The following is a 143365-nucleotide window of genomic DNA, read 5'->3' on the forward strand; positions in this document are numbered from 1 at the left end:
ACTTCCCTCTGGCTGTATTATAGGGTTGGTGAAATTAAGGGATCTTCATAGAGGGGAGAAAATAATAAAAGGTGTGTCTCTCTGTCACTGCTCTGAAGACCTTTGCTTGAGTCAAAAAATGAAAAGTTTCTTGAGTTGATTTTTTTTTCCTTCGTGGCTGATAATGAAATTTGCAGTGCATAGGAAGTTATCTCTACTTCGCTCTCCCAGACTTACTTACTTGAGAGCTCTGAGTCATCACTGGAGCTGCCTGAAAACTTTGGGTTACCCCAACTTTCTGAATCTATTTGTGAAATTTTAAAACAAAGAATTTCCCAGGGCAGGGAGGGGGAGGGAACAGGAGCAGGTTTCTTACTAGCATTATTATATAGCCACAGGGGCCCCAGTGCTTCTGAAATTTAGCCTGTAGTGCCTGAAGAGCGTTAGACACTTTAGATAGCACGGAAGAGTCATGGTCCCTTCCCTTTTTACATCTATTGCCTAGTTCTGGAAACTATCTTCCACTTCAATAGAATGAATCATTGTTAAAGTCATTACATGCTCATAAATGTTTACATGAGTGGACCTTAAATGGAAAAATACTGCAGGAAAAAAGAGAAATGAAGCTAGAAGTCAGAGCTAAGCAAAAGCCCCTTGACTGGAGAGTTTCGTATTTGCTGCTCCTTGATTTGGAATCAGATTTTGATCTTGATTTGAAGATCCGCAGAAGTGAGTCCCTCTGCTAACAAATAACACCAGTAGCAGCTCTGCCAGTCTAAAGGGGTAAAAAGGTAGGTATTTAAAGGGAATCAATGCTTACAGTACCGAGAGTCACAGGACTATTCACATGCTGGGAATGGCTCAACGAAGGGACAAAATCTGTAATGAGAATCTGTTCATCCAAAAGAGGATATGACTGAGAAGAGCCAAAGAGCAACAGAGATAGAGCAGCCCAGCAGTGACTTTCCTCTGAAGAGCATCTGGAGCACATGTACCGACACGTATTTTGCTCCAGTGAATGATTTTGCCCTCTGCCACCTACCTTTAAGAAAAATTTTCTTGTTTCCTCAGTTACGGCTATGTCTTTCTTGGTTTATCTCTCATACAAGGTATCATATTATATTTTTGCATGCATGTAACCAATTCTAACCTTGGACTAAAGTTTAGGAAACTTTTGGAAACCATTTCTTGCAACCACGCATGTGTTATTTTTAAATAAGATATGCACTCAGGATATGCTACTGACCGGACAGGCAGGGTGTATTTAAGGGTATGGTAAAAAAAGCTCCACAGGGTTAGTGGTAAGATTCTCCCCAACAGGAGCAGCTTTCAGATTGAGGCCTCTACGAGATAAACTTTAGGCCCCTACCAGACTTCTCTGGCATCAGATCTGGAAGGTTTGCTGTTGGCTTTGAGACTTTGAATCAGGGCCAAATGATTGCAGCTCCTGGTCTAGGGAAAAGGGAAACAGAAAGGAACTACAGGCTTAAAGGATTAGAAGGAAGAGCTAAAAATAAAGTACCAGCAATGCCAGACCCCAAACTTTTATTACTTTCCTTGCAAATGGAATGTTTTTTCCTGTTATTTTTCTGAGGGGAATCAGACTTCAGTACAATTTGGAAGAACAGGACACTGCGGTGGAAAACTTTCTCTGATATTACTCTCCAAGAGCAGAACTGTTCCTGTTCTGTTCTTCCCTTTTCATAAGACTCTTCTTCCAGCTAAGCACGGAGTAGAAAAGCCTCTTTCTGTGACCATCTCTCATACACTTCAGCTTATTTCAGTAAAAAAATAAATATGGCTGATCAATGCCAGAAAAAAAAAGAAAAGAAAAGAAAAAAAGAAAAAAAAAAGGTTGTGCATTTCTATTTGTGCAGCCTATGATGGGGACTTTCAGGAACATAGAAATACCCCTGCTCTGACTTCCTACTGGGTTGCTGTGAATATCCTCCCTTTTCCTTCAGGCCTACGCTGTCCTTTCAATATCGTTTAGCAGAGATGACACCCAGGAAATGCAGGTGGAAAGAGGGATCAGGAGCAATAAATGGGAGAGACCAGGCTGTCTCGAAAGAAAATGGGATGGTAGGAGGAGGCAAAGAGAGATGCATGGATGATGTAGTCCTTGAGAGAGGGAAAGGCAATCTCAAGATCACCATGGAGGGATATTGTCACCTACAAATTAAGAACCAGACATGATTTCAGCTGCAGAGGTGTGAGTGGGCTCCAACACAGCTGTAAGTCCAGCTCTTGGGTGAGCACCTGCATAGTCATGGGACACGAGCAGGCGCCTACAGAGCTTTTACAGTCTGCTTGCTGCTGAAGTTGAACTCCAGTACTGCATGTGGGATAGCCCACTGCTGGTATTACCAAAACCCTGCCCAAATCCCTGAACCGAAATTCCAGTTTTAAAACTAGTTGATCCTGTCTCGGGGTCTGGGTGACCTTTTGCAATCCTTCAGATTGTATCTCCAACCATTCCACTGAGTCTTTCTCCGGGACAGCTCTGGTGCAGACAAGTGAGAGGAGGAGCAGGTGCCAGTGGGCCAATATTGAGCCAATTCAGGCTCAATGAGGAACTTTTCTGGGAATGAAAGTACAGAGAGTCATGTTCAACCTCTCTTTTCCTGAGCAGACCTAAACACACTGTTCATTCTTGAGAAGGAGTTCAATACTTGGACCTAAAAACTATATACACAGAGATATGTTACATATTTATTCGAGGCAGAAATTGGCCAGGAAATGGCTATAAAGCACACATTTTGAATAAAAGGAGGGAGATTTATGGCTCTTTTGCAAATCTGAGTCATATCTTTCTGCATCCCCCAGGCTGGAGAACCCTAATCACTAACATACCCCAAACATGTATGCACAGTGGACTGAGAATTGCTTCCTTCTGGCCACAACTCCAGCTAAAGACGTGATAGGGATTGAGCTACTTTATCTGACAGTTGGTAAATGAATTGCCAATTCATTCTGAGCTCAGAGGGGGATTTTTTCCCCCTTAAAAAAAAAGGGGTCCTTTTATATGTGTCTTTGATCAGTCAAGACCTTGACAAATTATTTTCCAAGGAATTTCTTTAGCCTTAATGCCACAAGGAAGGGGGAAAAATGAATTTGCTCTCAAATAGAAGCTTTTATGTTTCAGAAATTACAGTAGTGTAAGCAACTTTCCTCCATTTCCCCTCATCTCCTTTGCTTCAAGAAATGGAGGCAAGTAGGCTTAAAATACCCAAAACCAGAAGGTAGGAGGAGGATGGGAAGGAAACACCACCAGATCTCCCAGCCTTATTCCTCCCTGGTGCAGGGGAGTATCATGAACTCCAGCAAAGACCAAAGGAAAGGTCACTGGCGTCAGTGACACTAATAAAGAGGCACTGGCATAAGCAATCAGAGCAGCAGACAGCTCAGGGCTGTGTCAACAAGATGCACCTAGAGAGAGAACGCACAAGCCACTGTGGCCAGCTCTTTGGAATGATCTGGATACTAGGAAATATCTCCCTGCCTGCTGTTGGGTTCACTCTCTGAAGCTCAAGAACACAATGGTGTTTGCCTTTCTTTTTTTAGTAAAATTTGGAGGTAAGGAGGTGGGGAGGCTGTCATTCTCCCTCTGGTTTTGCCATATTATCGAGAGTTTTTTATCCTATTGTTTTAATTCTGCATGTTCCTTTTTTCCAGAAATGTATTAAATCCTTGACTGAATCCCAAGTTGTGTGGGCAACAAGTTGCACAAGCCAGTTCTGGCGATGGCTGCACTTTGTTACTATTAATAAGTGTACGAATAAGTAATCTACCAGTTACACCACTAATTTGTCCTCTGGGAGGGTAGATTCCCAACAGCACAGGATCCCAGGAATACATTTCTGCTATACTAAACCTTATCAGACTGATTAAAACAAACAAGCACACCCGCACACAAGACTTTTTCAGGTGTAAACCTGCAAGGGCACAAATATAACCTACCTACACGATTATTTCCATTGAATCTCAATAGCAAGGCTGCTTAATAAAGCCTTTTAGTTAGAGGCTATCTGGGCCTTAGAAGCCAGTGTAGTTTAATTTCTTAAAGAGATGATCCTTATCAAATCACAGCACCCATCTTTTGGAAGCCTTTAAACTTAGTCAGTCAACAAAAGAACAGACCTGAAATATTCCAGTTGACTATTATTGAGGGACCTTAACAAGAAGGCGTTAAGCTTGGAGAGCTTTTCAAGCTGCTTCCCTCCTTGTTAGAAAGTACTTGTTAGATTTTTTTTTTTCCAGCTTCCAAAAGCGTCTTGATTTGGCTTCAGTTTAAGCCCCAATTTAGGTTAGATATATCTAGCTTCATATCTCATTGAGATTTGACCTGTTAGACAGAGTGCCACCTCTCCTAGCTTTGGAAGTCTGGAGAAGACTCCAGGAAAGAGCAGCAGGTCTATCAGCTAGTGTGAATAAGTGATCAGGCTGTAAACTAATGAACCAGAGGTTTCTTGCTCTATCCATCAACAACTGATCAAGTTGTTGCACTTGTTCTTCAACCTGCCCTAATCAGATGAGAAAGGAGATTATATACATAGCTTCCTTAATTCTCGTTAATAGCTGCATAAATACAAACAGAATATGAGCAAATCAACATAAAAAATAATCCCATATAGAGATTAGCAACACCTTGTGATGGTAATGACCCTGCTCAGCCCAAGAGCTCACCTCTCTGTGAAGCAGGAGTCTTCAAGTGTCAGCACAGACTAAGGCATACTGTCTGCAAGATAGGAAAACATTTAAGATATTTTTTAAAAAAGATTTTATTTTAAATGCTATGGAGAAACTGGGAGAAAGGTGGTCCTTTTGGTTCCTAATCCTGACTTTGCTGTGTTTCATTTTCTCTTGAAAAACGACTAGTGCTGAGCAACATTTCAGAAAGGTGAGGCAGTATGGGTCAAGAATTACGTTTTTGCATGAAGAAAAATGCTGACTGGATCAAGTTGAGCAGCCTGTGACTTCTCATAGTGCTTGCTGGATCCTTTTGCTAAGCCAGAACTACCCTCACCACACATCCCAGCAGCAACATTTTATGACAAAACTTAAGAAGCTTCATTGTTTCCGACTTGACTGGGTGCTTTAGAAACAGACTCTATTGTTTCAGGTGATCTGTTTAAAAACGAGGAGCAAAATGGAAGCACAAAGCTAGGTAAATGATCTCATTCAAGCCCAAGCAGAGTTTTGATGCTGGTTAAATATACCATACATATACATACATATATATATATATATATATACACACATATAACGTAAAAAAGGTATCCACATTGGTCCAACAGTGGTATTTAATTTCCTTTATGAAGTGCTTTTAGAGGCTCTGAAGGTCACTCAGCGCTACAAAGTTCCATAAACTGTGGCCTGTGATCCTGGCTGTCATGCTGCCCCCATCTCTTGCTACACAATCTCATTGGAAGACACTTGGAAATTAATCAAAATAGGATTTTATTTGTTCCCCACGTAGGCAAGTGCTGCAGTCACTGCCAAGCTGAGTTTGTCATCACCACCTTGACTGGCATAGACCCAATAGTAATAGTAATATTGCTGCCTGTCACTCAGTGAGGCTATTAAAATGTCTGTGTACATGCACACACTTCCATAATTCACTGACCAGCTGCAGACCACTTCTTATGGTATCATGGACCATCCATGGTCCATTGACCCACTGCCTTAAATTAAAAACTCTCCAAGTCTGGATTTCACCCTGCTTCCATGCCTGGGCATGCCGAGTGCTAGTCTCAGGCAAGGTAGCCAACACTACTTAAACAGCAGCAGATACATCATGCTAACTCAGCTTTTCAGCCAGGCCTCAGCCAGACTTGCTTTCCCCAGGTATATGACCCATAAAAACAGTCCTGTACTTAGCAGGCTGTACTGATTCTAATTAGAAGTTCTGATGAAAAGGGTACACGCAGACCCTCTAAGGTTTACAGTGATCTTTAATGACAAGCATTGGAGAACCCCAGCCCAAGTTTGTGATGAACATCAGGACTTGAGAGTGGTAATAGGGAAATAGAGTTATAGCATAGAAGAATCTACTCTTTAGGCAAAGGAACTGCAGACAAGAGCAGACAGAAACCTTGACTTCAATAAAGCCTTTGATAGTCTTACATAGTGTTTTTAAAGCCTATTTGTTGAGGTACGGGTTAGATGAGTAGCAAACGAATCTACCGGACCATAGGGTGCAAAGGGTAGCGATCAGAGGGATCTCAGCCAGCTGGAGAAGGGGAATGAGAGGCACTTCATGAAGTTAAGATGCAAGGTCCTGCCTCCAGGATGTATAACTCCATGGAGAAGGGCAGACTGCGGAAAATCAGCTACAAAGTAGCTTTGCAGAAAATAGCCTGGAGGTACTGATGAGCAGGTTGAACAGAAGCCAGCAGTGTGTCCTCGTAGCAAAGGAGATGAACAGCACCCTAAGCTGCAGGAGCAGAACTGTGGCCAGCAGGTCCGGAGAAATGACCCTTCCCCTCTGGCACTTGTAAGATCACATCTGAAGTACTTTCTCCAGTCTCACTGATCACAACAGACATGTTAGAAGTCCAGATGCTGTGCATAGGAAAAGAAGACATAATATTCCATCATGACCACCTTATTACCACTTCATGAGAATGTTCCACCAAAAACCCCAAGGACAACAAACAGATTTCTCATTCATAACAGCCAAGGTCTGATAAAAGGCTGAAGTGAAATACTGATTACTTGTGGTACCCTGGAGCTAGCAATGAGGGGATCACAACAGCGCAAAGCCCAGCAGTGCTATGACCTGATTTAGACCTGCATTAGCAGTTGCATTCTCTGCCTGCCAGATTATACAGTGTGGAGAAGAGCAGCAATGAGTTATCATCATAATAAAAGTAGTAGTGTATTTGGTTGGCCTTTATGGATATAAGTACTACTGGAACCCTCAATCTCATGTTACTGAAAAGCTTGCTATGTGTTGTTGCATGCTCCTGTCGCCTCCTCCCTCCACTTTCCATCTATAATTCAGGCAATTCAGTTTTTGCCTTGAGCCAGGTTAAAAGTCATTCATTTGGTCTTAAGTGGAGGTCAAACCTCTCTGTGACTTTTAGCACATTAGACACCCTGAGCAAGGGTAACATTGGACAGGTTACCTAGAAACCCCATTTATGCCAACCAACTTCCATCTTAGCGTCACACCTTCTCATCTGACTCACTTCCAGCTTGTGTTTAACTATGTTCCCCAACAAGCAGCAATGTCCGTGAGAGTGGTTAAGCCCCAAACACAGGGCAGCTGACTGCTGAGCTATGGGATCGCAAGGTGCTGTTGATGCAAAACCTCCACAACAGAGCCCAGCTAGTAGGCTGCCTCTGCCTTTAATCACTCTGGTGGGAGGGCTCATGCAAGTGGGAACGGTACTGGTGGAAAGCTTTGGAGATTGCCTCCAGCTGCTGGCTAGTTCAGGATGGCTGGAGACCCTACAGCCCTCTCCTCATGCTAACCAGCATTGCTCAGGTATTTCTAGAATGCTTTAATAACAAGTAGCATTGCCCCACTACCAGCCCTTCTAATCTCACTTGAATATATTTATTTATCTCATAGGGGAACAGCAGCAGACATACTTGGTGAACTTTTAGCTCTCTGCATTGTTGTAGCTGAGTCCTCCCAGGTGCAGGGTGAAGACTGTAAAGCCCAAAGCAAGCATATTCATGGCTGCTGATGCTCTACAATATGTTTAAACCTAAAAGAAGGAAATGAAAGACATCGGACCAGGCAGATTTGAGGACTTTCAAGGGAAATACATCAGTATTTCTTTTTGGAATCACTTCAGGTTGAAAATTTGCCTTTGAAATTTCAGAAGACAAAAATATTCTAAATTTAAACAAAATGTTTCTTCTTTTTTGGGAGGGGAATTTATTCAAGTCACTTTTTGGACATTTTGTATTCATTTTGATTTTTGATTATTTCAAAAAATGCAGCATAGGCATTGGGTTTTCTAGCGAGAATACAAAACACTTTTTTTTTTTTTTTTTTTTTTTGTCTCATGATGAGGTCTAATCCTAGATTCAGGCAAGTCACTTCTCTTCTCTGCCTTGCTCATTAAAATTCCTTGCTTTATTATATATCCCAGGGACAAGGAAAACCCAACAATGAAAAATACAGAAAAAAATATCGCTCAGAATCCCTTTAGATTCTCACATAATCACAAGACTCCAGGAACTGGAAACTTAAAAAAGAAAAAAGCAAAAAAAAAACCACACATACACACGCTTTGCAAATCGCATGAGACCCATCATAAAATTGTCAGAATTGGCAGCACTGTAAAATCTATGAGATTGCGGGCTGGATTTATGACCAAGAATTCCAAGGCTTTGGGTTTTTTTTTTTTTTTTTTTTTTTTTTTAATTCAGTCCTTGAGGCACAAAGGCAGTTTTCTGCTTTCGTCTGCCACCGACTTGGGAAGCGTAGAGGAAAGACGGCTCTGGCCCTGGGATTGCTTCTGCTGCGTGTACCAGCATGTCCACCTCCCGCAGCAGCACTCACTGGGAGAGAGGCGCCCGCAGTCTTGGGGTACCTGTCTCTATCTCCCCAAAGTGACCTTGTCACCAGGGCAAGGCTGATCATTGCAGGGTTTGGAGCTGCTCGTTCCTGCAGGTACCAGCGGGAAAAGCCACCTCCCCAAAACATCCAGCGCCCCAGCTGATGAGACTTGCAATGTGCAAGCAAGCTGATAGGAGCACACAAAGAGCGCTCTGTTTGCCCACTCAGGGCATCTGTAAGCTCCTCCGGTACAAACTATGGTAACTGTAGGGAGTATTTTAGCCCAGGAAGGCAGCTGAAAAAACAGCACTTAAAACCACAGCCTGGGAATTCATGTTCACTCTTTAAAAGATGTTTTTAGCAGAGGTTAGGTTCTTTTTCCTCCCTCCTCTCTCTCTCTCTGGTTGAAGGAATTGCACAGCCTGAACTTATTTATTACGGTTCATGTATAAAGCCCTGTTTTTCTACTGCCCGGTGATATTTCATGGCTACTTTCCATGTTGCTAGTGTATCACCTTGCTGCAAAACCACCACCAAAAGGACCAGGGGAGAGGTTTGCAGAGAGGGAGGTTACCTGCCTGGGAGGAGGAGGATGGGCCACCACCGACCTCCTCAACCCACTACACCAATCCTTCTCCCTCTGTTTGCTTTGTAATGCTTCTTCCTCGATGCCTAGCTCCTTCCCTGCACAGCAGCAAGGTGAACCCTTCAGATCGCTTCTCTGGACTCTAAGCATGGCCAGTATTTGGCAGCAAGGGACAGCAGATGCCTTGAGTAGTTAAATGTTGCAACCTCAAGGTCCATCTTGTCTGGAAAGCCTTATAGGCTGTTGCTGCCGAATGAAGGTCAGGACTTACGGCATGGGTTTAACCCTGGAGGAGTGGTTATGTGCTCAGTAACAGCAGTGTTACTCACCCCCCCTCACCACTGTGATGGTTGTGGGACCAGCAAGCCCAGCTCCCCAGGTCTCCTCCACTGGCTCTCTCCCCAGGCTTTCTTCTGTGGGGATCTAGAAGCTGCCTAGATCCAGCCACCACCACTTTGATGTTGCCTGCAGTGCTAGGAAGCCATCACCAGCTCTGTCTTGTAAGATTGTTTTATAATGCCTAGGGCTTGCAGACAGAGAAGAAAAGACCAATGGTGGCTGCATTAAGTCCCTTGAGCCGAATTAGACTGGTCTTCCTCATATTTCAAACCCTCTAACAGCTGAATCACCAGTTTAGCTCTGCGTAAGGTGAGTTTTGCAAAATCTTTTGTCTTCTTTCAATGAAAGTAAAACTCCTCTATCGTTTTCCCCTCATTTTTGTTTGTTTATTATTATTATTATCATCCCCATCATTCTGTGTTGCAGAATCAGTCTTTAAGAAGAGAAATGAAGGCAATCTCTTCAGGCTTTGTAATATACCATTGCAACCAAAGGGAGAAAATACCCTTCTTGACAGCTTCCAGTACTATTTTGGGCCAAGTGGTGAGCAGGCAAGAAATACAAGCTATTTCTCAAGGAGCAGGCACACATAATGCATGTTCATTTCCCAGTCAGGACTGAACACTTGTCTTTGAAAAAATCCTCTTACCTTTTTCTTCCACATCCTATCTCATCCATTACTGTCCTACTCAGTCAAGATGAAGAGCAGGCTATGCTCATCCACTACCACGGCTGGACTCAATTAAGACTAAAACCCAGAAATGTCATATTGAGGCTGTGGCTGCTAACAGACTCTTTGAGAAGAGTAGGAGAAGGCTATACTGTATCCTCCCACCTATCTTTGTCTCCATCCCAAATTGTGCCAATCAGTGTGGTAGGCACTTCCTGAGCCAGAGGTGTCTGACCACTCATGTCAAATTGCCACTGTCATGTCTGCCTTCCTCCCATTTATGTTTCTAGCCTCCTTAGTCGTCATGCTAGTGTGGCTCCACAAGACTGTAGCCATAGGGAGCTCCCCAAATTCCCCAAGTATAAAGCCCAGAGACTAAAGCCCATCACAGTGTTGCAAGAATCCACCAAAGAGTTTCATCATTTCCCTGAAGAGCCAAATAAATAACATAAGGCGCACAAAGAAAATTAGTCAAGTTGAAAGCTTGGGGCTTTTCCTTCTGAAGCTTGAGAAATAATTTACTACGTGGGTTTAGTTTCCTTAATACTCTTTAAGATGCATGGCTCACATTTCTGGTAAGACCTCTTTACTTACAGAGTAATCACTGGCCATTTAGTTACATGTAAATTACCATATGGTGATAAGATGATTACATGATTAGCAGTGGGGTAACAAAGCCTGCAAAGTACAATGTAATTAACAACTAAATGCAGTGTGATTTTTTTTATTCCTTAACTCAAAATGCAGTTTACTCAGTCATTGATCTTGGATAACTGCATATTCTGGAGGAACAGTATGTGATTTACTGAGCAATGCAATATTTGAGTAATTCCCTGGGGGTAACCCCATGAAGAGAAATGGCTTTGCTTATAACTTGAAATCCCAACCATGTCTGCAAAAGGGTTATATGATACCCATACCTCCTTCCGCCTGCAAAGGTTGCTGATAACCAGAGACAGCTCCCAGTAAAGTCACAACAGCAGAGCATCCTGCTGGATAGTGCAAGTCCCTTGCTATGGCATCCAGTGCTTGCACATGGACCACAAGCAGAGACAGACGGAGGAACACAATGGCATTGCAGCTAGCTCTGGATAACCCCAGTGGACACCATCCCTCCAAGTCCTGCCTGCCATAGAGTGGCTGGGTGGAAGCATCCTTTGCTAAGTGGCTCTACCAATCCCACTTGCTTCTGGTCCCCTTCAAGCAGGCCAACATTCCCAGAGCACAGGAGGCCAGCTAAGGATGCTGGTCACAAGTTTGCAGTGCAGCTCTACAGTCAGCTGAGTTGCTGCCTGTGGAGTAAGCTGGGCTGGACATGCTTCCTTGGCCAGTCCCACCGCCTGGCTGACCTGCTCCTGTGGATGGTCATACAGCCATCTGGAGAGATCTGCCAGCCGCCACCGGTCATGCCTCTCTGATGCAGCCCACTTGCAGTCAGTCTGTTTATTTTTCCAGTGCCAGGTTTCCACCTCATTTTAGATCTGCAAAACGTGGGTTTTCCTGTTCTTGTTCACTGAGGCTGGGACATGCCAAGCATTACTCACATGCTAAGGGTGCACCCACCCATGGATCAGTCCTGCGGACCTTGGCACGAGGAACTAGGCCAGCTCCTCCTCCATGAGGGCTTCCTGGTGCCGTCCCAGCACCTACCTCAATTCCCAAGTTATTTCCTAAGCCTACCTCAACAGGAAAGGCAGCAAAATGATACTATCTGTAATGAGCCTGAGAGTGAATATCCCTCCGTGTCCTGCTTTGGATGGGAAGGGCTTGGTGGACCTGGTCTTACAGCTCCTCCACGCTGCCTTGGGCTGCTGTGCCGGTGGCTTCTTTGGGCAGGGGCAGTTCTGTAGCTGAGAAACACGCAGCCCCGAGACATGGCAGACTCCACCTCAGCCCATCACTTCCTAATAGCTTTCCCTGTTGTAATGATGGACATCCACTGGGAATAAATAAAAATCAACCTTGCAGGTATTGAGTAGAAAGAATTATTTAAAAAAAAGCAAACCAAAAAAAAAAAAGGGTGGGCAGGTCCCTTGCACTTCAGAGCATGTGGTATTTATTAGACATAAATTGGCACACAAGAATAGGAAAGAGTAGCTAGGTAGGTTTTTTTTTTTTTTTTTTTTTTTTTTTTTTTTTTTTTCCCCCTTAGCTACATGGTTTTGGATATCTATCTAGAATCCCTCCCACACACATACCAGCATTCCCACACATTCACGCCCACATTCTCATTTGCTGACACACAGGTATACCTCTTTCGTTAATTAGAATTACTTTTAATTAAAAATATATGTAAATTATATAGAGAAAGTGTGCACAAATTAGAGAGGAAAAAAAAGAAGAAAAGAAAGCAAACTTCAGTACCAATAAAATTTAAACCTCTTTGAATCAGCTGTTTTGCTGGCTTTATGACATATTATTACTTATTTGAACTCCCATGTATAAATAAATATACCAGTAAATTTTACATCTGAAGATTCCTGTCGCAGACATTTTTACTTGCACACTTTTGCTTTTTCTTCTCTTCTTGCTTTCCCCACTCCCATTCTCCCACGATCATTTTCTGCTCCATTTAAATACATTTGCTTAATGTCTCACTTAACATACCCAGAAGAGTATCCTTTTTTTTTCTTTCTTTCTTGAGAAGAGGGGGAAAAAAAAAGACTGATGGAACAAAAGGTGAGGATTACAAACGAGTGGGATCATCATTTTTAAGAGCGCAGTTTTTCCCTTTGCTGTCTGCATCTCCTCTGCCCTCCCTCTCTTCCCCTTGGCAGCTGGCTCGCAGCCTTGCTGTCCTCATGCCGGTACAAATTCGGCAGGAGATGAACTGTGGATAGAGTTTGAAAGATACCCCGAGTTTGCACCCGAGACAGCTGATGGAAGAGAGAGGCAGAGAGACACGAAGGAAAGACGAGTGAGAGAATTGCAGCACACAAATTGGAAAGGAGATGAATTCACTGGGCTGGTTCCTTCCGAGATGCATTTTGGGGCATGTGTGGCATTTATAACGAAACAGAGCATACTGCAGTGAGCAATTTCACTCGTGGTACAATGCCTGGTCGAGGTAGGTACCTAAATTTTCTCATTTGTGGGTTCAGAATACCTCTTTCTGCTGAAAAGTAACAACAATAATACTAATTAAAAAAAAAACACTCCAAAATCCACCCTTTTAAGCCTTGCTGAAAAGGGTTGGTGTCTTTTTGAGAAAACTGAAAGAAATATATATATATATTATTATTTATTATATAACATTGTCAACATCAACACCACAAAAAAGTAACATCCTAGCTGTTGTCATTCAAGCACTCCGACTGTTGAGAAAGGCAACAGGAGTTTTGTGTCCCTTGGAAAACAAAAAGGGCAGGAGGGCAGGGGGGGAAATGAGGACATGGGGGGGTTCATGGCTGCAACACAAATTCTGCGGGAAATGTGTTGGGGGAGAAGTGTGTTGATCTGCTGATTTTCTTTTGAGACAAGAGAAAAGGAGGGCAAGTCACGAGGCCAATGAACTACTTCATCTGTGGTTTCAAACAGCCGACGAGATCAATGTCTCTCTCTCGAGTGCTACCAGTGAACATTCAGTTAAAGGAGTCTCGCAAAATGCTCTTGTTTTATTACCAACTGGGTATTTTTCCTTTTTCTTTTCTTTTTTTTTTCTTTTCTCTCAATTTTTCATGGCTGATCCTCTTGCACTTTCCTTACTGCCTTGTTAGCTGTTCTCGCTCCACTCTGGCACCATGCCCACGCCATGCACCGAGTGGTACTGGTGGGGCGAAAGGGTTCGAGGCACTCCGTGGGAATACAGGAACTCTGCCGGCTGCAAGCTGCTGGGAGGGGACTGGATGCCGGTCTGAGGTCCGCACTGCCGCACGATGGGCTGGTGAGAAACCGAGGTTTGGTGCTGGAACATGCTATGGGTATCTCCTATTTGGGGGGAAGTATGGTTGGCCACACTGCCGAGACGGGGCATCAGCGGCCCGGAGGTGAAGTGGGCAGAAAAATGCTGGTAGGGTAACCTGTCCATCGGCTGCATGGCAGACACTGTGCAACTGCTGTAGGAGGGCACGCTCGGCCACGTGTTACAGCTGATGTCTTCTAGGCTGGGCACGGGGTCCGTGGGGGGAGCCGAGCTAGCGTACATACATGCTTGACGCTGAGCCGATTCAGTCCTGTAAGAAGTGTTCAGTCCCTGTTGCTGGGGGTAACTGGACCTGTAGAAAGGATCCTCTTCTGCTGGAGAAGTTTCCATGTAGGGCTTCTTGTAGGGATGCTCGGTGGTGGAACATTCCTCATCTGCTGAGAGAGAAAAATCACGGGAATAATAAAAATGCCGTGCCCTCAGATGAACCTCCCACTCTGTCACCTGGTAGTATTATCCCCATTTTACCAAGGCCACAGCCTGCACAGAGCTGGTGCAGAGACACCTCTCGGTCACTTCAGTATAAATCCAGACCTGTTTCTTGGAACCGGTCTGAATCAATGCTGCTGCAACAAAGCAGAGCATTTGGCCCTATCTGCTGAACTGGGAAAGGAGAGGATTAGCTAGGAGCTCTGGGAGGAAAAGGAAGACTAAAAGTTGCTGAAGAGATGCTGAGACCTGGCTTTCTTGGTGAAACCCTGCACAAGCCACTGAACCACTGAGTTCCTTATCTCCTTCCAGCTGTCAGTGTTTTCATCGGAAGCCTTTTCACCTCCTGCCTGCAGATACACTGCACCTAACAGAGCTCTCCTCTCATAACTGAGAGCCTCAGAGCTGGTGCTGTTAATTAAAGGCCTTTATAATGATATACTTTCATGATAAATAACACAAAATGGAGATCACAATAAAAATCACCCTGGGACTGCATCAGTGATTGCAGAGTTGAGATACATTTGGAGTTTTACAGCCCCAGTCTTCAGTTGTGCTAAGGGAGCTGGGCAGATCAATTCACTCAAGGCTTTGTGCTGCATGTTGAAGCCAAGTGCAACAAAAAAGAAAAGTAAATCTCACAACTAGAAACAGCAAGGCTCAGCATGCAGAGCTCTCTGTTTCCTGTAGCATCCTTCACTGAGCTGAAGCCAACAAGAGAAGGAGATAAACAATTTAGGTAAACTCTTGAGAGTGAAACAAAATGAATAAATGAATATGCACTTGTTTATTCATTCACAGGGTCATCAAATGAAATTCAGCTCTGCTGGAATGGATGGCAGAGTTCCCAGGGACAAGTACTTCACCAAGAGATTTTAAGGACAGTGAGGCAAGGGAAGGGAAACTTGTTCTGGTCCAGATTGGCTTTACTGTTGTTTCAAGAACAGAAATTGAGGTTCAGGCAGAAAAACATCCCACTTAAAGCTCTTTTAGGACAGAAAGCCCAGCACCCTTTCAACAATGGTAAAATCTGAAAGAATGTTGCAAGAAATATTCCTTTTCAATCGTTTTAATTGGTATGTTTCAAGTCGCAACCTTTTCCATCCCCAAAATATGAAGAAAAAGAAACAGTTCCAGTAATAGAACTAAAACCATCTGCCCCACAAGAAGCACTTCCAAGAAACACAGGTGTTTTTGTCGTGCTGGTGCAACTATGCATACCAGCTTTCAGGAGGTCTCAATGGGCAGCCAGAGCACTTCTTGTGTCTCGCAAACATGCAAATACCCTTACTGCTGTAAACAGCCATTCACTTTCTCCTGAAAGGTGCATCCCAGTCTACTCGTAAAATAACCCATTGCTCTCACTCAGGTGTCTGCTGAGTCCAGCATGTACAGTTGGAGCAACTGCTATCATTAGTCTTCTTGGCCTGACAAGCCCAGGAAAACATCAAGTCTTCTGGTGCTGTGATACCCACTGTGGAGACTTCCCCCTTGGTGTCTTCTGACTTTATTTGTAACAGCAGCTGCGGGTAGACTCAGCTGGAGAACTGCAGTCCCATTAAAAACTTTCTTCCTGACGAATGCAAAACCTGGCTCCCTGGTCCCAGCAATGCACCTCTGGCTTCTCTTAAGTATAGACTGAGAGTAGGACAAGGGAACCAAACAACGCAATCACATGTAAGAAAATAGCTGAAATGGTAAGTAACTAGACATAAAATTGTATCATGCTCCTAAAGCTCAATCTGGTTCATGTTATATAAGAGCAGTGGGAAAGATGTAGTTCCTTGAAAGACAGTGAGCTGGAAGCACCGGTTTAAGTTCCTTCCTAAACCTGGATCTGTAACAGGAGGTGTATCTGAAATAATAGCCTGAGCTCTAGCTTTTACACGCAGTTTAAAGGTTTTGTATCCCTAACCTACCATTGTGTTAGAAGAACACTAGGGCAGAAAGACAATGTCTTGTAAAATGAAGCATTGTTCTGCTAATAAAGTTTCAGCATTAAACCACATTACTCTGCTGGCATTAGAAGTCATTGGCTTGGGGTTTGACTGTGTTTTTTTGTTTGGTTGGTTTTTTAGATATACAACACAAAACAGTCAGACTCTGTGTTTTTCCTTTGTGCAAAAATGTGCCTGACTTACAACCTGAGGTTGTGGATTTTTCCATTTGGTCCAGATGTTTTGCCCCCTGCAACAGCACAGCCAGGTAGAGCTGCAGTGAGCTACAGATCCTCTCCCAGAATTAATCATAGGTGAAGAAAGAAAAACAAAAACAACGAGCATTTCAATGGAAATCTGATAGGTGCCTTTTCTTCTGTAAACTCCAGAGATTGCTTTATCAGCCTCTCAAGATCCAGGCTCACTGATATCGTATATGGGAAGGGCACTGCCAGTCCAGATCATAAGAGATTTAAGGACATCACATCCACCTCCAAAGAGAACACTGGCTAATGAAGGATTACAGCTCACCTTACCTGTTCCTACCTACCTTCTGATCCCTTTCCCTCATGCCTTTTCCATCTATGTAACCTCAAGAAGTGCTCAACAGAGAAGAGAATCATCCATCTCAAAACTAGATGGGATGAAGTAGACCAGAGATCCTCAGCTGGTGAATTTACATTGGTCCAAACTCCCTAGTCCAAACTGGCTTTTCCCCTTGACTCTTTGCAGAGGAGACCAGAGCCAGAGTGGAGCAGGTAAAGTTCATTCCCATAGTGCACAGGGCAGACCTGGGAGTGGGCATGGAACATCCTCAGGCAATAGAACGGCAAAAGAGGCATGAGTCAGAGCTCTCTTGCATGGCTCTACTGGGGAAAAAAAAAAAAAAAAAAAAAAAAAAAAAAGCACCTTAAGGAGACATTTCCATTTTGTGCAGTTTAGAGTCATTCCCCCCAGCCCTGGAGCCTGGACAGTGCATTGCAAGGCCATAATCCTCTTCCTGAAAGTCCTCACCTCCTCGGCGTAAGACAGACATAGCAGAGAATTGTCTGATCTCTGGGTTTTTTTTTCTTGATATTGATTCCCTGATAGCATATTGTTGTCTTTTTTTTTTTTTTTTTTCTTGGCACTGAGCCCTAGGAGGTGCTGGACACCTCCAGGATGTGCTGACAGTCCTGGGAGATGCTCACCATTCTCCACTTTTGCTGCTATTCTTGGAAGCAAAGAGTGGTGATCAGCTCTTGTGACCAGCTCCTCAATATTGTGCAAACATCAAAAAGCAAAAGGTTCTGCCAAGCAGAAGGAAGCAGCCAGCACTTGGGAGAAGCTGCTCCGAAGTATGTCCAAGGAAAACGGAGCCTGCAGAATGGGGTGGAAACTGGCTCCCTCACAAGGAATTTGATGATCTATCTAATGAAGGAGCTTGAGCGAGAGCATAAGCTGTTCCAAGATTTTCAGTATTTACTACTTCCAGCTGCACTGTAAATACCACACAAATGGCTTTTTAAATGGAGTTTTCCCAATTCCAAGATCAAGTCCATCCACAGTGAAATACAAACATGTAAAATCTTTAGACTACACTAGTGGGCTAGGCCCACCTCTTCCCCTGGTATGAATCAGGAGAGTTCTTTCCAGTTTGTGACAATTAGCTCTCTGGGACCAGACAGTGACGAATGGGACCCAATTGTTTTGCTTTTTAAAACTTGCCCACACTTCAAAGGCGTAACAGCCCTTTCATCATGACATTGTGAAGGAGACACAATGGATGATTATTGTTAACATTGATACTTTACCCAATGTAGCTTCTAACATGAATCTAGCACAAGTCTGAACAGCCAATCGCCACATGCAAAGCTGGCAAGGGCTGTCAAAGAAAGGGGAAAAAAAAAGGCCAGTCTGATCAGATTGTGCATCCCTAAGGAGGAAACAAGACCTGCTTCATAGGATGTGAAACCTAAGAAGTGTTACGGCTATGCTAGTTAAGCTAGCAATTGCAAGGTTTGCAATATGGCTGTGCTACATTATAGAGGAATGTGACAGAAATGGTTGTGAGGCAGAGACATCCAACATCAAAAGTTGGAGTCTCCTACAGAGACAGTGAGTTGTCAGTACTGCCTGCAGGGGAGTAGGAAGCACCTCCTGATGCTGCATGAAGCTGCTGAAACTGCAGCCCCACAAGCAATGTGGCTACACAGCACAGAGCTGGGTGCACATCAGCCACCCAGGTATCCTCCCACCTAGCAGGCAGGTTCTGCTTCATTTTTGGTGCCACAGCAGCAACCTTACTCTGGGCTTCAACTTTCCTCAGCTGCATTTACCAAGCTGCAGACACACCTTGTGCTGCAGTGTAGCTCAAGCCATGGACACCTCACTGGATCTCCTAATGCTGGCAGGATGAGCAGCATGTCCTCCAAGGAGACTTTGTGTGTTGGATATCTGATGTCTTTTCAGCCCTGGTCCTACAGCTTCTTCAAGTCAAAGAAAAGCTAGGTGAGATAGGGAGAAATCAGCTCAGAAAATGAAGAGGTCTGTCCACCCTAACAGTGCCTGTTCTTGAAGAGAAACGGGAAAGGCATTGCTGTATCGCTACTGACCTCAGTAAAGCAGGAGGGATATCGAAAATATATTCTTCCCCATGGACAGGGTCATGTGCAAGTTAAGTGGCTCAAGGACATGGTCCTCACTGGTTGGAGCCAGTGGATTCTGCTAGTCCCCGCTTCTTCCTCAGAGTGCCAACATGACAACTTTTATAATATCCCGAGGGAGAGACTGTTCCAGTCGCCTCCTGTTCAGCGTCACAAGCATCCAAGAAATCTGCCAAGTGGTTGAGCTTGTGTAAGGCTGGGAGGGAGCAGAGGTTTAGAGGGATGACTTTTTAGTTCACAGGAAGCCTGAGAAAGGACAACACAAGGGAAAACAAGCCCTGATGCTGTAATTAGGAATTGGGGCTAAAATGAAAGAAAACAAGAAAGCTATCTGCTAGGAAATCCTTTTGGGCTTCCCCGAGCACAGAGGTAAGAGGCAGAGGTGGAGAACAAAAAGAAAAAGGCAGAACTAACTGAACTTTACCATACCCTAGAAATCCATATCAAGGACTAAGGTCCACTTCAAACTGTAGGATACAGTTTTGGGACTAATCTATCCCTTCAAGACCAGTCTCTATGAAATACATGGAGTTGGGATACGGTGCTGGACAATTCACACCTTGAGGACTGCCATTCCCCAGCCTCCTAGCCTATGACACGTTCAGAGGGTGCCAGGAGCAGCAATCCCCATTATACCACATTGAGCTTATTCCCAATGCTGCATCCCCGTACTCCTGCCCAGGCACCAGAAATTCCCCGATTTGGTGCTCTGGAATATGTCCTTCCTTCTTTACCCAGAAGAGGATCAGCTGCTCCCTGAACCACCGAGGAGTCTTCAGAGATAACATCCACTCACAGCTCTGCTGCTCACCCATAATGTAACACTGATATCAGTTCTCTAGAGTGAATCCATCTTGACTTGACAGCTAAGAACAACAGTCACCCACAAAGCTATATCTTTGTCTTGAGTCACCAAAAAATAGGAGAGGTTGAATAAGATGCCTTTCAGTTGCTAGAATACAGACCTCTTCTTAACAAGCTTAACCAAGACTTTCCCTCCTGATTAAAAGTGATGGAGGGAAATAGTATGACGTGTCACAGCTGGAAGAAGCAGTATCTTAGAGTCTATCACAGAAATCAGTGGAGGTATTTGTTACAGAAAGAAATGACAACAGCCGCTCTGGAACTCAGCTGAATTGACCTCTGTCTCTGTGAGCACTTGTCCATACCCAGAGCCTTGCAGAAAAGAAATAATCCACCTGAGGCATATCCTAGACTGACTGAAGAGAAGTCAATATGTTTGGGGAGCTAGTGATCCAAGGAAAACAATCAAATTTCCAAGCCAGGAAAAGGTCAGCTATGTATGAAGACTGAACACACTGTTATTTTCGCTTTTTGTTAGGTTGTGAGGCTTGTTAGAAATTATGCAGGAATAGGTTAAAGTAGGAACATGGTAGAGGTGTAAGGAAAAGCTTAATATTTCACTGAAAAGAGGAAAGACTAGAAAGAGGAGGGAAAAAAAGAGGAATGTCATGGGTAAGATTATTTTCCCTAGTCTAACAGAGATCCATGTTCAGTGCTGGAAGCAAGTGCTGTGCCCAGTCTGAGTTTGAGATGAGACCTTGGATCACGTTCTGATTTATCTGAACCAAACTGCTCATCTTTAGTTACTTTTCTTATTTATTAATTTCACTTTGCAGCTTATGCTAGCTCTCTGTTTCCCATTAACATTGCATTTCTTTTCTTTAAGCCCTGATGGCTGTTTTTGATTTACTAGATGCATGGAGAGGGGGAAAATCACAACAAGGAAAGCAGCGACTCAGGCTCCTAAGAGGTGCAGCTTTGTGGAAGAAGTTGGTGGTATCGGACAGGACAGGACGCTGCTTCTCTTTGATTAAAGCATTTGGCGGCTTTGATAAAAGGCCCTTAACTGCTTGTGCCACTCAAGCCATCGTAGAGATAATGAGGGGCCATCAGCAGTACAGACAAGGACTCTCTCTGCCAGTCTCCCGCACTTTTGCAAGGGCCATGCAGGCCAAAAGGAGCTGGGGAGATTATTACAGGGCAGATAGTCGTCTCTTCTGTGACAATAAGAGGAAGTGAGATAATTGGGGGATTGAGGGAAACCACCCATGGAGACACCACTTAGCGAGAATCCCAAAACTGGAAGGAAACCTCTGTTGATTCCTTATCACTTTACAATGTGGAGGCGAATGATGAATTGCCCTGCAGTACAGGGACACACAGCAGCCACAGATTGTCCAAAGGGTTTATTGGCATTCAGGCTAGCTTGTTTTGTTTAGTTTTTGCAAAGGGGAAGAGGATCGGTGAAAGCTCAGCTCCCAGGGCAAAGGAGCACTAAGGCCAGCTCTCGGGCAGAGGGACACCAAGGGGAACGTGACCTGCTTTCCCATCACTAACAGTGGGGCTTTGTGACAATCCAGCTGTGTCCCTGCGGTTCACACCCACATTCACACACCACTATGGAGCTAGGGGGATAACACAACCCTCCTCCAATCTTACAGGACACTCTGGGAGGCCACTGCTGCTCCTGATTCCCAACATTGAAGCTAGCTCAAGTCTAGCATTACAATGTCCAATAACAGTTTTGGTACACCCTATACGAGTGCATGCGATCCAGCCAAATGCAGGGGCTAGAAAATGATGCCTCGGCTTTCCACTGTTTGATTTTGTTTCACATCAGGAAAAAAAATCAAGATTTCTCAATTTTTTTATGACTCTTTATGTGTATATACACACACACGTGATGAAACAGTGTTCATAGGATTCACCAAAGATGTGAGACTTGCACTTCTGTCAGTCCTCCTGCCTCATCTGCATGGGACTGCCAACACTCCCCACCATCTGCTGCCTTGTCTTGTGTATCTACACAGCACATCACAGCACCCCAGGCATTACATTACTAAAAATAACGCAATATAGCTGAGTGAGAGAGCTGTCTGGGGACACAGGAAAGGATCTGATGTAAGGAGAAACTACTGTGGCTTGAGTAGCTCTTGGTGCATCCCAATGCCATGGTGCAGGCCAATTCCTGTTAATCCTTTCCCATACAACGCATAGGCTAAATCCTGAGAAAAGGGAATAGTGATGGGCTGTGTAAGTTCTCCTTTCTGCTCCACATGATTGTGCTGTGCCCTGCAAATTCCCTATTTTCTTCTGGGTGTCTGGGGTGGGGCTTTGATCTGAGGCTTTTTCTGTTCCAGTCCAATAAATGTTCGTGCATCTGGGCATTCCCACTGCATTGAGAGAAAAAGGGAGAGTCTGCAAGCTGTTCACTCCTTCCTGAGAGCAATTATCCCATCGCTACTGTGGGACTCATCATGCCAGGAACCACTGATCAGTTAGAGTAAAGCACTCACAGTCTGAGCCTTCAAGCTCTGTCAAAGCAGGACACTCGCACCAGAGGGGAGTGAACACAGATAGCACAATTTTCAATCCTGGGCCCCATTCATTAGACCAAGTGTTTAAATGGAATTGCTTTCTGCATTTGGACAAATACCTCCCATCTGTAAGACTCAGTCAAAAACCATGCAAGAGCCAAGCTGTCAAGGTATCTATGCTTGCAGATTAACCCTGCCCGAGGGACTATGGAGACAGATAAGTCATCTTTATCTCTGGCACCAGTTATCTTTCTGAATGTGGATTCAACCTGGGTAAAAGGTACTGCCACCTCTCCAAACAACTCACTCCCAACCCAGCAGAAGAAAAGTAGCTTTAAGCTAACACCAACGAAACCAGTTTCCATGCAGCTCAGGGGAGCTGCCTACTTCCAGTGCACAGCCCTCATTTTAAACGGTGTCACCAATAAAGCGGGCTGGTGCTGTCAAGCCCGCAGGCAAGGGAAAACAATGCAAAACAACACGGACAATCCTGTTCAGAACGGGAAAGCTGTATAGCAGGAGCAGAGCAGGGAGCCACCAAGGCCTGACCTTTTCTCTTGGTGCAGTGGTAGATCTGACTGTGCTCCTGGGAGATCGGGTACGGGTTGGCAGGCGGCAGCAGATCCTGGGAGGTGCTTGACACCCCGTTCTCGCATTGATATTGGGACCCCAAGTTGGAGGAGGCAGAAAGGACCCTGGTCTCACCACTGAACGGGCTGTGATTCGAGGACACTTTTTGTCTCACTGTGCTCCTGGGAACGACTGGGTACTCTTTACTGAAAAAAACAAGGCAGAAAAGCAATTAATTAATAAATAGTTCAGTGAATTAATAAATGAAAGCAGCACATTAGTGTCATGGTGTTTGTTTAGACTTTCAGGGAAACAGAGCCATCCGCCCAGGAGACTGCAGCCCTGTCACGCTTCATTGGCACAATGCTCTGTCCTATTTTGTTTTCCTTTAAGTATCTTCCTCTTTAGACTTCTGTTTCTTCCACCATGGCAGCTATTTCATACACATACATAGAATAGACATATGTAGTTAAAGAGAGGTGTAAAACATTTATATTTACATTTAATGACAGTTTTTATAAATTACATGCTATTTATATAGTATTTGTGTGTGCACACATGTGTGTAAAATTAATTAACACTAAAATTAAAAAAGTAAAATTAACACTAATTTCTGCCAAGTTGCTTACAGGGAACCAAGCTGACTTGAACATGGAGTAAATATTTAGGTTTACTTTTTCCCCTCATGACAGTTGTTCTTACTGCTTTTCCCCAGCCTCTGCCCACCTGGCTGTCCTCAGATGGGGGTCTCCAGACCAGAGAACAAGCACTATTCCAGAGTGCTCAGAGAAGAGAAATAAATCAGCAAGACTTCATGCACGCCAGAGCCACGTGCCTCAACAGAGACAGACCAGAAGGGTGAGCACTGGTGGAAATTCCAGTTTGCTCCCTTGCTCTGAAATCAGGTTTGAAGCAAGAGTGCTAGAAATCTCCTCTCCTGGAAGACCTGCTGTACTTTTCAGATACGCTTCTCGAACACATCAGCAATGTGACTGGACAAGATTATTCCTATTCTGTAGGAAGCAAAACCAAGGCTGAGTTCTGGGTCTTCCACATGGTAACATGCAGGCCCCAGAGAGACACAAGCCTCCTGCTGTGGTGTCTGAGCCTACAGGGCACTCGCTGAGCCCAAAGACTTTCTAAAATCCATTAAAAGCAGGTGGCAGCACAGCACCTTAGGGAAGTGCCATGAGGTACAGGCTCAGAGCAGCCAAGAATCAGAGGCCAGATTACAATATAAGCTTCCTTCTTCAAGGTTCAAACCATTGCACCAAGCTCCCTTTCAGATGCCTTACTCATCTGACCAAGGCTTGTACTCTGGAGCAAGAATGGATCCTTAAACCTTGCCTTGAACCGACTTGCCAGCCCTATACGCATGTTGGAGGAAGCCCTGAATCCTATCTGATTAGGGTCCTTGAGAGGACCTATCACTGCTTCAACTCAAAATTTTTTTACAAAATGTAACAATACCAATTATATAAACCTACTCACAGCAGGGAGCTTTCATCCAAACTGCTGCTGTGATGGCTGCCAGAACCATTAGCAACCAAGCTGTTTCAGAGGGGAAACTCACCTAGGAGCTCAAGAACAAATAAATGTCTCGCTTGTTGTGCCACAAAAGCTTTCCAAACCCCGGGCGCCAGTGGCTTGCCAAGCACAGCATATTCCAAAGGTGAAGCTTCTTCCCCTGGAAGCCCAACTGCTCCTCCTCATGCAGACAGCAAGAGCATGGCTTTCCACCCACTTGGAATGGCTGACCACACAACTTTTTCCCAGAACTGAACTCCAGTTCATGAACTGCATGAACAGAAGAGAATAGGTTGGGGTTGAAGCAGAGACTTGATGCTCCTGATACACAATGCACCTACAGACACTAGGGTATGTAGTAGGCGCCAGAGGGGACCTCACCATCTGTGGACATCCAACAACAGAGTTTCTGTCCCTGGAGCACCTGTTGCAGGGCAGTTTCTACGGCTCTTTGGAAAGGTAAGCATCTCCTTGGCGCTAGGGGATCTCCCAACCTTGCTGCACCGTGTTTACGACTGTCTTCTCTTGTACTCTACCTTCATACATTGATTATCATGGAAACAGCACTAACATGACACACTGAAACTATGTTCCCACCATATTCCCCTTCCAGGAGATGGACTGCAGAGAGGTGGAAGAGGGACCTTGCCCTTTGCTCTCCTTCCTAATCATAGGATACCATATGTATTGGCTGATTCCTTCTTCCTCAGCTCCAACTCACCCCTTCCTAAAAAGGCAGAACCTCATTTTTATCAAGGGGGTGCCTATGAGCTGCAGTGGAAGAGGAGGAACATACCATAGCATGGTGCCATACTATCCACCATTATTGATGGCTCTTTTGGAGACTCTAGAGATGCTGTCATGATTTTTCCCCACTCCTAGGAGTTGGAGGACTGGATGTCTCTACAGGAGTGCATCATCCTTGCCCCATTCACAGATGAAATTAGATCCGCATGGGCGTTCCTTGCAGTAATTTATCACAGTAGCTCATCAGGACCCCAATCAGCCTCAGAGTCTCAGTGTGCAAAGTGCTACGATGAGAAGCAACCCCCATCCTGGATAATTCTCACCTAAATCCACACTTTCTCTGTTACAAGAGTTGAGAGGGGTGCATTTAACAGCATGATTATTTTTTCCTTGACCAAAAAAGTAAAAAAGTATCTGCTTTCTGTAAATGAGGCATAAGCCTGAAACTGCAACATTTTTACCTTGAAACACCAGCATGGGTGGTGTCAGGGTCCCACACTCATTGTGTGCCATGGACCAAGACCCCACAAACTGCATTTCCCAGTGGAAATGACACCCTTCATGGTCATAGGGGAAGACTGTGGTGCTCCACAGGAGATGCAGCCACAACAAGGAGTCACATTAGAGATGGGATAGGAATATCAGGTTCCAAACTGTGGTTCCCGGGAGGCATCACAGTGACTTCTCATCAAAATTAAATATTTATGTTTCAGTCAAAGTATTTTGGATATTACTCTCCCACCCCCCAAAAAAATCAGTATTTTGGGAGGGGAACAAACTATTTTCTAACTAAATACCTAAAAAATCTCTTTTTTCCAGTTTACCATTTTTCTACACACACACACACAAAAAAAAAAAAAACAGTTTTCTCTGTATTTCTACCTTTTTCTTCCTCGTGGAGGCTGAGTTCTAGCAAAGACATTTCTTTGTTGCTTTCTAAAGCAGCATTCATCTTGAAATATTTATATATTTTCCTGAGAACACTTAATATGCAGTGTGTACAGCTACCATTTTAGATTGTCCTTTGGTCTTTAAAATGTATGTTTTTTTTTTTTTTTTTCAATCCCTAAAAGTCACCATTCCCAAAATAGCTGATTGTAATCCTTTAATGGATTTAATGAAATGAAACGTTTGGTTCATCACTGATGCAAAATTATTGTTGCATCCAGAACGTTTGTTTTGGGGAAAAAAAATGCAGTGAAGTGGGGAGAGGGGAAAAAAAGCATTAAAACCTGACTTACACTGGCAATACAGGCAGTTGTTTGCACAGCAAGGAAGAGACTGTTGTTGCTGGACCAAAAAGCGAGTTATAGTTTTATTTGGGGGTGTTAGTGGGCTTTTTTGCATTAAAAATGCAAAATTAGAAAAAAAGTTGGTTGGAGAAAGAATTTACAAGGCAGGAAGTTGTCACTGGTCTATTTAAAGTCTGCTGGAGGTCTAATGATGAATATTCAGTTTCTGTAGTCTGTGTACTACAATTGCGGAGAGGGACGCCAAGGAAGAGGGGAGCTGTGATGTGCAAGGTGCTGTACAGTCTCTACACCACCATGGTCCCAGCAGAAGCACATGAAGTAGCTGAAGGACAGCCAAAAAAAGAATGTTACTTTGCTTCCCATCAGAAAGGTGAACAGCTCAGGCCCAAGCCGGCAAAGTGACTTGTCCTGTGCCGCATGGGAAGCTTGTGGCAGATTTCCTACTAAGCCGTGGATCTGGGGAGGTTCTCTTATCAGTTGGACAACCTGCCTCTCTAAATTTGACAGGAGCAAAAGAGGAGGGAAAGGCTGTAGGAGAAAGACAGAGAGGGAGGCAGAAAGCCGGACAGTTCTTCTCTGTGACCCATCTGCCTGCATGACTGAAACATGAGAGACCAGGCGGATGGAAATCACCTGTCACAGCTCCATGAATGATTCCTTGGAGAGATGAGCCTGATGCCACTGTGTCCTCCTGTGTGGAGACCAACAGAGTCTGCCAGCAGGAGACTGAGAATACGAGACAGTGCTGCAAGTTACCTTACATTGGTCAGATGCTACATTCCCACCTAGTACCCAGAGTCCTTGCACCAGAGAAAAGCCACAAGCTGTCTTGTTTAGAAGCAGGGGGGGAGAAATGTTTGGGGAAAGAAATCTGAGAGAAGTAGATGAGGTGGGATGAAGTTCAGCTCCACAGTGAAGAGTCAAAACTTCAAGACTGAGTGCCAAGTCTGAATTCCTATTTGGTTAGATTTTTCCCAGACCCATAGGACTGGACACTGGCATGTTCATGGCTGTTCCCTAGTAGTACACATACTTCTCTTTAGAGTTCATCATATAGCCCTAATCCTGCAAAGAAGGCCTTACAAGTGACTCCTTCCTGCATTTCCTGTGCACTTCCGCTGGGATCAGACATCCAGCAGGTGGAATGAGCAAACTCGGTCCATTGCTATAGCTCACAACATGTTCTCCGTTCCCAGACAAATGATGCAGTCACATGACGGACTATGGAGCTCTATAAGATCATTTTTCATGGCTCTGTAAGACCACTTATGCCACAAATTCATATCTACCGAGGGATTCAAAGGAGAGAGTTCAAGAAGGTTTTGTAATCTCAGAGCTGGAAACATTGCTGGCCTTGAAAAATAATAAAAATTTTTGGAAAAGAATAAATCTGGACAAAGCAGAATTTAGTCCACTCTCTTGCTTATCACCACGTTGTAAGAAGTAATTTTCAAACTTTTTTTTTTTTATGTGCAGACTTGAAGTTTCCTAATGTACAAGCCAATGCATAATACATGCAACCTGCAGACAATAAATATCTTTAAGGTCCATAGATTATAACCAGTCATTGGGTTGAAAGATCCACTCCCTCCTGGTCCTAAGCAAATGATTTTTAGAAGGTGCTTTTGATACTCTTGCAACGAAGCGGTACGCATCAAGGTTCTACAAAGTTACTATAAGCTCATGGCAACAAGACTTCAGAAGAGCTATTAAATGCCAGGCCTCGAGGATCAAACTGATGTCTTTCTGAGGGCAAGATGAGGCATGTTGTGGAAGAAGAATTCCCCGTAGTTAGTTGCTGCCATGATATCGTAGCATCCTTTGAAGCACCTAAGCCTGGCAGTGTCTAGAGCTTGCTCACAAGGTAATTCCCAATCTTTTAAAATCTGAACTAAAGTATATCAGTCAGGAATGGGGAAAATGGCTAGACACAGTGATTTCCCTCCACTCTTTCCAAAATATCATGAGATTTTTAACTCCTCACTGGTCAGTCACTACATATAAACAGATAGAATATATGTTTGCTGTCCTTTAAGTCCTGTTCCCTCCATCTGCTCTGCACCCACGGGTACTCTACTGCAGAATCAGACCCTAATTCCAGGTGTGCAAACATGACTCAAAGGCAACTGATATTGCATTTCCCAGGCCACCAATTGTTGTCCTTCCTGCTGAGACTAGGGAGTGGGATAGAAATGGAAGTCAGCCACAAAAGGTACAGAAAGAGGAAGAGGAAAAAAAAGAGATTGGATAAATATACTGTCTCCCAGGACAAAAAAAAGGAAAAAAAAGAAGGAAAAAAAAAGAAAACAAATATCAATTGTCAATGTGCATTCATTTCAGCTTATTTCCAGCAGATTGTAATAAAAAAGAACCACTCTCAGGAGACTGGCTGGAGAGACTGAACCGGACAATCTACAATGTGAGAGGACTTAGTGGGAGAAAAGCTACTGAGCACTTCCTTTGGTTTTGCCTCAAATCACATATAAGCTCTTCCTGCATGTGACTGCAAGCCAACACCACAGAAAATAATACCCTAGACAATGTATAGGAAAACAAGTCAAAATGTCCACTGAGAAATGCAGGAGTTGGTTCACAGCAGCCTTTTACTCCAGTCTATCAAATGTTCTGACCTTCTTGCCAGCATGGGAAGGGGTCCAGCAGTGTTGGGCTCCCATAACTTCTGTGAACAGTGCATTACAGTGACCATTACAATGAATCTAAGAACCAGAAGTGAAACTGCTAAAGATCTAGACTTATCATCATCAGGTGAGTAAAAGGTTATGTTCCTACAATCATGTACTGTTGCCTATGTTTGGAGTAAGAGAAATATGAGAGGAGACAAAAAATGTATGTGGTCCGACAGAGGCAGCATCAGTCTGCACTTATGCTGGGCTAACTTCTGCAAATCCATTCCTGCTGGACAGGTCCTCCAGAAGCAGCAGCACAGCAGGGAATCACAGCTAATCTGTGTTCTTTGAACTGACTCTCTTGCTTCTAAAGAGCTGTGGATTCCCTCCAGTGAAATCTGTAGAGCCTTGTTTTGGATTTCATCTGAATTCCATTAAAATCTAGGGAACACAGTTCAAGCCTACAGTTTCCACTGGGACTTTGACCAGGAAACTTTCCTCAGGGACTAGTTTGCTAGAGGAAAGCATCATCACTCCAGCAGATGTTGCAGCTTGAAGTCTCACACTGAAAATGTTTCAGACAGCTTGTGGCTCTTGGGAAATTTCAGTGACAGAACATGGGAAATGAAAGTGTATGAAAAAATGCAATGAGAAGATTCAATGAGAGCAAGATCATTTGCAGTGGACTGCAACCTGCTTGAGTTAAGCAGAACAGGTCTGTCTGCCCAACAGTATGTCAGCATGCCAGAGTAGATGACCTTGGGGAGTGTGATCCATTTATTTTACTGGCACCCAAACATACACCATCTTCTCGATTATGCCAGTTCTAAACCATGGTAATAACTTTATACCCTTTAGGTCTGGCCCAGATTCTGTTCTCAGTTACACTGGCAAAAATTTGGAATAATTCCTTTGGAGCCAGGAATATTACTTTGGATTAATGCCAAAGACAGCAAACTGCAGCTCATGATCTTTAACAGAGAAAACACATACATCTACACCGCTGCTCTTCTGTTTTGTGCATCATTCTGGATCTTTGTGACACTTTAAAAGGTCCAAAATACCTATTAAAGGAGCTAAGAGCTACCCTTTGTTGTAATTATCTTCCACTCAAGAGCTTTTCCAATAAGGAGCTTCAAGGACTAATTGAATTAACTTGCATGAACAGTGACTGGGGCCTGATTTTTCAGAAGCTCTTCAGCACCCACAACAACAGCTGAAGACAATGGGTGTTGCAGACGATCAGCAAAAATTAGTAAAGGCATTTAACAGAATTGCTAGAATAGTCTCTAGACCCAGACCCACAAACACTTCTCCCCTGCTGTCTTTTAGCAATCACAAATAAAAATAAATAAATAAATGCCATGACTTGCATGCAACTCTCCCAAATCACTCAATAGCTATGGTTTATTAATACAACCCCACTGACTATCATGCTTGGGGAATTCTAAGGGCAAAGTCCTACACTAATATCTGCAATACAGACTTCATCATCTCTCCACATAAACTTCACCCTCTGGATTTCTCCCAAGTATTATGCTCTTGCTCTGCAAACTAAATCCTCCCTGGCACAGACCAAAGTCCTAAGCAGAGACAAAAGGAATTCTTACAAGACAGTGGGGCGAGAAATCTGAGAAGAACATGTTGCCTAAAATTTCCAGCATCACTGCTACATAATTTTTACCTGATTTATGTTTTTCAATTTCAGTTAGACCACAGGATATAGATCCAGTATAACTCATATCCCTATACACATTTTCCTCTAACATGTTTTCTTTTTTTTTTCTTAAATCACCGAAATAACAAAGTTGATTTCATGCTTGAAAACTGAAAACTTAAAAAAGTGTGTTCTACAAGAGCAGATATCCTGTCAAAAAATTGCTTAAGGAGTCCCATGTACCTTGGGAAGGAATAGAGGAGGAACATGTATCTGAAGTCTATGGTCACTGGTGTTTAGATCTTTCTGAAGTTTGGTCTATTCTTTTTGAGTGAAATCACCTGCTGCTGAAAGTCTTAATAACACTCCTGAATTAAATTTTGTATTTGGACAGATCTATTAACTTTTCTTCTGAGAAACTGGAGGAGAAAAAACAAATAAACCAATGGAGCCTTGCAAAGGAGACAGGGACATACTGGCAAACATAACCACATCCACCCTGCAAAGCTCATGCCCTCAGAGGACATTTGGGCTAATACGCTGCTCTGGCTTGGCTGGAGCACAGAGAGGCAGGCAAAGGCAGAGGGAAACATTCTCAACAAGGCACTCAAGACCTAACTCTTAGCTCACTGTTGGCTCTGAAAGTTGTCTTTCTTTCCCTCAGTCCCTACCATTTGCCAATGGGTAGGTATTCAACAAATTAATCATCAGGTCAAGACTCCACAGATATCTAAGCCTACTTCTGCTGCACCCCACAACAGGACCTGGCCTGAGTTCAGTGAAATATTTTTGGGTCCAGCAGACTGGTTTTCTGCAGTGTTGGGATCCTCTAGCAGGCTAAAGTTACAAAGAAACCATCAGTGCAGGCCAGGTGATATTTTCTTTGCTTCGGATGGGATTTATCTCCTCTAATTTTAGCTATTTAAAAGCTAGTCATCTATTTAAGCAAATCGTTTAGATCTCCTCTGCAAGTGAGACACACAGGCAGGGGGTTATTTTTCCCACTCTGACTCAGGTGTGATGAACTACTTTCTCAAAGAAAAGCAGTTTTACGTGCCAAAAGTGTCCATCCCTCTTCACTTTCTACAGAGGAGCCTGGATACCCAGCTCAGCCTGCAGACATTACTTTGAGATGGCATCTTCAGGCACCATATGTCTACTCCCACCCAATCCAGGATCTGGTGAACATATCAGGACCTAAAGGACTAGTGCTGAAAGTGTGTCTTCACCTGTGGTCAGGCCCTGAGGCTGCTCCAAGCTGGTGTGGGTGGTGGTGTGTGCTGAGAGTGGTTCATGTTTTTTGACCATGGGTGGGGGCAGCTTTCCTAAAAACAAGGAACCCACCAAACAGCTCTTGTGCCCAGCTGGGTCAGTGCCACCTCTCAGCCTTGTCTGCTGGGGTTTGCTTCTCCCAGCTCTGCTGTCAAGTGTGAAACGTGCCTCTCCAATAATTCTATACAGAGAATTAAGAAACATTCGAGCACTGAATAAAGAAAACCAAGATGCCTAGGTTTCCCTCGGTAAATTCATTCCTTCTATGGCTGCGTTCCCTAATGAGATGATCAGTGACCTGATGATTGTTAGGTCACCAGTTTCCGGTACAAAATGCTCTGCACTCATTTATAAAAGCTTATTTTTTCCAGCTACCTTTTTTTACACAATGAAGCAACTGCACTAAAAATATATCCAGCCAGGTCCTCCGAGGGCATAAATAGATATCATTCCACTGAAGTCAGGCTAGAAATACCAATACATGTCAGCTAGGGAATGGCTCCATCATTAGGAGAACAACTTCACTATATAGGTGTGCACACACATACACATTTATACAGAGAAATTGTAATTACATTTTAATATATATTTGTATATGAAACATATATAAAAACCACAAAGGTAGTCATACTTCTCCAATATACTCAATCCTGAATGGTTCTTTATTTTATATATATAATTTATTTTATATATATATATATAATTTATTTTATATATGTTTTCATATATTTTAATATATGTACAGTATATATTCATTTATATTTAAAACCCAAAGGTGTGCACATATTTCACTAATACTTTCAGCTCTGAATGGGTCTTTATTTTAATATAATAACCATATCCTGCTCTCCCTTAAAAATGACATCTTTGTAAAGGTGCACAGTTATTTCTCTACTGTCTTTACAGAGGATAAGTTATTTAGGAAGTGAGCATCAGAAATTATCCTGCAAAGTCAACTCTCCGTATTTTAACCCTTTCAACCACGTCAGTTCTGAGTGTGTGTATTTATATATTCCAAGTGTTTCTGCTCACTGTATCATCAACTATGACCACAGGCCTGCATAAAAATGCCAAGCAATTTTTAGCACATGGCTAGGTGCCATGCTCTTTCTATGGCATGAAACACTTCTAATAGTCTTCACTGTTTTACCTCCTCCCTCCCCTTCCAAAAACCCTGTGATGAATGTAAACCTTCAAGTCTTTCCGTTGACCATAATGAAAGGGTAGTTTAGCAGTAAAAATGTGTGGGACATCGTTACTCAAGTTCCAGCAGAGGTTGGGGGGCTGGCATAGGAAAAAAAGGCTATTTCAAGCATTAGTGCGCCCCTCAAAAAATAAATAATAAATATTGACTTATTATGCCAGGATCTGTGTAGTCCTTGGAAAGGGCAAGCAGGTAGGGAACACAGGGCACATTCAGAAGACCACAGAGATGATTTAGAATGAGAAGAGTAAGTGTTACACATGTCTCTATTTATTGGCCTTTCTGGGCATGAGCCTGAAAACTTTTGTATGTAGGAGTACGCTTGCCCATTTGAGTAAGGTTATGGATATAAGCATTTGCAGGATTGCAGCCATTATTTGTTGCCTGCCAGTGCAATTTGCATGGCTATGGAGAGCTATATTCAGGTCACTAAAGAAGGCAACTAGAAGAGACTTCTGCATCTGTACTGACATCAGAATTCAAGACTGCAATGAGCACCTGATAGCTTGGAGCTATCAGATTCTGGCTCCTTAGATAGACGCCTTAAAACAGAAAGTCAAAGTGCAGGTCCCTACAGTTCTCCTTTGAGAGCAAGCTCCACTGGTCTCGGAGAATATGGAATCTGAGTTACTCCTGCCCTCCTGAATGGAAAATGCTATACTGAGCATCTACAGCTGTCTTAGGTATAATCATGGATATGGCACTTTTCCTGCAAAATATTTGCACCAGGAAGTAACCTGACACATGGATGCAGTTCCAAGTTTAGTAAAAGGCATGAAATTAATTACTGGCAAGATTTAACATCTAGAAAAAAAAGACTTTAAACAGGATTTAGACTCAAGTTTCTGCTTAAATCCAAAACTAAGGTCCAAAAAGTCCTCTTCAGCCACCTGGCCCTGGAGTTCTCAACATTTTCTAATACCTTCCTTTGTTGACCTGAAACCACTCTGCGCACATCGAGAACTGACCAGGCAGGCACTCCTCTCCTGCCAAAGACCCTCAGAGAGCCAGAAGCCAACACAACATAGCACCAAGGTTTCCAGAGGGATCTTGAGCAACCTTATCAAGCTTGCTCTCAGAACAAGACCTTTTTACCAAGGATGAGCTTAACTGCTTCATCTTTAAAGCACTGCCACCTGGGAGAAAAATACCCAACAGCTCCTCTATAATAGTCTAATGACCAGCAGTTGCCAGAGCTACTCTAAGTCTCTTGGGACTTTAAAGAGTTTTAAGCCCATATGAGGCAGCAGAGAGCTCTGATTAGCAAGAAGGTAGAGGTTGTTCTGGATGGGAACACATGAGAAAGAAATGAAAGGTTCCTGAGGCCAAAGATCCTGCCTCTATCCCAGCAGCTAAGGCATTCATCTTGAAGTAGAAAGCCCTGGATTTTGGCTCCCCACCTCGATGGTATTTCAACAGCTTAACATGAAATGCACAAGCAGATGCCAGAGATGGGACCACCGCTAAGTTCTTGCTTAGCTCGAGCCACAAGTGACATACAAAGCAAAACTCAGGTGGTTCTACTGGCCCCAGATGGGTTCCCACAACAGGGTCACATGTTACCTCTGCATCCTGGACATCCTGTGGAGCTCCATGTCGTCACTGCCACGGAAACCTTTCGCAAAGGGGTTGTTCTCAATCTTTAGCTGGGTGATCTGAAAGGGAGGAAATGGAACAGGTTCACTGTCAAGTCCAAGGCAAGGCCTCAGCGAGTGCAGACACTGCTTATTAAAACCCAGGTCAACAGTTGTGGATTGGGGGGAACAACTTTCAGAAACTCAAGTCATCCTTCAGCTCAGCCATCAACCATCCCAGTTGGGCCTTCCTCTGACTCTCCCCACTAGAAAAACATCTCCTATCAACAACCTTTCACTCCTCTCAGGTTTGTTCCATAACTAACAGAAGTGACTTATTAAAAAAAAAAAAAAAAAAGAAGGAAAAAAGGAAAATAACTGCTCACCAAAGGAAAGCTGCTTTGTTAGAGTTAATTCATCTCTTTTTTGTTCTAACAGAAAGAGTGACACTAACCACAGGATCAGTGATGAAGGTGGTATTATCTGAACAAATCCCACTGACACCAACAGGTATTTTCTCATCAGTGTGCAACTGTGACCCAAGCCTTGCAGCTCAGACTTTGGATTGTTTCACTCAGACTGGTTTGGCTTACCCTTTCTATATTTCAGACCACCTACATTTACTTCAGGTGTTCCACAAGTGACATGCTTTCCCAGCCTGCTCCATACATGTAAGCACTGTATCCACTGTATCTCTAATAACTACACATGGTGCACGGAGGGAAATTCCAGGTCTAATAATCATGCCCTGGAGGAATTTTTCTCTCCCCATTAACTCCAGAAGAAATTAAGGGGTACTAGCTTTCTTACCTGGTTAGCTACCCTTGGTGTCTGAAGTTTGCTGGGATGAATGCTCCACTCAGACACCCAATATTGGTGCTCCTACATCATCTAAATTGAAAAGCTGAATATCTGGGGTAGAGAACCTACCCAAAGCAATGCTTAAAGATGTGCAGTCTTTTCCTTTGCATACCTCTCCTGAGGACTTGGTCGAGTAAATTTTCTCAAGTCAGGATTTGATGTTTAAGCAAATGTGATTTGGAGATCCTACCTGTGGACCAGGACCATCCCCAAACACACTTCTCCAGGTGCTGATCTTGTAAAAACTCACTCTACCACTTCCAAATTTGTTGCAAAGCTTTGGATGGCTTTATACAGCAGGACTTAAACTAGATCAGGTGCAATCTATCTGCACTGCCCTGAGTGTCAGTCTCACACCAGCTGCTCCCCCAGGGCTGACATGGCAGTGCAAAGCCAGCACAAGCTCTCTGTTGTGTGCCTTGACTCACTCAACAGAAACACAGCCCTGAGCACACTCTGGTATGAAACAACTCTGTCTGTGGCGCACAGGCTGCCAAACAGGGAACCACAGCCTTGGAGCAAGAGGAGAGAATTAGTCTCCATAGAAGGTCCTTTACCACCCTTCAGCTTTCTTTGAAGACTCAAGCAGAACAGGTAGCAGTTCCCTTTCATCCCTTCTTTCATAACTGCCTAGCAATCAGACTACTCAGCCAGGAGTCAGCAGAGCCACTTCCACTTGCCCAGAAAGGGATACAGCCCTGTATATGCCATTAGAGGACTTTACACGCTCACAGCATTTTATGGGGAAACACTATCCTTCCTTCCTACCGAAACTGGGCCAACGGGAAGGAAAGAGCTCAAGATTAATGGCAGGAGGACAGGGAGAGGTTCATGTTCACCAAGTTAAGCACACACAACTGGACCCACCTCTTTGCCAAAATACAAAGAGAAAATTCTGGCTCTGCTAGTGTCAACAGCAAAACCCTCCAGGTATCTGCACTACTAGATATTAAAAAAAAAAAAAAAAAAAAAAAAAAAAGACACTGGTTTATTTGCTCTTTTTACCTAACTTAGCCCCAAATCTCACACAGAGATCGCATCACCCAGACCCTTGCTCCCATGGGCATTCTCATTAAACCAGAACCTAATTTAGTACATAAACACAGCACTGTTTTTTTTTTTTTTTTTTTTTTTTGATTTTTTTTTTTGGTCACACATTTCACATTTCAAAGAGAAGGGTGGAAAGAACTGTTTGGTCCAATTTGCCATTTGAGCTGTTCTCTAGCAGCAAAACAGGGATGCATTTTATAATTAAAAAACTGGAATAATTAGACAACCAGCTGTGTATTTTGCAAAGAGAAAAACTTTCAGTTTCCACCAGAGAGGTAGCGGCACTTATACAATGAGTCAAAGGCACTATTCAATATTCTGAATGTTTATTCTATTTAACTTGCATTCTAAAACACACTAAATGCATGCGTTATCCTCACTTGCCGAACTCAATGGCAATATTTGCTTGCACAAGTGAAGTCCTCCACTGAGCGAGTGCTGGCACCAAAATACAAGCGTACAAGGCCCAGATTCACTCCAGCCTAATTGTAGACATTTTAACCAAGGCGCCTGCATTTGGAACCTAATCTCCCAGTGTTCCTCCTAGAATCAGTGGAGGGAGACAGGAACTGCCAAAGGGCACCTTGGCTCTGAGATAGGTAGGCTTGCCTTCAGAGGTCCCCACCTCCCTTCATTCACTGTAGAGAGAGCCTTCAGCAACCAGGTCCCTAATCTAAGTACTTCAGTTAAACGCCTTGTTTGAGGCAGGCTGAATTAAGCCTTTAATCGCCCCCAAAATGTCAGATAAAATATCTGTTAAGACCTTGAGCTTGTAAATACTTTGCTTTATGAACAGAAAAGTGTCTTAACTTTCATTGGGAACACCCTTATAAACATTATTAACCTAGGGCTTTTTTCTACCAACACATAAGTGAAGCACAATTGACTACAGCTGCCTTAAAATTAGGGCTATGCTAGACTGTAGGTATCTGGAAACCAATGACTACAGTAGGTCTTAAAGCAGGTCTCAGCTCCTTGGTGTGTTTCAGATGGATTTCACCAGGAGCTTTCAGACCAAAGTTTCCTTAGATGAGGCTCTAGTGCCAGTCATAGTATCAGCCCTCGCACAGGGCCGAGAGAGTCCAAGTTGGACTTAACAAAAAATACACAGTAAAAAAGTAAAGAAAGAAAACTGGTGAATCTCTGCTTTAGAAGACAGCCAGGGGAAAATATTTTGTTTGGCTGATTTTCTTCTGACTTGAAAGCTATTTCAGAGGTGGAAAAGCAAACGAACGGGTGGAAATTACCTTCTTCTGGATCAACTTTGCCATAGCAAAACTCAGTTTAATTGACTGTAACTCATTACAGGAGGAGGGAGGGAGAAGAAAAATCTGTCAGAAAGTCAAATGATAAATACATCATTAAAAATAAAAATAAAAAAATACCTCCTCCTACAAGATCATTAAGACAGAATGCCCAGGGCTAAATTATATACCATAGATACAATAAAACTCTAGGGCCTCATTTTTTTCTTTGTAACTGAAAGAAACTGATGGCAAAGTTAGCTTCTGAATATTGATTTTTAAAGCTGATGCAGACTCTTCTAAGATGGGAGTTTTCCAGAATGAAGCCTTACAGACTCACATTTTTCACTTCTTGTCTGACCTATGGGTTCATCTTCACTTTAATGGGAAGCGACAGTTCCCAATGAAATCTCAGCACAGCTCCTCTGCACTCTTTTCTCTGGGCTAACTGACCACAAAGCAGTTCTGCTGAGACATTTCCAAAGGCATCTTTAAATCCAGCATGATAAAATTTAGTTTTTCATCTAGTTCATTCAAGGAAATACACTTTCTTTACTTTTTTACATAGCCATGAAGTTATACGCATATGTGTGTCTATGAGTTTATGCATATTGTTATGGCCAGTGTCAAAATAACCATTTAGTATTATATTTGTCAAACACTTGTTATAATAAGATTTTTTTATAATTTCTTATAACTCTACTAAATTTTGTTAGGGATGAAATGTTCCACATCGGGTATCTGCCCCAAGCTCGCTCACTTATTTTGCTGTCAGCCAGACTGGTCCCATGTTTTTAGAGCACTACAGCTAAGGGAAAATACACCATTCTGATCCCCTCAAAAAGGCTAAGACACCCTTTCCCAACTGTTCTAAAGGCCAGGCATTTCGGAAATGACTCTCCAGTTTTTGCAAGGAAGGGGCCTTTGTTTCTCAGACCTTGTCTGGTGACAATCTGTCCCACTTTGAAAAGTTAAAAGCCTGAAGAAGGAAAAAAAAAAGAAAAAAAAATCATGATTATGGTCACCCTATTTAGCAATGTAGAGGCTGTGGTCATTCCAACCTGAGCGAACCCAGCTAAAACTCACAGAGCTGTGGGGATTTGTGTTGTCCACACCCTGCAGATGACCATGGCCTTGCTCTGCATGACAGAGATAGGCCAGGAGTTTCCCTATCATTGCTGCAGCCAGCTTTTCTGGGAGTAACTAGTAGGCTGGACGTGAAAGCACAGAGCCTTTTTCTTCTAGTTCTTGCATACACCAGATGCAAACTGAGTCAGCCTGGAGGAGGAAGCCAAACCAGAGCAGTGGGAAGGAAAGAAATAGATGAGGACAAGGTGCCTGCTGAGGCTACCTCCATCAGGCTGGGCCAAATAGACCAGCCGGATGAGAAGCTGGGACTAAGCCAAAGAAAGAGGGGGCTGCTGGCAGAAAGGGAGAAGACGCTGAACCTAGAAGCCAATGAAGGAAATGGGAAGGACTGAGAGCCAGTGGCTGGTCAGATTTAGCGGTATGAGACAGAAGGGCTCATTGAAGAGGCTGTTGGCTGGACTGGGAGGCAAGGACCGAGATCAAGAAGAGACAGATCTTACACAGTACTGAGGGAGGGAGCGGGGGAGAAATGGGAGAAGGTGGGTCAGGAGACGGGAAGGAGCAAGACTAGAGCAAGCCACTGAGGAGATATGGAATTTAGGCAGAGCCTGAGAAGGGGACCTAGGGCCAAAATGGGCCAAGGCACTCCGCAAACAGGCTGAGCACCCCATCGGGGAGACAGGGACAAGACAGGAGAACAGGGGAGAAGAGAAACAGGACTGGCTCAGAAACGACAGGACTGGCTCAGAAACAGCATTGTAAAGCACACTAGGCCACTTGAAGGAAGCACTTGCCCACCAAAGCCTGGAAAGGGACTAAATATTTGACAGCAAAGACCTATGAAACCCCTGGCGAGGGCTGGTAAGAAGAGAAGAGCTCACTGTACTGCCAGATACTGTGGTCCCAGAGCAGCCAAGGACTGTGCGAGAGCCAGAAATCCTAGCGATGAAGAGGAGCTACACAGTCACACGTCACTTAAACCCAAGGAGTCCTGCCTCATTCGGTGTTTGGGGCACGCTGCCTCAGAGAGGAACCAGCCTCGAGTGACAAAGGAGGCTGTTCCTTCTTGCTGCAGAGGTGGGAAGCCACGGTGCGAATGATGCACAGGCGGGGCAGGGAGAGTCTGGGGGACAAAGCAGTTCAGTGCAGCTTTGGAGGACTGGGTTGGGTCCAGTCTCTGCCACCAAGGCATTCCTGTGGGACGCCAGCTAGGCCACCACGTTTGTGGCTTCAACCATGCTGAAGCAATGGATGCTTCTACCTGCAACTGAAATCAAGAATGGAGCTCTCAAAGCAACACCCCCTGAGACCAAGGATCTGCTCACCCCTGGCAGCAGCTAAGCTTAAATAACCTTGAGCAATACCTTTAAGCAAAAGGCCTTTTCACCTGCTGAGCACCCCTCAGCACATGTCCGGAGTGAGGAATCACATGTTCCTTAGGTAATAAAAGGCCACGCTGCATGGATGGGAAAGCAGCACAAATATTTTTCCAAATATTGGCAGATCACATCAGGGATCTTAACTTGGCCGTCTTAACAGTGCCCTTTTAATACAGGAGTCTTTTTAGGAGTGGAATGCAGGGGCAATATATACATATGCAGAAAGCCCACCAAGAATGTTTCTCTATGTACACTGGCTATCTAGGAATAGGTCAGCTAGGCCCTTCTCTCATAACTATGGTGCACGTAACACTTCTGGGTGCATATAGCATTCTGGCTAGGACTAATGTTTCCTTAAAAAAAAATTGGGCTACCAAGAACGTTAAATAACTTAGAAAAAAATCAGTATAAAACCGGATATCCTAAGGGGGGGGAGAACAAATATAAAGCCCAAGTCCAGCTAACAGGGAAAGAAGGTTGTAAAAATTAATGAGAATAATTGTTGTGAATTCTTGCTTTTGAAAGAACCCTCATGAGGGCAGAACCTTAATTATTTCTGTCTATTAGGGTTCATTTCCTGGTCCTAAGCAGAGAGCTAGTACCTAATAAATACAAGCTAGTAACACAATGATTTATGCTATAGCAAAATGGTACTTAACTGCAGGGGAAGGTAATATTTGGGAATCAACCTGATTGCAAGCACCCATTGTGTAAATGGCAAGGAAATGAAATGTGCATGTGACCTATTTTAACACCTCAGTATTCCTGGGGTGTTTTTTCAGGGCTGCAAGGGGGAAGATATGTGGTCGACCAAGCTGCTGACAACTGCACTGAAAACTTTACAAAAACTTTCTTCGTGGCTTAACCCTCCTTTAGGGGAATAGGAGATCCCAGAGTGCTAAATATCTTTTCAGGCTGTCTAAAATACCAGGGGAAATAAGCACAAACCCTGTATTGGGATTGCAGCTGTGCTATTGAAATAAATTGACTGATCTGAAATCAGTCGGGTCTTTCTGTAAGCTGTGTAAGCATAGACTCAAATACAGTTATGGCAAGTCATACAATTAATACTGTAATTCACTTACAACATAATTCTTGAAACCTGAAGCACATTCACACGTATACTCATTTGTACCTGTATAGGTATGTGTGTATAAAATATGTAGGTGTATAAAAACTGTGTCTGATTGTGTGGATAGGAGGGTTTACAGGAAGGGTGTTCTACAGGAGATAGGTGGAAGTGAGAGAAAAAAGGCCATAAATGGGAATGCATAGGTAGCACATGGACAAAGAGATGTGGGGATGGACGGGCAGACCAACCTCAGAGAGCTAGATACAGACAGACATAGACTGCTGCGACGGCGTTGATTTATGGCAACTGGAAATATATTCTGAAAATGCTTTGCACAAACAACATCTCAGCTGCGAAAGCTGAGCTTGGTTTCTGCCTGTGGAAAAGACCACACTTGCGACTTTACTCAGCTGAGCGATGTTACCCCTTCTCCCCACCCAGTGCCTGGAACGGCATCAGCTGCGCACAGCCTCAGCCTGGTTATTATTCTTCTACTGCACTGGGGCAAGCTACAAATTTTATTCCCTTCCCTGGAGGGAGATGCCATTTAGGGTAGATCATTCCCTGGTTTATTTTTATAGCTCTATCTTTCTCAATTGGGTCTTTATCTTGGGGCTACAGCCACTCTTTATTTGTTCCCCAAACGATTCAGCACAGCAAGGAGCACAGTGCGTGTGTCAGAGGGGAGGGACATGAGCGTGTGTAAAACGTGTAGGGGTGTGTGTAAAATATGTAGTGGTGCCTGCGTGCGTGTGCATGTGTCTGTTGGGATGCGAGCCTGTGCGTGTCTGTAGGGATTCGTGCATTTGTCAGTGTGTATGCTTTGACAGAGATGGATACGCAGCTGTCATTCCTTATCAACCAGATGTTGTTGATTTACAATCAAATATTCCTGCTCCTCCTAATATGGCAGTTTTCCCAAACTACTGTACTTACATGGTTTTGCTTTCCTTTGTTTTATTTGCATGATTTCTTTTCTTTACAAAACAGCCCCATTTTTCTTCAAAGGAAAGCAGTTAAATGCAGGTCTGTTCTCTCATAGGGAAATACACTTAAAGCAAGCAAGCAAGCAATGTGTCCTGTTTTATTAGCTCTCAGTTCTATTAATATTATATTATTTCTCCGAATCCATCAAGCAAAAGTCAAAGTTGATTTTACAGCATCCACAGTGGAGTTATAATTTAAGGCATAATTTGGCGAGGACTCAATTTGGATTCAGTTTGCTTGTCCTGGTCGTGCCAACAGCTCCTATTTTAAAGGGCAGGGAGGTATTTTCTTTTCTCCTTAGTTACGGTGAAACACTCTTTCTCTTCCAGCCTACCTCTGCTGCATGGGTCTCTTGCCAGCTGATGGACAAGGGAAGTGGAACCATTTCATGAAGGTTTAGGAGCTTCCCAGTTACATCTCCAGGAAAGCATCCAGGATCCATCTGGAGTGTTAAATGACCTTTCTCCGTTTGAAACTAAGCGCCTGCTTTCTCTCTTTGAAGCACAATGGGGCCATCCTACCTACTCGTAAGTACAATCAAAAGCCCCGATCCCTAAACGGTTAGGGAAGGGATTTATCCGTTTCCAAAGGTCTGAAAATTCCCTTCAGGGAGACGGGGGGGGGGGGGGGGGTAAATGCCATCGCTAAGTGCAGCCCTTAAGTACCGTCCCTCTCCTCTCTTTCAGCTCCCTCTCAGCCTCCCCCGGCTCGTGGTGCAGGGACTTTCCAGGATGGGAAGCCAAAGCGGAGCCAGGGGAGGGGACACGCGTGGGGCAGCGGCCCTGCGGCACGGACGTTCCCTGTGGAAAGGGGACGAGAAGCAGCGAGCTGCTCCCCTTGCCCCAGCAGCGCCGCCGGCGCATCCCGTGGCGTGGGAGCCCACGCGTGTCTGCACACCCACCCGGCCTGCGGCACAGCCGGGGGCACTCAGGAAAAAAAAAACACTTTGGGGGGTGTTTTCTTTTTATTTTGTTTTGCTTGGGCAGGCTTTGATATGATTTCAGGCGCAGAGCCTCCCTTCCTTCCAGCCTCCAGCTGCCAACCCCGCAGCTCCCAGCCTATTTCCACGCAGATTCGCCTGCAAAACTTGTCAGAAAGGAATCGTTCCCCAAACAAAAGGACTAAGCGAAGCCAGACTGGGTTATCAGGGACCCGACTGCGGAGGGGAGCGCTGGGGCTCCCTTCTCCAACGCCAGATTACAAGCCTTTGACCGATGGGGGGAAAGAAGATAAAGCCAACTTCCTTGGTTGGTCGTCTCATCTCTGAGCAAACCATCCTGTTGAACTCATTCCCCCTTGGCTCGCGTTAAGCCCCTTCTTTAGACACTTTGTCTGAGTCGCCAGGAATAACAGAGGGGACGGGACAAAACCCGAGAGACAAGGAGGGCATGTGGTGAGGGGAAAAGAAAGGAAAAGAGGAGCCAAGCACCTCAAAAGAAGTTGTGCAAGGAGGGAAGGAGAGGAAGCATGACCTGTCAGAGCAGAGGCCGGCCCAGTCCTTACCTTGTGGTTTTGGTAGGAGGTGACGGCGATGAAGGCGGTCTCCGGGAAGACATGGGTGCAAAAGGCGGTGTTCTTGGACCCGAAGCCGTTGTTCTCGTCCGCTTTCACGATGTGGAGCCGGGGCTGGTACTTGTGCATGGAGTTCAGGATGATCTGGGGGACGGGGAGAAGGAAAGGACACCCCGTGGGAATAGAGGGGTCACAGCGCGGCGCCCTCATCCCGGCCCGGTGAAGAGGCGCTGGGAAGAGGAGGAGGAGGAAGAGGCCAGGAACCCGGCAGTGCTCCCGCAAAAAACAAACAAAAAAAAAACAAAACAAAAAAAAAAAAAAAAAAAAAAAAAGCTTCCTCCTCTTCAGCGCTCCCCCAGGAGGGCTGCTTTAGGTGCTGGGGTGGGGGGACACGTTTGCCAAGAGAAGCAAGCTCTCGCCTGCCGAGAAGCCCGCCGGCCGGGCAGTGCTTGGGGACTCAGCAGCTCTCCCTGCCTGCCTCGCTGCGAGGGGAAAGCGGCTCCTCACCTGCCGGCCCGGCGCTGCTGCCCTCCGGACACCTCCACCGCCACCCCCGGAGCTGCCCCTCCGTGTTCGTGGCCCGAGCCTGCAGCTCGTGGGCACCCTCCACTTTCACAGGCTGCTCCCCAGCTCCCCCCAGGCGCCTCAGTCCCCCAAAATGGCAAAACACGCGAAGGAGGGAGTGGGGCGAAGGACATGGAAGGACTTTGTCCCTCAGCGTGCCATCCTCCAGCCACCCGCAAAGTTGGGGGGGGGGGAGAGAAGCGCTGCTTTTCGAGATAAAAAGCCATCCCCCCCCCCCCCTTTCGTCCCAAACTCGGGTTAATCTCCGGGGAAGGTGGCGGTGATGGTGGCCGGAGCGGGGGGGCCGCTCCGCGCTGATAATGACTGCTAGACCCTGGCGACAGCGAGACGCAGCCTGTCCCGCCAGCGCTGCGCCATCCCGGGCCCGGGAAGCCAGCGGGACTCGCAAGCCTCTGCCATCCCGGGGGTTTAGGCAAATTGCTTTGACATCCGGGTAAGTCGTAGACATCAACGGTGAACGATCTAATGGGTTTTAATTTCATTACGGCGACTCTAATTGAGAGCCTACTGGTGCAGTTCCTCCTCTGAAGTCCCTATTGTCTCACAGCGCCTTAGGTTTGTTTAAAGAGCCTTTTCCCGAGAGCCGCCTGCTCCCAGCGGGGGCCCGGCTGGCCCCTTCCCCCAGGCCGGCTCCTCGCAGGCTCCCCTGCTTCACCCCCACCACCACCCCCGGGAGAAAGGGAAAAAAAAAAAAAAAAAAAAAAAAAGGCGCTTCGGGATGGGAAAGTTGCGCCAGCCGAGTTTGCAGCGGAGGCTCCGCTTTCCCCACCCATTTCCTGGTGGACTGGGGAATGTCCTGATCCCTGGAAAGCAGAGTTTGCCAAACCACTTTCCCCCCCCAAGTCCACAGGCAAAGCCCAAGCCCCAAGCTGGCGGCGGGAAGGAGGGCTCGTAAAAGGATGCTCAGCCACTGAGGTGCTCTGGGGGCTCCTCCGGCCCCCCTCCCCCCGGGGCGCTGCTGTCCCGGGCAGTCTCCCATTAGCCTCAATCCGTTATTAGCGACCACGTGGGCAAAGATTTAATAGCACGAGATTTACCATTAAAAAAAATGGAAAAAAACAAAATTGAAGTGTTGAAATGAGACTGAAGGAAAATATGCTCTTGGAAATGGGAGATCTGGATTTGCATACCCGCTTAAGTAATTATATATCTATATGTGTATATATAAATATATATATATAAATATATTACACATACACGCTCATATATATTCTCTCAGAGAAAAAACACATCTTTGGAGACCTTCGAAGGAGGGCTGTTTCTGGCTGCAGAATTCACACAAGCTTTCGCGGCCCCATGGGTCTTACAAAGATCTTTTTATGTCCAGGAAGCTCTAGTGGGACTTCATTATTTTATTGTTTAATTATTATTGCGGTTTTTTTTTCTTTTTTTGGCTCGAAGGATCCACGTGGTTTTAGGTCCTATTTCCTTGAATAATTATGCCTGATTGATTTTACCTGTTAGTCAAATTCGCTGAGGCAGCGAGCAGTTTTAAAACTGCAAGTCTCCCCATGAGGTTAAAGCCAGGTAGCTAAATAATCAATTAAACCTGGCGCGTTTCGCTCGCTTTCGGACTACGGGCTTTGGTTTCTCTAATCAATTCCGAAGCATTGCTCTGAAATAGCCAGTTTTCAAGGTTTGTTCTTCCTTTTTGGGGGGGCAGGAGTGTGTGTTGGGGCGGGGGGAGAGTCTTCACTGAGGTTCATCCCACCTTCGAAGGGAAGAAAATAACACCTCACCGACGCAACAGATTTTGGCAAGGGGGTGTCATTGTCACGACCTTGGTGGCACTGCAAGAGCTGCACTTCGGGGCAAAACATGTCCCGAGGGGGGCGGCAGGGCAGGGTGGGCTCTATCGGCCACAAGGCCACTCGTGGGTGCGAGGCGAGCCCTGAGACAGCCCGAGGCTCCCTTGCGCGTGGGAGAGGCCGCATGAGGCCGCAAACACGTGTGGGCCGGGCTCCGCGCCCCGCTCACGCGGGTCGCTCCGCACCCAACTCTCTGCAGACCCCGGCCCGCTGGATTTGTCCGATTTCCTGGGATTCTGCCCTAAAAGCAAACTCAACCTCGAAGTTTGGGAACTCCCTGCCCCTTCCCCCGTGGCGTTGAGCGCACGGCCGCTCATTGGGGCTAAGGGAGCGGCACGTCGAGCATCGCCCCTTCCCGCCCGGGTACTTACATGCCCGAAGGGGTCGAGGTGGTTGTTGGTGAGCTTGAGTTTTTGGAAGGAAACCAGCTGCCTCATCCAGTGGGCGCCCGTGGCGGGGGAGTCGGGGTGGACGTACAGCCGGCCGGGCATGGCCGGCTCTGCCTTCCCTGTCACCGACCTGCGGGAAGGACACAGGGCCGCTGAGCTGGCCGCGGCGAGCCCTCCCGGACCCCCCGCCCCTCCCCCAATACAGCGCTGCACCCCCGGCACCCCTTCTCCCGAACTATCTATTCCTTTAGCCCTTCCACGGCCTCCTCCTCTCCATCCATCCCCCTCTAGCCGATTATCCCGTCGGCCTTAATGTACCCACTCATCTCCGTTCATATGGTCCCCTATACCACGGAGTCCCCCATATCTGAGAGCCAGGGAAATGCTTTAGGAGAAGACGACATTTACGAACACACACACTGCTCGGAGAGTTAATCGAGATCTTTGGCACATTTCCCGTCGGAGATCGCTCTCTCCGTTTCCCCGTTTAACCCCATCCTTCCCCCTCCCTAATTACTGAGATCGAGCCAGGAGCAAAGAAAAGACTGTGCAGCAATCCCTAAACATTTTCTTTCCTGGCGATATAATTAAACTGTTGGGTCCACAATAGCCAATAATCTAATGGTCAAACAGGATTATAGTTATCTTTAGCTAATCACAATAGATTTTTCTCCTTCCTTTTTATGCGTTTCTCGCCCAAAGAATCTGCGTGGCAGCCGGGAACCATCTTGGGATACTCAGGTGAAGCCTCTGCAGCTGTGCTTATTCGTCTTTGCAGCCGAATAAGAGGATGAGCCGCCTATTTAAAAGTATCTTTCAACCTATTTTGCCTAGATTTGGCTAGTTGAGAAAGCCCGGTCCAAAGCTCCTCTCCCACCCCTTCCCCCATGTGTGCATACCATTTATTATCTGCAAATTTGTATCTGTGGTCATCCGCTGGTACAATATCCATCAACAGTATGTACTTAGTTTTTGGATTAAGTCCAGTGACCTTCACTTTGTAACTGGGGAACATACGCCTATAAAAAAAATAAAAATAAAGTACATAAATATAAATACAGAGAAGAGAAAGTTTCCGAAAGTGCCTGCGTGTGTGTCTGTTTGCAAGAAGGCGAAAAGGGGTTCATTAAAGAGAAATGCAACGCCGCACGCTTGGATGTTTCTCCCCAAAACGCTCGGGCATACGCAGAATGCAACTATCCCTTAGCGGTGCCGCTGGGACTGCTTGGGAGTTGTTTGACTGCCGTTGGGTATCACTCCCTTGCTCTTGGTCCTATCTGAGGCAAAACAGGTGATTTATCAAGGGAGAATCATAGTTTTGGGGCTGGCGAGTTTATTTGCTTACTTACTTGTGTGTCTCTTTATCTGTTCCTGTTTTTTTAATTATTATTTATTTCGCCAATATTTCGATTCTCCCTTGCTTTAACAACTCTGGTCTTACGAACTTCTAGGAGTAAGTTACATTCCTATGCACATAAACCACCAGAGCAGTAAGGGATATTTGCCAAAAAAAGGTAAAAAATATAGGGATATATCAACTTAAAATACATATTTTCTAAAAAAAAAAAAAAAAAAAAAAAAAAAAAAAAAAATCCTTGCCATGTGCATCAACGATTCCATGTGTACAGACAGGAAATAATATACACTCAGGTGTTACATCCAAACTATGTGCATTCATCTGTGCGCACAGAGACATCAGCAAACACACCTGACAAATACTTGGAAACGTTCAAATACACACTGAAGAGAGGAGCTTTTCGAAATATTTTCCATTACTGCAAGTCAGTGACTTAAAACACTGATGTTATTTTAGCTTGAGCTTTCCAAATATTTAAAAATAAAGCAGATGAAAATGTATCCCTTGACTTAAAACACGTATAAATAAAAACCGCTCACCTCTAAAAATACTGCACTCTTCTGAAAGGCTTGGTCTCTTATCTTTGAGATATGGCTTTCTTTCTTTTTTTTAATATATATATTTTTATTTGGATGCAAAAAGCTGGGGGAAAAGCTAGTAACGAATAAAGTCGGGGGTTAGCGCTGAAATTCTGAGGAAGAAATCAAATCCCACCTGAACAATGGTCTGTAACTATACCGAAAACACCTGATCAGCAAGAAGAGGAACACGGATTTCAACAATAAACCTGAAGAACTATATAAATAAGTAAAACTACTCCGTACTCAGCCTGGCGAGACGTGTGCACTCTTCCCCAAAGACACTGCACTGTAAACGTCTACTTTACTGCTGTGCAGATGAGGTTTCTATCCACTGCAAGGTGTTTTATGTCTCCCTTCAAGCGCTGCTTTCTGTGAACTTTGCATTTTCGCGAAGTCCCTCCACCCGCAGCTCTCCGAGCGGAGCCGGCGCGGCAACCACGTCCCGGCACCGCGCTGCGGGGCTCTCGGGGTGGGAGGCTTTCGGCAGGACCCTGAATTTCATCAGCTTCCCTCCGTGCAAACAGTTTTCCCTAATGCCTCTCCAACACTGCTGTTTATATCGCTTCCCGTTTTATGCAATACCCGCCTTTAAAAATCGATCTTTTCAGCGGCAGATGAGTTCAAAGCGAAGGCGAGCCGCAAGACGGATCTATCTGCAAAACTTTACAGTCAGCTCTATTTTTTCCCCTCCCTCTTCAAGCAAATTTTGGAAGACCACGACAAATGCCAGATGACAGAACAAAATGAAAGTTTGACTCTGCCTTGTTCATTGAGCCTTTGCAAGCTAAAACTACTATTATTTCTGTGCGTGGCGATTTCCCCGCTTCCTCTGATGAGTCCTTGGGTAGTGGCAGGTATGCTGTTTGATTTTAAAAATCCCAGCGGAAAGAACCTTTCCCGGGTTGCCCCGAGTTTACTGATGGGACTTGAGAGACTGTTTTATTGAATCTTGCTAGCTTAGACAATCTTCTGTTTAAGAGTCCTCCAACACATTAATATTAAAGATAATGTTAAATCGCCTTAAATGCACTCAGAAGCGTATGCCTCCACGTATAAATATCTATGGATCACATTTACTAAGCCAGTTATGGAATCGATTACGCTCAGCTCCAATAAAGTTGGATTTGCAAGGCTGCATGTTTTTCTACGCACCCACGGAGACAAACACACACACGCAGAAAAGCGTATCTGGTCACAGTAAGATAGCCATGCTATTTATTTGCAGATACATCTATCTGTATCTAACGAGCTAAACTATCAGTATATAAACAGTAGCTTAGAACCACGTATATTTTAATGGGGTAGTGTGGGTGTTCTGGATATATTCGCCTCAATGTGCACGTAATAAGCAAGAAACCTCCAGAAAGAGGGGAAGGAGTCACAAAAAAAAAAAAAAAAAAAAAAAAAAAAATCACAATAGGGTAAAGCTGCTCTTTTAATTAAAAGTAATAGTAACGAAATCGCCCAGTGAACTACTCTAAACAAGGTTAGATTTCGGCCAAGTGGTTGCAACTAGCGTTTGCCTGGAAAACTTCCAGCGGCCTGAAACTGGGATTAACGATCCAACTGTTCTGGTTAAGAAAGAAGCCAGAAGAAACAGTTTATTCTGACCCTATCCGCCCAGGGAGGGCTGCCACCCGGCCGCCCCACAGCCCCCTGCCGCCACCAGCCCCGCGGGGCCGCGCGGGAGCGGCGCCACCCGCGGAGGGAGCCGCGGCCCGTGGGCGAGCACTCCCAAAGGACGTGAGCGAACCTGCGTCCGCGAAGTAGGGGACAGCGCCTCTGTTTGCACCTTGGGTACGTGTGCAGCCACGCACAGGCCCCCCCCCCCCCCCCCAGCGGCTTACACACCGCTGTAGACACACACTTGCGGCACTTCCCCACGCGTGTCTCCAGGCAAGCAGTCGGTAAACGCGCGCTCAGGGACATTCGGGCACAAATGCGCAGCCAGTTGCACACATACGCGAAAGCCTCCCAACGAGCACCCGCAGGAAGGAATGAGGACAGATTCAGACACACAGACACAAAGAGAGACGCGGAGCGCGTGGGTTGCCTTCCTCGGAAGAGGAGGCTCCGCTCCCCATCGCTTAGGTCTGTCTCTTACCTTCCAGCCTTTGTTATAATCATCTCAGTCCCCACTTCGTGAAATTTCAGCCACAACTCCCGCTCGTGCAAAAACACTTTTATCCCCTCCATGCCCTGCAAAGGAGGAAGGCAAAAAAAATCGTGAGCTCCTCGCAGAGCCCTGCCGCAGCAGGGCCAGTGGCCCCGGGCCGGCGTCCAGGGCTTGGACGCTTCCCGGAGAAAACCTGCTGTCTTCACAGGGGTTTTGCAAAGCTGGGCACGGGAGGGGATTTGAGGCCAGGGCCTTCGACACCTAGCCAAGGGGACTCTGGTGTAGGATCCTGAGGGCCTCGGTGCTGCTCCCTGGGAGGGAAGCGGTCGGGGCCACCCAGCCCGTCCTGGGCCGGCTCCAGCCCCTATGGTCCCCAGCCCGACCCGCCGCTGGGAGAAATACCCTTCTGCTTCGGGCCAGATCCTCAGCTGGTTTCAGGAGCCAGCTGCAGGAGATTTACACCCTTCTGATGAATGATTTATACTTGCCGACTCTCCTACTTCTGTAGGATGGAGGAACAAATGGGTCCCATGCACAGGCGTTAATGGAAGTGATCGTTGCTGCCCCGCGTACGATAACTTTATTAAATCTCCAACAAGGACCCCAGTAAGTGGCTGATCTCCTAGCGGGACCCTGTCGGCGACGATCGTGCAGGGGAAGTCCTGTCACGACGCAGTCCTGACGATAGCGCAGCTAGCGCCTGCATTCCTCGAAACTTCCCCAAACGGCACCCGCAATAACAAAGCCAACCACCCCTACCCGCAAAGCCCCAAACATATTCCTCATCAGAGCCCCTGACCGAACACTGAGCTAAAATCCTCCTCCGAAATGCGTCGCGGCTCGGTTTCCAAATCCGCACGGCTCCCTCGGTTCGGCTGCGTGCCCACGCCACGCGCGAAAACACCGACACACACGCTGCGCCTCGCGCGCCGTGGGCATGCCCCCACCTGCAGGGACACCGCGGGGGCTCTCCCTAGCACCGACTCGATTTTCCTCCTGAGTATTTACCTGCGAGGAAATAAGCGGGGCGCTCCGGAGAGGCGGCGCCCCACGCTCCGCAGCCGCGGAAAAGCCTCTCTGCGCCCCCGCGCCGCGGCCGCTCCGCGCTGCGGAGCGCCGCGACCGGAGCCGGGCTGGGAGCGGCGGCGGCGGCCGTCCGACCCGCCGGCGCCCTGGCCTGCTTTCCTCGGCAGCGGCCGGGGCCTGCCGCGTGGGAGCCCACGCGTGTCCCCGAGGAACATGCTACACCTTGGGGCGGGATGCGGCTGTGCGGCTGGAAAGCGGGGGAGCCCCCCACACCCCTGGGGGCTGAGAGAGCGGCCGGGCCCCTCCGCGTGCGTGGCGGCCGTGCGCTTAGGTACGTGCAGAGGAGCCCACGCGTGACACGCCGTTGCCGTCAGGCCGCTCCGCGTATGCGGAGCTGTGTGGAGCTGTGTGCGCGAGCGGCGTTGCAAGTATTTGTGTGTGCATGCGTACGCCTATGTGTACAGTGTGTGTACAGCGTGGGCACATATTTAGATGTTACATAGACATGCACGGGCGTCCGTAACGGTGGAGATAAATATACATACGCGAATGCGGCTGTGTGTGTTTGTGCGCAGCGGTGCCTACGCCTGTGTTCGTACATCTGAGTGTCTCCCGCTGGGGAAATGTGCACCTATCTCCAGTATTTTGAGTGCGTGCATTTCCGCGCACCCCACCACACACGCTTACAGCATTTACCAGCACGCTGAGGAGCGAACACCACTGTGAATAATATTAAAGCAGGAATAGGACTACAGCTTGGGTAAACAGGTAAGAAAGAGTTTTCAATCCCGTGGGGCCTAAAATGATTCATCCCTGCCAGTAGCAGGAACAGGAACATAGCTGAGCACATATTGGAGGGGAAAAAAATCCAGAGAAGGGGGGAAAAAAGCGAAAAGGAAAGGAAGAGGAGCGTATTTGTGCCCTGGTCCTTACCTGCTGGGTGAAGGCTGCCTGGGGAGAGGTGGGGGACTTGCTGGTGGCCCCCAGTGGAGTGTCCTGCTTGGTTTCAGCCTGCAGCTCTTTGGACTCCGAGTCAGCCGGCGTGGTTGGAAGCCCAAAGCCTTCCTCGGTATCCGCCATGTTACGAGCTTCCTTCGCTGAATCCCCCACTGCAGGCACACATCGGGGAGAGAGCAGAGATAAGAGACACATAAGTCAAAGCTGACGTTTAATAAAATATATATACATATGCCCGAGAGAGAAGGAGCCCTGGATGCGGCTGCTGAGGCAGCCTGTCCAACAAGCCTTCTCTGCCGGCAACTCACTTCCAGCCGCCTGGGGAGGGAACAAGGCCCTTTAACTTTTGGTGAGGGAGAAATAAAGACTTTTATTTATTATCGCTGCCCGCAAGGGATGATAGGATTTGGGGTGGGGGAGGGGAGAGGGGAGGCGGTATTATTAAATGCATCTTTTGCAAAAGGTAAACAGCATATTTCGGCTGCCCTCCCGGGAAGCCGTGAGCGAGGTCTGTCTGGCAGGACGGAGGGAGGTGGGCACCGAGGTGCTGCGCTGGGGTAACCTGGTCGTGGACAGAGCAACTCATCACATAAATGACATTTTTTTTAGGTGCAGCGTCCGGGACGGATGGCAAAGCCTTCGCTGAGCTTTGACCGCTTCCAGAGCAGCGGGCCGAGACCGGGCTCACCGCAGCCGAGGTGGCTTAAAACATCCCCATTCCATCGAGGGAGGTGGGAACTTTCACCTCCCAGTTAAAACAGGCAAACGCTAGTGACACGTGATGGAGATTATATAACCTCACTTTCAAAGAAAATTAAACTTCTCGCTGGCAACTTGCACCCCCGCGAAGGGCGACATTTCTGCAAGAGAAGCGTTTTCTCTCCCCCCTCATCCCCGCCCCGCAGACAGCTGGAAGTTGCTTGTAAAGCAGCGTTGGATGGACGAGACGAAAATTTTTTTAAAAGTGCAAATAAATCAGTCAGTCGAGATATTGTGCAAGGTAACGTGCAGCACGAGTTTGTGAGCGTGGTTTGCATTGAGGTTGAAGTGAACTGAGCCATAACATTAGAGTAAAACTGCAGTAGCCAAGAAAATAATCTTAAAAATATAACGCGGGGCTTTCATCTAATGCAAGAAACAACAGTGAGTTTTGAAGACACTATTTTAATGTAGTTTTACAAGCTCTTTAGTCTATCAGGAATAGTAAAAGTTTCCAAACGGCAAAATACGATAAAAGCAATTGAATTATCTATTGTTTTTTTGTTCTTAAGCAGTTTAGAGTTTTAGTAGCTTAAAAAAATCTCTCCTGCATGTTTCAAAGAAGGGGATTCATTTTTGAAAGGCCAACCATATGGAGACAATATTGTTTTTAAGTACTTGTGATTGTTCTGAAATGAGTTCTCCCTTATCCCTGCAACAACATTTAAAAGCCATTCTTAAAAAAAATGTAAAAAAGACGATTCTCCTTTAAATGCAGAGGAAAAAACGGGAAAACGGGAGCGGAAAGGAGGGGGAAGAAAACCGTCTTCCCTGCGAGTGGTGGGCAAGATCTACGTACATGTGTATATCATCGAAAAGGACAAAAAGCGAAGGGACACCAGCTCGGCACCTTCGCAGCTTAAGATCGTTGAAAGCAAGGGCCTGGCTGCCCGCTCCGTCCCGGCGCGACCGCCCCGTCCCCGCGGCCCGGCGAAGGGGCCGCAGCGGCGCCGGGGCCGCGGGGCGACGCGGGGAGCAGCGCCCGCAGCGCGGGGCCGCAGCCTGCGCACACCCCGCGGGCGCGGGGGACACCCGCGCAGCCACCCTGATACTGAGACCATTTAAGGCTTTCTCTTCCCCTCCTCCTCTTTTCCTAGGCTGTTGTTCTTATTTATTCCCCCCCCCCCCCAACACACACACACACAGAGAGCTTCGGAAGTGCTGGCTATTCATTTTTAATCGATTTCCCTCCAGCTTGGCTCTATTATTCACCCTGAGCTGGCAAAGTTAGGGGGAGGGTGCGGAAAAAGGCATGTTTATAAAAACAAAGAGGGACCCAGATATGGCAGCGCAGGGGAGAATGTCTCCAGTGTGCTTCCGAGACGCTCTCCGCACGTCGGCGGGCCGAGACATAATTAAGCAGATTAAAAAAAGGGGGGGGAGGTCGAGACAGCAAAATAAATAAATAAATAAATAAAATAAAATAAAATAAATAACCCAACAACTAAGAGCAATTGGCGATCCGTGGCTTCTAATTTTTTCCCCTTTAAAGAGCTTCTGAGAAGAAATGGAGCTTGACAGAACCAGGCCGCGATGGCTGTATGAAAAATGCATCTTGCGCTGCTAAAGTAGCACCAAGTGGGTTTGCAAGGGAGAAAGAAAAAAACCCTTTCCTTTTGTTCCAGCCTGTTCTTGGGCTCGCCCCGCGTACCCCCCGCCTCCTCCTCCCCCAGCCCCACAGACAGCCGCGAGAGCGCAGGGAGCCCCCCGCATCCCCGCTCCTGCTTCGGCTCTCGATGCCTTGCCGCTCCTCGGCAAAGACAATATGTGTATAACAATGACCGCAGCCAGCCACTTTCGCTCTCCCTCGGTCACACACACCCGCACGCACACATATGACAGACACCGACGGACATACATGGCAATGGAAGAGCTGTTACCTTGCTTGTTGAATTCCATGCAATCAATGCATCTCCATATATATATGTATGTGTATATTATCCCCCTTTGCAATGGAAATTACATTGGGATCAGGCTTCTCGTGTGCATATTTCCTTTTATTTATTTATTTGCAGATCAGCATGTGAAAACCCAGCCTGGAAGAAAAAAAATCTATCCAATGCAAGCCTGCTTGCCTGCTGCTCTCTGTCTCTATCTCTCTCTCCTGCTCTCTCCAAACACTTCCAGGTTGTCAGACGCACTAGAAAGGATCCTGAGACCAAGATAAAGCCCCCACCCCCCACTCCTTTCTCAGCCTGATCTGGAAGATAGTTTTCCCCACCCCACTCTTCCTACTCCCCCCCCCCCCCAAAAAAAAGGAGAAAGAGGGAGAGTAGGAAAGAGATGAAAAAGAAAACAGCACCCGCTTAAAATGAAAAAGTTTCGGGCGGGCTGGCAGCAGCCGCCGCTCCAGGCAGGTTTGCAGCGGGGCGCTGTTGCCGTGGCTGCGCGGAGCCGGGCGCGCAGCGCGGCGCTGCGCGGAGCGGAGCGGAGCGCGCTGCAATGACGTGGGCTCGTCCGGCTCCGCTCGCCGAGTGCCGGGACCCACTGCCCAACCAGCTGGGATCCTGCTCCGGAGAGGCTCACTCTCACACAGCCCTGCCTTCCCACTCCCCCCCCCCCCCCCCCCCCCAACCACCACCAAACCTCATTTTGCAGCGTATTTTTTCTGGCCGTTAAAAAAAAAAAGGCACAAAGACTATCATCAAACTCACCAGTAACCCTCCCCCCCCTTCCTTACCTCCTTCCCCTCTCCCTCCCTCTTCCATCTATCTCTCCCGACCAAAGAGAAAATTCAGCGCCTGGGAATATCCCCCCCCACCCCTTCTCCCGTACGCCACCTTAAATAAATCGCAGACTTCCCCAACCTCCCCCCCGCCCCAGCCGCTCCTGCCCTCAAAGGCAGCCTGGAGGTGTATTTAAACCAAACTCTATCTATATGTGCGGGTACTCTCTGAGGCCTTGGGGAGGGGGGAGGGGAAGAAGAGATCCCCCGCCACAAATGGACTCAGCTAATCGATATAACCTGCAAAAAGATGCCCGGGGATGAAACACGGCGCAGGGGGACCGAAACACAGTGAAGGTGGATCCTGGTGTGTGTGCGTGTGTGGGTGTTTGTAGCTGTTGTCCCTGTTACTGTAAGAGCAGAGGGAGCAAAGATCCTTCACCCACTGCCCCAGCCCCACTCCATCCTCTTCCTCACCCCCTTGGACCGCTTCTCCCCCGCCACACACTCCCCTCCCCGAGCCCAGTCACCGCCTTCGCCGCCAGCCAGCGGGAATGCTCGCCCCATTCCCCGGCGAGAGCAAAGATATACAAAGCTCCGAGCCGCTGCTATATTCAAATAATCAAGCCGTCAGCGAGGAGCGGGGATGTGGGTTTATCTGCATCTTCCTTCTCTCCCTCTCGCTCTCTTTTTAATGTATTATTTTGAGGGTAAAGTTGAATAGGTCAGCGCAGGGTAAACAGCCTCCCTGTCGCATTCTGCAGCCTGAAGAGAACCAGATTGGCGAGGCGGATTTTTGATAAGACTTGGAATAAATGGCATGGTTTAGATCTACTCTGCCCACCCTCCTCCTCTTTCCCCCAATCTGTTCTTGCCCTCTCCCCCCCCCCCCCCCATCCCTTCTCCCTTTTCTTCCTCTCGGTCATTTCTTTCGCATTTCACAGAAGTTTCAGCAAATCAACTATTGCTCAGAGCTCTCGCAGGGCAGAGCCCTGGAGCGATAACACCGGCGTCCTCTGAAAGTTTGAGGTGAGGAGAAAACACTTGGGTGAAATGTCTGTGTGGGTGAATGTCTATTTGGGGGGGGGGGGACGGGTGTGCGTGTGGGTGTAGTTTGGCATCTCCTAAACCCTCTTCATGTTGCACTGGCGTGCAACAGCTACTTGAGAAGAAACAGGGGCTGTAAACGGTTGCAAATAATAATAATAAAATAGCTGCACTTGTAACCACAGAGAATAAGCCAGAGAATGCTACTTAAACAAACAGAACAAAGCTTGCCCCATATTTCATTATTTTTCGAGGGGAAGGAGACGTGGAGCCTTTCCAAACACAAGCAAACGAGCGAGCAAACCGTGCGTTTCTTCCCCGCGGATAAAGCGAGCGCCGTGGGAAGCAGCCCGAGCTTTGGCCTTGGTGCGAGCGCGCACTTTGGGCGCCGGGCGAACCCCTTTCCGATCGCACGGCTGCAGCGCCGAAAGGTGTAAACGGAAAAAAATAAAAAATAAACAAAAAATAAAATTAAATTAAAAAAGCAGTCCATCGCAGGGCTGCCGCGGCTGGGAGCTCGCCCCGGATTTTCTCAAGGAAAGTTTCCAGCCGAGGGGGGAAGAAACGCAGGCTCCTGCCCTCCGCTTCTCCGCAGCGCTAAACCCCTGCCCAAAAGTGCACGTGTGCTCCGAGGGGGGAAACTCGCCCCGCTATTACTCGGCTCGGCCGAGAGGAGATTTTTAAAGCATAGGTCAATAAATAAAGAAATAAATAAAGGAGCAAGAGCACAGAGGAAAAAGGTTGCTCCCGGCTGATAGCGAGAGAGAACATCAACTTCCCTCCGCTCACCAGAAAGAAAGGCAAAAGTGGAAATCTCTAAGTTGCCGCAGCGAACGCTAAACACGGCTACTGCGCACTGCTACAGAAAGCTTTACTGTTGCAAAGGAAACACTCACCTCTTCAATGCCAAACTAGCTCTCAAACACCTTGAAGAGAAGCTGAAAACGATGCAAATAAATCGAATTTATTTCCGTCTGCAGGTTGGGGGGGAGTGAACCAGGAGAGGAAAAAAAAAAAAAAAAAAAAAAAAAAAAGCTGGGAAAGGGACCCCAAGTCCAGGCTCTCTAGGACTCTATATGTCAAGGCGAAGGAGCCTTCCAGCTAGAAACCGATTTGTGGTCTCAGACAAATTAAATATTACTGTTTATTACCAGCCATACTCCAATAAAATAAAGAGAGTTCAAGGCGATAGCTGCTATCTCACGAGCTTTGCTCCTATAGGACACAGAGACGTCACCAACCACGCAACTGGCCTATTCTGTCATGGTTGACTGCAGCAGTAATGGAAGGTTAATTTGTATTATTCTCCTCTTGTAGAGCCCTATCAGCGAGATTACTGCTTTTTTGCTTTTCCGAAGGAAATCACAGCACAATGTAAAATACTGCTAGAATGTATTTGTGTGTGCACTTATATATATGTAGTGTGTGTGTGTGCGTGTATGCCTGTGTACATAGACACATACATATATTCACACACTAAGATACACGAAGCATGCACATATATATGTAAATATATGTACGCATGAAGGAGTGTATATTATATATGCATCTGTATCACACAAGAAGGCATAGAGTCACTGGAAATTCCAGGGAAGACCTGCTCTTTCTTGGAATGAAAAAAAAAAAAAAAAAAAAAAAAAAGGTGAAACAAGTAGAAAAGCTCCTAGTTCACAAGACCAGCCTAATTAATCCAACGATATTGGCACTATCCAGTATATTTTTTTTAATATGCTATTAGAGTGAACAGGAAACTTGTCAAATGAATGTTCAGGCGCCTCTTGGAAGCAAGCACGCCGGCTATATATAGCAAATGATAACCTGGTTATTTGCACAGATTCAAGTGTGTTTCAGGAACCAATTATTTGCTCTGATTAAAAAAAAAAAAAAAAAAAAAAAAGTAGTAAATCGAGGCGATTATTTGCCAAATCAAATTGACAAGGGGAAAAAAAATATCCAATCCCTCCAGCTCCAGCGAGTGCCTGCACACGAGCTGCTCAGTGCCTTTCCCTGCCTTTGCCTCGCATTTCCCACTTCTTTCCCACAAGCTCGCTTAACCTGGAGCGATTTTGCGATGCGCTCGTGGCGCGGCCACATAAAGATCCCGCAAAAGATGCTAAAACGTTGTTTCCTCCAACAGCAGGAGAGAGGAGGAGGAGGAGGAAGAGGAGGAGAAAGAGGGAGAGAGAAAACCGAGAGCAACACCTAAGGAAGAGCGAGAAGTTGCTGCAGGATCTGGACACTGCCGAGATGGTAAGTGTTCACAGCCGGGAACCCCCCAGCCCTGCTCCGGCCGAAGGGGGCCTCAGCGCAGCCTTGTCCTCCTCATGGGGGCTCTCCGGAGTGTATTTCCTTGGTTTTCACCCCTTTTTTCTCAGGCTGCTCCCAGCTCCCTTCCCAGCACTGCAGATAAACCCGGCTGAACTGTCTGCCCCCTCCTCCAAAAGCCAGGCCCTGCCGAAAAGCCCCAGTCCCGAGGAAAGCAGCATCGGGCAGGACGGGCAGCACCCCCCGAGGGCTGATGCCCGGCCGCGCTGCCCAGTTCACGGCACCCCAGGACCACTCCGGGGATTCAGCCCTTGCTCAAAAATAACCGGGATGCGGGGAAAATTCACGGGTAGCGTGAGGATACTCACTGCACTTTGCAGCACCTTTTCCTTCTACCTGCGGGGAGCCAGGCTGGCATTTACTGCCCAGAGGTGCTGGCGCTGGTTAAAGCAGAATAAACCCTGCAGGCTTACCCAAAATGAAAAAATAGGTCTCTTTCCGCAAGACAGATCCTGTCGTCTGTGCCCTGTCCACTCGCTCGGCCCCAGGCAGCGGGGCCGGGGGGCAATGCCTGCACCCCTGCGTAGCTCCCCGAAGCAGCCAGCCAGGGCCGAGCCTGCGCTGGGAACCACTCGCTTTCCGCCTTTACCTGGAGCCCCAAACTGCCCTGCTCAAACAGGTTGGACACTTCCGGTCGGTCAGATTTTGGGCCGGCGAACACAGCCCACTGTGAGTAAAATCCAAGCAACCCGAGCAGTACTATACATGGCCACACATATATATACACATATATGTATATATTTGCATGCACATATGAGTGCGGGTGCATATACACGCACGGTTTACAAATATACACACACTCACGATGTCTTTTCCTTGCTAAAGCATTTACACGTATTTTATATATGCAGGCTTAATATGTAACACACGCGTGAGTGTACAGGCGTATAGATAAGTGTGAATATGCATGTCTGTTTATATGTCGTGTATACGCACAGTCACACATATACACACACATTACAAATAATGTATGTATGATATCTGTAGATAATTAAATTGTTATGTACGCTCACACAACCGCATTTGTGCGAGTGCATGCCAGCTAAGTCCCATCGATTATACACAGGCGTGAATATTTATATTCTGATATATACTTTACACACACATTCTGGGTGTGTACATGTGTCAGTCTGGCTACACGCTCCGCACAGCTCCGCCAGACCGTGCTTGGCGATCGATCCCTTGAGAGTGTCCAGCTCTGCGGCTGTGCACACCCAAAACGCGTGTGCGAGGGCATCACCGTGCGTGTGCACCGCCTCTGCGGCTTACCTGGCCCTGCTCTCGCACGCACGGCAGCATCTCGGGGTCTGCAGACCTGCAGCCACAGGCACCTTGAGCACTTACAGATGTGTACGTGTGTTTGTGTGTGGGTGGATATATCTAGGAGGGGAATCCTGAGCCCTGGAAGCATCTCATGCTTCCCCCGGGCTCGCTCCCTGTTCCCAGCTCCTCGCCGCTTTCAGGAGCGCAGGATCAGGCCCCGGCAGCCCGGGCCGGCCGCCCTGCCCAGGGGCCTCTGGCAGCGGGGACCCCCCTCTGCTTTTGGGGGGCTCATGGCTGGAGACCTGCCTGCAAACTTGGGAGGGTGGCGATCGCCCTCAATATTTCTCCATTCCAGTTTTACCCTGGAGGGAGGGGAGCGATGGCAAAGGGTGCTGCTGTGGACAGGAGCCGAGATGTCAGCAGTAAGAAATAGTGCCTAACATGAACTCACTGCCCCCCAACACGCACACGCATTTTAAAATCACTTCTTGCTACGTCTTTACGAAATGGGAATGCATTTGCATTTCGCCCACAGCCTGCTGCTCCTAGTAACAGCATCGCACGGGGAAACAGGGCAGCGCGCATCTGCCCGGCTGGGAGTTTGCGAGAAAGAAACACTCCGGCATTTTCGGCTTTCTAACTACTATTTCTTGCAGAGACTGTAGCTCTTTCCAACCCCCATAGGAAGAGCAGTCTAGGATTTTTGTTTTATGGTTTGTTTTATTTTTTACTTTCCTCCCATTTTTAGACAATTTACTAATTTTCTTCCCCCTCATACTCTCTGACCAGTTGGCCTTTTATTTCTAACTCTCTCTTGTTGGCCGCATACAGCTTCGGTAAAACATGCACCTGGGAGAAAACAAGTATTTAAAATAGTCATCATCTCTGGAAGTATTTTCGTCCATTCACTTTTCTAAATTGCCGGGGCAGTGACTCACTGCATTGATTTGAGGGTTTATCAGTGATGTTTGTGTCAAAGTAACGCCAATATAGCTCGCGTAGTATCAGTTTTTCCATTGCAAAACTCTATTTTAGTAGTCTAAAATTTGTATGATTAGAAGACCCTTCGGGAGTAGATACCTGGGTCGAACTTTTAATTTAATCTTTTTTTTTTTTTTTTTTTTTTTTTTTTTTTTTTAATTACAAGTGAATAGCACTTTTCTTTTAAAGTTTGTGGTTTCGGGTCCTCTTTCCCGTCATTCTCGTTACTTTAAAAAAATGCAATTAAAAAGCATTTTTTCCCCCTTCAGCCCATTAATTTCCCAGGCGAGCTCGAGGCTTTAAAATAGTGACGAAAATGAAAAAATAAACAGACAGGCAAACGCAGTCGGGCTGAGAAGCCACGCGTTGTGCAGGCACAGTGCTATCTTTCACGGCGGCTGCGCACATGCGTAGAGCGGCGGCGGAACCCGCCGCTCTCCCACGCATGGCCCGTGGGGCCGAGGCTCCCAGCAAGGGCACAGCCGCGCAGCTCTGCCCTTCCGAGGGCCGCGGGCTTCGGGTCTAACCCGTGGGACTGCCGCAGCCGCCGGGGGCGCGGGGGGCTCCCGGGGATCCCTTTTTGTCTCCGGCAGGTCCCAGATGGGCACCAGGCAGGGGAGCAAGGAGGGACCTGACCAGAGCCGGGCGAGGACCATCCCTGGAGCTTGCCAATTTTTCTCTTCTCTCTTTGCCCCCCAAAAGGGACGAAATACAGCAGGGAGCGGCCCGGAGATCCCCCCGGGAGAACCGAGCTCGGCCTCAGCCCGAGCTTTCTCCCGGGCACTTACGCTGCCCATGGCAAGGCGAAATTAGGCTGCACTTCGTGGTTTTCCCCTTCCAGGAGTGATTTTTTTTGTGCTGCCTTCAGGGTCCCTGCAGGACTCCCCTCCCCCCCCAATCAATGCCTAATGCTCCCGCGGGAGAAAGGCACGTTATTGATGCCAGAATAGAAACGCTAATCTGCTATTGCCAAACAGGGCGTCAATCAGGGCTTTATCTGGGGCCGAAGGAGAAAATAAAAGCAGATAAGGCCTTCTCTGCAGCCCTGGGAAGAAAGCTAAAGGGGCAAGAGGGGGAAAGTCTTCAGTGCCGTGTGTCTTTGCCTGAAAGTGATCTTGCAATGACCTTGAAAGCGGGGGTCGGGGGCGGGATGGGTTGGGGGGGTGGGGAGAAGGACCCAAACCTAAACGCTTTGAATCAGGCACGGAAAAACGCTGCCCAAGCGACACCTGTAATTTTTCTTTCTCTTCCTTTCCCATAACACGAGTCAGGACCGGCCCTTAATCCTGCTTGCGGTCCGGCTATTTCGGAGAGACAAGCACTTAGCGCGGGGAGGGAACAGCGAAGGTCACTCGCACCGCTCCGTCATTCCGGCAAACCGCGCCGGTTGCTTTCTTCCTCCTTTTCTTTCCAACTAATTTTTCTTTCTCTTTCCTCCTTCCTAATCAATCTTTCCTCCTTTCTTCCTTTTTCCGTTTTCGCCCCTTCCTTGCCCCCGTTCCCTTTCTTTCCTCTGCCCTAAATAACACAGAGCCAAAGCGCAGACAAGCCTGTCCAATCTGTTATGACTATATCCGTTATATTAACAGGATACCCACAAATTTCGGGCGCCGAGACCCGGGCGGCGTGTGCTCAGCCAGTCCCACTTCCTGCCCCGGACAGCAGATAGAAAGGGATTTGTACAAAAGCATCCTAATAACAAAACAAAACAAAACAAAGCAAAACAAAACAAAAAACACCCTTGTGTCCTCACATTTAAAATACAGATATATTACGCAAACAGCTTCTAAGATTTTTTTGTAGATGTTGTCTTTAGCAAATATCAATTGCATTAAAAAAAAACAGCTAGAGGGGGGATAGAAGGAAAAATATGGGCCCCCTCCTCCCTGGAGAGAGCCTTTATGCAAGGGGTGGCTGAGATCTAGAAAACGCCGGAGGGGCCCTGGGTGCGTTGCGCGGGCGCGGAGGCAGAGCGCCCGCGGGCACGGCCGGCTCCCCTGCGACCGCGCAGGGGAAATACATTGCAAACGGGCAAGGACACTCGGGCATACGGGAAAAACCGATCACATTTGCAATCAAGGCGCCTCGGCTTTACCCTGATGGTTATGTTTAGGTGCCCCCAGCCCACGCACTTCAGGTAGCTGTGCCGGGGAGCTTTCCTGTGCTGAGACAGGTCGGCTCGGGAGCGGGACTGAGAATCTGGGTGCAAATAAATGCTCGTGTTGGCACTCGGTTTGATGAAACTAATTTTGTATATGCACATGAGTGCGTTCATCTATAGATCGCCGTAGGTTTATACCCGTTTTCCACACACGCTGAGTGTTCGTACTGCACACTTACTCGTCTATTTTGCTATAGGTCTGGAAGAGGTTGTCTGCATAGAAAAGCGTGCCTGCATGCATTTGAGAAATCGTTCGGAGCTCGTTTCGTTCACTTTTTGTTGTTGGTGGTGGTGGTTTTTGAGAGAGAGAGAGATGTACGTATTTACCTGCGCGGGCGCGTGTCTTTGTGCGTGGGTAGTGCTGTGAGCTGAGGGGTTGTAGCTTTTTGCCTTTGTGAGTACATTTTTGGTAATGTGTGCTTGGAAATCGTTCGTTTCCAAAGAATGATTATTTTAGGGGGAAAGAGCGCTCAAACCTCCGCGCAAAACCCTCCCCGAGCAGAGCCGAGCGCTACCTGGCAGAGCCGAGTTCCGCTGCCGCCTCCGCCTTCTGGGCGCAGAAGCCGCGAACTTCCCCGCTCCGCAGGCCGAAGTAGGCGCTGCTCAAGACAATGCCTATTTTCTGTCATTAATAACTCGTTTCTTAAAAAGAAATCTCGTTTGGATCCAAGATTGTTTTTTATGATTCAGTTGGACAAGACGGAACACATGTTAGTTTAAGCAGGTTCATGAAATAGCTGTAAATCAAATAAAGTTTACGAGTTTAGCAGGAAATACTGAATAGATGAAAAAAAAAACCGCAGAGGCAGAGAACAGCAGGCTAAAATAGTTGGCGGAGTTTGTCCTGCTCTGTGTTTCTCTCTGTTCTCTTGTGCATCTTGCCGATTAAAGGCCTCGAGACCCCGTGTTGGCGCCAAGTGGCATGTTATTAATCAGCTATCCGTAGGTTCAGTCCACATAAGAGAGAAATTTAATCACCAGAAACCAGACCCAACATAAAAGAGAAATCTAAAATCAATTCCCGCCCGTCCCCCACCCACCTCCGAAGCGATCAGAACGAGCAGAAGCAATCAAGATCTCTCTCTCTCTCTCTTTTAATTACACCGGGAAAACTGCAAATTTTTTAGAGCTTTACCTCGAAAAGCAATTGGGGGGGGGGGAAAGAAAATAAATTCCCACTAACAACGCAACACAGTAAGTTTGTCTTTGATCTCACAATAAAAACGTGATGGGGGAGAATCAACTCAGGTGAAGCCTTTTATAAAGAAAAAAAAAATCACGACAAAACGCACTGCTAAAAGAAATGATCTTTGAAGGCGCCCCGAGAAAGGCCCCGCTGCGGAGCGAGTCACCCGGGGCAGCCCCGGTGCCCGGCGCTGCGCGGGGCCGCCGAGGCTCCGGACGGCGGCGGCTCGGGGCACCGGGGCCGCCCCGGGGCGGCGGCGGGGGGGGTAGCCCCGCCGACAGGCGCCTCCGCGCTCCGCTTCCCCCCTGTGGATGTCGGAAGCACCGGACGTCGGTACTGCGGGGCAATATTTCCTCTGAAAATCGGCGGAATCCGGCAAGATCGCGCTTCGAGACGGGACCGCCGCAGTCGGCCCCGCAGCGGGGCACGCTGTGCTAGTGCAGAAACGCGAACATTCACACAGCGATACCCACCCGCGACAGGCTGAAATGCCAGTCTGAACGCCTGCCTCGCTTCCCTGTGCAGCCCTGTGCATGGCTGTACGCACTGCGCGCACGGGGCGCAGGGCGTATGCGGTACCTATAGGCAATGCTTGCAGCGCTGGTGCCAGCGGGCTGATTTCGCTTGCTTCTCTCCATCCAGCCCTAGCTACCAGCATGAAGGAGCAGTGTGTGTGTGTGTGGGGGGGGGGGGGCTCTCCACCAAAACTGTGGTCGGCACAGAGCGCATTTCCCTCCTCCAGGCACTTCGCGAGCCACCCAGCAGTTCACTCCAAGGCGCTTCGGGCGTAATTTTCCAGATTTTTGTTTAGGCCGGATAGTTAAAACGCGAAAGTCTTCACCCTCCCCGCTGCTATAAAGACAGAGTAGCCGGTGAAGTTCCCCCTTCCTCCGACAACGGGACAGGGGATGGGACCAAGGGAGAAAGGAACTCGAAATGTCAAACAAGGGGACGAAAAAATCCCCTTTGCATTAATAAATAAATAAAAATAAATTAAAAATAAATTAAAGAAAGAGTAAAGTTCTCTTCCCATTCCAGAAGAGGCCGGGGGGGTGTCGGGTTGCCTCGGAGGGAGCCGCAGGTGAATTTCTCGCTAACGCAGTGCCCGACTGTCCCCGCAGAGACACCCCCCCCCCCCCCCGGACTCGCTGCAGAGAACCCGCAAACTCACTACCCGCCGTGGCGAAGCGTGCAGCGCCCTGCGCGGGCGCCTGCTGCGTCCTCGCCGATCAGCTCTGGCCCTTCGGACCGGAGTGACTCCACATAACCCCTCCGGCGAGAAATCCCTCCCTTACCCCTTGTGCTTGAAACCCGCGTGGCGGGGAGGGTGAAGCGGCGCCCACTCAGCCCTGTACAGCCACCGGCAGCGGAGGGGCGGGGGGAGCAGGGACTTTCACGCGTGATTTCGGTGAAGGGGACGACGGGGGCGATTAGCTTGCTGGGCACGGCTCAGTTTTCCGGCCGGGCTGCCGACCTGTCCGCTGGGCACGGCTCGCCTCCGGACGGGGGATTTGCGGTTATCACCACTCTCCTGCCCGTGCGTCTCTCCTCGCCTGCCCTAAGAGCCTGCGATTTATAGTTGTGAAGGGCGCACGGAGGGAGGCAGGCAGACGGGCCTTCCTGGGCTATATTTGGAAAAGAATTTCGAAGTCCTTCCAGCAAATCTGTGCAAAAGGTACGGGCCCGGTGGGAGAGGCTGCCTCCACGTGCTGCCCCTTCCCGAGGGACCCGCGTGGGCACCCCACACTCCGGGCCGCCGCTGTGGCTCACCGCGATGCCAGCGACACGTCCCTCTCCCCAGCCCAGGAGGGTGACGATATTTTTTTTCCTGGTAAGCGAAACGATGCAACAGATATTCTCCTGTTCCCTCCCACCCCGCCCAGCCCGGGGCGTGCTCCGGCACGGGCGGCTTTGCTCGTCCGGCCCTGCGGCTCCTCAGTGGGACCCACAAACACTCTCTGCTTAAAATAAATAAATAAACGGCCTAGAAAACGTTGCGGTGGACTGACTTCGTTTGGTTTTGATTGCCTGATCTTTTTTTTTCTCCCTCCACGCTGTATCTGATCGTTTCCCTACAACCCAAACAGACTGGCAACCACAGGGAAAATAATCAAAGTGCAGCATGTTTTCCCACAGTAGGAATGCATGTTAGCACTCTCTCCACGTCTTGATCCTCTCTTTGCGTGTGGGTATTCCTACAGAGATGCATTCAGTGCGGAGCTTGCACAGATGTCACGTGCGGGTGCGTTCGCCCTGCCTTTGTCGCAGACATGCCTGGACCCACGCATGCACGAATCCACGTGCTCAGGGTGCAACTACAGGTGGGGACGTGTGGATGTGTCTGAATATTCACATATACACACAGAAAGATGCATGCACGAATGGGATAGGCATGGGTGCACACTCTTGTAGCTAGAGGTGGACTGATGCTAACATGCGGCACAGCACCCATCCACGCCCGAGGCTGCTCCTGCCCTGCTCAGGGCTGACATCCCTGCCTCTGCCTCCCCACAGCCCCTCCGCGCCCCTCTGCCTTGCCCTGATAACTAATCTGCTTCTCTCTCGTGTGACCGAGCTCCGCTTTGGCCAGGGCATGATGAAGGAGGAAAGAAAAGAGAAGGAAAATAGAAGATTTTGTCCTGCCTAGCGCTGGTCGGAAGGAGCGGGGAGCCCGCGGTGGGCTGCAGCGAGGGGAGCCGGGGGTGGCTCGGGGCCTGCAGATTTTCTCCGAGAGAGAGGAGGAAAAAGAAGGCTCGCTCTGCGCAAGCATAACATGAATTTCCAAAAACCCTCGCTGTCAAAAGCGTCCCCTAACTCCTCCTCTGTCTGCGGAGCGGCTCCTCTCCCCTCCTCCTGGCTCACGGAGCCGTGTGGCGTAGGTAGCTCCAGATAAGTGAAAGTGGTATTTTTATAAGCTGATAAAAGGACTTATCTCGGCTTTCCCGAATCTGACAAAGATTCCCTAATTGGTCATTTGCCCACAGCAGCCTCCCCAGCCTTGGTGCCGGCATTCGCTATTTTCAGCTGCCAAAGCGGGGTGTCCTCGCCGGGGCCCCGTCGCACTGCGACCGCGGGGCTCCCCCCTCCCGGCGGCCGCGGGGCCCCGGCGCCGTCACCCTCTGCCCCGCAGGCTCTTTCGCTTCCAGATGCTCCCAACTACTTTCTGTTGATTCCCACCTGCCCCCCTCCGAGCCTTTTTCCTCCTCACTTCATTTAGGGAACGAGCCCAGATCGGTTTTCCTCTACGTCCCGTTCCCTGCGCTTTGCTGCCTCCTGACCCCATCACCTCTCACTAGCTCTAGCCCAGCCGCAGCACAGGCCGGGCGAGATCGGCTTGGGCAGCTAGCGGGTGCACTAGGCCGTGGAGGGGACTGCCTGGGACTTCCCTGCCCAGATCGCCCTGCAGAAATCACTGCTCTCCCGATTCCCCATCGGGGAGAAGTTTTCCTTGCAGCCCGGACGCGCTAATCAGCCTCTCACCGTGCCTTGGCGGGGCGCGCCCATAAACCGGTTATTGGGTCTTTACATGACACCCAAGACGCTTTATCAGCTGGAAAAAGTTCCCCAGCACGTGCTAATACGCGTTCAGGCAGGGCCAAACCCCTCTTTTATGGACGGGTAAGGGGTGCAGATGCGCACAGGTTTTGCAGCCATCCTACCGGACGCGCCCCACCGGCTGCGGTGGTTAAATGGAAATCTAATCCACCGGATTAAACACAAGTCAGGGAACAGCAAACCGAGATCTTTTTTTTTTTTTTTTTTTTTTCTTCAATGGGACGCCGGGTCCCATTGAAATCCGGTAGGATCGTCTCGGAGCTAACTGCCCGTGGCACCGTTTTCACCGCGCTTGCCCCGTGCCACGGGCACCCGCCGCGATGCCCAGGCTTCCCCCTCCTGTGCATTCTAGTCACCAGGCTAACAAAAAAACAAAGCGCTTCGGAAATGCGTTTATTTCTTAACACGCAGCCCTTGCAGCCAGCTCGGATCACAAGCCTTGAAGAGAGCCGAGAAGTTGCCCGCTCAACTTATTTCTCGGTCTGCATTTTATTTTATTTTCCTGGGGAAGGGGGGAAGGGGAAGGGGAAGGGGGAATTAACGGCCCATCTGACCTATCAGTGGTGTACGCACATGAATCAAGCGCAATCAAAGAGTCCAGTGTCAGCGTTAGCCTGACCCCTACGACTGACTCAGGGCTTCTTGCTCAGCGAGGCCCGTTTTGGCCAGACCAGCTTGAACCTTCTCTCCAGGCTTATTAATGATCAGCGAGCTCCCAGCCTGGCCCGGCTGGTTTTGGGTTACAGCTCGGCGCAGCCGCCCCGTGTGTGCGGGGCCCTTCGTGAAGGACCGGGCTCTGCCTGCAACCCGCAGAATGGCCCCACTGGTTAGAGAAAAACGCGTATCACCGCTTAAAAATGTCCAATGAAAAGAATAAATCGTGAAGAGCAAGAAGGTGGGTTTTTTTTCTTTTCTTTTCTCCTTTCTCTGTCTTCTCTCTCTCGCTCTCTCTCTCTCTCTCTCTCTTTTTTTTTTTTTTTTTTTTTTTTTTTTTTTTTTTCCCCAGGAACGTGCACTGAGACCCGGGAGCCGTGTTCACATCTGTCACTTTGCTGCATGGTTTTCCCCAAGTTTTCCCTGTAAGGAAAAGCAGCTGGTCAGGTTCCTCTCGGTCCTTGCACGGGTGGGAGCCCAGCTGCAAGGTCAAGCGCTTTGGGAAGGGGTGAAGACCCTGGTGCGACCCCACCGTGTGGTCACTTGGGACCTGTAGCCCGTGGATGTGCTCCAGCACCTGACCTTGAGGCTCAGCAGGTGCCAAAGCACAGAGGCACGAAACCTCTTTATGGCCCATATGGATTCCCCAGACTGAGTCTGCATTCAGGGATCTTCATAAACAGGGGGCATTGGAGCACACCATTAAATACTTTCACTCTCACAAACGGGAATGGACAGAAGCCCATCAGCTCATCCCCAAATCAAATCTCCAAAAGGACATCCTGGTTTGTCTGTAGGAGCTGGTTCCAACATAAGTCTTTTGGAAAATATCCCATGATTCCTCTTCCTAGTAAACTTTCCCCAGCCCCAAGAGGGGCACAAAAATCAGCAAGTGATTCTCGAGAGGAAATGCTGTGCAGCCATTGTTGTGCCGCAGCAGTTCCCAATGGGGATGTATACAGTCCTGTTAAAGTTTCAAGTTCAACCTCCATTTAAATGTCATTTTTAATGGAAATAGTGCAAGCTCCTCTTCTCCTCAGCTAGTCAGACCTGGGCTATTTTTATTACTTCAATGCAAGCTTTCACTGACTTTTGCTTTTAACCTATTCCTTTCAGGTATTTTATATATAGATTTTCCCCTCCTGTTAAAAAAAAAAAAAATAGACATCCACCCTCTCTCAGCTACATTTGGCTCTTCATCAACTTTAATGGGTTAGCTATCATTAAATTTTGTTATTTTATTTTTTTTGCAACTGGATAAGCTCACATGGGAAAAGCCAGCACCCACAATCCTTTTTCTTGGGGAGGGGGATTTGTCACCTGGGCCAGCTGGCACTGCAGCCTTCACCTTTCATGGGAGCAGCCCAGCCTGGCCCTGACCCAGCTCAGAGCAAGGACCACACTGTTCCTGGCTTTCGTCAGGTGTGAGAATGGAGGCTGCAACAGAGCTATCTGCTCCCATCAAAACCTAGTGCCAGAAAACTCAATACGCTCAGAAATTAGCCTGAGCTTCTTGAGAGTGAATTCAGAGGGAGGCAGGCCAAGGATGACAGATGGGAACAGGTCCAGGGCCAGGAAGAACCACGAGCACACATCTCTGTTTCAACCAGTTGCCTTGTCTCAGATAAGCACTGACAGGCATGCCAAAAACACCACTGCTGCTCACAGCACTCTGCCAAAGGTTTTCTGCCACCAGATTCTGTGGAGCAGCACACTGTTGGACCACAGTCCAAGCTGCCAGTAAGTCACCATCGTCTCTCCTGTTGCCAAAGAGGCTCCTTAGAAGAGTCAAAACAAAGGGTAGGCCCCTAGGCTAGACCAGGGAGGACCGGTTCACTTATAACAAATGCTGTGGTAGTATGGCTACTACCTCAGTCTGCGGAATTCCTTAGCTGTAGTCCTTCATCCCCTGCTGTGACTTGTTCTCCCTTGGCTGCACCAAGGAGGGCTCTGTACCATCCAAGGAGCTGGAAATCTTGGTTTCCTGCATGGATCATCACAACAGAGACATAATTATGGGACAAGATCAAGAGAGGGCATCCACTTCAATTCCAGTAGGATAGGCTGTCTGAAACTGTGAGCATAACAACTGTTGCCCATCCTATTTGGCAGTTTCTGAATTAGTTTGATGGTGTCTGTGCAGTCCCTAGTGCATAAGTGTCCTTATTACACCACGCAGTCTCAAGGCCAGCAGCACTTGCTGACCCAGGCTTCCAAGCAGTCTCAGGGCAGTACTCCAATGAGCTGTGGCCACAGACTGGTCATGTCAGCTCAGATCCCCCAGCTTCGTAGAAAGAGCTTTTCTGTGTCTAAGACATCGGGTAAAAGAGCATAGGAAGTCCAGGACTGATCATCAATTTAGTGCAATTTTGGACCGCTTTTTTTTTAACGTCTGAGGTCCCATTTGTAAAATGGCAGAATAGCCTGGTGTCTTTCATAATGTCATGATTTAGTCCTAAAGGCTTAGGTAGGCTAAGTACTTTGAGATCCCCTGGGTGAGGCTTATCCACTGTGGAAATAGGAGACTTCAGCATTACATGGCTGTGTAATGATGTAAGACAACAAGCGAGCATCTGTTCATTTCTTCCCAGCCCCACTCTTGACTCTACCCAGAGCATGTAGCTGGCCACATAGGAAAGGATGGAAATTCAGTAGCCCTCTCATTAGGGCCAGTCTTACTGGGGAATGGGCTAAAATACGTCTACCACTACAGATATGATCAAACCACAGCCCAGATAACCCCCACTGGAATTGTTGCCGTTGCCAAGAGTAGAAAATCGAATCAAAGGGAACAGAGAAGGAAAGGAGTGAAACTGTGTTGAGGTTGCCGGAAACAGAAGCAAATTTGCCTGGAGAACAAGCCCTCCAGTATCCGTTAGTTGGATGTAAGTGGTACTTAGGACTTTTACAAGCCTTATGCATCGGAGTGAATTTTGCCAGAGGCAGAGAGTACCTGCATTATGCGATACTCGCCAGGACAGATGTACCAACCCTGGGCAAGCTTCCTTAGGCTGTGATTTTGACTAAACTTTCCAAAAATCTTTGTCTTACTTTCCAGAGACTGAGATTGATTATGAGCCTCAAGTCCAATAAACTGTAGCTGCCTGGGGATCCTGGCAAGAGAAAAGCAGCTCTGCAGAGTAATATCTCTTTCCCCAAGATACTTGGGGTATCTACAGAGGGTCCTCCATCTTGCACCAGTCAAGTTGTGCTGGAATGGAGGTACCTAACTCCCTGCAGCATTTCTGCAAAAAAAAAATATAGACTTTCAATTTCTACTTCTATGGGAAGTCCTTAGCACACATTTGGTGCAGTTTACAGGATGATGATGACAATGTGTTTCTCCTAAATAAAATCCATTTTTAAAGAGTACATGTGCAATCACTTTGGGTTTTGGCCTGTATTCAGGAAAGAATTTCCCCTCGGGTCAGATTTGGCAGGGACTGGTAAGATTTTCTTGCTTTCCTCTGTAGGGTGGGCCATGGTCCACTTCCTAAGATCATCTGGACATTTTCATCTAACAATTTCCCTGCTACTGCTGAGACCTGGGACACTGGCAATGCCCTTGATCTCTCCTGCATGTTGGAGTTTTTGTGGCTTTTGGTCTTTTGTACTAACAGTCTTAAATTTGTTATAGGGTGTTGGAAAGTGTTTTATGGCCTGTAGAGTATGCAGTGGATGTTCTGAAGACTCCTCTGGATTAAGCGGCTCTTACTTGGTCACCTGAAATTGTGAGCGCCTGCACTCAGTGACACAGGTGGTCCCCTCTCACTTTGTTACTTTCCCTTATCTTTCTGTAGCAGGGGTCTGACGTCAAATACAAGGCAATTACACACACTGTATAGTCATGTGTGACATCTCCTTTCTTTTATTCAAAGTGTGATGTGTATAAACCATAGGGGATAGGGGATGTTAGGACAATAAACAGGATCAAAGTCCTGGGACTGGGAAATTATGAAACCTAGGCTCTGCTCCTGTCTTGCTGCTAACCAATTGCATGGGACACTTCAGTTCTTCAAGTCCCTCATTTTGCTGTCCCACTGCAGAGGGGACTCATCTCAGGGAACATGACTACCTGCTGTACAGGCATGTGGCCCATGCTGGTTATCCCAAGATCTATCCCTAGTCAGGAGTGAGACTGGCATGAGTGTTTTGTCTAGTCCTAAGATACGTGTCTGCAACAGTAAAGATGACCTGTCCTGGTATCTGTCCATTGCTGAAGAAGGAAGATATCCAATTTAAACTGTCTAATTTTTATATTCCTTAGCCCTGGTGTAGCATCATGTGTGATGAGCTTAGCACAGCAGCTGCTTGAGCTTGACCGGGTCTCCATTACTCCTGCAGAACAGGTAATAAGGACAGGTCCATTTGTGTTAAATACAGGACCTGTGAAACCAACCAGGACGTGATGTGGTACAGTATGATGCCTCTGATGGACTGTTTGACACAAGGGTACCTATTTCAATACATATCTAATTCTTGGTTATATCAGTAAGGCCTCCACACAGCAACAGCCCAGTGGAGAGAGAGCAGGATGGGATGCTGCTGTTACCCTGGCTGCTCTGAGAGTGGGAGGTAACAGAGTAAGAGAGACATCCTGGACAGGGCCTCAGTCCTAAATTGCTAAATTCCAGCCCAGGCAGAAGTGCTGGTCCACAGTGCCTGTAGATAGGGACTACTTTACAGGTTAGATCTCCCTGTGAGAATCTTCACCCACTGTGACTACAGTAAACCTGCATCTTCTAGGTGCTTCTGATACTCGTATCTCACCTACATTTGAAAAAAAAAAAAAAAAAAAAAAAAAAAAAAAAAAAGAAATTTTGTTTATAACACACCAAACTCACTTGAAGACCTTTATGCTTTCCATCCTGGGCAGTGCACAGACACCTTGATGACTGTGCTGGGTGAGGTCACTCCTAAGAGAGTGTCATATTCTATACAGAAGAGAGAAACTGCTCTGTGTTAGTGGGAATGGAAGAATTCATGCTGGGACCTCCTTCCAACCTCTGCTCTCCCACATAGGACTTGTACACGTCTTCCACTCCCAAGTCCTTGCTCTTACGTTCAAATGGAAAAGCCAGTACCACTTGAGCTGTTATCCCACTGCATCCATCCCTCCCCTGCAATAGTCTGCTTCAATTTTGTTGCATTTTCACCTCCTCTGATCCTTGGTCTGGGGATTCTGAGATTCCCATCTCAGGCCGTCCTCCTTGTATCACACAATAAAGTCCTTCTGTCTTTTCTGGTTTTCCATTTTTTTTAAAAAAAGATGTAAGGAGCTTACAAGAAGCTGTAAGAGGGACTGAAGCCACAGCAGTAAACAGAAGAGGAATGTATTTCTAATTTCCAGAGGGGCTGTTATGATGGATAAAACCATTTTTAGGCAGAAAAAAATATGGTGAATCCCCACGTAGGCATATACATGCTTGCAATCACAGTGCTTGTGCCTAGTATCCAGTTCATGTATCAGCTGTTACACTGTATTTGTTCTTATGTAGCAAACTGCATGCCCTTCAGAGATCATCATAACTGAGCAAGAAACAGTTTAGCGAAAGCTGCTGAGGCAGAGACAACTAGAGGTAAAAAAAAAGACCTGCTAAGACCTGTTGAACCCACAGACCATTGCAGTATAAGTGAACTCCGTGGGAGGGTGATCAAAATGTAATAACTTCAAAAGTGGACAGAGTGCAAGAGAGAAACAGTGACTATGTACGTGACCTGTTGCTTCTTCTGGAATGTGACATGGATGGGCAAAGCTGGTACAGGAGTGGAAATAGAGTCAGTATCTGATGGATGCATCTGCAGCACAAGGAGCAGCGCACTGAAGTAGAAGAGCTGGTATAAAACATAGGCAACCATCCAAGCCACTTGACTTCAGCAGCAGAACCTCAGATCTGCTCTGCAGCGAGGCAGGATCTCCCTCCCACTGAATAATGCCTGTTTTATCGTCACCTCCTGTACACAGCTAGCCTTTTGCACCCTTTTCTTGAAAGCTCTGTTACCTCAGTCAGGAATATTGCCTACACTTCCCAAGAGTACAGCTAAAGCTCTAACAGGACAATTTTATCCAGAGACTCTTCATCTAGCACCTTTGCTTTGTTTAGCTCATTAGTTAGGCAACATCTAAGCTCAGTACTCGGAGGTGACTGGCCTGGGCATTAGATCATGGAATAACATGAGCTCCCTGTGCAGCTGAGAGCCAACACTTGACACCTGCCTTCTTCCATCTTCACAGCCTGGTACTTCTGCTATACTAGCCTATAGGCCTCCATTCAGTCAATCACCCTCACACTTGATAGCTACTGCCTGCCCAGCTGTCCCAGTGTTTCCAAACACACAAACCCATTCCCCTGGTCCTTCCCATAGAAGAATGAGTGTTGCACTCATGGTATTGTGTGCCTTTGAGAAATCAGTAGAGCGCTGAAAGAATTACATATGGTTGAGATAAGTACAGAGAAAATGTGTAGACATTTACACAAATATCCAATCCTCTCAGGCTGAGCCAGTGGCAAAAGAGAAGAAGCAACCCTATTGTCTCAAAAAACAAAAAAATCCATCAAAGAAATATCAAAAGCAAACATTACCAGGAATAATAATTGCACCCCAGAAGTAGCAATCAAAGAATCCAGGTCTAAGGTAATGTAAAAATAGCCACAAAGACTAAGGGAAAAGAGGGAGATATTTGTAGCATGCACACTGCTGAATTCTCAGTGGAAATGCAGATGGGTTTGTCTCATTTCCTCCTAAGCTCTTGCTGAAATATCAAACAGCACAAAAGACCCCCTACCCGCACTTAGAATACAACTGTCGAGTGCATAAGCTCTCTCTCCACATTGCATTAGGCACATTTCCATTCAGCAACCAACTTCTTTGGACTCCCATTCCTATTCCCCAAAAGTCAGAAATCTGAACTGAGAAACTGCTTTTGACAGTCCTTTATTTGCAAATCTGCTTATCTTTCAAAGGATTTTAGCTAGGAAACTTCAACAAATGAGAAAATTAAGTGGTCACCGATTCTTGCATCTGTCTGAAGCAAGGATTTCCCCAGAGGAGGACTAAGAGTTTTCGAAGGATACTCTCTCCTGTTCCCCACTGATGTGCCCTCTTTTCCCTTTCCCAGTATTCAGTATTCACTCTCAGCCCTTCTACATCCCTATTACCCAAAATCCAGCTGCTCTTCCAGTCTCTACTACCCAGACCAGCCTCCTCTTTTATTCCCAGAAAAGACTTTTTTTCAGTGGTGTGTAAGCACCACTTCCTATCCATTTTGTCCTTTTGAATAGACGTACCAGCCAGGGGAGGGGGAGAGGAATAATAGCAGATAACCTTTTAGAGAAGATTTTGGGCCACAGAATAAACCCCAAGACTGAAATCAATACTGTAAAACAAGGAAGGATTGAGACAGAGAAGTGCAGCTGACTGACTGACTGACCAAGGAATAGGAATAGATGATAGCTGCACTATAATAAATAAACATAACAGAGCAGGCTGAGATCTCCAGACTGGGCTCCTCAAGGTGAGAGTTGAACAAATAATCAAACGTACTTATCAATTACTGTTTTTATCACAATGTATTAGCTACCTCAAATGCTTCGGGTGTTTTCAAAGGGATTAGTAAATAATGCTTTCCTTTACTAACATTTTGTGCGTCTCTTTTATGCTACTCTGCTAAGATCCAGCACCTTCCAAAAGGGACAGAAAATAAGTGAATAAATAAACATTACATCAGCTCCTCAAAACGTTGAAGAAAGAACGGTCTGAAAAGGCTCAGTTATGTTAAATATTTGACGGAGATGAGAGAACATCTCCAGAATTTCCATTACAGGATCTTTCATAGTAGCATTTGATGTCACAGGATTAAGGGAGTTGCAAGATTCCTCCACATGTACGATTTTCTGCAACTCTGAGGCTACACTCCCCTTCATGTAATAAGGCAGGGCTGATGAAACACTCAAAAGGACTTAAAGCACAATGTAACTAGAAATGCATGAACTGTTTACCTTGGATCATTTGGGATCTGCAGAGGACTTTTCAGGAGCCTGTGTGGAGTTGCCTGGCTTGCTACGTGCTTTTTGCCCTTGTAGCCATACTCCAAATTGCATGCAGGAGGCAGCTAAGATAGCATAGCATACTTTCCTAATATATTTCTATGGAAGCAAATGTTGCTATAGTGATATTGTGGTCTCAGGGACAGAAGAGTGTGAAATTACTCATGGCTGAGAAGGTGCCTTGAAGACAATCTTGCCATTAAATTGTGGGTCTTGCTGTGGAGAAGTAGCAATGAGAAGGGTAACGATAAGTGTGATGGTACCGACCAGAGCAGTGTTCTGGGGAGCCAGGCATGGGCCAGCCCCCAGCTCCTGCGATCTGAGCAGAAGCGATTGCTGGATGTTTTTCTGATCTTCTGCACGATGACAAACCCCCCCCCCCCCGCCCCGCTCACAGCAGCGCGCTTGTGTGCTTTAGCCTGCCTAAACCAGGGAAACACCCTGGCTCCACCTGGAAAGAGGAAAAGCTGGAGAGCTCCCCACAACATCCCTTGGAAGCCCCTTCCACGAGCCCTCGCCTGCACTGTTGGCATCTCTGCAAGCTTTACCCTGCGGACTTGCTGCCTCCAGCTCCCAGAGGGGTTTTGCTTTCCTGAGCTCCGTGGAGCCCAGCCCCGTCCCGGCGGGGGCCGGCAGCCACGGGCGCCGCGGCCCTGCGTGGGCCCCGGGCCGTGGCGGGGAGAGTGAGCAGGGAGCCCAGGGGTGCCCGTGTCGGACGAAAGCGGTCTCGCTCCGAGTTTTTTTTTTTTTTTTTTTTTTTTTTTTTCCCCTCCACTCTGGATTTCCAAATTAAAAGTACCCATCGCAGTTCCCCGTCCCAACCCCGTTTCCTGCCGGTTTGCCCCCTTCCCTGCAAAGAGGGAAAAGGGGGGGGGGGAAAGGGAGTCGTCCTGCCTAAACGCTGAGACCTTTTCCGAGAGCTTTCTGTTGCCGCAGAAAGTCCCTTAATCATCTCTAAGATTAACATAAAAGTCGCTGAGGTTAATATCGGCGAAGCCAAACTATAAACTGAGAATTACGCTTTAGCCTAAATAAATCATCGCCTGCGAGGCCGCGTCTGTGGCAGTGTGGGGAGAGAGGAGGGGGGGAGCTCTGGAGCGCTGGGATCCCACGGGGGGCTGTGAACCCACGGTGGGCCGCGGTGCGCGGGCGAGGCGGCCGGGAAAGACCCCGGGTCGGGGGATCGGGGCAGAGCGGGACCGGGGCTGTGCGGCCAGAGACCTGGTCTGGAGCTCCGGGAGAAATCTCTTCGGTGGTACCCAAGGAAACCTGCCCGGATACTCCCTGATTTGGGGACTCGGCTCTTTCTAGCTGTCTCCAAGCGGAGAGAGTCCAGCTTCAGCCTTTGGCGGCCCGAAGTCGCCTTTGGAGACGAGCGCGGCGTTTCCAGCTACGGCAGTAGTCACCCTTCCTAAAGGGCAGCCTGTGCCCCCTTCTATCGCCAGACCTTCTCCTCCCCACCCCACGATCCCGCTTCCTCTCCCCCTGCGGGAAGTGCCCCTCTAATGATTCCCCTGCCTTCGTGCTCTGCAGTTTGTCAGGACGGCTGACTTAAAGCCATCTTGCATCTGTTTCTCCCAGAGAGCCGCGCTCGCCTACATTTTAATAAACCCTATAATTTACACATTTCCCTCATACCCTGTAATTTCACCACCCCGAGACCCAGCGAAGGGAGAAAGCGCAGAGCAGGGAGCACTCGCGGAAAGCGCTGCCAGAGAATCACAAATAAGTAGAGGGTTTAAATCTGCAGCTGTAAAATAATCCAGGGGAGGCAGCCAACAATGACTGAAAAATAAACATCTCCCCTTGCAAATCCCGCAGCCAGCCCCGCTCCTTGCAGGCCTGCTCTGCCAAGAGGTCGGGTGCTGTGGGAAACGCGCCGGGAGAGTCCAGAAAAAAGAAATAACGTGGGTTATATGGACCCCTTTTATAAGGCAACTGTTAGCGGTAACTAAGTTTAAAATTATATATTCCATAAAGTCTCTCTTTTTCCCCCACTAAGTGCCAGAACCACTCGAGGAAGCCGACACACGCTTCCCATTTGAAAATGTGTTATTTGACCATTTTTATTCTCTGCTTTTGTTCTCGGGGCAGCAGCCCCTCCGAATGCGAGGGGGGTTATTTCTGCGCGGAGATCAAAGCGGCCCTGTGTATACACACACTCTCGCAAATTATGTATTTGTGATCAAGTAACGCAGCATCAGAAAAAGCTAGGAGCGCATGTGGGAGAGTGAGATATTTACACAGGCCTGGCCAGAGGCAGAGGCATTATTTTAAGTGTTTTTCACCGGTGCCAAGTCATCTGTTCACGTGTACGTGTGCGCGCGTAAAGATGATGGAGAGAGCATCTCGCCAAAGCCAGGAAATTCAAAATTAACCCCCCAGTTCCCCGACATTTCCTGCCCGGCCCGGACTCCTGACGCGCTTCGTGCTCCCCTTGCTCCGCTCGTGTCAGGGTGCCGATGGGATTCAGACGGACAGGAGGGGCCGGCGGCAGGCCGTGGGGTCCGCGCCGCGCCCGCGCGTGGGCCGGGCCCGGCGGGGCTTGGAGGCCGCGGCGCTGCGGGGCCGCTCCACGACACACACCAGCTCCTCTCGCTTCTTCCACGAGCGTAGCTTTATAGCCCACATAAAGAAATATATATATTTCCCCTATAAAGGCTTGGCTTAACCAACGGATCTCAACCAGGTTCTTCGGCATGGCAGGGGGGAACGACACGCACAAAGAAAGAAAGAAGGAAAGAAAGAAAAGCAATCTGGGCTGCGCTGCAGCCTCCATAACCCGGAGAAGAAGCGCTGCGCCGAGTTTTGCGACATGAAGGGTAAAACGCGGAGGGTGAGGAGGGGACTAGCCGCCGGACGCGGAGGTAGGGCTCGCCCCGGAGCAGCGAGGTGGCTGCATCCCGGGGGACCCTGCTCGTTCCCTGCTGCATTTCCAGCCTCGAGAAGTTGCGGGGAAGATCCCCAGCAGGATTCAGCCCGGAGATCAGTCAAATAGATTAAAAAAAAAAAAAAAAAAAAAAGCTGAAAGCCGGTTTTACCGCTGCGCGACTCTCTGTAGAAACAAACCCGCGGGTGCACCGTGAATGTTCGCGTAGGGCCCGGGGCAGAGGAGAGGAGGGGAGCCCCAGGGTGCTCCCTCGGCCACGCGTGTGCGTGGGCAGATGAGCGAGCGCCGCGGTTGGGCGTAGTCCTCAGCCGCCTCTCCCTTCGCTCCCACCCGTGACCACCTCGCCAGCCGGGACCGGGGCAAAAAGAGAAGCCTCCAGGAGCTGGAAGCGCTGAGCCAGCCCTTGCAAAGAGAAGCGGCCCGTGGCCGGTAGACGAAGGCGGAGGAGAGCGGCAGAGCCCTCGGCCCGGCCTGTCCCCCGGGCCGGGACAGCCGCGACAGCCTGGGCCGCTGGGGCCTGCGCCTACCCCCTCCACCCCCACCCCGGGGAACCGGCCAGCTCCAGGAATCGGAAAGTGGAGCAAGAGAGAAGCCAAGTCTGGCAACATATTTACGATGTAAAAAAAACATGATAAAACTTACACTGAAATTATTTCAAAGCCGGGGGTCGGGGTGGAGGGGGATCTTTTAAGCGCGAATGGACTCGAAATGTCCTTTCCTGGTGGGTGGCTGGAGGACGGTCGGAGGAGACAGCGGGAGGGTGGGTGGATAAAGATCCTCCTGGGAACTGTAAAGCAGCAAATCTCTGCTGTGTGCCAACACGTAGCCTAGGAGGCACAGAAAGGGTGGAAATGGTCCAAAATAGGGCGCAAGGCGAAGCGCAGGGCCCCAGAGCCTTCCACAAAGGTTGGGAAAAGGGGCCCAGGGTAGGGCGGGGGGAACCACAGACCCCACCTGGGGGAGGGAGCCCATGGGGCGAGGAAGGGTGCTCTGACCCGCATGGGTGTTGTCTGCCTTTCTTCCGCCCCACTGTGCTTCTTGCAGGGACAAGGAGCCCCCGCGCAAACACCAGCATCGCGGAGCATCCGCAGAAACACTGCGCACACAGCCAGGCTAGCTACGCAGCTTCTCCCCCCCCCCCGCACACACTCTTAATCTGCATTATTATTAGCTGTATTTTATCCTAGGAAAAACAAACGTCTCTCTCCCTTCCCATCACACACCGAGGGGGTAGGGGGGTGGCAGGCGCAGATAACAAAGCAGCTGGTGTGGAACGACGTTGTAAGGAAATAATTGATATGTAATAAGCCTGAGTGAATCTATCCCAAAGAAAATATTGCGTAAGCGGTTATGATTAAACATGCCCGAGCGAAAGGCGCTCTCATAAAGGAGTAATGGAGCTAAGGAAACAAATGATCATTGGGAATGTTAAACACAGAGGGGCATTTCATCACACAAACATAAATTCAGCTTGAAAGAGACTTGGGAAAAAAAAAGGAAAAAAAAGAAAAGAACACCCCCCCCCGTCCCCATCAGGTTGTGCGGTGGATGCCGTTTGAAGACGCTGGCAGCGCGGGGGAAATAGCAGGCGACCCCCACCTGGCCAAGGAGGGCCCGATCCTGCCATGTATTTTTAAACCCAGACCTGACCCAACTCACCGTCCTGCAAAGCCCCAGCAGCGCCCCCGGCCCCGAGGCTTCCCCCGGCCGCGCAGGAGCCCGCACCGCTGCCCTGTGCCTCCTCCCCGGGCCGGGCAGCGCTAACCCCGTTCTCAGCCCTTCCCCGATTTGGGGGCAACGGGTGATAAAAGGCCATGTTACTCCCGGACAAACGAAACGAAGAGCAAAGACTCTCCCCCACCCCTGGCCCTGCCTTTGCCACCTCTCCTGGAAAATGCCATTTGAAAAGCCCACAGCTCGCATCCATCCGGTGGGAAAGGCTCGCCGAGCAAAACCTGCTGGTTCGAGAGCCAAATCTCCCCTGGCTTGAACTGTTTCTAGCTGGCGGCTTTACAAATGGCAGCGCGCTCTTGGCTGAAACTCTCGCCGTCAGGCCCGGGGGTCGCGGGTGGGAAACTCGTTGCGAGAAGAAAGATTTGCTGCAGCACTCGCTCGCTCGGCTTTCGTGCAGGAGCGCCCCGGCGACGGGCCGGCCAGCGCTGCTGGCACCTGGCTCCGACCCTCCCCTCCCCGCACGGGCTCCTTACGAAGTATTTTATCTAATTCCTGCTCAGGACAGCTCATCACACTCATTTATCTCCTCTTCCCCTTCCCACGAGTAAGGTATAGCTCAGGTGCCTACTTGCACCAGGCTTGGAGCTTGCAGGATCGGCCCTGCAAACCCATCTGGAGACGGCTCGATCCGTCGGAGAGACTATGAATGGTTACAGGATTGCAGGAGTTTGTTTTCGTTTAAAGTAAAATGGGGGGGGGGAAGAGAAGAGGGAGATATTTATCTAACAACTTGAAATAATTTATCCTAGGAAAAGAAAAAAAAAAAAAAAAAAAAAAAGAAAGGAAATCTGGGCAAGAGTTTATCAGGCAGTTCCCTCTGCCAGCATGTTTTAAATGTATCAGTAATTTTAAAGTGTGTCTTCACTTAATATATTTTCCCCTTTCTCCTTCAGATGACAAGGAAGACCAGTGATTGCAAGATGTCTACAGACAGCGCCCTTTAAGAGTTTCCACATTGTATGGCTACGGGGGAAAAAAAATGTGTTTGTGGTTCTTACGTCCCTCCCGACAACTTTCTTATACTCGTCTCGTTTTATGGCGTCTCGTGTTCGGGCTGCGCACGGCGGCTTTTGAAATTACACTCGTTTCCCCTTCACGTCAAACCGGGATCCCTTCGGAGGGGCAGAAATTCCGGGGTGTCTGTGCGTGTCTAGTGAGAGAGAAAGGAATTTCTCCCAGAAACAGGCAAAAGCGGGAAATTCGCAAACTCGTGTCCGAAGTAACTCGTGATTTCCTAGCAAACCAAAGTGTAACGGTTGCCTTGGGGCGCTGGTTTGGGCTTGATGTAATGTTTTGGGGGCTGCTCAGGGGGCATTAGAGAAATCATCACTGAACTCTCTCTCTCTCTCTTTTTTTTTTTTTTTTTTTTTTTTTTTTTTTTTTTTTGCTTGGGAGGAATAAACTGCTTTGTGTGTAATATTAGCGAGACACCCAATGCCCTCATTTTCTTTGCAGCCATGAGTTGGTTTCCTGGGGATGGGTTGTTGGGAATAGGAGCTGGAAGCGGACTCGGGCACAGCAAGGCTACTGTTAGTGCTCGACATTAAAAACGATCATCACGCTTGCTAAGAGTTCAGAGCCTTCCGAGTGATAAATTACAACGGTTTCAACTCTAGAGCAAAAGTATCTTTTTTTCTCTCTCTGTCCCTCTCCCTCTCCTTTGGAAAGGACGCGAACGCCCCGTTTTCCAGATAGAAGGCACTTTTCTTTTTCATTTCCCCGTAATTTAAAACACAAACGTCCCCGGTACCCGAGAGCTCTTGCAATGCACTTGCCGGAGAAAACACGAACGCGCTTTTTGCTAGAGAGAGATCCCTGGCGGGCATGAGTGTCTGAAGAGGTTTCACAGGACTTTCTCCAAGTCGGAGGGAAGACGTTTCATTTCTGATTTCCTCCCTGCCTCCCCTTCAAAAGCAGCACTAGCTGCAAGGCGTTCAGAGAGCCCCTTGCCCTCCCCTCTCCCATCAACGGGCGCACAAATCAAAGCTTTGAAACGAACTTTAAAGCCGGAGGAGGAATGGGCCATTTCATTCCTTGAACTTCGTGTCGAATATTAAGACTGCCCGGACAAATTACCCAGGCTTGATTCAGGACGGAGAGCAGCAGCTTCGGAGGGGGAAAAAAAAAAAAAAAAAAAAAAAAAAAAAGGCAGTGGGAGGAAATTGCCCACGGTTCCAAAAAGATACTGGTTTCTTGGATCGCTGCACAGCAATTATGGCGAGGAGTTTATACACAAACACCTAAAAGCGAGATCAGGCAGTAGAAATAAGAGCCCGATTTTGTAGCTAATTTTGTGCAGAGACACTTCTAGTCACGGGCTTCAGGAGGAATCAAAACAACCCGTGAAACCGTTTGCAGGACCGAGCTCTTGAATTACCAGAAACTGGGTTAACTTCTGTTTTTAAGAATAGATCTCATTTAGGATCCTGAATCTATTTTATCCTGAAACTTGTGATGCTCAGAAGTTACACGATACTTGACACATTTTAGGCATTTTCAAAACTCTGACCTAAAACCAGCGCAGAAAATTCTGACGTGACGGTGACATTACCGTCACGTTACTATTCCTATATCAGTTTTCCGGTCACCGTAATTATCCCCAAATAGCACTGTGCAAGATATTACTTCTCCCCATGCAACAATCCAGCTACGACGATCCAGTATTTATGAATTTGTGAATGTGCTTCGATTATTGGCAATTCTGTATTCATAGAACTGAGACTATTCCAGAAGGCTATACGTTTACTAAAATGAGATAAATTGCCTTTTATTTTCACCCTTTTTCCCACATTTTTTCCCCTAATGGCTGCGAGCTCGCCTCGTCGGGGGCTGCAGCCCCCCATTCAGCTCCACGCACGTTTATACCTGCATAAACCTGCGCACATTTGGCCTCCGCAGACCTTATCCAGGCGTACTTCGTACCTCTTCTCCTAGCCACCCCCATGACTGACACGGAGAGCACTGAACGGCCGGGCCGCGGTTTATATGAATAACGGTTTTCATTATTTTCGAGGTGGGAGGGAGGCAGAAATAGGAAAGAAATAAATATATACGTAGAGCTACTTTTTGGATACGCGCAGCAGCAAATACAAACTCCCGAAAGGAGCCCTGAAAGAGCTGCTCGCCGAGAAGTTTCCCAACTATATTTGCTGTCGGGGCAGAAATCGGCAGCGGTTCTGTCTCCTTCAGCCCCGCGACGGCGGAGGTTGCGCGGCCTCGAGCCGCGGCGGGCGGAGAGGTGCGGAGGGGGCGCAGGTCTGGCCGTGACAGCCCCTTCCGCACCCGCGGAGCTGCCGCCGCCGCCGCCTGTCCCCTCCTGGCACTTTTTTTTTTCCTGCCATTTTCGAGGCACAGCTTTTCCCTCTGTTCACACCGTCTCTTTCTGCCTTCGGGAGGTAAGAGCCAGTCCCCTACCCCTTCGTGTCAAGCTGCTAACGTACATCGCGAAATAGCATATTAGAAAACAAAATAGACCAAAAAAAGGGGGGGGGGAAAGAAAAGAAAGAAAGAAAAAGAACGAAAAAATAACTTCGAAGCTTTGTACCATCTACAGTCAGGGGGTGCCGGATCCCACCGATGGCACAGGAAAGGGGAGGCGGGGAAAAGGGGTGGGTTTCTCTTTGATGAATTCCTAAACAATTTCTATTATTATTTTCTTCGCCAACTAAGGGTGAATACGGGGTCCAAACGGCGAGATTTGCTTTTCAAAGAGTAACATTAAATCAAAACACCTGTTACACATTAGCCCTCTCCCACTCCCTTTTAAATGAAATCAGAAAGAGAGAGAGAAAGAGAGAGAGAGAATACTGTTTTTCTCCCTTGCAATCGGGCATCAGAGCTAGAGAACTAGGCATCACTTAAGGAGAATAAATGAATAAGGCATTTGGGAAGCGAGCATAGGATTTTCGCAGAGCATCTTTACATGCACTTTCGCATCCAAAAGCCGATGGAGGCAGAGGCGATCCCAGATCTATCCCCGCTTCCTTACCCGGTAAACATAGACCCGGGCGGAGCTCGCAGCCCAGCCCAGAAACCGCCGCCAAACGCACGCACGGCTCCAGCCGAGGCACCCAAAACCTCCCCACATACGGACGGGGTCCAAACGCCTCCCCCAGCCCTGCCCATGACAGCTCGCGGGGGCACAACCCTCCCCCCCACACACTACGCGTGCCCGCCCCGTCGGGGCCTGTCCCACGCGTGTCCGCCCCGTAGGGGCCGAGCTCGCGCGCGGCGGCCCTGCGCCCTGAGTCCTCAAGCCCAGGCCGGCCCCCCTGGGCAGGGGGAGCCCCTTTACCTTGGCGGCAGTGCTGCGGGGCAGGGGCTCGGCTGAGGTCCCATGGATGCTGAGTGCTGCGCTTCCCCTGGCAGCAGGCTTAGCTGGCTACTGGCCCTATTTCCGCTTGTAACTACGAGGGGACCCAATGCCTCTCCTTGATAAGGTATCACAGTGTCTCTCCAGTCCGCGGTCAGCACCTTAGCTCTGAGCTCCACGGGACCGCTGGCAGCCGTTCCGGGACAGCAGGGATATGTCGAGGTATTTCTGGGAATAATCACATCACACAAGTGCTTACATTCCGGCTTCCTTTCTCTTTATCCCTACCACCAAGTTTGAAGTCACACCTTCTACTGGATTGTTTAAGGTCTCCGGGTTGGAGTGGGGGTGGGTGGCAGTGAAGGAGTGTGTGTGTGTGTGTATATATGTTTTTTTGGGGGGGAGGAAATATTGCTGGTTGTTAATCTGTAGGGTTCCTCCAGGCCAATAAAACGAACATGGTCAGAAATTTCTTCTTTTCAATAGAAATGTCTCCTTCCCTTCCCTCTCCTCCAGCCCCCTGCCACAAAAAAAGCCCTAAATCTTTCTGTTTATTTTTTGCCTGGGCTTGTAAGGACCACAGCTAGACTGGGAGTCCTGAAAGGTGCTTAAACACAGTTGCAAAGTAACAAAAAGACTTTGTTTTCACCTTGGAGAGTCACAGGCAGGTTCTGTTATATGCATACATGTTGTGGACAAAGCACCTGGAAAGGTGTTTATAAAAGTATCTTACACACAGCAGGCGCACCAGGGTAGGGCTCCTGAAACAAAAATAAAGGCCTGAAACCAGCAGCATGCAGGAGTCTTGATGTGTGCTGGTATAAAAATAAACTGGTGCAAAATTTGTGAGCATATGTCCAAGCATTCAATACGCCAGCATGGACATAGACAGAAACAAACATTTCTGCACATACAGATATTAATCTGTATTATCTTTAGGAGTTAAAACCTGAAAAGTGAGATTTTGATCCAGAATTGGGTCTATTAGTCCAGGAAATTCTCAGCTCTGGAAATTCATCCCCCCACATTTTCCTACAGGTCACCCACTAGAATCCTTTTCATCAGGTATTCTGCTGCATTCTCCCTCTGTTCTCTTCAGATTACCTATGGCTTTGTGCTACCATCTACTGTACACTAGGCTCATCTATTCATCTCACTCATTTGAGTAGGAACTCAAGATCTATTTACAAAATTTTAAAATCAGTCTGGTTATTAGACCAAATAGCAGATCAGCAGAAACAAGCATGGGTGCAAAGCGTCGGTGGATCAACAGAAACATCCCTAATCATGTTTTGTGTCATGCATTTAGCCTGTCTGCCAAGCAGTGGTAGCCCAGAGGACTCACAGGCTGGTTTGTATCTTTTTTTCCCCTCAAGTTATTTTAATTTTTTACAAAAATGGAAAGCTTAGGGAGCAGAAGAACTTCCAAAATTGTGCCCTATTTGGGTTGGTCATGAGGTATTCAGTGCTTGTATGGTTTAATGGGGAAGGTAAAGTCAAGCAGACGCAGACAAGTGCTACCTGACTGAGAAGCTTTGTGGACTACCGCACGGCTACTGTCAGAGCGCAAAGCTTTTGGCAGTGCCATTGGTCTCACTGTCACCCTTATCATCCTTCATTTATTCCTTTTTCTTTTCATACTGTAACCACTCGGGGACCAGCAAGTCTCTTCTTTGTGTAGCACTCAGACAAAAGCAGGACCCCACTAAGACTCTGCTGGTTTTTAATAAATAATTAAAGCATGTGTGTGCCATATTTATCACTACAAAACCTGGGTTTTGGCTTGGATTTGTAATTATCACCTAATGCCAATAATAATAACAATAATAACATGAACATTGCTATGTGGATTTAAACCTGCCAGACAGGCAGTAAGCCAAGTATTACACTTGTGGGAGGTATCCTGCAGAGTAGTCCAAGGATCATTTGTAAGGTCTGGTCTTATTAAATATTTTCATTAACGAGCCTGTAAATGGATTACACAGCCCATTAATAAAACTGGCAGATGCTACCCATCTAAAGGAACATGTGAACAGCAAGTGAAGATTAAAAAGAGGGGAGAAAGGCAAAAAAAAAAGGGGGGGGGGCAGAAAGAAGTGGATGGAGAAAGAGCACAAAGTAATGTGTGAGAATTTAATTCAGGGAAAGGTGGTTGGAGGGTTATTCAAAATCCATATTCTTCAGCTGTGGTTTTATCCAAAATCCATTACAATCAATGATTGGTCCCAGAGAGAACATGCAGCAGAAAGTTAGTCTTGAATTTATATTAAGGAATAATGCCAGGACAGGCAGATACTGCATTAGGAGCACTGCTCACAGAAAAGCAGGATACAAGGAGAGATGCAGGCTGTGGTTCCTCTCTTGCACTCTGCTGGTGGACAACCACCTAAAAAAGCCATGGGGAGTTTGGGAAGAACAAGAAGAGAGGTTAATGATGAAAAGAGTGGAAAGGACCTGCAATTTCAAGGGGAGGAATCATCAGCTGCTACCTCTGGCTAATAGAGAGAAGCCCTCATCGGAGTCCTCTGTGCTTCCACCCTATATCATCATATAGGTCTGTTAAATCTGGATTGAGCATAGCTTGCGATAATGATACGGAAGAGACTAGACCCCCGTAGACATTACAGGAGCATGCAAACTGAGAAATCAATCCAGTTGCCAAGGCTGATTATCTAGGACTTGAAAACCCACCTTTCACTATGGCAAGTCTGTGAGGATGAGTACAAAAATGGCAGAGTGCAGAGCAAAGGCACTTGTTTGCCCTCAAGGGAAGGTCTGAGATCCCGATAATATGGTCTGCTGCTAGGAGAGACTAGCTGCAGATGCTGACAGTGAGCACAGGGCCCATTGCTCCTTCCTGTGATGCCAAAAAGAACTAAGCAGCAAACAGTCCTCAGGATGGAGAGAAAAAACAAAGATAAAATGAAGTAGAGGTAAATTAAAGATGAATAAGCATGAAAATCCTTCTAACAAGCTCTGCTGGGATGAGAATAGGTGGAAGTGCTGTGACTCTCCATTAACTGGATATTTCAAATGAAACAGCAAAAAAAAAGGGATTGACAACATGGTCTGATAGGTGTCTCTGCCTCTCTCACCTCTGATGCTATTTCAGGAGGTATAAACAGAGGCAAAGGAAGAAGAGGAGTGGGTTTTCCTAGCGGTTACACACATGCTGGCAGTAGAGCTTAGATACCAAACAAACGCATTGGGGGTTCAAATTCCCTCCATCAGAACAGGTCAGTAGGTTTAAGCTGAAACAGGGACAGCACAGGGGTGCATTTGTGTGAACACCAGCTGTTCAACGGATGGCAATCAGGCTATGTACACCATGAAACCCAGAACAACACAGGGTGGGCTGAGGATCTAGTGTACTACACATTCAAACAAAGGCTGCGGACTGAAGGATGCATCCTGCCTAAAGCGACAGACAGGCTTATACACACAAAGTACTTGTGCATTAAGCTTTTACAGGTAGCTGCACACTTAACTTCCAAGGATCTGTTGTGCTAAGGACTGTGACTTAATTAAAACCTACTACCATTCTCTTCACTCTTTTTTCTTCTCTCCATATAGCAGTGATAGCATCACTTTCAAAAGGCAAAAGAGGAAGCAAAAACCCCACAGAGCCCAGTTTACCATTGCATTACACCTGTCCTACATCACACATTAAAAAATGAATTACACCAGTATAAAACCTACCTGTATCAAGGAATCTTACCTCTATTCTACTACTCACCATTTAATTCATTTAACTGATATGGAAATCCCTAAACACCTGATTATTTTAACATTTTCTCTTTCCCTTTTAGCACTTACTATTTAACTGTCTCTTTTTAAAATGGATCACCACAGCAATATCTTAGCCAAACTATGTGAAGCCATGAATATGATTATGGTCTGCTAATGTAAACAGGTAGGAATGGCTAAAAGAGTGTGTGTGTGTGTGTGTGTGTGTACATGCATATGAGAGAGAGAGAGAGAGAGAGAGAGAGAGAGAGAGAGAGAGAGAGAGAGAGAGAGAGAGAGAGAGAGATCCATTTTATAACATCCATCTCCAGTAATGAGTCCTCTAGAAAGAACTGAAAAAATAGCTCAGGCCTGGTAAAGTCAATTAAGTTGCTTTTAAATAAGAGGTTACCCAGAGAGGCCAAGAGTTAACATGTAAAGACTTATTGCTAGTGCTGTAAAAAAATAAAAGGAGGCTCGAATATTTGAAGACATTTGGTTGCTATTATAAACAAGTGGACCTAATATTTTGGTTCATTCATAGACTAACTGTAGGAGTTGCACATCTTATAAGGACACATTGAAAAGAAAAACTGCAAGGTTCCCTGGCTAAATAATTCCAAATGGGTCATTATAAAACCACCGATACAACACGTGCGGTTGGGACACAGGGCATTTATAAGGAAAGCTTTCCAAACCAACCAGTAATGAGCAGCTAACAAGAGCGCAGCCAAAGGTGTATGTAATCTACAGACAACACATGGCAAAGCTTTATAGTGCAAATTCATATAATGACTTGGAGAACAGATGGCCCTGATACCAGTTCAATCCACTTGGAAAAAATCACCTAAGGTTTATCACATTCTTGAGATTCAGAATCGGGAAAGTGAGCTTAGTGATGGCACCTTGCAGAGAGGAAGAGGCTATAATTCAAGAGACAGAGAAAGAAAAGAAATGAAGGGGAATACAAAAGGAGAACAAAAATATTCCTCTTTTCTACCTGGTTGCTCTGGGATCCGGGAAGCCTGAATTTTTCTCTCCTCAAACCAAAGGTCATTTTTTGTTTCAGTTTCAAGAAGATTACATTGGACTGCTATCATATTCTGGGTTCAGATCTGCCATTCTTTCAAAGACAGGTGTCTCAGAGCGGCATCATAAGCCCAGGCAGCAAAATCAGCTTCTCGCAGAAGTCCGTGCTGTAGTCCAACAACCACGCACCTTTCTCCCATGCAGGCGAGCTTCCTGGAACACCATGGGCTGACTCTTCCCATTGAAAGCAATAACAATGCTGGTCTCCATTCAAACAACCCCATATGGACCAATCCATTCTCACAGTACCCCACAGCCCCATGGGATGCAACATGTCCTCTAACTCTCATGGAGTTGCATTCATTAAATTTTCTCCTCCTTCAAAGGAAAACAGGCATTGCTTAAATAGTTGTCAAACAGAGCCATGAGGTAGGGCCTTTCACAAAGGGAGACCCAAGCCATCTGGCAGAAGTTTTGACCACCACAGGCCATGCCTGCCACTGCCTGATTGGTAGCTCAGATTAGGTCACCAGCATTGGCCTAGTTATCCCCACGTGAGGCTAAAACATGAATTCCCACCCAGCAGATTTGGTATCCACTTGCACAATATAGCTCTTCAGCATAGCAAAGGGGAGTGTGGGATCAGGCTTCCCATTTTGAAATTTAGATCTGAAGAATGGATTCTCATAATCCTATGGTTCCTGCTCTGGAGCACAGCGCTTATTTCCTGCCAGCTTAGTAAGCAATAGGTCTAGAGAACTGCATGCTCCTCCTTCCCAGGGACTCCTGCCTGCTTCACACCCACCTGTCAGCTGCAAGGGGACATGAGATCAGCAAACACAAAGTCAAGTGAATTAATGTCACCAGAAAGGAAATAGGGTCAGAGCTAAGTGATGTTCTCAGCATCAGCCACAGGTCGAGAGTGTGGACGGGGACAATTAACTCAGCAGCTTCATGAGGAGACTATGTCTTCAGCCCCCTCTTCCTCAGGAGGGAGAGGAAAAAGAGAGAAGCCACCAGAAGTCATTATTGCTACTTTACAATAGTCATTTGCGAGATCATGCACGAAGACAACCCCCTCGTACCTGGCAGCAGACAGGCATCCAGGAGCAGGCAATGCACAGCTGGCAAAGTTTGCAGGCTATGGGTGAAGGAAATGAGGAGAGGAAGCAAATTTTGCTCAGTTGCCCAGAGGATCTTCAGCAAAGCCAGAAATGGAGCCCAAGTGATCTGATATGAAAAGCAGCTCCCTCACCTCATGGACACACCAGTTGCCAGAAATAGAGCAGACTGTGGGATGGCAGAGAAGGAGGAGAGAGGTGGAGTGAAAATCTGCCTCTATTTGTTTAAGTCACCAGTAAATTAGTGTTGCAAATGTGCCAGGCTGACCCTGTGGTTTCAGCAAGATTTTTTCTGGCTTTCTGGTCTGGGGTATTACACACACAAGTTTCCTTTCTAGCCCTTGATAAACATTTCTGACCAACTACTCAGGAGGAACAGGGTGCGGGGGGACATTCCCAAATCCCAGGGCAAAAACCCCAGTGCCTCCCTGCCTCACGTAAACACTGCTTCTGTCACAAGAGTCCCGAATGACTCCAAATGGGGAGAGGGACCATCTTTTCCACTTGCATTTCTGGATGGACAGCAATGCTTCCTGCAGCCACAATGCCTGTGAGCTGCAGAGCTGGCTTGCCAGCCAGGCCCCGTGTCAGTGTGTACTGCACTGGGGAAGCCCTGCGCTCATTAGCTTGTGTCAGCACTGCCAAAGCTGAGGGGAAGAGCAGCAACACCCTGGAAATTGCGGGGAGAAGGGAGGCAGAGGCTGGGATCCCTTAGGTGAGGACAAGTCAGCCGCAGGGAGGGGGCAGAGAAGTGCCAAAAATTGGTCTCTAAGGTGGTGGGCATTTGAGAGTAAGAAAGGGAAGCCTTTATCTTGCTCTTCAATAACGTTCCTAAAATCTGATCCTCTGTAGATCAATACCCTAAAGCTTGGGCTGTTTCCCTAAAGAAGAGTCAGCTCTGCATGCACACATCTGCCTTTCTGTTACTACGTTAGTTTCTTTTAGTCTCCTTCCTACAGTTGTCGAATGTTTTGTCCCATTTCCACAACATTTGACAGAGTAGTAACACTCTCATAGAAACAAAGTTCCTGTACTCCATACTGGGAGAAATAATTAGACAGTGCCAACACCGAGACAGCCATAAGAGTTCTACCACGCTACTGAATATCAGAGAACTCACGCATGAGAGCATCATCAGAATTGCTACACGTGCAGCAAGAAGTTTGCTAGACCAGACACCATAAAATCCTCCTTTGAGAATATGTACTGTTTGTCAGCCAGGTTTCTTCAGTTTTACTGCTTATGGAATGAATATGTGGGCTTGCCTTTTCAGATCTCCTACTGCAGGTGAGGTTACCTGGAACAGAGAACCCTCATGCCCTGGTAGGGCTGGTCCATCATTGCCCATGCTGATGGTAATCTTTCTGCTTCTCAGGCAGTGACTACAAGTCATCAAGCTATCATTGCTCCAGGAGCTTGGGATAACACCAAATACATTAGGACTGGAATGATTTGGAGAGTCACGGCAGCACTGGGAGCTGAGGTGTTACTAGTGTAGCAGGAAAGACTAATAGACAAGGAAAGGCCAGAAGATGCAGAAATGCAGGCAAATGCAGTGCAGAGGGCTGGCTTTAGGCACATGCAAATTAGCAGGTGCCTTGGCAACACACTGCCAGGGCAATCGAAGAGCTGCAATATCTGCCAGGGCTGTGGGGAGCCAGGCTGGCTGCTATTGCAGAGGGCAAAGAACTGCCATGTCAGGGTGAAAAGTTCCCCCAGCAGGAAAATCGCAAATCCTCTGATAGCAACAGGAGCAGCAAGCCATGTTCCCGTAGACTCTTTCCCAACTACTTCTCCCTACTTTTTCCAAGGCACAAGGAGCCCTGCCCCAGCCCCTCTGGCTCATTTAGCTTGTCCTGCAGTACTGAAAAGCCTCAAACCCACTCTAGCCTTGTTGCTCACAGGTAATTTCTGTCATGTACATAAACATCATCCCTTCCTCCCCACACACAGTGTCTCCACTAAATTCCCCTTGTGCTAAAATACGAGAGCAGGGGAGAGAAAAGAAGCAGATACTTATTTTAGTTACAGTTTGGCAGCTGGGTAGGGCTCAGTCAGATCCCATAGCTGGAAAGAACCAGATGGTCTCCTAAACCCCCCTTTCTCAAGGATAGTAACTCCCCACTTGACTTCATTTGAACACCTAAACTTGACTTCATGTTGCATCCCTAACCATTCCTGGGACACACAAGCCTCCCACGAGGAGCTGTACCTGCCTGGCAGAAGCTGTGTGAGCACCAGCCCTGAGCACCACTTGCCTTTACATGCTACAATGATGCACAACAACATGGACCACTAAGCAGACAGAGCACCAGGGTTGGTGCCCTTAAAAACCTTGTTTCTATCTTTTTCATTTTTGTGGATCCTTTCATTTTCCACATCTGCAAAAGGGAGATCATGACCTGTCACGTGGGGAAAACCTCTTGTGTAGAGCAGTACAAAGTATTGCATCGGATAAGGAAGGGTGCCCCTAGAGGGAGATCAGTGAGCACTCAGCTCTCCCTCCTGCCTGCTGCCATGGGGCTTTGAGTAAGTCCCATGCCACACAAGCACACGCTACCCTGCAAAAGCACATGGTCTCAGCTCCAACTGGCTCCTAATTGCTTCAATTAGATCGTCTTCCATGGAATAAACAACTTTCACCTTGCGGTGACCCCAGGGAGTCCTACAGCCCGCCTGTGTGGCCAAACCTGCCCAGAATTGACACACGGAGGCAGATCCCAGGGCCTGCCAAGCACAGGAGAGGACCTGCCAGTGCGGCCAGAATTGAGCCGGGCTGGACACGGAGCACCCAAGGGCACGCAGCCACATCTCAAGCCAGCAGGACCAGAGCACCTGCACTGCAGAGCGACCCCCACCTTGAGCTGAAATAACACAGTGGGGCCAAGTACGTGGAAAGGAGCCAGGTTTTATTGGGCTTTGCCGGTATATAAATAAAATATTGTGCTTCATCAGGATGAAGTACAGATTAAACATCTGACATGCTGTGCTTTGCAGATGAAATACATGTATTCAATCTGCCCATATATTACTTATATATGACTTGTCAGACATCCCCCCCAAGCTGAAGGGGAGGGATGCATCAGAGCTACCAATTAAAAAACAGCTCTTGTTAAAGGCACCATTGTAAGGAAGGGGGGAAAAAAAAAGAAAAGATAATTCTGTCAGCACAGATGTCTCCTACACTGAGGGTTTGCAAAGAAATAAAACCTGAGCAGCTATTAGGCCATTTGCAAAGTTATAGGCTGTAAATAAACAGATCAAAACAGTTCCCCCACCTATAAGATACCACGAGTCAGTGGACAGCACTGACAAGCCTGAGTCTTGCTGCAACTGGCTTATCTTTCTAATCCTCTAGATTATTAATAGTAGTAGGGCTGTGATATAGTCCAGAGGCCACACAATGATAGGGCACCACCGTGTGAAGCATCCTACACATGGGGAGAGGCCATTTCTGCCTCTCAGGCATTCACAAGGCAGAAGGATGGGGACAAAACAGACACAGACAGATTAGATGAGGTGCCTATGGCCACATGGCGTATTAGTAGCTGTGCTGCAAACAGATCTTCTTTCTCCCAAGCCATTTGCTTATCCATGGAAGTTTAGAGCCGGATACTCACTGAGCAGCTCTCTCCTTTTCCCTCCATAGCCCTTTGGCATTACACTTAAAGAAACTATTGACAGCAGCCTCACTTGGCTTGGTCATACACAGCCAAGCCAGTCTAAAGGCACAGAGGGAAACAGGACTGTGTGCGGCTGGCAATAAGACGATCACAAGCAGAGCCAGTTCAGTAGCTATCTGATACAAATTCCAAATATTTTGCTGTCTTTTTTTAGGGTTAATACTCCATCATATCAGGCAGCTGAACCAATTCACTATTGCAGCACCCCCCCCCCCAAAATAAGAGAGTAAAACAAAATATATTTCAATAAACTGTTGCTAGCCATAGTATGGAAGGGGAGTCACTGTTCTACACAGGTATTTTCTAATTTCTCTCCCCCCCAAAAATCCACCTAAATACTGTGATGGTTTGTGTACTGGAACACAGTGCAGTGGACAGAGGTCAGCAAAGAGCAACAGCATCACATAGCATCTTCCCTAAGAGCAAGTATATGGGTCTGTACAAGACAGTACCTACAAAACTGGGAAGAGTCACCACCCTATGTCATGGTTCAGCCTATCTGTGAGTCTGGTCCCAGAGACTGCAACATCTCATTACTGAAACCCAAGACAGGAATGAGGGGGCTAAGAGCAGATGCCCTCTGACATGTGATTTCTAGCTCTTTTCTTCTGTTCAAAACTTTGAAAAGGATTCAGCATTTCTAAGAGTCTGGGATAAGGACAGCAGTAAGAGGAGGAGGTTGTTCCTGCTTCGCCAGCATCACTGAGACTGTCTAGGGGATCCCAGAAAGCTCCTGGATGCCTGAAAGAAAAGTCCCAAGTTCAACAGGAACTCACAGCAATGCCAGATACACAGGCTCTGCCTGCCTCTTGCCCACCTCTTATTCCCATTCACAGTGTTGGAGGGAACCCTCTTGCTCCTGCTTCTGTCCATACTTCTCAGACAACACAGGCCTGGATGAATAGGACAACTCTTTTCCTGCAGACAGAGCTCACAAATTACGTGCAGCCCTCAGACAGGTCACCAGCCTGATTGCTGGTGCTACGCCAAATGCTTTGAACACCTCTCCTCCCATCAAGGTCATGGCTAAAATTCCACATTTCCCTTTTCCTGCATCCTCCTACCCAAAACTGAGCCCCGCTCTGAATCTGCTGTCCCTGAGAGCATTCACTTTGCCTCTTGCACATTTAACTTGGCTCCTGCATGGATGCCCACAAAGCCTTGTGTTTCCTGCTGGCTCAGGACTGCTCAAGCTCAGCCCCGTTTCTCCAGAAGCAAATGGGTGCGTTCACTGTAGCAATAAAAATCGAGTGACAATCTGGGCACGGGGCCTAACCCAGTTCCCAGTGAAGTGCAGAAGGGTTATTCCATTCAAGCAAAGGGGGCCTGAGGCAAAAGGCAGGAGGAGGGTCTAGACTGCAGTGACAGGACAGTGGCTTTGCAAGCTGGGGGACCCTCTTCCGTTGGGAAGGCAGCAAGTGGTAAATGTCTTTTCCATTGCGTGGATGCCCCCCCCCTTCTTCTCATTCCTGTTTTCTCAGTGCTAACTTATGCTTCTTAATCAAGCCATAAATTCAGTCATATGAGTTTTCTCTGTCCCCCCTCCTTTTTTTTTTTTTTTTTTTTTTTTTTGACATCCATTTAATGACTTTTCTCTTTAATATATGGTAGGCATTTTCCTTCTAAAATACCCGAGGCTCCGGGAAGGTAGTAAACGGAGACCTCTCACAGAACCACTGGCCCAAAACCTAGTCTTATTGGTGCTTGGAAAAGGAGATTCATTTTTTTTTCTCTGCTCTTCAATTAACTCTAATGCTTGCCTTTAAAACATAAAATTAGAAGCCTTTTTAGAGGCACAAAGCAATGTTATATTGCCAAACATTTTTATTTTCCCCTCCCTGCTACAAGTTTAACAGAGTAGGTATATCAGACAGCTGGTTTCTACACACTGCTCTCTTCTAAAGTTTTAGGGTCCAGCTTCCAGTTCCCTTGAAAATAATGGCCTCCCCTTGCTCTTTGTAGGCCTGTGCCTGATCCTGCTCATATTAGCAGGACTTTCCAGGTTGAATACTACAAAACTGAGTGCTGTAGAGCAAAGATATTGAGCAGACAACTAAGTGACAGAGCCAGTCATTGAACTTATAGATACTAGGTCAACTTTGAATTTGCGTCAACTAACTTAAGTTCCTACTCAGTACTATCAGTCCTTCTCGCATTTCCAAGAGCTACTTACATAATGGAAGGCATAATACAGTCTTTCTCACCCATCCAGACATCTCTCTACAGAAGAACCAAAGCACAGAAATGAAGAAGGCTCTGGGAGCAGTTCAATGGAGGGACACAAGTAAGATCCCAGGGATCCACCCTTGACCAAGGCTGTGCTGAATGTTAGATTGGGTCCCAACATAACACCAGCCTCATCAGCCCTAACTCCTCCTGCAGTAATGTACCAGGCCTACCAGTGGTAGCCTTAGCCATCATTGCCTCTCATCAGCCTCGTGAGGAAGTCCTGCACAGGAGTCACATCTGAAGTACTGGAGCTGCCGTATTGCTGCTCATGAATCATAGGTTGGCTACTCTCAGTCAAAGAGACTAGATCAAAATTTAGCATTTCTATTGTATCCCTGTGCAGACAGAAACCTTCCCCTTCCAGTCCCCCAAAGAACCCTTTTGTGTCCAGTCTGAAGAGGCTTTGAACTCATAGCTACTCCAGACAGGCAGCTTAAGCTCAAATTATAGCAGTTGATGCTTTTTTACTTCTGGAGGTCTCTGCTTTGATTCCTCTTCAGGTTGATCAGCACAATCATGGTCACACATACTTTTGTGAACCTTTAATTGTGTGGTATTACAAAGATAAAGCTAAACAAAATCAGCGGAACAATTCAATCGGTTGTATTCAGCAAGGGACATGCAGCTGGTCCATGCCATTCTCTTCCTGGCATTAATATTGCTGTTGCAAATTTATAAATAAACCCATTTGACAAAAAATACTCACATTCATATTTTATAAAGAAGTAGTTCAAATCACCCAGGGCATACAAGAATGAAAAATGCTCCAGAATGGAAGCTATTGATCTCAAAAGGCAGTGATTTGTGCTCCATGTTGGATCAAAGGGGAGTACAAAGCAGCGAATAGCTACTTTCTCCACTACACGCTGATGATTTTCCAGATGTCTTTTATGGGAAATAATGGCACTCAGAGCACTGTTAACAAAAAGCAGCCAAATCACAGGAAGGGGAGTCTCGACTCTTTTATCTCGCTAGTGTTACTCATCCATCTCGAGAGCTAGCTGATAGCAGAATGATTGATTCAGAAATTACTTACAGAGAGAGAGAGAGAGAGAGAGAGAGAGAAAAGTAGTAGTCAATGAAACCACTAGGACATCTTCACAGACGTACCTGCCCTAGCACTTCTCTTTGTGCTCTCAATTCCTATGCACCTTCTTTAGAAGTTGCCACATACATTTGGTGACAGCAATCACCTGAAAAGAGAGGAAGCTAAACAGGCCAGGGGAGCTTCAGCTGTTGCACTGGGACCCCAGTAGTCCTAGAGAACCCTGTAAAACCTAAAATTGCTCATTAAAAATCATTACCTATATTGTGCCAATATTTGTCAGTGCCAGATAACAGAAAAAAATCCCTCTTTCCCCTACCAAAAAAAAAAAAAATCTCAGTGGGCATAAAGAAGGTGATTTTTCTCACCTGTCCCCTGTTTTAACAGAAATTTCATTTCCACGCAGTTTTCTGGCCTCTTTAGTCCGAAATCGCAAGAGAGAATTTTGAAAGACAAAACACCGAGACAAAAGATCAAGCCAAAATATAAAAACCTGAGTGTGTTCAAAATGGACAAGCCTGAGATAGAGCAATAACTTGAGCCCTTGGGGTGCCCGGCTCTCACTCTTGGGTTCTCCACTGCATCTTAGAGGGTTGCTCTCTCCATCAGCCCCCCGGTACGCATCCCAGAGTGGTAAGAGGCATTTTGTGGCTACAGAATGGATGTTCTGGGAACCCTCCTGAGACCTGTTATGAGATTGCTTGGGAACGCAGGGAAAGAGGCTGAATGGCCGAGGTGGTTCCTTTCAGACCATCTACACACATAACAGAAAGCAGGTGCATTAGCCCTAGGGCTTTCAAACCGTTTGAAGTTCGCCAAGTGCTTCAAGCCTTTTATTTCACTGCATACAAAAGTACTTTTTTTCATGCTTCTCCAGGTCTTCTATAAGAGGAAACAATAAAGGCAGCTGAACTCAACAGCTAGTCCAAGTTTCTGAAGTCACATTTGGGCAGTGAGAGAAAAGGGACTCGATTTTCATGGTGATGAACAAGAGCTGTCCTCCTTGTCTTCACCAAGATTTGTGAGGGTTCAGCACTTTTGCGAATGACACCATTTATATTTAGACTCCTAAATATGGCTGGAGATGCATAAATTTAGGTTTGCCCCTCGAAAGTCTGAGCATGTAGCTCTAGATTCAAGAGCTCATTGAAAAAACATGGGAGCCTTTTTTTTTTTTTTTTTTTTTTTTGTGAACAGTGTTCATTGACATGTTTGAAGAGCTCCAAGTTTTTCCACTCCCTCCAAGTTGTTTTAAAAGTAAGCATTTTCACCAAAACCGTTCACCTAAAACAAGTGAACTGTTTTTTGTCAAAGTTTCAAAAAAGCCAACTTACTCTGCTTGCAAGACACGACTTAAGAATACTCCAATTAATGAAAATGTTAAATCGAAGGAAAAAGAAAAATCTTCTAGAAAACCAAAGAGAAGTTAAAAAGGGCTCCTTCACAAAAGAGAACTGTAATTAAAAATAATATACCCATGGATAATTTATGTTTCTACATAGGGATTTAAATTGGAGATTTAAATCAGAGATTTAAATTGGATTTAAACTGTAGAAGCAGCGTAGTGATTTTTTTTAGTATCATCAGTATCCAAGAGTAGAAAACACCAGATTTCAAATTCATACATTCTATATTTAAGCATCTTGTTTCTATTTAATAGAAAACACTTTCTTGCTCTTTATTTTTCTTTCTCTCTCTCTCTCTCTTTTTTTTTTTTTAACGTATAATTCTTCCTAATATATTACAAATGGCACACTAAAAGATCATGCCTGGAAAATATTAATAATTTAATTCATAAGAATTTTTCCTAAGAGTCGCTAGAATCGAGAAATTCCTAGTGTATTTGTGAGGAGGAAAAAATCGAGACAGCTTTATTTTTCTGGCGCTCTGAGAAACGCACTGTGTGCTGTGTGGAGTCTCTCCGAGCATGACAGAAAGGGGATTAAAGCAGGTGACACTTTGAACTTAGCTTAGATAAGTGACCCTCAAAATCAACAGTCCAAAAGTTTAGTACACAGATTCCATGGACACGTCTAGTCAGGTCTTCGTCAAAACCTTCCTGACTTCAGTAAGTCAAATTAGAATAAAGAAGACAGGTTGCTCGGGTTATCTTTTAATATTGTTTTAGCCACTTATTAGCACTAATGGACAATTAGTGGTCGGCACAGATATTTTCTGTAATACAAAGCAGAGGGGAAAATTCTTTGTTTGCTTCTGTGTGCGGGAACCTCTTCTGTAGTTGAATTTATAAAAATAGCAGTCAGAAAAGAAGTGTGAAAGACACTAGTTAAACAGTTCAGTTTCCAAGGAAGAATATAGTCGAAAGTAGATCCTTCTATAGAGTTAAGAAATCTTCCTGATACACTTGAAGCATAAGGAAGTCTGCACTTTATAAACAATCACGTATATGCATGGGGTAAAAGGCGAGGCTATTTGAACTCCTAGCTAGTGTATTAGGAAGATCTTTAATAACATTAGCAGTTCTTCGAAACCGGAAAGGCCACGTTATTTCTGATCTTATATGGTCACCACAGGTAGTTTTATAAAAGGGGGGGGGGAATCTTCTCTTCATGCCAATAAATAACTTGCCAGAGAAGAAAATATTTACCACGGCTTTTCAAAAATCTCTACGCAAGCAGCACGATCCTCCTCGGAGGAAACGACCCCGTAAGGAAACGCGAGGCTTTTCCAGCAGCGCTGCTGCCGGCGCGGCGCGGCCGCGGGAGCCCGCAGCGCCGCCGCCCGCGGCTGCCTCCGCGGCGCCCCGCTGCCATCCCGCGGCTCTTCCCAGCGCCTCCTTGGCCTTCAGTAACTCGTTAACACCTCGGCCTTGGTGCGGTTCCCGGCGCCGCGGAGGGCGGGCGGCGGGGCGCGGAGGGGAGCCGGCGCGGCCGGCAGTCGCGCACCGGCGGCCGCAATAAGGTCGCGTAGCAAATACGCGTTTGCCGCCGCAGGCTGCCAAGCGAGCCCCGCTTCCGACCGAGGGAAGGGGCAGCCGCGGCTGCAGGCTGTCGCCTCCCCCCCGTACGCGCCCCTAACCGTAAGCGCTCAGAGCACGAGATATTAATGGAGTTATAATTGAGGGCTAACAGACACGGGCAGGCACCTTCCATGCGCAGGCAGGACGGGCCGGGCGCGCGGAGCCTTGATCGCTTCCTTAAGCGAAGGTTTTAAAGTTTCATTAAATCGGCACCTAAAGCGAGAGCAACAAACGGGTTCCTCCCCCGACCCCAAAGCCGGCTGCGCGGAGCCGCCGAGTTCAGCATCAAAAAATTTATATTCCTTGCTTCGGAGCGCCGAAAGAAACCACGCACTCTGCTGCCCCGGCCGGACTGCCGGGCACCGCGGCCGCGGAGGCGCTTAGGGAGCGGCTGCTGCTGCCCGCGGGGGCGAACGAGCGGGCCCTGGCCCGGTGAATTCCCCCCCCCCGGCTCCGCGAATGGGAGCGATCGCCCGGGCAGAGCTGGGGCGTTTCGAGGAGATCAATGATATATTCAAAGTTTTTCGGGATCGATCTCGAGCCAACACGCGGCAAATCAGGTCCCCGCCGCGCCCGCTCCGCGGGGCTGCGCGTCCCCGCGAACGGCCGCTGCGGCCCCAGTCCCCGGCGGACACATGTGGCCCTTAATTCCCCTCATGCTCTCCTGTAGATCAGTTTTGGCTTTATTCTTGCCCCTTTCCCTGCCCATCTCACCAAGGATATTTTAACAGCCTCCCGCTACGAGGCAGAAAGGCGATTTAATACCTCTGAGCCTTCCCTAAAGATCGCCGCTGTGTTTTCCCTTCTTGGTCCAAGAATGCGTTTTCTAATCACTATGCGTGTTTCCACATTTTTCCCCTCCTAACTGTGGCAAATCTGTTTTTGCAAAACTACCAGCAAAAATAATAATTTAAAAAGCACAATAGTCTAAAACTGCTCCATTTGCCGCCCCCCCCCATCGCATCCTTTTCCCGAGTGGTAAAACTCGGGGGGTGTTTGCAGGATGCTTGCTGCCGCCACAGCAACGCTCCGAGAAATTGGTTTCTGCGAAATAGAAAACAATAAACAAAGCCCGGAGCAGACAGAAAACCCTGGGTACTGGGCTGTTTCGCGTCTTGTAATTCACCAAAACGTCTAAGTATGAGGCAGAAAAAATACATATACACATAACTTTTAAATTATAATTTAAAATAAACTATAGGCTCTCTGTCCTCACAAATAAATGTGGAACGGAGGAGGAGCGGTTGCTCAAGCGGAGCAACCTGGTATCCCTATGAACTCTCAAACAATTGCAGCTCTCCCCTTTTTCTTGTGTCGCTTCCCAACACAAAGAGCCCAAAAAGGGTCTCGCGTCCAGGGCAGACATCAAGCGCAAGGGGAGCAGGAAAAACTGTAGCCGGAGACAACGACTGTTTTTACTTTTCCGAGCAGGGAAACTGCTCTACCTTGAGAGAGGAACAGGAGAGAAGCATAGGGACCGCCGGTGGGTGACAGCATCCAGGCGCACACGTCCACAAGAAAAAATCTTTATTTTCGGGTTAGAGTGTGGCTGTCGTTCCCCCCTCCCCACTCCCAAAGGGCTTTAATTCTCTAATCTAGAAGGGACTGCACTCTCCTCAAGCACGGGTAGACACAGGTTTGCTTTTAGCTTATGTGTTGCTGGCTCTGCCGTTGCCTATAAAAACTCAGAGCCTCGTTTATTATTCTCCATGCCCCAACAAACAGGCATAGGAGCACCTCGCCTGTGTGCGTGCATCGCGGAGACGCGACGGACCCCTCCGAGGCAGCAGGAGCTGGGCTGCCGACAGAGAACTTCCCACAGCGGCGTCCAAGTTTATGGAGTGAGGTAGAAACTAAGAACACCGCCGTGCCCTTCTTTTTGGTTTAATATTAACGCGCACACACATACAAGGCTTCAGGGCAGGAGGGAAGCCCCAGAGCCTTGCCTTTAAAAATTGCTTTCCATTGCAAGTATTAAATCTTCTAAGGTCGCTTTCAGAAATCCTAAATTGCCAAAATACTAACTACATCTTTTATGAGCATGGTTCTCCTCGACGCCTAACTTTTTGGTGCACTCATGACAGTTTCTCCACAGTGTCTCGGTTGAAGGGGAAACATCCTGCTCTGAGACGGTCGCACAGAGCAGAACCACCAAGGGCGACCAGAGACCTGAGACTGTCCACGGACAGAGCGGCTTTCCCGTTCCAAAAACCCGACCCAAATTCTGCCCAGCAAACTCCGTAGCTACTTTCCAGGAACAGGAGGGAGAAAGACCGTTGCCAAACCATTCGCAATAGCGCTTCAAAATAAATGAGTTGCCTACTAAAACTTAATGTTATACAAGATGTCCATTTGTCTATATTAGATTTTAAGCAGCTGTTCGTGTGTTCCAATCCCCCTCCCCATCCCGAAGTAAAAGTTTCAGCCGAAGAGAGGGAAGCAAAGAGATAAAACAGAGCATTGTTTATTTTCCTGTCTCTTCTCGGCTCCCCCTCCAAGGCGCTTTGGCGCGGAGCCTCCGCGCTCGGGCGCTGCGCGCATCGGCGCGGTGGGCTCTGCACAAACACAACGCCGGTAAATGCCATCATTAGGACGGGACCGGGGGGGGGGGTTTGCTCCCTCCGAGCCGACTTTAAATCGTTCCTTTGTTCCGCGAGGTGCCCTGAGAAAAGCGAGAGCTCGGGACACGGGACAACACGGTGGGAAAACGGGAGGAAAAGGAGACAAAAGCGAAGCGCCCGGGTGCGGCCAGGAGACCCGTCTGCCCCAGCCCTGCCTTATCAGAGCCCCAGCGCGAAGAGCAGATAATTTGGGCTGTGCGAGTGGGCTGCTTTTCGATTCCCTCCCCCCCCCCCCCAAAAAAAAAAAAAAAAAAAAAAAAAAAAAAAAAAAAGGCGTTAGAGATTTCGGGCATCAGTGCCCAAAGCAAGAAGGCAGCTTGGGGCTGCTGCCTGCTCCCCCCCACCCCAAGCCTGCGGTGCCTCCCGCGTTAACTGCAGGTTACTGCGGCGGGACCCCGATTTATCCCGGCAGAAGATACATCGAGAAGGAGGGAAAGCCCGAAAGTAAATGGATGAGAAACGAGAAACGCCGAAGGTGGGAGTTTGCCGGGAAGCCGCAGCCACCGCTGGAGCGAGGGGACGACGGGGCTCCCTGCCCCGGGGGCTCCTCGCCTCCCTCCTCCCCAGCGCCATCCCAGCAGGCCGGCTCGACCTGGGCCCCATTCTCATCACATTCATTTTTTTCCAGTTCATTTTCTTTTCCTGCTTCCCCGACCCGTTCCGTGGGACATCCCCCGGCAAAGCACAGCTCCCAGGACACAGGCTCCAGCACTTCTCATACAGAATCAGTGCAATCTAAACATATTACATACACACACACACTACAAAAATGTATACATGCACACACACTTCCTGTCCCGTTGAGTTATTCCACTCCGATTTACTTCACTTTCCGCATCCTTCATTAATCTCACTCGCCAATTTAAACCATTCCCTTGTGGTGCATGAATTTTATTTTTTTGGGGGGAGGGGGAGAGGCGGATGTATTTTCCAAACTCTTTGCAGAGCTGAATTCCCCCCTCTCGCATTCACAGAGGACCAGCTCTTGTTGCTACCGTCCCCTCTAGTATTTCGGACGCGAGGATGGTGGGAGCCCTAAAACTCTTTCCCTGCGTTGTTTGGTAATTAGAGAGGTAAAGTCTGTGGGGAAAAGTAAGAGTTTTATATCAGACCAACCGACACACCATGGACGGGGGGGGGGGGGGGGGGAAAGAAACTTCCCGACACACAAGCCCTTCAAGATTCAAATGTTTGCTTGAAGCCAAAATCTGTTGCTCTTTACTCAAACAAGAAAAACAAAACAAAGAAACTACAAGCAAGAGGTTAATAGCTTAAATGAGAGACTCGGGCAAGGAATGCAGGATCGGCTCCCTCCCCCCATTAATAGCCTTAAACGACTTTACATTTTTATACCCGGAGTTGAGTACTCAAGAACTCTGAGGGTGTTTGTACGACTAGAAAGATCTATTGAGAGACTTTCTTTTTAATAGCGCATTAATGTTTCCCAAGACTTCGTATTAACTCAAGAATCACTGAAGGTCGATTTGTAAGTGTCTGGACACTATAAAAGTGTTTGTAAAGCAAAAAGTCAGTTGCGTGCATTAAAATAAGGAGGTTCTTTTGTGAGATTTCATGCCAGGCCAGGAGCCCTTTTAAAGGCTATTCAACTGCCTCATTAGAAGGAGCTAACAGGAGTCAGGCCTCCTCTTTACCCCCTCCCTCCCCCCTTGTCCTCCCCTCAAATCAGCCCTTTAATACATGGACTGGCAGATTAGGGGCTTTTAAAGCTAGGTCTGTCCCGGATAGCCCGTTTCCTATCCTGCTATTGTGACAGCTCTTCCCTGCTATCAATTACATCCCACCCCAAATGCCCTCCCTCTGCTGAGCACCTTCACCAGCTGGGCTAGGGGGAGCAAGACCTGGGGGGGGGGGGGGGAGGGTCTGTCCAAGGCTTCCTTGGCTCCCAGCCCTTCCCTTCCCTCCGCCCAGGGTGCCTGGTACCTCACACAAAAGGTGGGGCTAAGGCTCGGTCCCCAAAAAAGTAAGGTTAGCATCCTTCCCTTTCTCCTCTCAGGGAGGAAAGGAAAAAAAAAAAAAAAAAAGGAAAAAAAGAAAAAAGCCTGATCTGAAAATCCATTTCCGAACAGATTAACAACCCCTCCTGTGTTAACACCAGCTCTGCTCTTTTTCTTATTAGATCACAGAGATGAATGGGTCAGTGCAAGGAGAAGCAGTGAAGTAGTGGGGGAAGGCTGGTCACTATTATCTGTGCTCCACATGTTCTCTGTGGGTATACCTAAAACACAGGAATGGAGTTCCCTTTAAGTACTGCTTTTATGACTTGTTTTAACAGAAAATGCAGAATAAGCCAATATTTGATATTACAATATAAAACACATTTGCGGTATGCTAGGGGTCTATGGTCTGCAGCCATGAAGAGATTGTCTGTTGAAAGAGAATTTGGGCTTGCAGTGCATATGAATATGAACCTCCAGTTCTTTACTACTATTGCTACAAGGTATAATGTCAGAATCCTAATTCTCCATTTATATAGGGGCCTGGATACAAAAGGCCTATTGGAGCCTTATAGAACAGAGCATATAAGTCTGAAATCAAAGCCAAACGTGTCCTCATAAAAACCAACTCAATACAGAAATCTGGTGGAGAAAACAGCAAACTCATTCTCACTCCCATACACCAAGCCCCCAGTCCATAACTAAACAACAATAAAAAAAATCAAATCCTAAAGCTGGCCACAGATGCAATCCCAAATGCCATGTATAACCTTCAAGAGAAAAAACATTTGAAAACCTGCTTTGGGCAAGCATCTCACTTGTAAAAGTGCTCGCAGGATTGCTACCCAAGAGCTAAAGAAGCCATTTTTCCTGGGAAAGTAGTATAGGCAACCAATAAACACATGCACAAAACACTACATGAGATAGACCAAGGTCTAATTTCTCCTGTAAGCCCAAACTTTGTGTCCCTTGAGAGGTCTGTGCTCTTCTGATCAACTTTAATCAGAATTGCAAAGTCTCCACTTCCACCTGCAGAAGTCCATGAGGACGTAAGCAGGCCATCACCTTGATAATCAGGGATGACAAGATCCCTCAACCAAGGCAGCAGAGGAAGGCTCATATGAAGAATTGCTATGAGGTTCAGAGACCATAGAGCCACCGAAGTCAAAAGACATCAGGACAAAGCAGAAGAGCATTTGCACTGACTCAACCTCAAACTGGGGCAATTAGGAAGACTTTCAGGCACCTTGAAGCAAGGGGGATCCTGATGCAGATCCTGGTATAGCACACTAACTCACTATCATTTAGGCCCTAAAAAGTATAACATCTTTTCTCATAATTCCCTGCCCTTGCAGGGAACAGATAAGATTTCTGACTTTTTATGGCCAAATATTCCATTGTATTCATTTGAGCCCAGTCACAGAGCTCCGTCAGTCAGGTTTTCATCTCTAAGGCCCCAATTCAGAGATGTACCCCAACAGCAAACCTCCCCAGCACCTGCTTAACTTTGGGACTGGATTAAATTGGTCTCCAGAACATGCTTTCAATTTAATAATTTAAAACAGCAAGAACAGATCTAGGAGGAGAGGGGAAGGGAATTTTAAAAAGCCATGCTGAATTAGGATCTCTATCATGGAAATAAAGATGAGAATTGTTCAGGTGCAATTGAAAAAAAAAAAGAGGATGAAAGCATCCTCAAATAGATATATTTTAAAAGGCCCGTTCCCTCCCTCCATGCTGCCAGCATATTTCAAGCACTTGGATGTTTGTGTCTGTCTTCCTTTCAAGGAACCTCAAGCACATGAATGGGTAGAGCAGCAGAATGAATGGGACACTTCAAAGAAAATGAAAACCATTACAAGGAAATCTGTTTATAGAAAGAATGAATGATTATGAGAGAAGATGCCAGCAGAGAGAGAACGCGAGCGAGTGTACTCTGTGCACAGCGCACAACAACATAACTCAGTAATCTTCAAAATTTTCCTTAGCAGTGCCCCTGTAGAAATCTGGGGTGAAAAGGGAGTTCCCCTCACCTTCTCGGCAAGTTTAGAGCCCATCTGATGGCATGGGAATAGCAGCATATCAGTAACCCACATGCACCTGCTCTTGGACTCATGATAGGGGTGACACCATCCTCTCTCCCAGTGTCAAGATGGGACATTAAAAGAAATTTCTATTGCACAGTGTAGATGAGAAATGGATAAACACTGTCACTCACGTTCCAAGTGGGTAAACTCCATTTGCCCTCAACACCATCACACAAAGACCCTGCCCTGAGAACTGTAGATTTTATCTGAACCTTACAACATTCTCACAGAGTCTCATCCATCTCCACTATTGCCTTGCGCTAAGTTTATAGCGCAAGCTCACCGTTGCATGTGTGCCGAGGTGCTGCCTGAGGACCAGGATGTTTGTGCTGGATCCTCCAGTCAGATAGAACCTGTCCTCAGCCCATCCCACCCAATTGCTAGCAACCAGAACAGGAGCCAGGCCTCCACCAGAACCAGTGGAGGGGAGAGAGGGGTTAAGCAGCTCACTTACAAACATTCCTCTGTTGGCACTGAGTGAACAGGCAGCCTAAGAGATTTACATGCCGCCATTTGGTGTCTAAAGCCTCTAGGCAGATCTGCCAAGACAGAACAAATAGCCACTGGTCATCCTCTTCAGCATTGCTCAGCAGAGCATCCATGCCCAGATACATAACAAGCCAAACGTATTGGTTACCCCCCAAACCACTGCTGTGGCTGGATCCTGCTTGTTAACAGATACAGAAGAGCAATATGGACCACTGTAATAATGCAGAGAGACTAAAGCCTTGTACTAAGAGCAGGGAGGCAGCAGTAGAAAATAGCCTTCAAAGACTCTTGTTGTTTTTGGCATAAAAAGGCAGAAAATATTTGTACTTCAGATACTAAGAATATTGGTACCATTACCAGTGTGGTTTTCACAGCGCTCTGAAGATACAAATGCTGACATCCCTGAGGCTCGGCTTGCAATACACTAGCTTTATGGTCCTATAAGAGCTCAAGGACTAATGCTAACTTAACAGCACTCAGAGCACTAGCTGATGAAGCTGACATTTTTTCCTCATGCTGCCAGCTTCTGCAGGAGACAAATCTTTCTTAGACATATCCCAAATAATAGCAGACCTCAAGAACATTTGATGCTTTCGTGCTAGAAGGCCTTGTATTCTCTGGAGTCCTATCACCAAGGCAAGGCAAAGGCAGAGCTGGAGCAACGTCATTGCTTAGGTTATGCTCCAAGGCCAACACAGTATCATGCTCAAAGAAAAGCAACAACCAGCTGGCCACTGGCAAATATGGCTGGGAAACTGCGTTCCGAAGTTCTTCCTCAGAGTGTCTACAGACTTGGCATCTGCCTGTTCCTCCCTTCTCCATAGAAGCTCTCTGCTCACCGCCCTTGCAGCAAGGCACTCTTATCTGCTGCCCACATGGCTTTACTGATGGAGGTCTAAGCTGCCTTTCATGTAGGTGGGCACCGTCCTCTTTCTGCTGCTCTAATCATCTCCCATTATAATTTGGACTTCAATAATCAAAAGTGAAACATGAGAGTAGGCTGAGCTCCAGCAGAGCGTGAAGGCAAGTCGTGCCAACTAGCTTTCAGTGGCTTAGTTCATCTCCTCCTCTCTCAAGAGGGACAAGGAGCACAAGCCGGTGACGGATCAGCTCGGTGTCAGTGACCCAGCATGCCTACCCGTGTTCCATGCTCCTGTCTCCCACATAATCCCCCCCGAGATCCTGCCAAAACAGTATTTTTGATCCATGTCTATAGAAGTTTCCCACCTATTCTTACCCGTTTAAGCATATGATTTAAAGTATCCATCTGAGATCAGGAGGATAAAATATCCTTTTTCTTAGCCTCAGTCTGGACACAAATGGGCACAAGACACTAGGCAAGCCCTAAGGCAGATGGCAGCAGGGCACGCTGTTACCCATCTGCCTGCTCCTAGCTTGGGTCCACATTGCTCTAAGCAGGTTAGTGCTCTGTCCCGATTGCCATAAACCTCCCTCTTCTGATCTGCTATCAGCCCATGCAGGTTGCTTGCAGACATTTTCCTCAAGAGGACTGACACTGCTTCCAAGCTCAATTCCTGCCCTAAAAAGCACCTCAGCAACTCCTTGGAAAAGGTCTTTCAGTTGAACAAACTACCCTTAGTGCTAGAGGACCTCACAGGCAATACTATAATGCTAATGCTAAAACACCACTGCTATAGAAGAGAAAAAAGGGAAAAAACCTGAGTGCTTCCCATTTTTTGTTTCAGGCAACATCCCACTGGCATTAATGCGAGCAGTCACACAAAGGCGGGGAAAGCTGCCAACCTCCTGCCCGCGTGCTAGCTCAGAACAGAAACGCAGTCCGAAAGTACTCAGGCTTCACTCCTGCAGTTTATCATGATGTCACTAACGTCCTCAGTCCATGTATTTATCTAATAAGAATAAATTATTAGGAACCATGAATTACAAAGTTATAAATATGCCTGGAGGGGTGACATCATAACAAATGAGATCAGTCACCTGAGCTCCATTCCTGTGTCATCGCAGTTCCAGGATGTACGCGTACCCTTGGCCGCATTTCCAGAGTTCAGTTTTCTTGGGAAGCTTTGCAGATTTCTGGTTTTAAACAAAGCGTAAAGGCTTTGGTATTCTTTTTTTCCACCATGTTGTCTTCTTGCCTGAGGCTCAGCTCTGACATTACTTTAGCGCCTGTGTTTCAGGGGTGTAAAATCTTACCCTAACATGGACTATGTTCTCAAGATACCAGTAACTCAGTAAGTAATTAAGCTGGGTAAGAACAGGTTGGTTGAAAACCAGGAAAGGATACAAGGACATGACAAAGACACTAGGTTTATTCTTAAGCACTTTTTTGGGGGGGGGGGGAAGGGGGGGAGGGAAGTGAGGGTAAGGGATAGAAAAGAGATATTTTTAACCCAATTTTTCTGCTTTGGGCCTATGACAACCTGACTTAGAGAGATGCTGAACATCTCCAGGTTTCACTAATTTCTCATGAACAACAGTGAATTCACTGTTACAGGCACCCTTGAAAAACCAAAGATTGAAAGCAAGTTTCCCCAAAAAACAAAAAAACATGTCCATGATTTAGATGCTGAAATTCTCTTGGAAGAAAAAAAAAATCAGTGGAATTCAGCCTTTGAAGGCATTTTAGTTCTTGTAAGTTTTACTTTTACACCCAAACCTGCTGAGATGTGTGGCTAAGGTCCCCTAGAAGTACCAGCAGGTTTTGGAAGAACGTGAATGCCTGCATTCATTGGGACTGGGATGCCAAAACTTATTTTGATTCCCTGAAAAACAAGGTCAGGTAACTAAGTAAACTGGAACCAACCTGGGAAGACCCCTCACTCCAGTGAAGGGAGAGAGCTGCAGGTTCTTGACATTTCTGGGAAAAAACATCCACGTATTTCAAGTCAGCATGTTTTAGCACTCTGGAACCGTGAGCTGAATGTGCTGCCTGCAGCGTGAGGACAGACTAGGTGACCCCCTCAAGGTCACTCCCAGCCCTGTTGAACAACGCTCATACCCAGACAGCCTAACCCGGTACCTTTGTCAGTGAGTTCCCCTTGGTCACAACAACTGGTCACTGAACCTGCAGAGTTTGGGTTTATTACCCACAACCTGCTGCAGCTATCCCTGAGCTGGACCCAAGTAGGGTAGGTCCAGATGGACAGACCATGTAGCTCTGCCAGGGAAGATCTATGCCAAATCTGCCAGGACATTGCTCTTGCCTGAGCAAGTTGATACCTCTCCAGGACAGAGTGCCAGTCTAGCATACCCGTTCTGGGATCTCTTCCCTGTGCCTCATGTGCATTCTCTCGATGTACGTAACAGCAACATCTCCAAGTGGAAATTCAAACCTAATCCCTCTACCCTTCAAAGCTGCAAGACTGGTGTTAAAGCAGAAATTGGTCCAGTGGGTGAAAAAGAGGGTTGAAAGCCTTTGCCCTCCATTTCATAGAAGGCCTCTGAGTCAAAAAAACACAGCTGGGTCCACATCAATGCTGGAAAGTGAATTTACTGACAAGCTTTCCTCAGCTTTTCTTCTTTTTTTTTTCTTTTTTTTCCCCTCTCAACTGATCTAGGTGTCTTGGGAAGCCAAATCAGTATTTCCTCCCCCCCGCCCCCAAGACTCCCTATGACACAGCCATGTCCTATAGTGCTTCTGTATATGTAGGGAACTGTGGCACAGGGTAAACATCCTGCAGGGATTAACACAACACAGGTTTCAAACTGGGCAGGATACGTACATGAAAATTGAGATCTGCAGCTGAAGTTTTGCAGGGGACTCCTATTTCTGTAGCTAGACAAAACCAAAACTTCAACTCAAAACCCCTGCAAAAGGTGGTTTCCAGACCCCCAAAACCCATCGCTGGTTCAGATACAAGCCAAAGATTCAAACTCCTCTAAACTCTAAGATGCAAACTATAAGGCCCAGTTTTTAATGGTGCATTTACTGATGAGGTGAAATATGAATCTGTTTTGGACTTTAAAAAGCCAATTGTATTTTTTTGGGGGGGGAGCGGGGGTGGTGGTGCGGTGCAGGAAGGGGGAAGGGGTGCTCTGACCTGACCTGCTAATCTCTTTTTCTTCCTTTAAAGTTGTCTTCTAAATCTGAACATTAAAGGTGATTAGATACCTAAGGGACTTCCCATGTCATTAGTTAATACTTTAGAGCTTGTTTTGGTTCCAGCTAGCAGTAATGCAGAGCCCTTTTGATAATACATCACCCTGCTCAAATATGCCTGCACAGTCTCCAGATGATATACCCCACCAGTGTCTGCCTCCGTATAGCTCACAGATTGGAAGGGTCGGAGACGAGTTTAATTTAAAGATGAGCCGCCCTTGGGCTGCCAAAGGAAATGGCGTGTCAGCTACGTCAAAAATAGATACTGTTGTGCAGATATATGGAGGGAGAGATGGACGCTGCCAGTGCTATCAATTACCTGGATTGCCTTTAAATGTCAAAGCAAATCCTTACCCATTCCTTCTCTAAAACCTAAATCACTGAGAGAGACAAGGTCAACCCAAGCAGGCTGGAATGCTGGGAGAAGAAAACATATACATAATGCTGCATGTGTAAAGGGATAATTTGTGTGCACACAGACTGATTGAGCATTAAAAGCGTATTGACTCATTGAATCAAATTCTGAAATAAGGTTGTTGGGTTTTTTTAGATGCCACCAAAAAAAAAAAAAAAAAAAACAATCCTGAAAAGAGCATCTTCCATATCAGTAAGACTGGCCTCCTGGACTAAATATGTTTAAAATTCTCATGTCACTTACTCCCATTTTGCATAGCTTCAGTGTTCTGTTCCTCAGGGTTATAAGTGCCTTTAGCAGTTTCAAAAGAAACCAGACAAATCTAAACTACATTTGGGAAAGTTCAGAGCAAACTATCTCTTCATATTACACATTTCACTCTCACTGCACTGTAATACCAGCATAACATATGTGCACCTTCATACCAGCATCCTCCAATAAGGCAGGCCCTCTGATAACAGCATGAATTTATCCCTTGGGAAGGGCCCCAGCCCTTCTGGGAACAGGATATGGGGAAATTGAGGAGCAGGGAGAAGGGGAAATCATCAAATCTTACAGGTGGGTAAATAAAAGGAGACCAAGTTTATTACAATAGAGAGGCAAACATAAGGTTTGCGCTTGGTCTCTTAAGAAATGAGGTTCGTGCAATCATTCTGCACACGGGATATATATATATATATATATAATATAAATAAAACATACTTATCTCCCCTGCCTCCAATAACTTTTGGATTTGTTGGCCAGTTCCAACTCAGCTTGGTGAAGGGGGCAGAGGTCTCAATTCCTGTAAGTTTTATGAAAATAGGGCCCTCTCCTGTATCCAGAGACCTATTAATGCCCACACTGAAAGAAGTTGTTGAGCTCACATTGCAGCCTATTAGTAATATTATTACACACTGGAGAATCCACAGGGGAACAAGAACTATTAAGAATGCCCCAGCGGAGGGAAATGCTTCAGGTAGAGTTTGCACCTTCTCAGACACCAGAGGATCCAACCACAAGACATCACCTGGTTGAAACCCCAGATTTCTTTATGTTTCCTGCTAATGACTTCTCTTACATGGAGATATTTTGTATGTTCCTAACCAGGCCTCCCAGCATACTCACACAAGCCAATTAAGCCAAGAGGCCAGCAGTAATTTACAGCTCCCTGCTTCCTTAACCTTATTCCTAGGAGGGATTATTTAGTGAGACCAAGACACACAAGAGGAATGTAATCATGGGGGTACATTTATCACCCGCATTTTCACTGAGGGCACTGGGCTGATTTCTGTACTCTTCTTCCTTCAACAGGATTGTCTCCTCCAGATAACTCCGGAGCAGGCCGGCAACCAGATGTACATTAAGCACTGATTTCAATGCAGTGCATCCGAGAGCCCAGCCGCTTCCCATGCACAGGACGCAGGGTAAAAATGTAAAGAATTTCAGATAAACACATTTGGAAAGCCACTTAGGGCTACTAGACAGATGAAGGCGAGGAAGGCAGGGGAATATTTTTGCAATGAAGAGGCAAAGAGGGACCCTATTCATCTATTCTGAAACACGTTAGCAAGCTGCTCTCTAGTTCTAGACACTTGGATTTCTGGCTGGCCAGGCAACGCTCAAGCACCAAAGACTTTTGGGAAAAAAGAAAAAAAAAAAAAAAAAAGGAACCCTGTTAGAGCTGGGAGGCCATAGAGCAGGCAGAGGACATGGATCAGATCTATGTTAAGACCCGCTTGACAGCTGTCACTGTTTCAGTTCCATTAGTTCACCAAGTTGGGAAAATACTCAGCACAAGCAGACATGCAACTGTCTTATGTGACACCATATCACACTAAGCCCTGCATAGAGGAACAAGGACTTTTGGTACCGCAGTGCACACACAAAAACTTGTACGTCTGTCCCGCAATCCACCTGGAAGTTTTCCTTTTTAGTTTTCTGAAGGAAAACTTCAGTGATAAAAATAACCATAGGGCTATAGATGCAACCCTATGGCATCACAGCAAGATACGGCCCTGATCTGCTCCCAGCACTACAATCTCATCTCCAGCATTGCTGCACCTGTATATGACAGGCTGATTTTTAGGTGTCCCGTGCACAAAGTGAGACTATTTCAAGTCTATCTCAGTTTCTGCACACTGCCATTTCCAAGAGGGAGGACAGGTCGATATCCACCCTTCACCGTGTCAGGATGATACAGGTGGCTGGGAAAACATGAAGATTTAGCAATGGCTTAAAGCAGAGCAACACTGCTCTTCTGTGGACACCTTCTCACAAAGTGGGGAATCAAAGGAATTACAGGAAGGAGGAAACTTACTGCACCAGAGCATTAGGCTGAGTGATCCCATGAGAACCAAGAGACAGCGCTACCAGTTTCAGCAGAGCTAGAATCTGCCTCCTCCTCTTTTTCTCCAGCTTCCCCTGAGAAGTACAGGAGCATCCACAGCTGATCAACCCTGCAGAGCAAGTGCCACAAAGGCTGGTCAAACCCACGTGCCCTGAGCACACTGGGCTCCGTTCCAGCCTCAAGGCTACAGAAACTAGTTTTAGAATCAATAGAAAGTTCACCTGAGCCCTCAAGAGAGCAAAACTAGACATCCAATTAACAGCTAAAACACTGCTTCTTTTCATACAGGTAGTCTCCCAGTGGTGCCAGGTGCTCTAGATAAATAATTGATGGCCAGACTGAGCTTTTGCTATCAGTATGACTGGAATATTGCACAGAAAAGAAATTCCCAGTCCATAAGGAGCACAAAGCACATTCTTACCCTCTTGCGCAGAAATATTAGAGACCCACTGTTGCACTGATTGCTCATTCAGACCTGTTTTCATGCACTGGAAACAGACTCCCACGATGGCCTGCAAGCATTTCACCCAATATGGGCTCGATTCTGCAATCTCAAAGTTGTAATTTCCCCAAGAATGCCTGGAATTTCCCCTTTATGGAACACACATTTGTTAGGTTCCCTCTTTGAGCGAAAAAATCTTTATTTACCAGCAGAAACATTCCCCCACACATGCTCTTTGAACAACCCCAGCTACCAGCCCCAGCTTAAACCCAGGGCAGATGATTTGCCCTTTCTCTTTCTCAGGGCTTCTAAAGCCTTGAGATTTTTTTTTTTTTTTTTTTTGGGGGGGGGGGTGCAGGTTTTGATTTAAACCTCACAGCTCTAAGAGCTGTCTTTTTCATTTACTTGTTTGCTGCTTTGTAGAAAGCTTTGAGTTTTGACAACTGGAAGAAAATTCCTTTGCTAGTATTAAATCATCAAGGTTTCACCAAAAGAAAACTGTTTTGAAAGTGAGCTTCCCATTTTTTCTGCTAATTCATTGCAAGAAGGGTTGCTTTAATGTTACAATATTTGGAAAAGGGTTATATCAAAAAGAGAACTTGCCCTAAGCAAATTAGAAAAAAATCTTTTCACAGACTGTATCTGTCCTTGGTGTTGTATGCAAGCTGAATAACTTGAAGAAACTTCTCTTGAAGCTCCATGCTGTTTTTTTTGAGTAAACTGGTTTCAGTTAAAGATGAATGGTTGGGATAACAAAGCTAAGTCCTCTCTCCTGCAGCATTTTCCCCCCTCCTCCCCATGTCACACTACAAAGACACGAACATGGGCCACCTCTGAGCCCCCAGGTGCATTTCAGTCATTTATCTACTGGGCTGAAGTGAGGAGTCCATCTCTCCAGCTGTAAGCAGCATGGTTAGGAGTCAGAGCACTGCCATCAGCAGGGGAACGAGGAGAACTGCTGGGGACCACGCCAGCATTTAGGACCATAATGCACAATGCTGGCTTTTGCATTTTAGCAAGGCCTAAATCCCTATTTTGCTAACAATACACTGGCTTGGAAAATTCTCCGCTTCAGAGCAGCTCTCAATACACCTTCCTACAGAGGTCAAAAACATCACCTCTGTTCTTGCAAACTCTGGTTAACATGCTCTACTGAATCCTCAGCTCATTAGTTCTTTCTGAAAGAAAAAAAGAGGGAAAATATTATAACACTGATTCCTGAGAGACTTCTCATCACTGAATCCCAGGCAGAAAGCACAGACCAATATTCAGTGGGGACCTAACCCCGCAGCTGGAGTTCCTGCCTTGGCCTTTTTACAGCACTGAATGCCAGCAGACTGCTTGCAAGCAGGTTCCAAGCCCAGCAAAACCACTTCAGTTAAATGCACTGACAAAAATCAGAAAGCCAGCATTAAACAGATCAGAAAATAGCAATTGGTCTCCAAAGGAGATGCCAGGCTGCTGATTTCATTTCCTCCTGATTTCAGGCTGAAGGGTAATGTAAAAACCCAATGTTGAAATATTTTCCAGATTCAAATCTTGGAATATTTCAGAATTTCCACTTTAATGCATGGTCTAAAAGTCAGAACAAAACTGAGTCAATTAAAAAAGTCAAAATAAAATGGGAAGGTGAACATTTCCAGGGTCCCATTTCTAATAATAGTCAAATTTCCTAGCAGTTTGCATTTCCTCTGAAACTTAGCTCAACTAGGACCTGTCCACACAATACCTTCTCTCTGTAGGCAAAACAGTGGTTGCTTGAGTAAAGCTCTCTCCATTACCATTTTGGGCCAAGAAACTACAAATTCACTACTTGAAATAAATTCAAAAGAAACCAAATGGAAGTCACAACCTTAGAAGTAGAACAAAATACACTTAAATCCTGTAACTGGGTACAGGGTAAAGTGACCCTTCTGAATTGGTCTCCCATATACACCTTTTGCCTTAATTAAAACTCCCATATTTAGTGCTCAGGGCACAGAAAGCCACTATTGCTCACCTGAAGACCCTTGCTGCCCCGTTTTTATAGGACACTCCAATTTACTGAAGGAAGATCAAAGCACAGCAAGCCTGAAGGTTAGAAAAAAGCATCTCCACCAAAATATAAATTACATATATATGTGTGTATATATATCAAAGCTAGGTTGAGGGGCTGCCGTACCGGCCCTGTTTCAAGCTAGTGTGATGCTTTTTCGTGGAGGAGAAAGACAGATGGACAGAAAAACAGACCGAACCCGTTTTTTTTTCTACCGAAAGGAGCACTGCGTGGCTTTGGAAAGGCTGCACAGAGGGACCAGCATCCCACGGCTGAAATCCGCATCATTTCATTGCCCTCTCGTGGCCGATGCCACCACCTGCAGCAAGGCAGCTTCCCGCAGCCCGGCCCTCCCCATGCGGTCCCCGTTGCAAAAAGACAGGAGAAGACATGTTACACCAGACTTGCAGGATGCAAAAGATTTCTTTGCCCCTTTAAGGCCAGCAACCGATCCCACAACATGCACCGAGGACAGGGCCGCACTGGGCTATGTGTTGTACCAGCCACAGCAAGAGCAATGGAGAGGCAAAAGGAAAGAAAATAGCCTCATGTTACCTGGTAGCTCCACAGAGGTCCTAGGAAGAGAAGCCACGACTCGGTCTGCCGAGCTAGATGCCCGATCTCTCCAAAGTCGGGCCACCCCTCATTAGAGTGAATTAAATCCTCTTCCAGTTTAATACACTGCAAAACTGCCATCCTAACTCTGTTCCAAAAGACCATCTAGACCACGGTTCCATTTCTAATAATGGTCACAAATTGAGGCTGAGGGAAAAAGTTTAGCCAGGAGGTCAGTCAGTTTTCCCAAGGACATTGGCAGGACCTACAGTCTCTATTGTTTTAGGACCTCAACAGGGCTGTGTGTAGGCCGTCAAACTTATGAGCATTATTTCTCCTCTTTGAGCATATATAACCTCTTTTCAAGCCTGTAATTTGGGTCTTCATGTCCTTAGCAGTAAATTTCATCATCTTATTACACACTACATAAAAGTGCTTTTCCACCTGCTTCCTGTCAAAGCCATCCAGGAGCCAAGCCTCTTAGTGTTAATCCCTTCCTGCACAACCATAATTCCATTTCTCCCCACACATCTCACACCTTGGCTTTCCAGCTCCACCAATGGCAAAATACAATGTCCTCTTCCAGGATGTCATCCTGTGTTGTGGCCATTCAGGCTCAAATAGTGTCAGAGTGGGTCACAATGGGGATCATGTCTCAAGCATCAGGTTTCCATCAAGGAGAAGTGGAATAAGGCTGCAGGCTAGCAACACACCTGTGTGTGCACAGAGCAGTGTGAGGCATCACCCCCCCTTTCCCTCAGAGCACAGCATGTCACCACTTCTCTGGGGACAGGGGTCAGCAGATCAGGACCACAAGAAGTGCTGGGACCAGGCAGGAGGGCTGCATTGGCTGAAGGCATAGGATGGGAGCTAGTGGTGAAAGCCTCCCCGCAGGCCTACCAAAAACTGATAGTTTAAGAGCTGTTTGGACATGCAATAAGATGAAACAATATACAATTAGAAAGCAAGAGGTTTACCTTGGGCAGAAAAATGGCAAGACGACTCCAATGACTTGCTTCCTGTACAGCAGGACATTTTCCTAAAATCCCCAAGACCCCTTCACCATTTCACCACTCAAGTAGTGACCTGCGTTTGGGTTGCTCAGTTTTATCTACCTTGTGTACTGACTTACTAGTACTCAGTCTTTTTCCCAAGGATGGCAGCAGAATTCAAAGCCCTTATGTCATGCGTGATCTTGCCTGTTCTTCCAACCTGCTGAAGACTTCCACAGCAGGCAGGCCCCCCCCCCACCTTCTGAACTTGTGCAGTTCTAATAGCATCAACAGTATGTGATCCCCAGCGAACTCTTAAATGATCCCTTTTGCTGGCTGAAGATCTTTGTTCACCCAGAGTCATGGCAGAGTAACTCCAGACTGCGTGTGAAGAGCACTGAGATTAAATCTAAACCTAATCACATTGTTGTTGGCACATGTCTTGAGATTTACACTTAGATGATCAGACCCGCCCCTACCTGAGCAGGAAGGAGTTAGCATACAGGAAATCCTGCACAATTTCTCCTGAATACGGATTTGTCAGGTATATACAAAGACTGCTCTCTACAACTTCAAGTGTTAAATTTCTACAAATCTTTGTTTGCATGGTAACTCCAAATACTCCTCAAAATCCTTCACTCCAATACATTTACAAATATTGAAAGAACATACATAGGGAGAGATGGAGGCTCTCTGGTACATTTTCAACCAATCTGTACAACTGATCAAATTTCATTTTAAGCAGAGCATTCAGTCACTCTTCTCAGCCTTGTTAGAAGGGTTAGTCACCTGTCTGTTAGGTTTCCCATGAGAAGTATAGAACAAACAGTTGTGCAAAGAGCCTCCAGTGTTTAGATGAGATGAAATTAAGGATGGTCTTGATTTCTACATGGGAACAGGACTCCATTTTGGGCAATCTCAGTATGGATTGTTTTCCTTTCTAAAAAAAAAAAAGTGGTATTTTCTGTGACCTCCTTCCACTTGTCTTCCCTCCCACACTATCAGGGAATGAAAGGCTTTTTATTTAAAAAGATTTTTTTCACTTGCAGGGGAAAATGGAGTGTTTCTATTATGCACTGCCAGCCAAAGAGTTTGAATTGCCTCTGGACAGGTGTGAATTACTGGGAGAAGAGGGGAAACAAACCAGTTTGTCGTCACCCCCCTCCTGCCTCCGCCATATTAATGTCAAAGCTGTGGGAATGGGGGGAAGAAACAAGGAGTCACTTCAGGCAAAGCTGCCTTGCTCTAAATCTACCACTCTTATTTCACTGAGGATACTCAGCCGGGTGGAATCAATTCCAAATCCTTTTGGCTACCCTCATTCCTGGCTGCTTTAATAAGGGCCAGGGAGACTTTCATTCTGTGCTGTCGCATAGCACCTTTCGCTCTTACAATTTCTGTTTCCTTCAGGTTTGCACTGTGCCTTCTCTACTAGTCTTGTAAGTCATTACTTCTTAGGCACTGGCCCAGGGCCGCTGGTTACAATCAGTTAGTCACTACTGATTGGAGCATGTCCTCAGATCTTCCCCGGCAGGCGAGGGGGAGACTGCAGCTGCAATTATATTCCAACATGGAAGGAGAAGAGGCCATCTTTGCTCTGAGTCCAGTGTTAGGGACATAAGCAGCCTGCACTTCCTCCTGAGTGCAAAGGACTGAGGGAAAGAAGGGACAAAACTAGGATTTACACCCGTCTTCATCTCACACTGATCCAGCAAGGCTGAAGGTGTGAACTTTGACTATTTTGAGGGCAGGAGAAAATTACTTTCCTCTACCCCCAGCTAAAGCAAGAATAAATAAGGAAATAATTGCAGCTGTCTCCACTGAGATGAACAGTTAGCTAGTTCTTTACCAGGTGATACCTTGGCATCCCCAAATCCTCCACATTTAGCCTGAAATTATTTGCAGCTGCCAACAGATGGAGTTGGATCATAGCAGCTTTGATCCATCTGACCTGAGTGCAAGACAGGGCAGGCATCAGGGCCAACTGTGGAAAAAAATCAGGCTCTTTGTGCTTCAGCCAGGTCAGGAGTTTGGTGCACGCCTGAGATTGAGATCCAAGCATACATTTGCTGCTGGGTAACATGGGTGGGAGAAGAACGCTCTCCAGCATGAGCCAGCAGTAAATTTACATGAGGAGCAGCAGGAGCAAGAACAATTTGCAGAGGCAGACCTGTAATGCAAGTTATACAGCACCTATGCGCAGCACTGAGCCTAAGGCTGCACTCTCACTACTTTTCAAATTTCCCAGTCCTATGCATTTCTCCCCAAATTTGATGAAGGATCTGCTCCTCAAATCTGAATCCCTGCCTGGGGCACAGGACAGAGTGAAAGTTTCTTTCTGTGGATACATTTCACTGTCTTCTGCCTGTTCTCACTGTCCCACCCACTTCTCAGCTCTTGCCAGGCACATCAGTTTCTGCAAGCTTGTTCATGTGCAAGGCAAAGGGCTGGAAATGTCAGAAAATGTGCTTTATTCCCAGGTTCAGACTAGGTAAAGGTTGGAGAAGGAAGAGGACTACATGCCCAGAGAAATCTTGCTTCACATGAACAGCCCAGCTTCTGACAGCCCTGCTCATCACTGGGACCGCCACATTCAGTGGGCCTGTTCCAGCTGCTGAAAGCAAGCAGGGAGATGATGCTCCAAGGCATTGCTTTAAGCCCTTGCCCACTGAGTTTGGCTCCAGTGGTGGGAAGAGTAGGAGATCCCTTCTTTGCAACTCAATCTTCCCAGCTCCTGGCTGTGAGAATGCTGTCCCTTCGCACAGAGACTGACTGGGGTGGGAGGAGACCAAGGCTGTCTCCTCTGCCACAAAACCAGCTAGTGACCTTAGAGACACAGTGGGGACTCTGAGCCAGGTGTTACTGGGAACAAATGAGCTCCATGGCCTTCCCAGGGAATTGCGGGTGCTCCTGAGAAACCCAACAGAGGCTGCAGATCTGACAGCTCATAGTAGTCTGCCAGACTTTCTGCTGGTGCAAACAGGGGAAGATGTTTTCCTCTCTCCTCTCAGTGCTGGAACAGACCAAACTACTTCCAGCCAGCCCAGAGCCCCAGGCAGGCACCCAGGCCTGCTGGAATCACCTGCAGCTCTTCCATCTAGTCAGCTAGCAGAGACTTCCCAGGTGAGCAGGAGAGAGATGAAAAGCAGATGCCACAAACAAGCTTGGAATTCAACTCCTGTGAAACAAGAGCTCCCAATTTTTTTTGTTGCAGGTGGGGGTGTCACTTTAGCAAGAGCACTGAGAACAGACCTGCTCCCAGAGTCTTCAGACCTTGCTTCCAGGATATCATCATTCACTTGGCTGCTTGCACACACAACTATCCTGACTGTAATCTATACTGCAAGCATAGGCTTTCTTCTGGTAGAGGTAGTTTTCTGCTGTGGCTATTGCACTCCCTGCAGGCTGAATACATCATAGTGACAAAAGGACATTTCTACTAATAAGAGGCATCTGTGGAAGAGGAAATCTGAGTGTCTGCAAATATAGCCCAAGGAGTTGAAGTACCAGTGCATTGCACATACCCAGGTATTTGAGGCTTTTTTGAACATCCCAGCCTTTAATTACCAACTTTCCTATATTTGTTCTCCCCACCCCATGCTGTGATTCATAGGCTTGGAGTTCTTAAGGAGAGCAGGGATTCTCCAAACTTCTGAAGCTGGGGCTGTATGTAATATCCCCAATATCACAGCCATTCAGACAGGCACCGCCCTGAAAAGGCAACAGATTGCCTGACTGCATGGAAAAGATACATTCAGAACACATTTCCTTTAAAGGGATGTCTGGCATACAACCAATATTAAAATTCTTCTTGAGATTCTGAAGATGAAGTTGCATGAGCAAAGTCACCTATTAAGGCTCTGGAAGTTTCTTGTTAAATGGTAAGAGCCTTCCACTGTCCACTGCAGCCTCAGAGCTGGTTGAATATAGCACACTGACAGCATGATACTGTGCCCCCACTCCACCCCCCAATGCAATTTCTCCCTCTGACCCCTTCCTAGCACAGGTCCTGGGATGCATACACCGGACTGGGAGCCACACAAGTGAAAGCAGACAGACTTATTAGACCAGAGCAACATCTAGGATCAAGTTGTGATCTGAACTAAGCTGACATTTACCATTTCCAGCTTTGTCTTACAAGACCTCTGACAAAGTGCAGCTTTACCAGAGGATGCCAGGGAAGTCTCATCCATCCCTCCCCTTGCCCACAACAGCATTGTTTTGTGTCATGTTCCCACGTCCTGCAGCCTCCCAGATAGAGGTGATGTCTGGCCCATTGATTATAACCTTGGACATCTTTCCCCAGCCATACCACTTGAAAATAAGCAAAGAGGCAGGAATCCAAGCTATTTTCATTTCAAGCTTGAAAGAGGATACTCAAAACAAAGGGGAACACTTAAGTAAAACAAGTATAAACAGAAAGCATCTGGTATTTCCCCTGGCAGTGCTGTCTTGAGATGCAAGTTACCAATAAAGTCACACAGCAGAACAAGCATCTCTACTATTATTGGCTCCTACAAGCCAATGTCTGGGCGGATTCATGCCCTGTGAAATCTAATTCACTTCCATGACCTCAAAAAAGAGGTAAGTCGATGTATTTCAGTCCACTCAATGTGCAGTTCTTTGGGCTAGAGCCCATTCTGTGTTAACCTTCTTCCTACAGAGAAGACAGTATTGCACACCTGATTCAGCTATTTGCATTTGTTTCAGCAAAGCAGCTCTTTGTTCTTGGATCATGGGCTCAGACAAAGGAAGCAGGCAATCGTCCAGTTCTCCAGGGACACAGATATGCAGTAAGCTACCACTACTTAATGGAAATATTCCTCTGTGTCAAGTGGCAAAGCCAACTGCTTTCCTGATGTAGCGTTATTTGTTTCAGAAAGGAGGGAATCAATTAACAAACTGCAAGCAGGGAGAGTCTCCTGGTGAGCAGTCATATATATCTTTGAGATCACGCCCCAATGTTTGCTCAGAGAACAGTTTTTATGCACCTGCTCCAGGCCTCCATGCCAATTCTTGCATCAGCTTCAGCACAACCCTCTGGCCTCACCCTGGGGGTACCAGAAATCTTCAGTGTGCAACTGTAGTCCCACAGAAGCATCTGCTAAGCTATCAGAAAAAAATAAAACTACCAGCCGTGATGAAGGATTGCCAGTAACAGGACTGGACCTACTCAACAGGTATGGGGAGCAGCACGCCCACATGAGGTAACTCTTCCTCCTCTCTGGGCAGAGATGCTCTTCTCACCCATATCCTGAGTGGAAGCCGATCTCAGTCACTGGCATTACAGAAAGCCTCACCACTTTTCTCCAGCTCACTCCTCCAACTTACATTTTCACAGCTCAGCTGCTCTGAATTGGGAAAGAGATCCCTCAGCCCCTGTGAACTTGGGAATCACAGGGGCAAAGCTGAACTGCAACCTCAGTCTGATCTTTGGAGATTCTTTTGGAAGCAAACCTAAAAGAATCGCTCTGATTTTGCTCAAACCACCTAGAAATTCACATGGTACTTAATTACTCCTATCACAAGATTATAGCAATAATATCATTTGCCTCTGCCCAGTCTAGCTCTGCATCTAAAAACTAACGACTAGTCCATGCTACCAGCTTCCTCTGGTTCCATCCAACCCAGCTCTTGAACCCAGCTCCTGAAGCAATCTTCATTTAGAAAAGCCTTCAGCTCAGCTCCACCAGAACAGAAAATTGCTAATCTCTCACCAAGCAGAACTCCTTTTGCAATTAAGCATTTTATTTCAGTGGAACAAAAGACTACTTAATATGAATCAGGAGATTAGAGCATGACCTGCAGGGCTGAAAGCTTTTGTAACATCTCTAAATATCAACACACTCCTGACTTTAGCCTAACAAACAATAATGAACATGTTATAGGTAAGGAGATGTTTTTCATTACAGACCTAGGGAGGCTTAGCTATTGGTATGTTAAGTACAGCAAACATGTGAAATATGATTAAAAGGATTTAAGGCTCCACAGGTATTGCTGAAATTCAATTATCCTAGAAAAATGGAAGACAGCATCTGTTTGATAGCAGTTCTAGACACTCATCTTTTAAGGTAGCAAATAAAAGCTTCAGCCAGCTGAAATTGAAAGGCATTTTTGATAAGCCAAGTGTAGATGGCCACTTTAAAGCCTGAAAACTTTGCTACAAACTTGGAGAAGTCAGTAACTGTCTAATTGCACAGTACCTTCTGGAGACCAGGAACTCGAGACATCATTTCCAACAGAAGTGTGAAAGCCAAGGTTGGCCTTTCCTTCACCTCCAGGAAGGACCAGCTCAGACTACCTATTTTGATATTTCAGATGACTCAATTAAAGTTATTTCTAAACAGAACTGCCATGTGTCCATTTGCATTACTGTTCTTGCAAGGAAAGCATTACATTGAATGTGTTGCAAAAAGCTGTATTTAGCATTTCAGAAGATGGACATTTCTTTGACAGGTTAGAGATTCTTTTTCTAAGGAGAGGAGGGATGGAGGCGGGAGGGGAAGACTGGAAGTAGTGAGAAAAACTGCTGTCTAATAACAGTACAGCAATCTCTAACATTTGACTGCTCATTCTGGAAACCCTACCCCACACGACCCCTTGGAGCAGCTCATGACACAGAAACACGGGTTCAGCTGATGAGACTAAGCTGGAGCCCAATGGCATGCAACCAGATTTTTTCACTGAGTTTGACTGAGAGAAGTGCTTTCCCCACAATTTGGGGAAGAGACTTAGGGTAAAGTCTCAATAGTCGTTCCTAATGACCTGACATCCCAATTCAAAAGAAATTCTGCTCACTTGTCACAAATTTGTGATACACCCCATTATGCAGCTGGAGATACTCCCAAGAGTATTTTCTGAAGCAGAGCAACTTCTGTACCAGCAGCTTAGGCCCATTCAAGAGCCAGCTACTAGGCAGAGGAGCACAGCTGTGCTCCAAGACCTGGCCTGAAATCTCAGCATATACTGGTGAGCTAGGCTTTCCACACACTGCAGCTACTTGAACCATCGTTAAAAGCTAGTGGTAACAGATTCATCCAGTGCATGGGTGACCCAAATTCCCTTCCGTCAGATTCCCAGATGCCTGATTTCCAGCACAGAGCTGCAGCCACACTGAGCTTTACAGGGCTTGATAGGGAATTACCCAGCTGTCCCTTGTTCCCAGGAAAGTTAGTGAGCTTCTCGAGGACATAAGTGACAGATGCTAAGCCAACACCTCTTTATACAACAAGATCCGACATTGAAACAATAAGCATTCTTCCGCCTGCTCTGCTTAAGCCTTTATCATCTGTGCAACTCAAGGCTCATTTGTTTTTAACAGTGATCCAACTATGGGTGCAAGATTGCTCAAGTCCATTTAAACCCCATCTACCAATAATTTCTCCTGCCAGCCTGCATTGCCGTTACATGCCCAGCTGCAATTCATCAGATGCCTGCTTGCAGAAGCTCCAACTTTCAGGAAGGAGAAGGCTCTGAATTCCCTGAAGGATCTATACCTGGCTGCAGCCCTTCTGAGGATATTTTCATTAAGCTAGATTAGAAAAAATGATAAATTTGTTCAGAAATGCTATTAAAACCTCACCTCTTCTCCGGGTCTTTACCTTTTCACCCCACCCACCCTGCAGAGCAGGAAGAGGCACCTTACTCCAACTTCTATTTTTGTTGAAAACGGACATCAGTTCTGTTTTCACTAAAAATGGAAACCTGGACTTGGGTTTTAGCACTGAGCAGCATGTAAAGAAATCTGCTTCTTGCCAGATTTTGCTTCTCTAATAACTTCAAGAAAAGCAAAATCTAACTCAGAGCCAAAACATACCGCTTGGTCTCACATGGGATCTGATCAAACATCTAAAGGCATTAGAAATTCCAGGAAGGGAAAGCTTGCTCATTCTTAAGGAATATTACAAAAAGTACAGAAGGAATGAATTTGTTTCATTGTAAGTCTCTTATGATTTACCCTCATGATTAGTATAACCTCAGAGCTTTGAAATAGACTGAGTATTCCAAGCATTCACCTGCAGTCAATGGGAGACATAGGACACCATTCAATTAAAAGATAATAAAACATGCTATGTTCGACATTTGTTTGTTTGAAATTCAAAAGGGTTTTCAGATCTGTCTGCTTAGCCTATCTCCCACAAAAGCCATAAATCTCCCTCATCTAAACCAAACCATATTCTTACATTTAAATCATACGAATGAGCTCAAAGACCAGAGGAATTTGCAAGCACCAACCCTTTTCTTCCCGACTTAGCCTGTGGCCCTTGACAAGTCTCAGAAAAATCTAACTTTCAGGAGCATAGAGACCTCTTGTCTTTCACTTGGGGAATTTGTTTTTTCAAAGACATATGTTCTACTATTGACACAGGGGTGTGCTAGGACTGAGAGGGATATTTCTTGGCCCTGTAAATACTATTAAGAGGCAGAGATCATGCTTGATTTGATGATTGCCAATATGCATACAGAAGCTGCCCTGGAAGAAGTGAGTGTCACTAATAAACAACCCATTAATAGATGAAGCAAGAAGGTATCAGATCACAGCAATAAATACCTGGCACTGAAGTAGCAGAAAAAAAAAGATTAAATTCTGGGTTATTTAAGCACAAGAAATAAGTGGTATGTCTATCCTGGCTGTTTCATAAAACACTTTATTCCACTCTTCCTTGAGGAACAGCTTCCCAAAGGCAGAAGTGGTCCTGCAATACAGGCCCCCACCTGTGTGTTGGGGGGGGGGGGGGGAAGTTTTCCAGAAAGAAAACCATCAGTTGTAAGGGTGTGTTGGTCCTCTCAAAGCTTATGGAAAGCTCTGAAGATCAGGAAGTTCAGTTAATGAAGCCAGAAAGCATCCTTCTACAAAGAGCCTGAGATCTTCCCCATCTCACCTAGAGCATGCTGTATATGGCTCAAAGGCAAGTTCAGACTTTGCTGTTTAGCCCTGAAGGCTATAGGGCAGCAAATGCCTCATTACTCTGGCATTGTTGAATGCAAGGCCTGATCTTGATGTGAAGGAATCAGCTCCCCCATATTTTTACAGCCCTGAGTATCTTTTAATCTCACCTTTCGAATAAGAGTGGTAATAGCCTTTGCCATTTACACTTAAAAACTTTGAAGGGAGCTACTGTCTCCTAGATAACTGAAGATGTAATCTAAAGGGGGAAAGATAGTCTTCATGCTGAATGCAAACCATTCAAAGTTTGTTTTAGCAGAGCCTTTAGACCCTCTACTCCACACACTACAGTACTCATTTTTCCTAACCAGAGATTATTTTTCTAAAAAACGTATGGCATGCCAAAAAGGAAAAGGAGGAAGTGAAGAGCAGAAGGTTGAGAAAAAGACGAGAGAAGGCCTGTGAACTTGAGCAGGTTTTGCAATTCTCAGAAAATTTTACTTCCCTGGGAATCAGTCATCCCTCTTCCAGACAAGTAGGTGTTTGCCAAGCACTCGAAACCCAGCCCAGAAGCTCAGCAGCACCAATGAGAGGTGGTCATCCACTTCAGAAAGCTTTGGATCAAAACCAGCAAGAATGTTATTTTTAAGCACAGAGGATTGAGTGTTCTCACAGGACTCGTATGTGGCACTGATGAGCCAGAAGGATGCATTTAACAGTTGCTTAAGTCCTGGCACCCACACATATTTCCTTGCAGTAAAGTCCAACACTGGCAGCCTTCAGATATCATTCAAATATTGTCAGCACTCAGCATCCGCTCCTTTATATTGTTTTACACAATCCCCAAGCGTTTCATAAACACTAATTATGTCTCCTGATTCCTCTAAATGAGCTGTAAGTGCTCTCATATGAGGAAATTCAGGCAAAGCCAGAATCATTGTTTCCCACCAGTGCATTGGCACAAGTGAGCTAGCTGAAGGAGCTTTGCTTCCTCCTATGGTCAGACCACTACCTAACAGGAGAACACGCCACATCAACTGGAAGTTAGTTCTGTTGCCACCTCAAAAGTGATTTTAGTCTTCTAGTGCAGCAGGATGGAAGTTCAATGTCACAGGCTTCTTAATGGCTACACAGTTTAATGCTCTAGAAGTTTGAGCATTACGCCACATAGGATCTTCACTTTCACTATCTTGTTGTAAGCGGTACCATCCGCTAAATTCTTCAAACTGTTTGCATAGTTCCTAGAAAATGAGATCTACCCCCAGCTCCCCAGCTAGACCTTGCAGATACCTCTCAAGGGCAATACCAGCATGACCAGTCAAATCATGGAACAGATTTCTTTTTGTCCCAGCACATAGCTAGAGAGGCTGAAGCCATCACCCATGCCCATATTTTCTTAAGGACTGCTTTATCAATGCTTGTGTGCTCGCCAGGCAGATTTTTGTGCCAGCAATATCAAAAGAACTAGGAGCACCACAGAAATGAGGCTGGAGTACAGAGAAGTTCCCATATGCAAAGCTCTTACGATTAATGACTTAATTGCAAAATGGGAGCAACAAGACCCAGCGCTAAAGGCACATGTTTCTAGAAGCACTTAGGTGCAGAGCACACCTGTGTTTTCTATCACCTAATACTGAACCTGTAGACACCTAGTGTTTTGCATGGCCTGATGGGTGTTACAGAGATGCATTGGGAGATCTGACTCCAAAGCACTTTATGGAAGATAAATGGCCATGATATACCTGACAAAGCGTGAGAGCTGAAGTCTTAACAATATATTTTCTTATCATCTAGAAGAGGATATTTCAACAGCTGGAGATGGATGGAACACAACAAGCTAAATTCCTTTTCTACCCCTGGAGAGCACTAAAACAGCAAGGAATACTACAAAGTCGCCACATCTCACAGTATCACACACCCCCCAGCAAGGAAGGAATCTCAAGGCCAAAGTACAATGTAAGTAATGTCATAAGGATATACGTGTCCAGGCTTTCTGCATTTTACTACAATACCGGCCTTAGAAAGAGTTTTAGCTTACAAGTTCACAAGTTCTTTTGCTAAGTAAAAGATAAAACTTTTGATTTGTGCTAAGCCTTGGCAATTCCACACCAGTTACTCATCCCTATTTCAGGCCATAAAGCAGTTACAAGCTGTCACCACAGCAACAGTTGTTCCTCCTGTGCAATGGAGAATACGCCCACTGCTCACACGCGCACCTCCCAGGTGAGCTGCAGGGCCAGCACTGCTACTGATATTTAGTCCAGCAGTCTCCTGAGAAAGTGCTCCCTTCAAACCAAGACACAATCTGGGCATGAAAGGGTTTATACCTGCCTAGAAAGACTGGGATGTCACCTCAACCCTGCTTTTTTTTGCAAAAAAACTTCAGTATACCTGAGCAGCCCTAACAAGAACTTAAGTACCTTCAAGGCTCCATGTCCAAGCTGATTGCTTTAGCTCTGAGGAGATGCAGCTAGATGCTACATATCCTGCTGGCTTGCTCAGTCATTTGCACTCCCAATCCCTTTTCCTCAGGGCCGAGCATCATAGTCACATTGACCAAGTCTCCCATTACCTGCAGCCAACAGGCTGATTGGGCTGTTTCAATACAAACCACAAAAAGCTTGTACAGCCCTAACTGGCCAAAGCCAGCAGCTCTCTGCAGTGCTTGGGACATCCCAGGTATACTTTGGCAGGAATCCTCAAGGTAGTTCATTTTTCCCCTTCTGCCAGCTCAGCATCCATTGCATGGCAGCTCAGTTACAGGCACCAGCCCCCTGGCCTCTGCACTGCTCCCAGCTGCGATTTTCCCCACCACACCACATCTCAGCCCTTCCTCCTCCTCTCACAAAACGGAAAAACCCACTGTCACTGAGGAAGGGTTATCATTTGTGGCCCTGCAATGCCTCTTAGGGACAAGGGTTTGCTGCAGCAGGCAAGCTAGGCACCACTGGACAGGATTGGGAACTCTCTTCAGAAGGGAACGTGCCCCAAAACATAGACAAAATATATGGTCATGGAATACGTTCAGTTCAGCTCAGGGCATGATTTTAGAAATAAAATAAAAGGATCAGAGTATAAGACAGAGGTGAAATACTATGCGTTATAATTTGGTATCTACAGGAGTGACTTATGCTAGGATAGACCCCCTCTTTACAGCTAAATAAGCACATGTAAAAGGAAAGAGGGATAAGCAACTTAATTCTCATTGCGGAGCACAGCTGACAGTAGTTTAATACCCAGCATTAATTTATTTGGGCATCAAAAACTCTGCAAACATTAACTGTGCTCTGACATGAAAGCAATACAGTTTGGGGCATAGGTCATGTTTTTACTACACCTGGCACAAAGACTCCTCTCTCCAGCAGCACCAGAAAGATATAACAAGAGCAAAAGGTCAGGACAGACTGTCTGCATCAGATCCATCACAGGGCACATCAAGCCACTGAGAATAAAATTTGCATCTCGATTTCTTAACTGTGCTTTTTGGTCACAGATTCACTGCCGTTACCACCAGTACTCTAAAACAAAGCAGCCTGTGCCAACTGAGCAGGCAGACTTTGACTGAGCTACTGAAGCAGCATGTGCATGGCAGCCCATTTTGTAATTTGAGTGGTTTCTTGCATTGCATCTTACGTAAGGATTAGACTCCCAAATTCCACACCCAGACAGTTAGCAAGCCTTTTATTACCAGTGGCACAAATTATACTTACCTCCAATTGTATACTTTACTCTGTGGTCAACATTAACAGGAGTTTGGAAAAGACAAAGAGGAAGGAAGCAAGTCCTATTGCGTTATTGTTCATTAATGCAGTATATGGCCCAAAGGAGATCCAGCTACTGTAGGAAGAGTGAGTCTTCTACCATTCCAATCATTTATATTCAATCTTTCAGTTTCAGCAATACAAGGTCTGGATTGACAAATCCTTATTGCAGCTTCAGTCTCTGCCTGCCACTTTAGGACAAAGAACATTGCATATTCTAGAGAACAAGGTATAGAATCTACTTGTTTTCTGTTTCAAACCATAAAACAGAAAAAGTTCATTTTACACTACCTTAAGTGAGCAGTAAGCAGTGATATTATGTGGGAGGTATGTATTTCAAGGCACACAACTGGGCTTGGTCATCTCTTTGGTGTGAAAGTTATATTGGAAAATCCTTAGGAAACCAAAAATCTTGACATTACGTTTTCCTCTGAACTGAGCCTGTCTGGCATGTTGAACACCTAGATCCTGGTCCAGATAAGAATTAAAATAAAGCTAAACTGATGGAAACAAGCATTTCTAAACATTCATCCATCTGTACAAGACCCCAAATGAGAACTGTGATCTGAGTAGAGACACCCAAGATGGACTGAACGCTCCAGCGCAGTGGTTAAGCAGAGGCTAGAGAAGCTCCTGACCTAGGACAGTCACTGTACCCAATTTCTTCCCAGTGCAAGCAGTGTGTAATCAAGACAATAACTCCCTTCTCAGAGGAAGGCAAAAGATTCCCTTGCATCATTCTTTATTTTGAGTTGTATTTCGTGGTCATCTGACAACTGAGATCCTAGGATATCTGAAACACCACTGTGACCAAGGCTCAATCCAGACACAGCTGGGAATGCAGCTACATAGCACTGCAGACCCTCTACCAACGCACCCAAAGCAACCATGCTATGCAGTACAACCCGGCACCACATGGAAGAAAAACAGTCTGAAAGCTCTACCACCATGCAGACCAGAGGGTGTTTTACACCTGCTGCTATTTTCCTTTGTGGAAATGCAAATGACCATATAGGCTGGGAGGCAGGTCTCCATCCTTGGAACAATTTGCCACACTGTTTCATCTGCCTTTCCTGCAGGACAAAGTGACATGTGGCCTGCAGTATTACAGTCTTCACAAGCTTCTCCACCATTGTAAATTAATTTGAGGCGGCAAGAACACCAAAACAGAGAGGCCTCTAAACAGAAATGCTGCCTCAGGGGAAGTTACATTGCCTACTTCTCCTGCCTCCTCAATCTTACCCCTTAATAAAACTCAAGTTCAAGTCCCAACAGGCACTGCTTTTAATGCTCTCTGAAGTGTACGAAGGAACAGGGTACACGTACTGCTGCGCCTCTGAGTTACACGCTGCCCTATCTCCTCCCACTCTCAGTACCTCCTCTCTACACCTCTGTTCACCCCAATTTCCAGGACAGGAGTTTAAATGAAGACTGTGTACCCTCCAAACATGCACCATAAGCTATTTCTGGAAAAGGATCGCTACCTAATTTCAATATTAAAGGATCACTTTTCCCCACCCCAAGCACATGAAGTTTAAGTAATACTTAGCAGAGAGCACTGTGTCTCTGTTCCATTATGCCACAGAAATCGCTCCAAGCACCACTTATAGTACAATCCTGCTTTTTCCCAGTTTTGTCCTAAAAAGGCTGGATATGCACAATTGCTGTAGGTGCAATCAGCTGGCCACATATGTGGGGTCAGCCAAGGCAGGGATAACTATTCATATAGCATTGGATCATTTGAACAAGATAAACATACATTGGCTAAAGGATTGATATGTACATTTGAAAAGCATTTTGCTGAACCAGAGTTCTGGGGCTGACTAGCAGGATCATGAGCTGGACATTCATATTCTGCTTCAAGGATGACCAACATTTCCAAAAAATTCAGAAACCCAAGAAGGCCTCACATCTCTGTGCGTGTAGATTAAAGAAGAAAATGCCAGGCAGGCAAGCTAATCATCAGACAAGCTATGTGTATAACCTAGGCTTTTAAGCTTACTTGGGGTCTGGAAAGGCTGATGCATATCAGGTTCTCACCCTTAAATAGCTGGTTACACCACCTTTAGGAGTGCCCCTTCCACATCCACCACTGCATTTATGGGATTTAAAGGGAGCAGAATCACTGGGCCATTCAGACATCCTCACTATGCCTCCTCCCACCTCAGCTTTGGCCCACTTCTAACAATCTCAAACTCTCCCCGGACCTAGCACTGAGACTAAGGACGGGTAGGAATAAAGCGTAGGAGACCCATTTCATAGTTCCCCCTCCCCTCAAAGTGCTTATACATCTATTTTGAAGGTACTTTACACTTCAGCCAGTCACTGGCATGATAGTGGGACTAGGTGGCTGGTTCAGACTTCCTGCTCAGGGAGGTGGGGAATTTCACCTTCTCTTCAAAGGAGTTGCTCTGGAGCTCACCCAGAAGGAACCAAAGGCAGAATCTGCCGTAACTAAATTTACATTTATAAAATTGCTACCAGAAGATGCCCTGTTGCCCCCCCCATTCAAGTATTTAAACATCAGCAGCCCAGCTTCTGTGCATAAACTCCTTTCTTCAGGTAGGGCTGCAGATTCTGCAATCTTTCCCCAAAGCAAAGCTCCCTTTATCCCATTTACAAACTGATCCTTCAGCTAGCCACAGGAGAACGGTCTTTACAGTCCATAGCAGTCTTATGATTTAGCATATGAAGCCTCCTTTGACTAACCATTATTTCCTGGCATGCACGGCAGCCCTTAGAATGCCTTTTGGAAATACGCCAAATTCATATTTCTGTCATTTTTCCCCATCTTGCATGTCCACATATCCACTTATACTCATTTCATTAGTAAATCGTCCCATCTATTTACTTAGCTATTTATCAGTGCGGCTGTCACTTTAATTACCTCTGTCTACATGGATTGCTATAATTATTTATCTGTCTTGTTAGCCATACTCTACCCACCAAATACATTCTTCCCACAACTATAGACACTGATGTTATCTGTGAGCTTGACCTAGAGAGCAACGTTCTTAGAAAGACAAACTGTTGCCAAGCATGAAGATTTGAGTGTTTTATCTCATTTTAAGAACTAGTACATAAATGGCACTCACAAAGCCAGAATCCTCGCCATCCCCCTGGGCACTGAAGGATCCTTACACCACAGATATTACCCCACTGAGGCCTCCTCCAGGGTATAAGGCACAGTTCTAAGTCACAATATCACTATTCAAGCTCCAGAAGAGCTGCAGAAAGTGAGAAATGGCACAACCCACAGGTCAGTTTAAAGTAAATTCTTTTCCTGTGATTAGAGGTAGGTGAGGGGGTAGATTCTCCACTGCTGCCTTCTCAGCTTGTTCCAGAGATTACAGTTGCTTAGACAATTTAAGTACCAAGACAATGCTTTCACTGATTTCAAGATCTGCTTTCTCCACAGACCAGTCTCAACTGATGAGAATTTAAGCTCCAGCACTCAGAGTTGGGGTGAAGATAAAGGCACTCGACCCTACACCAATAGCACTCTCACTTGCAGTAACAGGGTCTGGCACAGCAGTCTGAGCCAGTGCCATCTACAGATACTCACCTAAAGCAACACAAGCGGTCATGAAGCTACTTGCTTGGTTTAGCAAACCACTTCTCTGCAACACCCAAGTTAGGTGGTGCCTCCTCACATTCACTGGGGAGGAAGTGACCCACCATTCACATGGCTTGTTCAGCAAAATTTGCTTTAGAAGTACGCAAAACATTATCCTGCTGTCTACTAGGGGTGTTTTTCCTTGTATGCTCACTCTCCAAACAAGGATCAGCTCAGATGTGATCAAGAACTCTCCTTGGGCACCAGCTAGTGATTTATGGATAAACAGTAGGGAGAGTAACCATTCCAGCATGTGGTCAGGCCACATGCCTCAGTCTCCACCTGTGGAGCCATATACACAGCCAGGTGATAGGCTCCACACCTTTTCAGATCCTGGCTGTATTCTACTTGGCAGCCCACACCTACGCAGAAGTTAGTTCCCTTTATTCCATGAAATATGGCTTATGAAACAGCTCTCATAAGCCCAGGTTTAACAGTCAGACCCAAGGTAGATGAGCATCCTACTTCCAACACTGGTATGCACACAGGGGGAGCATGCTGGGGGGCGCACACATTTCCCAGCGCATTCTCCCAGCCTCCAGCAGTCTGTGGCCTGAGCTTTTTCAGAGCTCACATTCACATCCAACCCAGACACTCCAGCACAGATCTATCTGTTGAAGTCAAGTAGCCTAGATATTCCACCTATGTTTTCTTAGTGGTGACACCAGCTGGATCACTGCCCATCCCATAGTGTTTGCCAGGTTCTGCATCAAGCTCCTGCTTGTGGGGCCACAGTGTGGACTGAACTGTGGTTTCTAAACACCCTTTCCACTTGCCAGGTTATTTCACAACAAGGTCTGTCCTGTGATATGCTTCACAGCAGTCTGAAGTCAGCATGGGATACCTTCAGCTACAGTTGCTGCTGATGGTGAAGCAACTGTTTAAGTCTCAGCTGGTATCAACAGCAAGTTCTCTTCTCCCTGTGATCTCTGGGAGAGGCACACACTTAAACCAGGAGTCCTAGAAACATCCTCTTTGCAAGCCAATCCAGCCCCCTAGCACAAACTTAAGGGTTTAGTGGAGACACCAAAGGCCTCAAGAACTAGTCTGTCACAGGGAAGGAGCTACTTAGATCAAGAGCATATCCAGTGTCTGAGGTCCTTAAGGTGGAAAATTTTCTCAGTGAAATAAATGCTAAGCATGAGCTTTAAGATACAGAGAAGTAATAATCATTTCTTTAAGACAGTCAGAGGAATTCACGTGATCTCTTCCCAAGAGGTATATGCATGGGTGGAGGCTGAGAAAGAAAGCCCTCAACCCTGGAATAGTGGAGTACTGCCAATTGCGATGGGTTTATGATAAGCTAAAAAACATCCATAAACATTCAACTTCAAAAGCAGGCAAAGAAGGAGGGGAGCTGCACAGAGTCAAATGCCTGGGGCATCCTCTTTCAGTCAATGCAAGGAAGCTATTTTTAGAATACCCACGTACACCTACAGGAATATTAAGGCTAGAAAGGAATTCTTCATTTTAATGGTCTCCTGCTTCATGCCACCTTGAAGGTGGCATTCCCAGAAGAGCTGCTCCATCCTCTATCCCAAAGGAAAGAGGTCTGCAACATTCTCCTCAAATCAAAAATATCAAGACAAGGGGCTTTAGCACCAAATGTAGATGCAGGCAAGTTTCTAGTCAGGCTTTCCATTTCCCTTTGTACACCAGACTCCTACCCACTTTCCATCTCCTATAATAGCTTGCATTAGCCTGTGGGGAAAAGTCAAAATACCTGATGGAGACCTAAAGCTATGGTCTACATGGGAGAGGCAGACCAAGTGGGAAACCTGTTCATGAAAAATAAGCACATGAGACATCTGAACTACAGCTACTGCACTAGTTGCTCCAGGAGCCCTAGGAGTCTGATGAGTGTCAGATTCAAAGTGAAGTACCTCAACACTTCGTAGCATTAAAGAACTGCAGACTTTGAAGGTTATAACCTGAAAGTACACAGCTTGTCCAAGCCAAAGACAGTATTAGTTTCCTATGGGACAAGAAGCCAACTGTCTTATTCTCCTGCAGGAAGAGCAGTAAGTCTCTACCAAACATTAACCAAGTAATAAAGCCCCAGAACATGAACATGTGCATCCAAAATAAATGAACCAGTGCATTCACTGACCTTTGAAGTTACACTTCTGTCGCTTCTGTTTCTGCTAGTATAAGTCAGGAGAAATGCCATTAGAGCTGGTAGAGCTGCATTCTGCACTGCCAGAATCACAACACTGTTTTGAATCTTAAATCTCTGAACTTGTCAATAGACCCCCAAATCTCTCCTACAAGAAATTGCTGTCACAAAGTGGTTAGTGAGGCTCAGAGTTTGTAGAACTAAATATTATTGGTGAGTGTCTAATAATATTACAATATGTTCAGAAGAGCTACCAATCCTGAATGCTTTGAGTTTATAGCTACCAGCTCAGATGCTTTGGGAGATGACTTTGTGCAGGGGGGTAAGTTACCCTGTCTTCCTGCAACAGTCTTTATCCAGGTGATTTTTCATCTGCTTTTGAAACAGCACTGATTTCTGTCCCTTGAAACATACATAACAGTGCAGGATGGCATGGCTCCACCCTTTGCCCTTGCTATTTATCCATGAGTTTGTCATGCAAAAACCACACATGATAAACAGCTACTGAAAACTACTGTTCTTTCCCTTCAGTTATTTAAGATGTAGGGACAGTGAAAGCAAAGGAGGTACATGAGGAAAAAAGGGAAATCATTTTCTTCAACTCGACATCCCTTAGAAGTGATCTGGGACCAACCATCTTCCTTTCTCTCTCCACTCTTCCCTCTGCCATGAGACCAGAATGTTCTCCTCCCCTCGTGGAGACCAGGGAGAGCCCTTCAGAAATTTCTGCCTGCTCAATTGTTTTAAGATGGCAAAGAAATCTCTCAGGTTTGACAGCATCCCTTTAAATGAGCATTGCAGTTTCAGCTCAGCATTTTCTCCTTGTTTGCATGCTAGACACTTGGATGGCATCATATTTCCCAGCTGAACCCAACCACATCCCTGCACCTGCATAGCTAGCAGCAACATGAGAAGTCTTCAGCATGCAATTCAGATAGAGATCTATTCAAGCAGCTTTATTGATGTTAATGGAGTTGCTTGGGATTTATACTCACATAAATCAGAGCACAGGTGGATGATAAATTCTTGCAACCAGCAACAATATAGGGAAGGCCAATTTCACCCTTTGTGTAATGCTACTGATGTCAAAAGCCATGCACCAAGAAGCAGTTGTTCCTTGTAAGCCACATTAACCAGGCAAGTCAGGTCATTGAAAGTAAACCTGTAAATTCACATAGCAACAAGCAACAAATTACCCAGGTTCAGGATTCTGCCCAAGATTCTGCCCAAATGCTGCAAGTTTGTTGTTTTAAAGTACAGTTTTAAAATAGTATTTTGAGAGAGGACTTGGGTGTGCAAAAGACAACCAATATTAGTGCATGGCCATCACATTCTTTGCAATTACATCACCTGTGGACATGGATTGCTTTGCACCAGCAGCTGTATTTGAAGCCACAGTGGAAGCTGTTGGGGAAAAAAAGTATAATCCTAACAGGACTTCAAAAAAAATCCTGTCAGCAGTCAGACATGCAAGTGCAGCAGCTAGTGTTTTCAACATCACAAACAAGGGTGAGCGAAGGAGTGCGGTATTCCTGTGCACACCACTGCCCTTTGCTTGCCCCTCACTGCTCCCTCAGCACAGCTGACTGGGAAATAGGATACTTTGTCCCTTGCCTCTTAAGCCTTTGCCTTCTCATGCTAGAGTTAGCAGCTAATTCCCTGTAGTCACTGAAGATCTGACAAGTCAATGGTTGCTCTTTCAGTTTCATAGAGGCCTGTAAAACACCCATTTCCTCCCCAGTCCCTGGACATTTGTACGACCAGAGAAGCAAGAAAGTCAGCATACTGTAGGGATCATTAGTAACCAGGAAGAGCAGAGCAACAGCTGATGAAGGCCCTCAGAAAGGCCCATTACCAAGAAAACCCTGAGGGTAAAGACCAAGGCAGCACAGCCAGGAAGCAACAAAGGTCAAATGTACATGAGATGCTAAGTGGCCAAACCACCCCTTTCTTTCCTGCTTACAGAACACAAGTCTGAGTCCCCTATCAAGACTCAAGATGTTGAAAGTCAGATGTAGACAAGCAAGAAGAGCTGTAATTAAGACAGTTGGAGACACATTTAGGATCAGATTACACAGCCATATGGATTGTCACAAGGGTCTTAGGCTACCTATCCTTTCAAAGGCCAGTAAGTTCAAAGTCAGGTGGCCTCAGGTAAGCTCTCCTCACTTCTCCACCTGGCCACCAGGGTGTATTCACTCACCAGGGTCCACTGCTCACACTCCCAGGGCTAACCTATTCCATTAATTGTTTGCCACCCTGCCATGACTAATTTGGATTTACAACCCAGAAAGCAGTAGAAGACAATCAGATTAAAAGGATAGTCCTCCCAACCAGAAGACAAGAAAGAGTTGTGTATCCGGTTGTTCCAGGACACTTAATCCATGGAGCCTTCTCCACTCTGCCCTTGGGCTTAGGCTGAGTCAGTCATGATTTGCCTAAAACCATGAGAATTCCCTCCTCCTCTCAGAGAAGGAAAAAAAAAGACATAAAGTTGTAAAGTGTGTCAGGAAGAGAAAAACAGGGGCTCATGTTACACTTTTCTTTTATGATTCAGTAGCTGATAATTGGCCAACTGGCAGTTTTCCATCCATGGCATCTCCCTGCCTCCAAATGCCAAACCAAACATTTAATTTTATCTAAAAGGCTCTGCATTCAGATGGACAAATTTGTTCTTATCCTGGCGATTAGATCTGCAGGTCCAGAACTTCTCAGCCCCATGAGAACCTCCCTCAGTATCTTTGGGGCTACCTACATACTGTCTGGCTACTGCAAAAAAAATGCCATAGTTCAGCCTTGATGCAATATTATACTTCTGGGAGGAAGGTGGAGTTTTGGGTCCACACACCTTTCTCAAAGAGGAACAATAGATATATTGCAACAAAAGCCAAGTCAGTAGCAAGAGTCACAAAGCATCAGCCAGCATAAGGTTTTCACTTTCCTTTTGGCTAATAAAGGATATATCAAAAGATCAAGAGGAGCTGTCAAGTTCATCAACTGCCCAATATACTAAACTTTGCCCTCCTTCCACACTAAACCCCAAATTCCACCATCCTGGGGCAATCGTTCTGTACAGCGCCAAAACAGACTCCGAGACTTTTTTCCTGCTCCCAGGAGCCAAGAATTTCCCTTGGCTTCTAGATCTAACACAGCTTGAGCTCAGCCTCTCCAGTGCTCTCTGCATTTTGGAAGTGATCCAATATCCCCTGGACTCACAGAGGGTTTCCATTGGTTTTAGTGAGCTCTGGATCAGGGCCTTAAGGTGTTTCCTTGCTTTTTCTCCTGCAGCTTAACAGAAGTCAGAACTACTTTGCCTGCAGTTTTAGAAGAGGCAGCTGGTGAAAGGTTAGATAACCAGACAACATAGCCAAACCCAAGGGAGGCTAAAGAAACCTTTATTTGTGGGCTTCTATGCCAAGGTATGCTCACAACTTTCTCATGAAGGCGCTGTCTATTAAACAAAAAGTTCTTTTCCACTCTCTCCAATGACCGAACACCCTTTACAAGATGATGCCAACCAGATGTGCAATACCTGTGTTTTAATGTTTTAACTGCAAGTTCATGAGTAGAAGAGCAATAATCTACTGCAGAAACAGCAGGTGGGAATACTGCCTGGCTTGAGAAGTGGCATCAGTCTTTCTTCACCCACACGTCTCAAGCCCATCGTTAGCTAAAGACTGAAAAAATGATCCAAGACATAGGTTGCATTCTTAGTAGAGATGCTTTCCTGGCCCAGCAGGGAGCACAAGCACCTCTTAACATCCCCAGAACCCTTTCAGTTTCCTTGACAACATAAGGCAGAAAAACACATAGCACCTCTGTATGTAGAGTGGGCAGAATTTCAGGAGTCTCAAAGCAATGACACTCATGTCCGAAAGAGTATAATGTTTTCCATCACCCTTTTGTAGGAGAAACTCCTCAGCTGTGGATCTGGGGTTCCTTCCCCTCCCTCCAAGATTATGAGAAGCATCTAATCCAATGATGTCTAAAGCAACAAACATTTCCGGGCACCCTCTCAACAACTGAACTTGAAATACCCTCAGAAAACTGCTTTTAAAGTCCATATTCAGCACTCTCCAGGACAAGGGAAACACTCAGGGTCTTTAGAAGTTATCTCACGCAAATGCTGGCCCTGAGATAAAACTTTGGAGTCACAAATCAAACACAGTGAAACACTAGGCAAAAAGTTTTCACCTGAATTCTTTGCTTGTCAAACGCTGGATCCAAGAGGACACTAGAAATGGCTACCAATAAGGTCTTTTCTATAACTCTCTTCCTTCTGGAGGGACTCGCATGCTCCCCATTGTAACAGGGAGAGATTTAGAAGAACTTACTCTAACAGTTACAGGCCACTTGAAAAACCTGCCCTAATACAAGTCTATTATTGTACACCCTGTTTACTTAAATTCATTCCATAGCCTGGGAGACTTTGCACAAGGAAATTTACAGCTCAAGTTAATAGAGCAAAATGTAAAACTGCTGGCTCTCGGCTGAGGCTGCAAGCAAAGGACAGGCACAGGTTGTGACTGGGGGTGTTTTCACAGGGCCACTGACACAGAATGTGTTTTCAGGGAGTATTTATTTTAAATAAGGAAAGTTTATACAGCTTGAGAAAATTATTGGGAAGGAAATTAAATCTCATTCTGTTGCTCTTCCGTCTCACCTTGACGCTTGGAGTTCTCCTCCCTCCCCCAGGGCTTGGTTAGGGCAGGTTTCACTTGCAGAAAATTGCCTTCCTCATGCATGCTGATTTACAGCCAGCCCATGGACCAGCCTTCCGC

General features: G+C 46.6%; 2 protein-coding genes and 2 long non-coding RNA genes across 32 annotated transcripts; 2 read left to right on the plus strand and 2 right to left on the minus strand.

Moving 5' to 3' along the window:
• Positions 1–12347: 12347 nt before the first annotated feature.
• TBX5 (T-box transcription factor 5) lies at positions 12348–86415 on the minus strand. Of its 4 annotated transcripts, none has more exons than XM_062590539.1 (9): positions 86373–86415; positions 52787–52962; positions 50816–50910; positions 47673–47792; positions 46756–46903; positions 43983–44135; positions 34787–34878; positions 22916–23142; positions 12348–14388 (listed from the first exon to the last, which is right to left on the minus strand). In XM_062590539.1, the coding sequence occupies exons 2-9, from the start codon at positions 52931–52933 to the stop codon at positions 13805–13807; spliced, it is 1566 nt and encodes a 521-aa protein (XP_062446523.1). In that variant the 5' UTR covers positions 52934–52962; positions 86373–86415; the 3' UTR covers positions 12348–13804. The 4 variants fall into 4 exon arrangements, with proteins under 4 accessions (XP_062446523.1, XP_062446522.1, XP_062446520.1 ...); XM_062590538.1 differs by lacking the exon at positions 86373–86415 and adding an exon at positions 58178–58447; XM_062590536.1 differs by lacking the exon at positions 86373–86415 and adding an exon at positions 55450–55699.
• Positions 52018–53814, plus strand: LOC134148454 (uncharacterized). Its single transcript, XR_009960214.1, has 3 exons — positions 52018–52184; positions 52429–52621; positions 53420–53814. It is a non-coding gene; the product is annotated as an uncharacterized LOC134148454 (long non-coding RNA).
• On the plus strand, positions 56480–66210 carry LOC134148452 (uncharacterized). Of its 26 annotated transcripts, none has more exons than XM_062590549.1 (8): positions 56480–56601; positions 57179–57263; positions 58503–58570; positions 59419–59531; positions 60226–60275; positions 61225–61291; positions 63122–63197; positions 63440–64459. In XM_062590549.1, the coding sequence occupies exons 3-8, from the start codon at positions 58545–58547 to the stop codon at positions 63651–63653; spliced, it is 546 nt and encodes a 181-aa protein (XP_062446533.1). In that variant the 5' UTR covers positions 56480–56601; positions 57179–57263; positions 58503–58544; the 3' UTR covers positions 63654–64459. The 26 variants fall into 26 exon arrangements, with proteins under 26 accessions (XP_062446533.1, XP_062446531.1, XP_062446541.1 ...); XM_062590547.1 differs by having other exon boundaries at positions 56480–56591; positions 63440–63630; XM_062590557.1 differs by lacking the exons at positions 63122–63197; positions 63440–64459 and adding an exon at positions 65940–66210 and having other exon boundaries at positions 56480–56591.
• On the minus strand, positions 69724–81072 carry LOC134148329 (uncharacterized). The gene is made up of 3 exons (XR_009960197.1): positions 80987–81072; positions 71277–71390; positions 69724–69829 (listed from the first exon to the last, which is right to left on the minus strand). It is a non-coding gene; the product is annotated as an uncharacterized LOC134148329 (long non-coding RNA).
• Positions 86416–143365: the final 56950 nt, after the last annotated feature.

This window comes from Rhea pennata, chromosome 17, assembly GCF_028389875.1.
Source record: "Rhea pennata isolate bPtePen1 chromosome 17, bPtePen1.pri, whole genome shotgun sequence".
Taxonomy (NCBI): Eukaryota; Metazoa; Chordata; class Aves; order Rheiformes; family Rheidae; genus Rhea; species Rhea pennata.

Coding starts and splice junctions, on each gene's coding strand:
- TBX5 (XM_062590536.1), bottom strand. Junction 34,879..43,982: donor CCTCCTACCAAAACCACAAG/GTAAGGACTGGG, acceptor CCTCCCTTTCAG/ATCACCCAGCTAAAGATTGA. Junction 23,143..34,786: donor AGGATGTCCAGGATGCAGAG/GTAACATGTGAC, acceptor TGTTTTTTTCAG/TAAAGAGTACCCAGTCGTTC.
- LOC134148452 (XM_062590540.1), top strand. CDS start 56,555: ATGAAACACGGCGCAGGGGGACCGAAACACAGTGAAG. Junction 57,264..58,502: donor GCGTCCTCTGAAAGTTTGAG/GTGAGGAGAAAA, acceptor TTGCTCCTATAG/GACACAGAGACGTCACCAAC. Junction 58,571..59,418: donor GACTGCAGCAGTAATGGAAG/GTTAATTTGTAT, acceptor TTCCTCCAACAG/CAGGAGAGAGGAGGAGGAGG.